This window comes from Hypanus sabinus, chromosome 3 (assembly GCF_030144855.1).
Source record: "Hypanus sabinus isolate sHypSab1 chromosome 3, sHypSab1.hap1, whole genome shotgun sequence".
Lineage (NCBI taxonomy): Eukaryota > Metazoa > Chordata > Chondrichthyes > Myliobatiformes > Dasyatidae > Hypanus > Hypanus sabinus.
Window position 1 is genome coordinate 129674677 of NC_082708.1, and position 104352 is coordinate 129779028.

A 104352-nucleotide genomic window follows, 5' to 3' on the forward strand; every position below is an offset into this window, starting at 1 on the left:
AGAGGACTAGAATATAAAAGCAAGAATGCAATATTGAAACTTTATAAAGCACTGATGAGGCTGTACTTGGAGTATTCAGAACAGTTTTTGGGCCCCTTATCTTAGAAAGGTTGTGCTGAAACTGGAAAGGGTTCAAAGGAGGCTCATGAAAATGATTCCAGGTTTGAATGGCTTGTTATGTGAATAGCATTTGATGGCTCCGGGTCTATATTCACTGGAATTCAGAAGAATGAGGGGTGAACTCATTGAAACCTATCGAATGATGAAAGGCCTTGATAGAGTGAATGTGGAGAAGATGGTTTCTGTGGTAGGAGAGTCTGAGACCAGAGGACGCAGCCTCAGAATAGAGGGGCATCCTTTTAGATTGGAGATGAGGAATTTCTTAAGCCAGAGAGTGGTGAATCTGTGCAATTCGTTGCGACAGGCAGCTGTGGAGGACAAGTATGTATATATATTTAATGTGGATAGATTCTTGATTGGTCAAGGCTTGAAGGGATAAGGGGAGAACGCAGGAGATTGGGGCTGAGAGGAAAATTGGATCAGCCATGATGAAATGGCAGAGCAGACTCGATGGGCCAAATTGCCTAATTCTTATGGTCTTAATATCAGAGAATATATATAATATACAACCTGAAATTCTCACTCTCCACAGAAATCCTTGAAACAGAAGAAAACCCCCAAAGAATAACAGAAAAAACATAAGAACCCCAAAGCCCCCTACCACTCCCATGCACAAGAAGCATCAACCCCCTCCTCCCTCCACTCTTTCTAGCACAAAGCACCAGCATTCCCACCATTCACTATGCAAGCAACAGCAAAGCCCTCAAAGAGAGACCATGGCCTACAGTGCATCAAAAACTAACTGTTCACTCCAACATTTCAACATCCCACATGCGCTCTCTCTCACTAACAAGTGAGGGACAGCTATTGCTCCTTCCGTAACAAAGGGGAGGCAAACAGTTGTGATTTCAATGTTAATCATTCTGAGATGTTGATTTTTATTTCAGGTTCCCGACTCGAGAATTGGCAGCAAACTCTCCCTCACCACTGAGAGAAGGGGAGAGAGGGAGCAATCAGCTCTGAGTGCAGAGGCCTCCAACAGCCATTCTCAACGTTCTGGCTTTCGCTACACTGGTGAGAATTCACGTCCACAGGGCCACACAAGGTTCTGAAATCACCCGATTTAGGCCAAACCTAGACATACCAAAATGCGGCTGATTGGTGAGCTCCAAGAACGGAAACAGTCCGCCATGCAGAACCACAATATTGAGTGCCACTGTGGATCAAAGATCCTGATAAGACCACAGCCACCTTGAAAAAGAAAATAGAGGCAGTAGAATAGGAAGAATTTAATTGTTTCAGTGGTGATCTAGGAGATGTCACTCTCTGGCACCATTTTTAGCTCCGCCCAGTGACCTTCCTTTACTCCTTCCCCTTCCTCTTCCTTTCCTTCCCTCTTCATAGTTCATCATAAGTTATTAAATAATGAACCTCTCCCATCTCTAATATAAGATCATGGACCTAACTTGTAAGTTCCATTTTTATGACATGATCAGCAATGTATTTTCTGCAATATCTTATAAAACATGACTATTCTGTTCTTGCATCCCTAATAAAATACAATTACATTGATTTACATAAGCCTTACAGCTTGAAAAGACACCCTTCCTTCCAAATTATTGTGCTCTTTATCTTTTACTCAGGCAATAGCTCTAGTTCCATGTGCTTGCTCTATTTTTATACCCTTTCATTGGCCTTCCCATTGACCATTTACCTAACCATATCTGAAACATTAAATGTGGTTGCGGCTTTGATCATTGATCCCTGTTGCCTATTCCATAATCTCCAATCCATTCTGTTATTTGTGTTTATACCTCCTTGTTCTCAGTACTGCTTTGACTAGAAACTATGTATTTCTGTTTGTTCTGTTCATTCCTTGACAATTTTAAAGCATCTCTATCAACTCAGCACTCAATCTTTTATAAACAATAAGTCATTGGGTTCCTCAGGTCTGCTCTATCATTCAATTAGATCATGGATATCCCTGTGCCACAAATCCACTGTCCTGCCTAATCACAATATTCATTCATTACTTACAGTAGGTCAATTGGTCCTCTTGCCTGGTTCACCACTCATAGTAACCTTTTACTTCTGCCTACTTTCCAACACTAACCTGTGTTACTGGATTCTTTTAATATCAAAATCATATAAATTGCTGAATTGAATTTACTCTTAGCAATTGGTCACCTCAGTATAGGAAGGATGTGGAAGCATTGGAAAGGGTACAAAGGAGATTTACCAGGATGCTGCCTGGTTTTGAGAGTATGGATTATGATCAGAGATAAGGGAGCTAGGGCTTTACTCTTTGGAGAGGAGGAGGATGAGAGGAGACATGATAGAGGTGTAGAAGATATTAAGAGGAATAGACAGAGTGGACAGCCAGCGCCTCTTCCCCAGGGCACCACTGCTCAGTACAAGAGGACATGGCTTTAAGGTAAGGGGAGGGAAGTTCAAGGGGGATATTAGAGGAAGGTTTTTCACTCAGAGAGTGGTTGGTGCGTGGAATGCGTTCCCTGAGTCAGTGGTGGAGGCAGATACGCTGGTGAAGTTTAAGAGACTACTAGACAGGTATATGGAGGAATTTAATTTGGGGGGTTATATGAGAGGCAGGTTTTGAGGGTCGGCACAACATTGTGGGCTGAAGGGCTTGTAATGTGCTGTACTATTCTATGTTCTATGTTCTAACTGAGCCTCCATAGCCTTAATTAGCGGAGAATTCCAAAGATTTAGTATCCAATGGATGAAGAGATTTATTTTCATCGAAGTCCTTAAGACTCTTCTTATTTTGAGGTTCTGACTCTTGCTTCTATATTCCAATGTTGATTACATTCAATGGCTGAATATCCATTAAAGAATTCCAAAGATGTTCAACTCTCCTCATTAAAAATAATCTCCTTTTCCCTGTCCCAAATGCTAGACACTTATTGACCATTCCTCAGCACCAGGTTCTCCACGGTGAGAAAACAGTCTCTCACGCTTTCACTCTGTCAATCCATTTCAGAATGTTGAATACCCAAAGAGATTCAATTAAAGTGCATTTAGACCAAGATTACTTAATCACTTTTCATAAGACACCACCCTCGTCTCTGGAATAAATGTGCTAAAATATTATTGCTTAAGTGCTGGTGCTAAACAAGATCCCCTCCAAAGTTACATAAAATTGGTCAAGGTCCAGAGGAAAATCATGTTAGGATAGTTTACACCCAGAAAAAAAATGCTGAAGAGTAACTTATACAGTTTTCATGAGGATCCCACTAAAACCACAGCTACCTCATAAAAGCACACTAATACAAATATTGTACATCACACACACACAAACTATTATTCTATCCACACCATATACAATGTATGTAGCCTATTTTTGCACTTCGTCACTTGCATCTTCCACAGGCCTCCAAGGCAATGAAAAATCAGCTGTGTCCTCCACCTCCTCCATATGACCTAAAATAATGAATGGGCTTTCTGCACAGTCATGGGCCCTTCTCAAAACTCTTCAAGTGCACTTGTTCAAGTTCTAAGCTCTATTTCATGGTGGTATGAGCAAAAACATAGACTGTACATTTGAGCGTGTGCCAGATATCAGGAAAATGTCAGACTCTGATTGTGAGCGATACCTAAAGGTGCCCAGAACAATTTCACAATTGATGCAATTTCCTGCAGAAATTATCACCAGAGTGATTTACCTACCTAAATATCCTTTAAATGTTATATTTGTCCCTGTCTCCATGACTTCCTCCAGCGGCTCTTTTCATATACCTGCCACCCTCTGTGTGGCAACTTGCCCCTCAAGTCCCCTTTGAATCTCCACACAGAAGGCAGTGAATGTCTGGAACCAGCTACCAGAGGAGATAGTGAAGTGGATACAATTACAATGTTTCAAAGGCATTTGGACAAGTAGTTGGACAGAAAATTCAAGAGACTTTATGACACAGGAGCAGAATTAAGCCATTCAGTCCATCGGTCTGTTCTACTATTCCATTAGGGCTGGTTTATTAACCCCTTTAACCCCATTCTCCTGCCTTATCCCTATAACTTTTGATACCCTTACAGATAAGATCCTATCAAGTTAGTCTGTTAGTTAAGCCCATCACTCCTACCGGGGCATAGGCCAATGACAGCAAGTCCTTTGTCCTGGACCAGTCTTTTAAGTTACCCCTCAGCCTCAGTGTAACCCATCTTCTTGGTATCAGCTTAAATATGGCGTTGCCTGGTGTTCTTTAGGCCGGCCTCTCTTCTGCTTTCCCTGGGGATTCCACTTTAGCACACATCTGGTGGCACAAAGCTTACACAGCATGTGACCCAATCATCCTCACCTTCTTTTCCTTAATTCTTCTTCAATATTAAATATATTCAAAAACTTGATCTCCACAACTATCCACAGAATGAATTCCCCAGATTCACCACCTTCTGGCTGAAGAATTTCCTCCTCATCTCTGTTCTAATGGGACATCTTTGTACTCTGAAACTGTCCCCTCTAGTCCTAGACTCTTTCACATTTGGAAAAATTTGCTCCACATCCCCTCTACCTTATGCGCCTACTGGAGGTCAATGGAAGTAGCCTAGAAAGGCAACTTGGTAGGCATGGATGAGGTGGGCCAAAAGGTTCAATTTCTTTGCTGTATAATTCTATGGTTCTCTCTTGTAATGATAATATCCAATCTTCAAAGTCATCTTCTTTCCTTCCAGGGGTTCCCTGCTATTGGTCCAAATGGTAAAAAGAAAGGTTGCAAGCCTTATTTTAGAGAACACAAAACTCCCTGATATAAAAAGAGCAATATTGAGAGAGACAGAGGTAGACTGGATAATTCATATGCATAAAAAAGCACCGTCGCTTTCAATGTCCCAATTTCTTTGGTTGATGCAACCTACTTAAATACTTGGGGCTGAAGAGTTGACTCCATTGCATTGCCGATTGTGAAACTTCCCATCACCGGAAGTGGGCGGCTCCCGTTGCCCTCCCCCGGGCTTCTGCTGCCGAAAATGAAGGAACAATTATCTATTCCAGTACCTGTCAATATTAATCTAAACACAGCACATTGCTTCCAAAGATTTAAGTCAGCTCTCCTGGTGTACCTTATACAATGGTGTCGGGCCGCCAGCATCCACTTATTTTGAAGTTTCATGGTGCAACTGACTGGCGAAGTGTGATTTCAGAGCGAAGACTCTTGGGGACACTGAATATATGAAGCGGTGCAGTGAGAGCAAAAGGAGGCGGAGCCGGCCTGGGTAATCAGTGGCAGCACACCTAGGACAAGTTCAGTTCCAGATGATGGCTCCCCGACCTGCCTCTCACAGTCTCAAAGCTGAGCTGCAACAGTGCCGGGAAGCCCAGAGCGGCAGCAAAGCACAAGTTGCTGCCGGCGCTCAAGAACTGGAAGCCGGATGCTGCTGGCAGAATACTGTCCCTGCGCTGGTAAAGGGGTGAGTACTACACAGCTCGTTGCATTTCCTTGTTTAAAACTTATTTCCTTTTTCTTCGTTTGGCCCTCTTCATTTATCAATTCAGTTCTTTTCCTTTCCCGTAACTCACTTTCGTTCTCCCTCTGCCTGGCCGCTAGGATGTGTCCTTCGTGTAATGATAACGAGGTGCAGTTGATCTTGGAGAAAAGTCGGCATTCAGAAAGTTTCTGTATAAAATAAGACAGGCCAATACGCTGCGTTCTGTGAAAGTGACTTAAATGCCCAGAATTAAAATTACTTTTCCTGCAATTGTTGATGAATAGTTATTAATTGCAGAGATTAATTTTTAAAATGTTGAAGGAAATGTTTTTTTTTTCATTAGAAATCCGACAGAACTGCAGAAATTAGTAGAACTAGAAGACGTGCAAGATCTGAGTGAGTACGATGAGAAGGGGCACACGCTTGCGCACTGGGCAGCCCTGACAGGGTCCAGATCTCTCCTGAGTTACTTAGCAGACTTGAGGCTTCCTTTGAATCTCCCTAGCCGCTCGGAACCGGCGCAGCGACCTATTCATTGGGCAGCTGTGAAAGGACACATCACTGTCATAGACATATTGCTGCAAGCCGGCGTTTCGTTGGATGAGAGGGACCAGAAAGGATCCACTCCACTGATAGTAGCTTCGCAGTACGGACACGTTGCCCTCTGTTGTTACCTAATGGGGAAGGGAGCCAGTCTCCAAATCTGTGACAGCCAAGGTGACAGCGCATTACACTGGGCAGCATCTCAAGGTGAGGTAACAGCTTTAATCTGCAATACACCCATAGCTAAAAAGATACATGTCTATCACGGCTTTTTTTTTCCTTTTGTAAAGCTCGTGTTGAACTCCAGTGAAAAATCCAGTGAAGTTTTAATGATTTACAGCTAAGGTGACTACTATTAATATTTTTAAAACAGCTGTGGTGAGGGATGTAGTGTCGATCGGATAGCTTTACAATGCAATCATCAGAGATATTGAGCTGCATTTTCTACCCCATGGAAAAGCAGTTTATATACATAGATAGTCCTTAATGTTAAAGTAAGAAATAGATTTGATGAGATCTGTGTGTATCGTTTGAGCTGATGTCCTTCCCGCCTGGTGTTCCTTACAAAATATTACTAACACATGTCTCTGCCCCTTAACCATACTCTTCATATAACTTAAGAACATTAAAAAAAAATGACGGCATGGAGTATTTTGTTCTCAGTTGCATGGTCTAGAAAAACTGGTTTCGGACTGTAATTTTTTGATGCATTCAGCGTTGAGCTTCGCAGGGCGTGGGAGATGTCAGATGCAGAAAGGCAAGTGGTTTTGTTTGCTGCCCAGGCACTTGGGTAGTAAACAGTGAGAGCAGGAAGCATGTCGGAGAAGAAATTATTCAAAAACAAACATAATAAGTTCATTTGTATGGCCTTTTGGGAGGCCAAGAGTTACAATATACTTATAAATTTGTTCTTACTGCTTCCTCTCAAAGCAGAAGAACATGATCATTAGATTACACATGGACAATATAACTGCCAGGTCGATACAGATCCCTGCAATCAATGTCATCATTTCACACAGCTGTATGATGCAGCTCACCTGGACAGAAATAATATCATTGAGTGGAGCGAACATGGATTATAAAAGGGGTATAATTTTTGACTAATTTTGGATTTTGTTGAGAATGTATCTAGTAAATTAGACAAGTTAGAGTTATTGGATGAGATGAACTTGGCTTTTCAAAAGGTTTTTGATAAGGCCCATGCAAGGGGTTGGTCAATGATGTTAGAGCACAAGGAGCTGGGGTAATTTACTAGCATAGCTTACTTAATAACGGGGAACAAAGTGGGAATTAACAGGGCCTTGTCAGGTTGACAGCTGTGACTGGTGAGGTACTGCAGTGATCTCTTTCAGGGAACAAATACTTGCAATTTATAATGGCTGAGAAACCAAATGTAATATTTCCAACTTTGCTGATTACACAAAGCTTCGTGGGGAGTGGGCAAAAACATGGCTGATCAAGCACAACACCCAGAAAGTACTGGAGGAACTCAGCAGGTCTATGGAAATGAATAAACAGTTAACATTTCAGGCCGATACCCTTCTTCAGGACAGGAAATAAGGGGGGCTGATGTCAAAATAAAAAGGTGGGGGAAGGGGAGAGAGGATTAGCTAGAGGGTGATGGGTAAAGGTGATGGGTGGGAAAGGTAAAGGGCTGGAGAAAACGGAATCTGATAAGAGAGGAGAGTGGACAATGGAGAAAGGGAGAAGGAGAGGCACTGGGGGAGGTGATAAGCAGCTGAGGAAGAGAAGAGGTAAGAGACCAGAGTAGAGAATAGAAGAAGGGGGGGAAAATCACCAGAAGGAGAAATTGACGTTCATGTCATCAGGATGGAAGCTACCTAGGCAGAATATGAGGTGACTTTCTTCCACCCTGAGAGTGGTCTCATTTCATTTCATTTTTCAATCTTTTTTATTGATTTTCAAATAAAGAATATACAAATACAAATTAGAAGAGGAGTTTAACAAGTAGATAATATAAAATACATATAAACAGCAATATTAAAGACAAAAATATCAAACTCAAACAGGTAATATATTATGCTGTTATATATACAATGGTCAGAGAGAAATTACAACTCCTCATAGCAATCGTAAAAAAAAGATTGGAAATTTTATTGATAGAGAAAGAAAAACCCCACTAACTAAACTAAAACAAAAAAGAGAAAAAGAAAGATTGGGCAGTCCAAATGAGCATAAACTTAAAAAAGAAAGAGAGAGAAAAAAAAAACAGATCCTTCCAGTCATCTCCGAACCTTCATGGACAAGGATATTCTCCAAAGAGAATAAAGATAAATAAATAAATAAAATTAAATTAAATCATGTGAAAATATTGAATAAAGGGTCGCCAGACTTGTTCAAAATCAAAAGATGTATCAAATGTCTGGCTTAAAATCTCCAAGCTTAAACATGACATAATGGAGGAGAGCCAATAGAAAACAGTGGGCGAATTAGATTCTTTCCAGTGGAGCAAAATAGCTGTCCTAGCCAGTAAAGTTGAAAAAGCTATCACATGTTGGGCGGAGTCAGACACTTTGCTTGCTTCCTCTGGGAAAATCCCAAAAATTGCTGTAAGTGGATTAGGTTGAAGAGAGTGGTCTCATCATGGCAAAAGAAGAGGTCATGGAACGACATGTCGAAATGGTATTGAGGATAGGAATTAAAATGGCCGGCCGTTGGGAAGTTTTGCTTTTGGTGAATGGAATGGAGATGATCAATAAAGCAGTCCCCCAATTTATGCCAGGTCTCACCTGTGTAGGGGAGGCCACATCAGGAGCACTAGATACAATAGGCAACTGCAACAGATGCACCAGGAAGGACTGCTTGGAGCCCTGAATGGAGGTAAGGAAGAAGGTAAATGGGCAGATCTGGCATTTCTGTCCCTTGCAGGGGTATGATAGTGGGGAGGGCCGAATGGTCAAAGGAATCATGGAAGGTGCAATCACTACAGAAACTGGAGAGTTGGGGGAGGTAAAGATGTGTTTGGTGATAGGGTCCTGATGAAGGTTGTGGAGGTTGTGGAAAATGATGTGTTGGATGTTAAGGCTCATGGGGTGGTAGGTGAAGGCAAGAGGATCCCTATCCCTGGTAAGGTGGTGGGAAGATGGGGTGAATGTGGTTGTCCGGGAAATGGAGGAGATGCGGGTGAGGGCAGCATCCATGTTGGAGGAAGGGAGACCTTGTTATTTAAAGAAGGAGGACATCTCTGATGTCCTGGATAGGAAAGCCTCATCCTAGGAACAGATGCAGTGGATATGAAGGAACTGAGAAAAGGGAATAGCATTCTTACAGACACAGAGGGGCAAGAAGTATAGTCAAGAGAGCCTTGGGAATCAGTAGGTGTATAAAAGGTGTCAGTAAACCACTTGTCTCCAGAGATGGAGACAGGGAGATCGAGAAAGAAGAGAGAGTTGTCAGAAATGGACCAAGAGAATTAAAGACAGGGTTAGAGGCAAAGTTGATGAAATTGATGAGCCTAGCATGGATGCATAGAGCAGCACCAATGCAGTCTTCAGTGTAGCACAGGAAGAGTTGAGGACTGTTACCAGAGAAGGGTTGGAACATGGACTATTCTATGTAGCCAATGAAAAGGCAGGCATAGCTACTAAGTACTGTGTAGAAAAATGTGAAATTGCTCACTTTGTTAAAATACTGGAAATGCTGAGTATTTTTCAACTTTTCATAATCTTTCATCAATTAATGTTAAAAGGGACTTGGGTGTCCTTGTTCACAAGGTTACTAACAATGAGCATGTAAGCACAGCAGGCTGTTGGGTAGGCAAATGGAACGTTAGGCTTCATTGCTTGAGGAATTGACTGCAAGAGTAAAGAGGCATTATTACAATTACATAAGGTTTGGCAAGAACTCACCTGTGGTATTCTATACAGTTTTGGTTTCCTTGCCCAATAAATGGATGTACTTAATATCAATGTAGCACAGCAAAGGTACACCAGAACGATTCTTAGGAATGTCAGTCTGTCAAATGAGGAGCGATTGAAGTTGTTAAATCTATTATATTCTCTAAAGCTGAGAAGCATGGGAGCTGTCCTAATTGAAATATCCAAAGTTCTTTGAGGGCTGAAAAGGATAATTTTGGGAAAGATGTTTCCTCTGTTCGAGGAGTGTAGAAATTGTTTTGAAGTTACAGGTAGACCAAATCTCAAGGAATTTTTTCGGCATACACTGCACTGAAGGTCTGTGGAGGCTCAGTTATTGATAGCATTCAGAGCAAAGGTAAATAGATTTTTGAATATTAAATTACTCCTGGGATATGTGGATAGGACAGGAAAGTCCTGTTTTTAAAAAAAAAATCGGTCAAGATCTTGCTGATTGACAGAACAAGCTCAAGAGGTTAAGTGGATGATCCCAGTTTCTATTTCTTATAGAAATGGAAGATCAATTGAAGACAAGGAAGATCAAACACTATTTAGGAAGGCAATTGTTGCAGTTTTCTTGAGATTTGGTAAAGTATCTTGAATATGTCAGAAACTTTCTTGTTAGGTTGGTATACATCTTACTAAGGAATCTTTTGTTTTGCCTACACTGTGCATATTATCATAGCCCAAAACTCTTCACACCTACGTTTCTTTGTTACAATTTGCACTATAGTCCTGAAGCCAGACATAGGGAAAATAAATTACTTCAGTGACTGTTCTTTGCAATTGTGTTTTTATATATTAAAAAACTGTTTTATTTTGCAAACAAGATCAAGGTGCAGAACATAGTAAACTTGCCTGCATAGATCTTACACTGGACACAAGTGTCTGAGTTTCAAAGGTAGTGTTTTGTGAGCACAAATCTGTGGTTCGGTGTCCAAAATGCATGGGTTATCTCAGACAAAGATTCTTTGCAGAAGATCTCACATCCAGTTAATAGAACAATCAATCAGCAAGGTGTGGTATCTGTCCATACAGTCATTAGAAAGACTGCGGCAATGCACTCTCACATTCAGCGGTGAAAGGTCTACTGACAATGGCATTTGTGAAACTTTCAGGTGGAGATGGCCATGTCAAATAAAAGGTAAGATAGGTTTCCAGTGTTTGCATAGAAATAACAATGAAAAATTTTGGAAACACTCAAAAGATCAAACAATATTTGTAAATTTGATTGATGGGCAGGAAATGGAACATAGGAATAAATGACTCTTTCTCAGATAGCTGGTAGTAACCGTTGTAAAGTAAACAAAGTCACCGGAGAGGCACAGCTGGTAGATATGAAGTAGTTTTTTATTCAATAAAATAAGACATAGCAGGCATCACATTGAGACCCTTTCAGAGGAAGAGGTCTCTTCGACCCAATATTGCATGACATTTTATATGCTAAAGATCAAGGGACAATTCTATACTTAGAATGTATCTACAAAGCTTCCTTCGAATTTCATATAACTTTCATACCTTTCTCTTCGCACCTACGCTCCAGGCACCCAAAATGAATATTAATCAACATTGTTTGGTTTTTCAATTAACTGCGGTTCACAGCTCTTGGGACCTATTGTCCAGAGCTGCATTTTAAATTGAATCTACAGTTCATGTTCAGGTCTAAAAGTTGATTGCTGAAGTTAATGCTTCGGTTATACAGCAAACTCCAGAGTACTCTCCAATGGTCCTCCTCTTGGCCCTCCAGGACAAAAATAAATTTGTTCCAAGAAAGGTTAACCTTAAGGAGGGTGTACTTAAATAGGGTGACAGAAATGCCTGCTTTGGAACCCTCCCAGTTACTCTGTGTATCTACATCTATGCTATCATCCCACTGGCTACCTACAAGATGCGGAGCGGAGAGATTGTTCTAGAAATTTGACTAACAGTCTTTAAAATGTAGTTCCGTCATTCATACGCCTGTTGTCCCTTTGCAGTTTAATCATGTTCTTTATCGCCACCCGTTTACTCTGCAGTGGCTACCGGTGGTTACTCTCTTTCCAGGGCACCAACAAGGTAAATGTATCAGGCTCACAGGCCCTCTCATTGGTGTACAGGAGGGACCGGGTGGTCTCTATTTGAATAATTGATAGGACCTCACCCTGGTGTCACCCCCTTCTGGACTCTCCATTCGATCGATGGCCCAATGACTAAAAGGACCCGGCTCATTTGTATTCACTCCCCTTTTAGGCTGGGGATGACTGGTTTCAGATGCCATGTGGAATTTCTTTCCTTTCTCATTCTGCCACACCATTGAAATGGTGGAGCCTGATATCTCTGCTGTAACTTGGATCCCTTCTCATCTATTTTCCCCAATATTTTTTTCTATTCTACACTGTACAACTAATCAGCTGCCTTCTACAACCAGCCTTCATTACAGAGTACTATTAATGTTATATTTTAATGTGCTATTCATAGCTTGGGCCATGCTCTCTCGGTGTCCTCTGCCTTCACGTTTGTTGTGGTTGGCATCTATCAGCTGCAGTCATGTCTGATGCAGTGGGCTGGTGTACATCACTAGGGTTCTCTGCAATGACACAGTTCCTGGGTACACTTAATCTCCCGCTCTGTCTGTGGGGACGACAAAAGGTGAGTTACATGCTTTAACCTGAGTCCAGTGTTTCCATTGGCTACCTCTCCGAGTCTGCACCCAGACACAAGTGTCATTTGTCAGAAGTACCATCTGTGGCCCTGTCCATCTGGGAGCAAACCCTGCCTTTTCAGGCAGCACCCACACCATGCCTTGGTCGCTCAGCTGTGGGAGGACTATCTCCTTTACCTCCGGCTCTCTCTGATGCTGTTGTTTTGCTCAGTCCCTCAATGTGTTACAGTGGTCCCTCACATCTCCATGTAATCTTGGCAGTTGTAGTTTCTTTCTGTACACTTGTAATCTCTGTTGCTTCTCGTTCTCCGCTATCCTCCTCACACTAAGGTCTGCCTACTCGTTCCCTTTCTGTTCCTTATTATCCCCTTTCTGGTGAGCCTTCACTTTAATCACTGCTACCTCCTCAGGCAGCAGCACTGCCTCTAACAGCTCCTGGCTGTGCATGGCCCCTTTCCTTGGAAACTCCTAACATGATTTCAACACGTTATCCTGTCACGCCTATCTGCTTGGGACTGTTGTCTCTCTGTGGGCCATGTTAGCTGCTTTGTGGGTCACACATGTTCATTGTTCTTGTCTTGTCCATGTTATTTCTCCTTTTCCTGAGTCTGTGATAGCATCTGCCTTACTCAATGAGTCTATTCTCAGGATAGTCCCTTCATTGTTTGGGCACACAGAAAAATCTACCTCAATCTCAAGCACTTGGGGCTGACTTCTCTCCACCCTCATTGTTTCACCTCCTGCTCTGGTAATGTAAATTGCCTCTCCAGTCGTGGGCAAGGGTAGATCGGTTATCGACACTGAAGATCCCTGTGCAGTAACATTTCACCTTGCTGACCCTCTTTTGTGCAACCATGGATGACCACCAGTCAGCTGTCTGTCTATAATCGGAAAGAGAGGGTGCTGCTGTGGATTCTGCCTGCTTTGGTGAGTGGATTTCACACTTTCCTCTGTTTTTAGGACACTGCCTCCAACTGTGACCTGAGAAGCCGCACCTCCTTTACCCTTCCACCTCTATCCCAGCAGTTCCTTGTTACGTGCCCCTGCTGTGGGCACACAAAGCAAGTTCACTGTGATGTCACGGCAGCTACATTCACTCAGCCACTTTACGATTTCTCTTCCCCCTCCTCCAGTCCATCTCACAGGCCCATGAAACTATCGCGGAGTAGGCCGATCCCACCGCTATCCCCAAATCTAAAACTTTCTGGTGAGCTGAGCTCAGGCCTTCCTTCTGCATTTTGAATGAATGAATGAAATTAATTTATTTTGGTCAGTACAAACATAACAAAAAGCATCATTTACAACGATGATTTCATAGGACAAAATTACAACAAAAAAAATAGATATTATTTGAAACAGACTGAAAGGGTGCAGGCTGAAGCTACAGCTTATTATGCCTACCCCTCTTACTTATTCAAAAACATATTTGGCATCAATCATCATATCAAAAACAAAAAATTCATAATCTTTTAACATAAAATCCAATTCCAAATATCATTTATTTACATTACTCCCATTCATTTTAAATCACATATTTTATATTTGTTCATTAAATAATTTTTAAGTAATTTTTTTAAAACTTGTTAAGTGTGGTGCATGTTTTTAAATTCTCAATACAACTGTTCCATAGATTCACACCTCTGACTGAAATACAATGATTTTTTACATTTGTTCTTATCCTTTGTTTTTTTCAGCATCCCTCTTTAGATTATCCATCCCTGAATACTCCTCATACACTCGATATTTACATTCTGCATAAACCAAGGCTGGCTCATCAGAAATTATCGTTCCCCAGTTACGCTCACCCTCCCCAGTTGCTGCCTCACTTTCTCTTAAAAGAACCAATAGGTCTCTTCAAAGCTGGCATTCCCTGTAGTTGCTCGCGTTCCATCCTGCACTCCCTGGGCCATACTGTGTCACATATTCCTTGGGCACTTCATTTTTTACCTGCACAAGTATAGCTTTGAAGTGCATCTGGTGAATTTCAACCATTTCCTCAAGCCTGCGCCAGATTCTGAATTCCCACGTGCGACTTTCAGTGAGGATATCTCTGACAAAATGCTCTGCTTCTATTCGGGGGGTGAAGGGCTAATGAAATATCGTAATCAAGATCAAGGGGTGGCTCGGGTCATCAGAGTTCTCGACCTGATGTTCCCTGACCTCAGTAGGTGCCATCCTGTATCTGGGTACAACCTCTCCTTGAAATATCTCCACACTAATTCCCCCACTATGCAAAATGTAAATAACAGGCAAAAGTTAAACAATTCATACTTATAACCACAGAATATATATTCTGTAATCTGAACTCATAATGCCAGTTGTATTTCTTTACACCTAACAGTTACTCCAAGGTTACAGGTGTATTGTTAAAACACGCACACACTCACAAATACGTATGCTAAAATGCAGTTCCTGGAACGAGTGTACACATCCCACTGGTGTCCTGAACCTTCAATAACTGGTGGCCATGTTTTGCCAAATTAACACACAAAGTTTAGTCTCTTACATAAGCACACACACACCTTTTATATCCACCAGTTCAGCTCTTTGCCGTGTTCGTAACACCTCACGTACCTGTAGCCATCAGGCCCAAGTGTTTTAAATCTACAGTCCATGTTCACGTCTAAAGATTGGTTGCTGAAGTTAATGTTTTGCTATATAAGCTAATTCCAGAACACTCTCCAACAGTAACTAGTGGGATGCTGCAGTGTTGAATGCCTGAGGTCTCAGAAATTCAAAAGATATATAGTATATCAATGATTTGGACAAGGGAATAGAATGGAATATTTCAAAGTTCACCAATGACAATAAACTGGTGGGATTGCGAGTTGTGAAGAGAGTGTACTGTACAGTTTTGCATTTGCACAGTTCGTTGTCGTTTGCACACTAGTTGATGTGGTCTGACATTGATTCTATTATGGTTATTATTCTAATGTAGATTTATTAGTGTATGCCTGCAAGAAAATGAATACTAGGGTTGTATTTGGTGTCATATACGTACTTGAGTAATAAATTTACTTTGAATGTTGAAAAAGGTTTCAAGGTAACAGGATGAGTGTGTGGACAATAGCACAGCAGATGCACTGTAGTGAAGATGGGTTGGAAATACAGAATGGTGGTGTATTAATTAAATAGTGCTAGATTGGACACCATTGATATTAAAAAGAACTTGGTATACTTGTACACCTCTTACTGAAATCAAACATGGAGGTATGAAGAGAAATGGTATGCTGACATTCATACGAGAATGTTTGAGTACAGGAGCAAGGATGTCTTGCTGCAGCTGTGTGGAGCCTTCGTGAGACCACACTTGCAGCACTGTGTGTGGTCTTAGCTTGTTTATCTAAGAAAGGATATATTTGTGATAGAGTTAATGCAACAGAGATTTGCCAGGCTGTAGACTGGTATTGATTGATATATGAAGTGAAATTACATCAATTAGGTATGCATTCACCAGAGTTCAAAGGAATGGGAGGGGATCAAACTGAAATGTATAAAATTCTGACAGCCGTAACCGACTGGATGAGAGATAATATTTCTCCTGGCTGGGATTGTCAGAATGAGAGTTGCTGGTCTCAGAATACAGGGCAAGTCCAGTGTTTGGCCCATATTCTTCTAACAATTTGCTATCTACGTACATGTCCAATTGTCTTTTAAAAGTTGTTATTGTAGCTGCCTCAACCATTTCCTCTGGCAGATCATTTCATATATGTACCACCATCTGTATAGGGAAAAAAAATTCATAGGAACCTGTCCCTCAAGTTCCTATTAAATCTTTCCCTTCTCACCTTGGATGAGGAAGTGGAGGTATGGGTTAGTAAATTTGCTGATGACAAAAAGGTTGGAGGTGTTGTGGATAGTGTGGAGGGCTGCAGAGTTTACAACGGGACATTGATGGATGCAAAACTGGGCAGAGAAGTGGTAGATGGAGTTCAACCCAGATAAGCGTGAAGTGGTTCATTTTGGTAGGTCAAATATGATGGCAGAATATAGAATTAATGGTAAGACTTGGCAGTGTGTAGGATCAGAGGGATCTTGGGGTCCCTCTGCTTTGAGGACACTCAAATCTGCTTTGCAGGTTGACTGTGTGGTTAAGAAGGCATACGGTGCATTGGTCTTCATCAATCATGGGATTGAGCTTAAGAGCCGAGAGGTAATGTTGCAGCCATATAGAACCCTGGTCAGACCCCACTTGAAGTTCTGTGCTCAGTTCTGGTAGCCTCACTACAGGAAGGACGTGGAAGCCAAGAAAGGGTGCAGAGGAGATTTACAAGGATGTTGCCTGGATTGGGGAGCATGCCTTATGAGAATAGGTTGAGTGAACTCGGCCTTTTCTCTTTGGAGAGATGGAGGATGAGAGGTGACTTAATAGAGGTGTACAGGATAATGAGAGGCATTGATGGTGTGGATAGTCAGAGGCTTTTCCTCAGGGTTGAAATAGTTAGCACAAGAGGGCATAGTTTTAAGGTGCTTGGAAGTAGGTACAGAGGAGATGTCAGGGGTAAGTTTTTTACGCAAAGAGTGGTGAGTGCGTGGATTTGGCTGCCGGCGACGGTGGTGGAGGTGGAAACAATAGGGTCTTTTAAGAGATTCCTGGATAGGTACATGGAGCTTAGAAGAACAGAAGACAATGGGTAAGCCTCGGTAGTTCTAAGGAAAGGACATGTTCGGCACAGCTTTGTGGACCGAAGGGCCTGTATTGTGCTGTAGGCTTTCTATGTTTCTAAGCCTATGCTCTCTAGTACTTGATTCCCAAGACTGAGTGCTTGCCTTTATTTTCTAGAATCACATAAGTGAAAAGAGGTGGTTAATATTTCCGATTGATAACTTTTGTATGACATTGGGTAACTGGTTATTTGAACAGCAACTGAATTTGCTCTTTTAGGAGAGTAAGTGGAAAAAAAAGTATCCGTTTGAGATCAGGTTAATTCTAATGTGATGTACCTGGCAAAACAAAATTAGAGACCTATTAGACTTTCATGGCAGCATAAATAATCCAGTGCTTGAAAGGGACAAGCAGAACAGATCTGAGACTCCACTGATGATTGACCGGTCAGACTGACTCTTCAACAGAATATAGGATATGCAAATTTGTCAAATGGTTTGATGGTTTCTCCACAAGGCTTCTGGAAATCATGCATCCAAGAGCCCTGATAACTGGTATGTTCCTGGCTGACCATACAACAGGAACTTGGTAGATTTGCATGGACCACTGCCCACCAACTCTATCATTGCCAACACACACTTTGCAATCCCTCGGCTTAATTTGAAGTCAAGATGTGTCTTCGGAACTGGATATGAATAAGTTAAATGTATTTGTTTTGTGAGAGAGAGTACATTCCATAATCAGGCAAATAGATACTTTACCTAGAGTAATTTCTTGATAGATTAATTTGAAATGCTAGATCTGCACATGTCAGATGCACAATTAATCCTATTGCTTATCCTGGTCTTAGTGTCTTTTGTTTAAAATGCTTTTTGTTAATGAATTAGTAACTTAGCAATATTTAAATATTGAAAGGAGTTCAGAAGGATTAATCATTTTCTAAAATTATTGTGCAATATTACTCTTTCTCGCCACAAGTGTTTCTCAAATTCAGTTCTTTTATAAAATCTAACATCTATAATTGTGCCCAACGGCAAACAAAGCAGATAATATTTGATCAAATGCTAGTATATTCCAAGGCATTGACATATAACCTTTGCAATGCTATTTATTCTTCTCTAGTTTCTCAAATGATACACTTGAGATCCACAAGTTCATGTTTCAGATGATATAAATTCCTTTCCTATAACCTACCTCGTTCATTATTTGTACTTGACTGATATCAAGTTATTTAACAACTAGCTAATTTGTATCAGAATTCAAGAAAAAATATGCTAATGATACTGAATAGATGCTTTCGGAGTCAAGGGTGATGTACAATGAGGGTCTTTTGAGAACATTCACTTTTTGAAATGTCAAATTCCTATTGTGGGATACTATCATGTAAACAAGGAATATCCTTTCCAATCTTCAGATGCCTTCAAGTAAATTCAAACCCAATTAAAGTACCATAGGTTAGATAGAACTTTACTCTTTTCTTCCCATGCAGTGCTCTTTCCCTTCAATTGTTACTGAAATCCGGAAAAACAGTTGCACATTTATTAATGTGATTTTTACAGTTCCAGACACATTTCATGTGCATTAACATAACATTCCTATTCCATCCATATGAATCACTGTGGCCATCAAAAGTTTCTTTGGGTATCAAAGGCATCAAAAGACTATTCCTCTTTTGAAGCCTTTGATATCCAAATCCAACTGCAGCACATCTGTTGTGGGGACCTAAAATCTCAATATGGAGTGAAAGTAAAGGGATGCCTATCAGGCTTTCTGAAATGTAAATCAAGTTATTACCCATTTCAAATGTGGAAATAATCAGCTTGTGCGGTCTTGGGGGGAAAAGAAAACATATTGAGCGGAACCCCTCAAAGTAGATAGCATATTATGCAATAAACAGAAAGGGACAGAAAAAAAATCAGATGACTATTTCTTTAAACAGCCTGCCTCAGTAGCAATACTCCTTGGCTTCCTGTGACTGGGTGTCAAGCCTACACAGACAGACAGCTCCCCATCTCTACCCAGCTAACAAGAGTCACTGGCCACTCATTTCTAACTCATCATCTGCAGCCTATATAAACCCAGTTCTCATCCATACTCCTTGCTCAGCTTTCATGCCAACTAGTCAGCCTTCAGTTACCTTGTTGCCTGTAATTTCATTAACTGTTCCCTCTTGTTTTGTAGCCTCCAGTGGCTTGTTATTTTGCAGTTGATTATTAAAGTTAGTGCTCACTCACAGTGAAATCATCCCCGCTGCACTGTTTTTGGGTCAAGCCTCCTCTACATTTCCTGACAGGCCTGGCACTGGTTATTTTTAGGCAGGGCTCAAGCATATTAAATTCAGAATGGGGTCCTGTTCATCTTATTTAAGCTTATCCAATTTTTACAAGGCTATGGTTACCGGAAACCTAAATTCGTATGCAGACCTCAAATCATTCGCTGGGACATCAGATACTTCCAAATATAACAAGCAGATGTGTCTACTGCCCATGAAGCTTAATAGAATATGTCGTGCCTTTGACATCACAGATTGCAAAGAAGAATGTGTAGTTATTCCTTTGGGATTTGGGAGGGACATCAGATCCACATGCAATGGTGCCTAATTCATCTCCCCTTTGCTATGTTTGCACACTCCTCCACATGTGTTAGAAAGTGGACCCTGCTGCTGCAGGAAATTACATCTGCTCATCAGTAATCTGCATGCACAATACTAGGGACAAATCTTTAAAAGAAGTATTTGCCAGCTATCATGACCACTGATTCAGAGAAATGTCTTCCTTATTTACAAAAAGTTATGAAGAATTGGAGCCATCAGAACAAGTGTTTGGAAACAACACACTCTCTAAGTTACTTTGCAAGTCACACAGCATCCTGACTTGGTAACAAATTGCTTCATCGTTACCACGTAAAAAATTTTTACAATTTTCTACCTTCACCTTGTGGTAGAAACTCAACTGGACTGGCCACATTAGTATCATAGCTACAAAAATAATTCAAAGACTGTGTATCCTGCAGTAAGTTGTTCATCTCTTGACACCCTAAGGTCTTTCTATTATCTGCCATTCAAGGAGCATGATCGACTATAGGCAGTCCCCAGATTGTATAAGCATTCCATTCCTGAGAATGATTTCTTCATAAGTCAGAAACTTCCATTTACTATAATAACCCATTTTGTATTTAACAATATATACAATTGTAATAATCCTTTCATTTTGTTGAATAATTAACCTAACACTGCCCATAATTAATCCAGTGGAATATATACAGTATCCGGTTATAAATGAATACCATGTAACATTATTATTTTTACTAGCTTGCAAAGTGCTTTAAAAATGTCTGGGAGTTTCCTCTCCAAATCACACATCATGGAGTTTATCAACAGCGCTTCAATGTTGCTGAGATTCCCTTGCCAATATTACTGTGGGAGCACTTCACCAGAAAATGCAGTGTTTGAAGAAGTGGCTGACCTTTGCCTTTTCGGGGACAGTTAGGGGAGGTGAATGAATAAGCAGATCCCAAAAATAAGTAAATATCTGGCTGGAAGAGCATCTCCGGGTGTGCAAAAAGGAAAGACTAGAAAGGACAAATGTCAGTACTTCCTTTACAGATAGAGACCAGAGAACGTCAGACAGCACTGGTGTGCCCACACAGCCAACATTTATTTGGATAATGCAAGATTTTAAAAAAACTGTTCCCCTGAAATTCCATGCAGTTGATTTATACCAATTGGGACATTTTCATCAATACCCTCCATTGTGGTGCCACAACTGACAAAAGAAATCCTTTGGATTGGTAGCTTTTGAATGCAAAGCAAATTTTTAGACCAACTTCTAAAAAGGATTAAATGCAAGAAACATTAGTTGCTGAAATTTGAAGTAAAACTGGTGGAGAACGCAGCTGATCAGACAGCATCTGTGAAGGCAGAGGGATGGATTACATTTCTGGTTGAGCCTCTGCATGAGTCCCAAAATGCCCACCATTCTTCTGTTTCTGCTGAGCAACTCTAGCAATCAGTTTTTTCTCTATAATGCAAGATCTAGCTGAGCAAGCACCAACCTAGTGGAAAAGTGGTTAACTGTCATAGAACAATAATAGATGGCTTTTATAGCTGTTGTCCCATTTTTCAAACGCATCCTGGAAATCCAGTAGAAATAGCAAACAAAAAGAACAAGGACTCTGAAGAAGGTCAAAAACAAGAAACCAATTGAGTGGAACTTAGCTTCAAAACCTTCTTCAAAGACATTGAGCACAAGAAAGTGATACTGCTGCTTGGTGCAACTAATATAATTAAATGTACATTAAATCCTTAAAGTCACAGACTCCAGCTGAGACAACAGTTTCAATTTATATGCTGCCTTTACTCAGACCAACCACGAAAATTGCCAGGTATGGCTATTGTGAGCAAAAGCTTACAGGTGGGATATGAAAATACACAGCATGGCTGGCAGCATCTGTAGGGTTAACATTTCAGGTTGCTGATCTTTCACAGCCAAATGCTGTGATTTCACTCCTTCTCTACAATGTCTGGTGATCTTACTGTTCCCTCATGAAATTTTACCACTAAGAGATAATGAAAGACAAATTCAGCATAGATCAACAACAGTAAACATGAGGAATAATGTTGTTTGCCATTTGTACTCACCTCTACACATTTGGTCTATTAATCAATACATTAATACATCAATATATTAATTAATACATTTTCCATTATATGTTTAAATTTCCATAAAAATAGAAGTCTTGGCTTAGTTTCATAATTAGTAAGTATAACTGTTTGAATGTAACAGATGTTTTAGAGAAAAATACATTAAACACAAACTTCCTGAAACAGCACATAGGAAACCTTCTCCTTCCTTCAAATTTAAAGAAAATGTATTATCGAAGTGCATATATGTCATCATATTCAACCCTGAGATTCACTTTGTTGTGGGCGTTCTTAATAAATCCTATAGCCACAATAGAACCAATGAAAGACCGCACCCAACAGGCAGACAGCCAGCGTGCAAAAGGCAACAAACTGTGCAAATGCAAATCAAAAAAAGAATAGTAATAAATAAATAAATAAATAAATAAATAAATAGATAGATAAATAGATAGATAAGCAATAAATATCAGGAACACAAGATGAAGAGTCCTTTAAATTGAGTCCATAGCTTATGGAAACAGTTCAGTGATAATTGAAGTTGAGTGAAGTTGCCTCCTCTGGTTCAAGAGCCTTTTGATTGAGGGGTAAGAACTGTACCTTCTTCCTGATGGCAGCAATGAGAAGAGAGAATAATCTGTGTGCTGGGGGTCCCTGATGATGAATGTTTTTTTCCACATAGATGTGCTCAATGATGGGGAGGGCTTTATCCATGGTGGAATGAGCCATATCCACTACCTTTTGTAGGATTTTCCATTCAAGAGCGTTGATGTTTCCATACCAGGCTGTGATGCAGCCAGTCACTATACTCTCCACTACACATTTATAGAAGTTTGTCTGCATTTTAGATGTCATGCTGACTCTTCACAAACTGCTAAGGAAGTAGAAGTGTGGCCATGCTTTCTTCATAATTGCACTTACATGCTTGGCCCAGGACAGATCCTTTGAAATGATAGCACTGGGAAATTTAAAGTTGCTGACTCTCTGCACCTCTGATTCCCCGAAGAGTAATGGCTCGTGGACCGCTAATTCCTTCATCCTGAAGCAAATAATCAGCTCCTAGATCTTGCTGACATTGAGTGAGGGTAGCGGTGTGGCACATCTCAGCCCAATTTTCTCCCTCCCTCCTATATGCTGATTTATCACCACCTTTGATTCAGCATACAACAATGGTGTTATCAGGAAACTTAAATATGGCATTGGAGCAGTATGTCCAATGTTTTCCATGTATAGTAATTGCTGATTTCCTTGCAAGCATCACACCAACCACTACTCACTACCTCAGGAATTTTGTTCCTGTGAGATGGACAGAAATATTTCCAATCATAGAACCTTAAGAACTCTGGATCAAGTTTGAGACCTGAGAAATTGCTTACTAGTAGAAGATTTCCCAAAACTTCGAGGTGGTCGTAGCACTCGTTGTCAGTTCTCTTAATTTTCTTAATTTTAGATTTACAAAGCAGTGCAGCAGCACGTTTAATGACCTGACAAGGGTAGACAAGTAAACTCCAGCTATCATCCCTTTTACTCGCAGGGTAATAATCCAGTTCTAACTTAAAATTAATAGTTGTATAATAAACTATTAGTACAGCAATTTCAATGCACAAATATAAACACTTTGTACATACTATTTGTTTCTAGAACTTTAATCCTCCCCTTCACCTAGTTTTAACAAGATAATAGCAAAATATCTCTCACATCAACTACTAATGCCACTTTTGAGATATTCCTCCTTGCTAACGTTCTCAAAATGTGCTTAAGTCACCCAATTTAAATGCTATCCCTGAAAGCAGGACATAGCAAGGGATTTATTACCGTCCAGCTCTATTTGCTTGCTCAGGGTAGGAAGTAATAATGCTAAGAAATCTGAGCCACTGAGGGAGCAAATGACCTCATTCCCGGGATTTTTTTTATTCTTGCCCAATATCTTGATCCATTTCTATCAGAATCTAACCAAATATATACTAACATAAGGAAGTTTGATCAGTCTTATTAGGAATTACTTTAATAGAAGGAATTACAGAATGAAATTATGAGTATGAAGATCCTTGATACCTTTGAAGGAATGATAGGGGACTAGGAGAATGTTTTGAGTGGAATAGCCCGTAAATTGTCGCTACGACAATTGGCAGTTTGGTTTCAGAAACTTAGTAATTATTGATCAAATTAGCGCAGAAAAAAATGAGGCAGTCTTAATATACCCAGTCTAGAGATTGCCTTTAAAAAAAGGAACTCGTAATATTTCAAATGTTACAACAAACTTGCAGAAGGACTCAGCATCTTCTTTAGTGAGGAATAAATCTATTGCATAGATCTGTTTAATTCTATTGGAGAGAACATCATTCTCTCTGTATCCTCTCAAGCAATAGCCTACTCATTTTTTTCTATTCTTGGTTTTGCTAAATAATTGTTATTTAATTATTACTTAGTGCAATTCTTCACTTCATGCTTTAATATTTTTAATGATTTTGGTGGAAAATATTTACCCGTGAAATAAAAAGTAATTTTTTTTTCCTCCTAGGGCTCCTCTATTTATCTCATTCTGATGGTAATTAATTCAAAACTACAAACCTTTATCTTTTGAACTTTGAATTAGTTATAGGTATTTTCACTCGTGAAGGTAGTGCAATGATTTGTCCATATATACCATATAGTTTTCCACAATCAGACACTTCCAACCACTCCCTAAAGTTTGCATTATCATCTGAAAGTGCACTGAAGGCTCATATTTAAACAAGGAATGACTTGATAGACCAAATAATCCTTCTGAGCCCGTGTTAGGATCTAAAATAAGAACAAAATAATAAAGAAGAATTTTTTAACATAAAGTCTGTAGATGCTGGAAATCCAAAGCAATGCTCTCAAGATGCCAGAACTCAGCAGGTCAGGCAGCATCTATGGAAATGAATAAGCTATTGGCATTTTGGGCCGAGACCCTTCTTCGGGACTGGAAAGGAAGGGGGGGAGGGGAATGAGAATAGCTAGAAGGTGATAGGTGAATCTAGGTGGGTGGAAAAGGTAAAGAGCTGAAGAAAAAGGAATCTGATAAGTTAAAAACATTTTAAGTGTTTTACTAGTGTCATTTCTAACTGTGGACAATAACAAATCTGCTAGAGGTTTGTTGTGATGACTTAATTTTACATCTGTTTTTATGGATTGAACATTGCGTCATATGGTAGGTTATGAAAATTATTTAGTCTGTATTTTATAATTCAAGGTTTGGATTTTCCAGTTTTTAATTAATTTGATGAGTAAGACACCTATTTCTTTCTACTCACCTTGTACAGTAATCGTTGAATTTGAATCCTGAGATGATAGGTGCTGGCAATGGAGTTTGGAGCAGAGGAGGTGTACAGTTGAGATCATCCACAACAAAGAACCTTACCACAATCAAAACCATATGTGTTTTCAATTCTGTACCATGTTCTCTATGTTCTATTTATTTACACTTTTCTGCACCCTTCCTTTATTTATTTATCTCCCTCATAAGCACCCCCTTTGCATTGCGGTCCTGTTTGTCCTTTAATCAGTAGAGCCTTCAGCTCTTTCACTGAAGTTCACCCTACACTTTATGCCCCGACAACTCAACACCACCCTTCTCCCACCCCTTCCCCCCCCCCAATTTCTTCAGCCACCTGTGCCAACTTCTCCCTGATTCAGCCGTTGCTTTATAAACCCTTAATTTCAATTTACAGTTCTGATGAAAGATGACTGACTTAAAATGTTAAATATTCTTCACTCTTTTCAGGCGCTGACTAATCAGCATATGTATGATTTTTTTTATTTCAGATTTCCAGCAATTATGGTATTTTGCTTCAAATTTGTGAGTGTTCTTTACGTTTTGTTTTTTTGTGCAGCACAGTGTAAGGTGGTAACATTCAGGGAACCTTTCCTTCTCCACGCTAAATAATTGAAATATAATAGGTGCCATTCAAGGGCACCTTGACCGTACGAGCCGTTGGCTTAAAGGAATGCTAACGCATTGATTCCGTCTCTACATGCGCACACTGCTTACATAGAACTAACCACTGTGTGAAACAGTTGTTTCACTGATGGAGTTATTGTACTGGATATCCTGAATTTGGTGCAACAGAAGCTTCATATTTTACATGAAGACTATGTTGGGCCATAGGAGTACACATGCTATGTAAGAACAAAGCTACCCTGATTAATCTTTTCAATTGTTCCAAGAGGCAAGTGTTAACAGAGCAGCCTTGATAAACATTTTCCTAACATGCAGCCAACTTGCTGGATGGCTTCTTGAATGTAAAAATTAATAGGATGTTTTCGATGTAAAATCAATCAGCAAATACGAAGACAGTTTTATATTGTGCATGATATATATGGAATCTTCAATGATGCTTGGCAAAATCCAAATCAGTCAGTCTCAGTGTAGTAAGGGTTTGGTAACACTGCCTTACACTACTTTCAAGCTGTCCACCTCTACGCCTTCTCCCGTGTCCATTTTAGCACACTTTCAAGCAGTTCATTCACCTCAAGCCATACAACGAAATTTAATAGCTGTTGCAGTTACGGGCCACCTCTTTCAATGGACCCACCATTTCATCACATAGTCAGGTTTCATTCTAAAGGACCCATGCAAGCACCTTTCAAAATTCTGCACAGTTAATATGAACAATCATGAAAATGCAGCAGAACCCTTCCAGTATTGTGTGTGGTCTTTTACTGCATGTGGTGATGTAAATCCCTAGACACTAGACACTAGTCACTAGAATACTACAGCACAGTATAGGCCCTTTGGTCCCGGAAGTTGTGACGACACATATATTCCTTAAAAAAAATACCAAACCTACAATACCCTGTAACCCTCTATTTTTCTTTCATCCATGTACCTGTCCAAGAGGCTCTTAAATACCCCTAATGTTTTAGCCTCCACTACCATCCCTGGCAAGTCATTCCAGGCACACACAACCCTCTGTGTAAAAAAACTGACCCCTGATGTTTCCCCTAAACTTCCCTCTTTTAACTTTGTACATAAGCCCTCTGGTGTTTGCTATTGGTGCCCTGGGAAACACGTACTGACTATCCACCCTATCTATGCCTCTCATAATCTTGTAGACCTCTATCAAGTCCCCTCTCTTCCTTCTGTGCTCCAAAGAGAAAAGTCCCAGCTCTGCTAACCTTGCTTCATATGACTTGTTCTCCAATCTAGGCAACATCCTGGTAAATCTCCTTTGCACCCTCCCCAACAGCACCCTGACTCACTGGTGTGGGTCTGCCACACAGCACCAGTACTATGCATGTTTTCTCATGAAAATTCGAAGTTCAATGTTCAAAGTACATTTATTATCGAAGTATGTATATGATACACAACCTTGAAATTTATCTTCTTGCAGGCAACAACAAAACAAATAAACCCAATAGAACCCATTAAGAAAAGAAGATTGTCAAATACCTAACATGCAGGGGGGAAAAAAGTGAACTTCAGTTCCAAATGTACTGAACCACAAAATCAGCTGTTTAGTGACAGTGACAAAGATATCACATTTCCTTAACCCCTCTGTTTTCCTGTACACATTGACAGTTGCCAATGCATTTTTCTCCATTTGTTGTCCTGCACTTGTTGAGTATGTTCTATCCAGTTATTTGAAATGGCTTCCTCTCTCATACCATTAACTCTTGTTACGTTCAGTAATCAGTCCTTAGTTTTTGTTTTCTTCCATTTGCACAATCATTCAAAAACATCAGCCACCTCTACCTTTTTAACCCCCTCCAATGTTTCTAAATTGTTAAGATTTTTGCCTAATCTCCACTTCCTCCCACTGTATCAGACCCCACATCAAACTCTATTTCCTTGGCATTGGTTCCATCCCTTTTCAAGAAAACTGAATTAAACTGAATCAGAACATAATATCATATTTGACCCCAGGATGTGTAGCTGACCACATGTCTACACCATAACCAGTATCACACAAGTTTGCCACTACCTCTGTTTATCCTTGCATTTATTACCTCTGGCCTTAACTATTCCGATGCTTTCCTGGCCAGATTACCTCATTTATTTAGTAATAAAGCTGTTTAAAACTCTCTTGCCTAGCTTCTACTTGATCCAGTTACACCTGTGTTTGACTAATAGAACACATTGATTCCTATTTAATGAACATCTCAATTTTAAAATTTTCATGTTTTCAGCTCCTTTTATAATCGGTGTCCTGTTTATCTAAAAATGCTCCAGCATCACATTTCCATGAGACATCTGTATTCCTCCAGATCTGGTGTACTAATCTTCCCAAATTTAACTGCTTGGTCTTTGTTGGTAATGCCTTCATCTGCAAAAGCTTAAAATTCTGAAACACGCCCTGTTTTTATCTTTCTCCCCTTTCCTCCTCTACGCTGCTCCTTAAAATCCATTCTATGTCAATGCTTTTGGTCATCACTTCTTTATGCACCTGAAAAGAAACTTTTATTTTATAGTGTACCTGTGTGTGCCATGAGGTTTTCCACTGCTTAGTTACCAATTGGATATTATGTTGATTATACTAAATCTATGTCCTACCTACTGACCCTATCTATCCTATGTTTAATCTTTCCAGACTTCTAAAGCCAGTGTTTTAGTGGATCTGAACAAAGACTGGCCGATGTGCAAGCCTACTCCATTGTTTTGTATAAAATAATTTGTTGGGATTTGAGTTCACACTCTGCACTATGGTGACTACTAATTTATAAATGTTACTTTACCACCTTAATGCTTCAGAGCACAATGCTATGACCTTCAAAAGTTGTTATGTTTCCAACTACAATTAGACTTATTGCATGGAATCTGGTGTGTGTTTAAAAAAAAGTATCAGTTAACTATATGCAAATAGCAAATAATTTGAACCAATCTTTTGTATCTTTCTCCCCCACATTCTTCAGGACACTGTGAGTTAACTCGCCTACTGATATGTTCTGGCTTTAATCCCAGGCAACAGGATGACTTTGGCCAGGTAAGAGGCTTTAATCTTCCATAACCTTCCATCCCCTAAATTTGATCCTTTGTTGGAATGCCTATGCTTCCTGACTGTCTTTGGCTATCTCAGCCAAAAGGCTTGTTTTCATCCATTAACTATACGGATGTGGAAAGTTACAGCTAAAGCTGATTCTGTTCACCTTTGGCCTTTTGTTCGTATTTGTATGTGCAATTAATCATCTGCAGGAGTACTGATTATTTCTCCCATCTGTGTCCAACAGCATTTTCTCTTCCTTCCGACACTGCTTGAGCAGCTGAATATTTGCAATATATTCCCTATTTCTTTCGGATATCAAGCTTTACAGAATCTTGCTTTGATGCAAGTGAATACAAAATGGCTGGTGTTGCAAATAAACATTGTCTAGTGTAGGAGTAGACCACAATATCAATTCCTATTGTAATAGGGTTAAGGATTTTGACCACTGAAATTGACATAGTTATATTAAATGTCGAATACAGATGTCCAATTAATTTGATTTAATTTATGGATATAATCAATTAATTTTCAGAATTAACCCCTTCAAGTCAAAAGGAGATGGGTTCAAATTCCACTCCAAGGACATAATGACATCATTTATGCAAACATTTCAGTGTAGTGCAACAGAAGTGTTGGTTTGCTGGAAGTACAGCCAGTAGAATTTAGATGCAGAAAGACCATCATGCAGTTTACTTCTAATATGGCATCCTATAAATGCAAGTTGTGGCTATCATCATACTGAGAAGGGAATTAGCATGACATCAAGATGCAGATAAAGACATAATGAAGGCAGTTTCTGATGGCAATCAAAATGGAATGCTGCTTTAATGCCATCAATATCACATTTTTTTTATGTGCCATACTCTGCCAGAGCCTTGGTGACCTCTTTTTCAAGTGGTTGTCTTGGAGGAAAGATTCTGTGAGTGGTCCCCCAGGTCCTTCTCACAGCGCAGTTTTTTTTTTTTTGTTTAACGAGGCCGAGTTGCGAGCTCGACACTCAACCTGGCACAGATGGAAAGCGTGCCCAGGAGTGGCCCGACTGGATTTGAACTCGGGAACCTTTGCTCCTGGAGTCCAGTGCTGATGTCATTGTGCCACCAGCCGGTTCATGTCACATTGCCCTCCCTTAATAATGTAGTGAATTCCATTTCACCAATTGGCATGCTCAATTCAATACCTAGCAAATGAAAATGACCCCAAAATGCAATATAAAGCAGATTAATTTCTTTCATTTGATTGCTGTTGATTGACAAAATGATAGTTGGATTAGGATAACTTTTTTTGGTATTTTTAGACTTTGGACAAATACATAGATGGAAGGAGTATGGGAGCTATTGTCCAGGTGCAGGTCAATGGGACTAGGCAGAGTAACAGTTTACTATGGGCTAGATGGGCTGAATGGTCTGTTTATTGCTCAATAACTTTGACTTTGAGGCAGTTTGTGAGGTCTATAGAATAACAAAGGCAACACCAAAAGACTGCATGTCTTCACAAGGTTTAAGTATAACCCAGCTGACATGCATATCCTGTTATTATGGAATGCAGGATGACCAGGAGGTTGATGATAAGCTTGGCTTTCTTCTTGAGGATGAAGAGAGCATGCAGAGCAAGATAACTTGCTGAGGGAGATAGAGGGGAGGATCTCCCGAAAGAGACAATGTACACCAAGGGTTCTTCAAGGAACATTCCTACAGTATGCATCTTAGTGAACAGCAAGGCACATGAGACTCCAGTTCAGTAGTTAAGTCCTAGCTGAAATATATTGGGAGCTATTAGCAAGAACATTAAGAGTAGAGCACATCCGGGCCCTTTGGGCTACTAAGATCAAAATTATCATTATGTTTTATATTATTGGCTCATGTGGGGCAGAAGCAACATTTTGCGGTTTGTGTGCAGTCTTACATTAAGGAGGTGACAGGTTCATCTTATCCGTCCATTGGCAGAGAACAGCAATAAGTGCAAGCATGCAGATCAAACAGTGTTGAATGCACTCTGATGGGACAGAGTGCTATTTATTGTACTCACACCAGTGTAAGGACACTATAAAGTCATAAAGCAATACAGTTTAGGTACAGGCCCTTCAACCTAATGTGTTCGTGCTACCCACTCAATTAGTTCCAATCTCCTGCATTTGGCCCTCATATACATCTAAGCCAAGCCCCTGAAGTGCTTCTTAAATGATACTTCTGTAGCTGTCACAACCACTTTTTGTGTATATCATCATCCACTGTGTGAAAAATTTGTCCTCAGCTTCCTTTTAGATCTTTCCCCTCTCAGCCTAAATTTATGCCCCTGAGTTCTAGATTCCACTACCCTGGAGAAAAGACTGTTACCATCTAATTCTATGCCACCTTGTCTAATTTTAAACTTTTCTTTAAGATTACTCCTCGGTGTATGTTCCAAGGAATAAACACCCATCCTGACCAACCCTGCCCTATAACAGGCCTACAAACATGCTGAAAAATGTTTTCTATACTCTTTCAAGTTCAACCACGTCTTTCCTGTCACAGGGTGACTTAAACTGAACACAGTGCTCAGAATCAGAAACCAGCACATGCTGTGAAATTTGTTAACTTAAATTTGTTATCTACTGCAAGAGCAGCTTAAACAAGGACTTGCACAACTGTAATATAATGTTCCAAATCATATCCTCAATTCCAGACCAATAAAGGCCAGTGTGCTAAGTGCCTTTTTCGCCGCCCTGCCTACCTGTTACTACCTGTTTTTAATTAATTATGCACCTGTAGTCCTGGGCTCCTCTGTTCCATACACTCCCTAGTGCCCGACAATTAACAGCACAAGTCCTACACTGGTTTGACTTTCCAAGATCTATCATCTGACACTTGTGTGTATTGAAATCCGTTGCTGTACCTTGGCCCACTTACCAAACTGATCACAGTCCCTCTGTAATCTACACCATCAGCAACACCTTTTAATTTTGTATCATCTGTAAACTTACTGATGAAACATTAAGCATTTGTGTTCAAAATCATCTATATACATAACGAAATAAAAGAGTCCCAAAGCCAGTCCCTGTAGCACACCACTAGTCACGGGCCTTCATTCTGAGAAACAACATGTAAATTCCACGATGTATTGTGACAGCAGTCTTCTGCTCTATAAATGCAAAACCAGGTCTGGATGCATTCAGAGCATCATAATGGTTATTCTCTAATATCCGGGAAACCGTGATGGTGTTTGCATCTGTCTGTATCTGCTGTTCCCTCCATAAATAAACACAAGAACAATCCAGCAAGTTCTCCAGATTCCAAGCGCAGTGTAGAAAGTGGTGCTACCACTGTATTGCTACAACTGGAAAAGAAGCTGAGGGCAAACATCTGCAACATTTTATGAAGTGTATGCATCCAAAACCATTATGGAAAATTGTGGTTTTTATTATTAGAGGCACAAAAATAGTCCCTTCAACCTAACTCTTCCATGGTGACCATGATGCCTATTGACACTTAATCTCATTTTCCCACAGTAATCCTGTATCCTTCTACTCATTTCCTATCCAAGCACCTGTCCAAATGCTCAGGTTACAACTCTCTCACTTCCTCTGCAGCTCATTCCAAATAAGCACACCATCTGGGTGAAAAACCTGCCTATGAGATCATCTTTAGATTTCTCCCCTCTCTTCTTAAATCTCTTCTTTTAGACTCCCCCAATCAAGAAAAAAAACTCTTAGCGTCTACCTTACCTTTGCTTCTCATCATTTTACCAACTTCAATATGTCATCCCTTAGCCTCCTATGTTCTAGTGAGATTACACCCAGTCAATTCAGTCTCTCCTTGTAAGTAAAGCCATCCATTCCAGTTAACATCTTATTGAATCACTTCTGTGCTCTTTGTACTACTGCCACATCCTTCCTGTAGTGTGGCAACTAGAACTGTACATGATACTCCAAGTGCAGCCTGGCTAATAGTTGCTGCATCATAACATCCCAGCTCATACTTGGTGTCTGAGCCAATGAAGCCAAATGCCCTTTTAACTATCCTATCTACCTGTGTCACCTTTTACAGGGAGCTATGAACTTGTCCCACTGTGCATCAATGGTCCCTGTCATTTACTGCATATGTCCTGTTCATATCCAATGTCTCAAAGTGCATTACCTCAAACTTGTCTTGACGTGACCTTCATTCAGTTGAACTGCCTTTGTTACTTTGGACTCTGCAGGATATCACTCTTTTACATAACTAAGTGAACACATACTAATTTTTCACCAATTAATTTCAGTTTTTCACCACAGATTGTTGGTTATGTCATACAGTGATTCAATGTGAATTAAAATGCAATTTATTCATTCAGTTTATGTTGATATGTAAAATAAATCTTGAAGAAAATTTATGGCAAAAGTAAAAACAAATGTGGGAAATATGATTGCTGAGAATTTTTGCAAGGTTCATATTAGAAAGAAGGTGAACAATTGCACCTGACCCCTTTGGAACATACTGAAGTAAAATTTGATCAGTCACAACATCAAGGTGAATTATTATCTAAGTGGTCACTTTGACCATGTGGTTCAAGGAAAATGATACCCAGAAAGTCTGTATAAAGAAACAACAGTACAGCACAATATGTACCTTTGGCCTACAATTTTGTGCTAACCTATATAAACCTACACCATAATCAGCCTAACACTTCCCTCCCACAGATCCCATAACTCTCGACTCAAAGGTCCGGAGGGGCCTATTACATACTGTATCTCAATAAATGAGTGAGTGAGTGGGGCCTCTGTCAGTCAGAATCCGAGGTATGTAAGCCTGGGCAGTACGACATTGAGGGCAAGCTGTTGCCCAAGTACTGTAGCAAGCTCTCCCTCTCCACACATCTGATGAACCCAAAGGAATGGCAGAGACCAACTCTGTTTGGTACCAGTAGCATTGCAGGAGTTGCCAGTCAGTGTAGGACTGCCTTCGGGACTTCAGATCCAGTATTCTCCCCTGGCAGTTTACTCTTGAAGACTTCCCCATGAGCAGGTATAGCCGCAAGGCAGTGGAGGTTTGAGATCAGAGTTTGCCTTCTCCTAGATGAACTGCCAACCATGACTGGCGCAGCCCCATCTGCCTGAAGTGACTGGTTTTAAGTCACCAGTAACCGCCTTTGAACTGCCTCCTGTCAGTAGAAACTGTTCCGTCAGGCTTATAGCTAAGCCACATGTGAAGGCCAGGAGCTGGACTTGATTGTCAGAGGTTATTTGAGATGCACACCATCAATAGCATTTAATAGGTAGTAGGAGCTTGTCCCCTTTACCTACCCCAGCTATAAAAACTTTAAGGAACCTCAATAAATAAATTTTAGTCACCTGACCTAATATTGCCTAATAAGTTCTAACATCAATTTAATTTCCTTAAATATTTCTTGAAGCATTTTGGGGTGTTTCTAGTAGAGTTGAAGTCGCCACATAAATGAAAACTGTTGTTGTTGTCACTTACAAAAAGACTGGTGAAGTATGTTTCTACCAACAATGGCGGGATGCTGAAACTGGTTTGCCTGTTCTCTCAGTGAAATTTTAGGATTTTGCAGGCACAGTGTTGAAAAAAAATTTTCCAAAGCCTCTGGATAATCCAGGTTGCAGAAGAATATAGGAGGGCAAAGATCATTGTTGTATAGGAGAATGCAAATTTGTGCCGCGTCTGAGGTCTTGATCTTCAAATACCCTTACATTCAATTGATCAAATGCTATTGACCTAAAGCTCCATTTGAAAACTTTCCAGTGTAAGCTGCTTTTTCACTACATATTATGGTTGTGCATTCTAATCAGATTCTAAGGTTAAGACCTGTTTGATAACAAGATGGTCCAGTCTCAAAAGACAAACATGGCAACATTTATTGTATGACAAATACAATAAATGTTCAACTAAGATTAGTACAATATACTTTTTACATCAAATATATATTACACCACAAAAAATAAATAGATTAAACTCAAATTTATCTGATCAATGTTTTCGATGTAATCAAGAAATTGGTACTTTTTTACGCTCTACTTGGTTTTGTTCTAAAATTCAACCTTTTTGGACAAATTTAAGAGTTTATTGGAACAAATTATTGGAATACAACTTACACACAATCCAATATTATTTTTACTAGGCGATATTGAAGGGATAAAATCAAAATCCAAATTGAATAAATATCAGAAAGAATTCATAAAAATTGCATTGGCAGTAGCCAAAAAGGCTATTGCAGTTACTTGGAAATCGGATTCATACTTAAGTATAGATCGTTGGAAGAATGAAATTTTTAGCTGCATTCCACTTGAAAAAATTACTTATAATTTAAGAGATAAATATGAAATATTTCTGAAAATTTGGCGCCCTTATTTACAAAAAATAGGATTAAGTATATAGGTGCTCTGCAGATAAAATTATTGGTAATCTGGGGAAAGAAATAAATATACATATTAAAGCTATTACAAACTCCATGGAGCATGTGGGGATCTTCTGAAATCCAGACACTCTTTCTTTCTTTTTTTTCTTTCTTTCTTCTTTCTTCTTCTTTCTTCTTTCTTCTTCTCTTTCTTCTTTCCTCCTTCCTCCTTCCTCCTTCCTCCTTCCTCCTTCCTCCTTCCTCCTTCCTCCTTCCTCCTTCCTCCTTCCTCCTTCCTTCTCCTTCCTCCTTCCTTCTCCTTCCTCCTTCTTTCTCCTTCCTCCTTCTTTCTCCTTCCTCCTTCTTTCTCCTTCCTCCTTCTTTCTCCTTCCTCCTTCTTTCTCCTTCCTCCTTCTTTCTCCTTCCTCCTTCTTTCTCCTTCCTCCTTCTTTCTCCTTTCTTCTTCTTTCTTCTTCTTTCTACTTTTCTATAGGGATATGTTAGGGGGGAGGGGTTAAGGGGAGGGGGAATGAGTCGATAATTTTCTTTTTTCTTTCTGTAACCTATTTGAAAATTCAATAAAATTTTTTTTTAAAGACAAACATGGCAACAAAACTAATTTCTTGTTGGCAGTTTTGGGGAGAGACTCAGATGTCTTACTACACTGGGGATTTCTCTCTGATTAATTGCTTCATTGGTGCATTATCAGAAACAGAACAATGACATAAGGTATACAATGAATACACAATTCGCAGCACCTACCTGAGGTCCACAATATTCCTCCTCATCAACATAGAAACCAAATAAAGTTGACATAGAAAGGAAAAACATTAGCTCAACCAAGATGTCTGCTGAGCCAAGTGACATCAGAATGATCACACAAACGATGTTTTTGTCTTCACCTGTCCAGTTCAATAGGAACAACAGTTTGCTGATCCTTGGCCCTTCCTGCTTGGCTGTTCTTTGATATGGGTTCTACAATGGATTAATATTTGGAAAGGCACTGTTTAAGTGTAGGTGTTGTGCTAAGACTCCTACTTACAGGAGAACATTTTGAACTGGTGGCACTGATTCTTCGGAGAGTGACTGAATGGTTAGGTTTCAGGCTCAGCTGTTATGTCCTTTTTGGCAGAAGGCTGTTAGCATTTCTTTCTCAAGGCTTGGGTTTGAGAATTAGCTGAGGTAACAATAGACAAGAGCATCTATGCAACTGATGGTGTCTGAAATGACAGAAAATCTGCATTGGAGCAATATACTACACAATGCAATGGAATAAAAGTACTCAGTCATCATTATCTAAAATTACCACATCAACAAGACCATATTTTGGTGAATTGATTAAAATTGGTTGAACTATGATATCTGAGTCTTTCCAAAGTTATGCACTAAACAGTAACAGATATCAAGACTTTATATCCTAATGGAATAAATTAATGATTGTGTTTCTTTATCTGTGGAGATTGTGTACCAAATCGCTGCTATCACTGGGAGCGTCACCTAACAGCTGCATATAGCAGGAAATTATGGGCACAAAATAGAACCATAGAACATTACAGCGCAGAAACAGGCCTTTTGGCCCTTCTTGGCTGTGCCCGACCTGCACCCAGCCCATATCCCTCCATACCCCTCTCATCTACATACCCATCCAAGTTTTTCTTAAATCTTAAAAATGAGCCCGCATTTACCACTTCATCTGGCAGCTCACTCCACACTCCCACCACTCTGTGTGAAGATGCCCCCTCCCCCCCATGTTCCTTTTAAACTTTTCACCCTTAACCCTTAACCCATGTCCTCTGTTTTTTTTTCTCCCCTAGCTTCAATGGAAAAAGCCTGCTTGCATTCACTCGATCTATACCCATCATAATTTTAGATACCTATCAAGTCTCCCCTCATTCTTCTACGCTCCAGGGAATTAAGTCCTAACCTATTCAGCCTTTCTCTGCAACTTGGCAACATCCTTGTAAACCTTCTCTGCACTCTTTCAACCTTCTTAATATCCTTCCTGTAATCCTCCGACACCAGCATCTACCCGACAATGTAGAAAGTGGCCCAGGTGTGCCCCGTAGACGAGAAACAGGACAAGTCCAACCCAGCCGATCACCACCATATCAGCCTACTCTCAGATCATCAGCAGGGAAATGAAAGGGGTCAACAACAGTGCTATCATGCAGCACCTACTCGTCAATAGCCTGCTTACGGATGCCCAGTTTGGGTCCATCAAGGCCACCCGGCTCCTGACCTCATCACCTCCTTGGTCCAAACACAGACCAAAGAGCTAAATCCTAGAGGTGAGGCTTCCACAATTTTCTGTTCCATGTGGTCAACAAGCAGGGCACTTTATTAACAGTACAAGCATTTCACTGATCTGACTTCCGAACAGCTGAATGGGTCGTGAGTAAAATAATTGAGGAAATTTAGAAGATATGTATTTGTGCTGTTTGCCATCTTTTACAAAGGTACCTCTTAAAAAGAAACTTTTGAAGCATGTTACGATTGAGATATGCTTTTTAGGCAAACTGTGTGAAGTAGATTGGATGGAAGTGACACAGGACAGGAGAACTCTCTCATTAACATTTAACGAAGCCCAAAGCTTTCCCTCCAAGCTGTGATTAATGATTGCCCACCTACTGTTAGTTTCTTTGAAATTTTTTTGAGCCTAAGCAATATTGATTGCAATATGTAAAATACATTTAAAGAATTGATGAAAATAATGCCCAAATCAATCAAGAGTCACATCTATATTGTGACTTCTTGGGCCAATTGCCAGAAAGAAAGGAGTGCCTTTGAAAAAAGTCAATGTCTCAAAGAACACAGCCAAGGACAGAAAAATCTGAAAGACGAAATCATTTTGAGATTAAAAAAAAGGAGCTCAAGGTACAAGATGTCTGTCCCCTTTTTGAAATTAGACTTGTTTAAGTAGGAAGATTCATTTTATAATGGTAAAAGGCAATTCTATAAGGCATTCAAACAGAGAATTTAAAATCTGACTTGAATTAAGAAAGGCTTTGAAGCCAACATTTTAATGAAAGTGAGATTTATGTAAAGAAAAGGAATATGCTAAAGTGTAATGTACACCACCACAGATTCTCATAGATCAGTCCCCATGTCATCTACTAGATCCTCACAGATCAGTCCTTGCATCATCAATTAGATCCTTGTAGATCAGTCCCCACATCATCCATTGTATAGCCCTGCCTGAGGTCTGAGATTCAACTTATAAATGACCTTGTGTGCTTTAATTGTTAGACAATCCTTATCATCTTCTCAGGTTTCTTATACGTAATCTGTGGGCCCTGGGATAAGAATGAAAATAAAATTGTTCACGTAATGCAGCATGCATCACGTTAAACCTTTGCTGAAACCTATTCTCCATATTGAGCTGAAAATCCATTTGATTCAAATTTGATTCATAAATAGTTTGTTATTATTTTAACATGTTATGAACAATAATTTATCAGCTTGGTGTGCTTCTTGATGAGTTAGTTAGATACTATTAAGCTTAATAAATTGCTGCCTAGGAGCTAATATGGTTCTGGATAAATTATGACTGAATAAACTGTAATGTGACAAAGTCTGTCTTTCGGCTGTGCTAATTTAAGTTTAGCGGACGTTATGTCCTTTGTCTCACCTTACACTGCAGATAAATTTAGACCGCCTAGTCTGCTTGTGGTTCTTTGCTTAGTAAGTCCAAGGATTGTTTTCACAGTTCACACTAGACATTGAACAGATTGAGTTACAGGCTTTGATATACAGGGAGCCAGATCATGCTGGTATCTAATTGGTGGTTCTGTAGAGAATCAGGGTGGTCAAGGATTCCCTGGAGTTCAGATGCCAGCATTATGGACCCCTTCTTCTGCTTCTGAACTCATCATTGCTAGTTCCTATTGTCCTGAGCTGAGGGACTGGATAAGTTTTGTAAATGGTCCCTGAACTTTACATAGAATATGTGAGGGATAGGTATCTGATTTTAAAGTGAATTAATATTTTAACCTGCTTTTACATACATTCAGTTGCCACTTTATTAGGTATCTCCTAAACCTAATAAGTGACCACAGGGTGTATGTTTGAGGTCTTTTGCTTCTGTAAGTTTGACGTGTTCGCACACCGCTGTGGTAATGGACACATGGTTATTTGAGTTGCTGTTGCCTTCCAGTCAGCTTGATGCAATCTGGCCATTCTCCTCTGACCTCTCTCATTAAAGGTGTTTTTGCCCACAGCACTGCTGCTCACAGGATGTTTTTGTTTTTTGTACATTTCTCTGTAAACTCTAGAGATTGTTGTGCATAAAAATCCCAGGCGATCACCAGTATCTCTGACTGTGGAATGATTGTCAGTGCCAAACAGAGTCATATTTCTTCCCCAATCTGATGTTTAGTCTGAACAGCAATTGAACCTCTTGCTCATGTCTTCATGTTTTTATGCATTGAGCTGCCACTGCATGATTGGCTGATTAAATATTGGCATTAACAAGCAGATGTACAAGTGTACAAGAGGCCACTGCGTGTATTTTGATTATTTAAATCAATTTCAACCGTTTTTAAATATCTCTACCAATCAATGATATTTTAAAACAGTTGAAAATACCTTTGACAACACAGAACATTATAAAGCCTGTTAGCAGACAAAGACCTATGGTTCTGCTGCTTAGATGCCATTGGAGATTTCTCCACTTCAGTGGACAACTGTCAAGGCAAGGTCCTGATCTTGTTTGGATCCACACAGCTGCAAAAGGTTGGTGCTGTTGCAGGGATAGCAAAAGAGGATGAACTTGATGCATGGAGCAAGTCAAAAAAGACCGGATCCAGTTTTTCAAACGTGCCTGTTGACATGATGCAAATGGAAATCTAAACAGGCTGTGATGTACCTATGATTTAAAGACCCCAAGTAATGACATTCTAAGAGGTCATAGGTAAAAGGTTGTGGATGGTTTTGCAATTCAGTGATTATGATGGAATGTTTCAATATATACCAAATGTTCAACCATTTAAATGAACTTTGCTTAATAAATATATTCAAACCCACACTAAACCTCTTGAAACACTGACTTCTGAATTCAATTGTACATTTCTTTTTGGCATCAGGTAAATGAGAATTGATTTTACCCAGGAGACCAAAATGTGATTTATGGGTCATTTTGCATCATTCTGGAAATTTGTCTTGGGACTTCAAGTAATTTGTGTTTGTGCAGGGAGGGGCACATTTCAGTGGCCGGACATACATTGAATGGCATCACCCGACGTACAAGCCCATTTTTCAGTGTCGCTATGTGAAATTCACAATTGTTATTCCAAATACAAATGCTATTCATCACCTACACTCCAATTATGCTTGCTAGCAACTGTGCAAATTAATTAGGCAGTCACAAACTTCAGCTTCATCTTATTCATTCTCTGGGCACTGTCTGCTGATGCAAGTCACCACTGAGATTTCCACTGAAGTCTACTGCCATTTTAAAAACTGGTTGCTTTGCTCAAAGGTCTGGAACTGGACCATGGGCATGAATAGCGACTCCAGGGGAGGAATCATAAAAAGACGACAGAGCTTTTCCCTGTAGAGAAAACTGCGCTCCATGCTCATGCCTCAGTTTTTCAGATGAGCAATGATAATGGTTAAGCTTTCTTTAGATAATAGTCACTGAGATCTGTGCCACTTTGAGATGTCAAGTATAAGCTGATATTCATCCTGACATTTAAAGTCAGGGTCATTGCCACTTCTCCATCTCAAGATCATTCTAGCCAGCTGTAGAGAATCCATACAGATGCTGACCAGAACTCCATGATATTTAAAGACACTCCAAACTCTTAAGAAGAAACTCACGTTTGACTTTCAGATATCAAGGTCAAAATCAAGTTTATTGTCATATGCACTAGTGCATGTATGCACAGGTGCAATAAACTTATGGAAATGTAGTATTAAATAAGAATCATAATCAAGAAAAATAAAAATATACTCAGTGGCTACTTCATTACATGCACCTGCTTCTTAATACAAATATTTAATCAGCCAATCACATGGCAGCAACTCAATGCATAAAAATATGCTTACATGATAAAGAGGTTTAGTTGTTGTTCAGACCAAATATCAGAATGGGAAAGAAATGTAATCCCTTTGACTTTGATCATAGAATATTTGCAGGTGCCAGACAGGGTGCTTTGTGTACCTCAGAAGCTGATCTCCTGGCATTTTCATGCACAACAGTCTCTATAGTTTACAAAGAATGGTGCAAGAAACAGAAAGCATCTAGTGAGCAGCAGTCCTGTGAGCAAAATCACCTTGCTTATGAGAAAAGTTTGAGGAGAAAGGCCAAACTGGTTCCAGCTGACAGGAATGTGACAGTAACTCAAATCATCATGTGTTACGACAGTGGTGTGCAGAAGAGCATCTCTGAACGCAGAACATGTGGATGGGCTGCAGCAGCAGGAGATCACAAACATATATTCAGTGGCCACTTTATTAGATATAGGAGGTCATGTGTGTAAATTATACACAATTTTACAAGAAAACACAATTAGAACAAAATAAATGTTCATTGTAGTGCAAAACGCTCATAGTGCTACTAAACTAGCTGATCAGGGTTTATTGTTTGGTTCATGAACAGAATGGTTGAAGGCGAGTAGCTGTTCTTGAACCTGGTGTCACAGAACTTCAGGCTTCTGCACCTCCTGGTTGATATTTGATGACATGGCCTAGATGCTGGGGATCTTTGGCGATCGATATTGCCTTCTTGAGGTAGCACCTCGATGGTGGGGAGGGATGTGCCTGTGATGTCCACTGTTTCCTGCAGCTCCTTCTGCTCCTGCACATCTGAATCCAGCTGCTGACATTAAAATAGCAAGGTTGGCAGAAACGCCAGTAAGCTGATTGGCGTGGACCATGTGCACGAGCAACATTAGATTGGCACAGGCCAGGAGAGGGGTATGGTGGCATTTGCTCTCCAGAGGTCGCATCAGAATGGACTACCTGCGGCTTACTTGGTCTCCAACCTTACAAAAGATAGGAACTCTTTAATTCTTTGGAACATCATCCTACACATTAGAACATGTGGACAAATGGTAGTATTGTTGTTCCCCCCCATCCCTTCCCACCGATCTCCCTCCTGGCACTTATCCTTGTAAATACAACAAGTGCTACACCTGTCCCTACACTTCCTCCCTCACCACCATTCAGGGCCCCAGACAGTCCTTCCAGGTGAGGCGACACCTCACCTGTGAGTCGGCTGGTGTGGTATACTGCATCCGGTGCTCCCAGTGTGGCCTTTTATATATTGGTGAGACCCGACACAGACTGGGAGACCGTTTCACGGAACACCTACGCTCGGTCCACCAGAAAAAGCAGGATCTCCCAGTGGCAACACATTTTAATTCCTCGTCCCATTCCCATTCTGATATGTCTATCTATCCATGGCCTCCTCTATTGTCAAAATGAATCCAAACTCAGGTTGGAGGAACAACAGCTTATATACGGGCTGGGTAGCCTCCAACCTGATGGCATGAACATTGACTTCTCTAACTTCCGTTAACGCCCCTCCTCCACTTCTTACCCCATCCCTGACATATTTAGTTGTTTGCCTGTTCTCCATCTCCCTCTGGTGCTCCCCCCCCTTTCTTTCTCCTGAGGCCTCCCATCCCATGATCCTTTCCCTTCTCCAGCTCTGTATCACTTTCGCCAATCACCTTTCCAGCTCTTAGCTTCATCCCACCCCCTCCGGGTCTTCTCCTATCATTTCACATTTCCCCCTCCCCCCACTACTTTCAAATCTCTTACTATCTTTCCTTTCAGTTAGTCCTGACGAAGGGTCTCGGCCCGAAACATCAACAGCGCTTCTCCCTATAAATGCTGCCTAGCCTGCTGTGTTCTACCAGCATTTTGTGTGTGTTGCTGTAGTATTGTTGTTATTGGCAGTCACTTCACCCTGCCCCCTCCTCCCCATTCCATCCACCACCACACCAGACACTTGCAGCATTGAAGGCAAACAAAATTGTTATCATTGGGCATATCTGGGCAAAGATCGAATAAGAAAAGTGAAGCAGAAGTGCAGATAATGCTTCTCCTCCAATCTGTGTTCCTGTGCACAGCCACTAACTTTTCTGTTGGAGAAGGAAAGGATAACCTTCAGACAGCTATAGGAAGCATGGACCTGAAAGTTTTGTCCACAAAAATAATGCTGAAATGAAGCCACAGCAAGGCCAAGCTGTCAAATTCTAGCTTATGGTAGTCATTGCCAGACATTGTGTATGGGACTCCATTTGCATCATGCATGTTGTTGCATTTACTGCTATGGTGCATTCCTCTATTACTCTGGATATTCAAGGATCAATTGCACTGTACACCTTTCTCCAGACCAGTAGATGTACAGGATTTGTCCCATGTATTTTCCAGCATTACCAGATTCCCATGTTTCAAGCTACTATATAGAGCAGTTTTGTGAGGTGTCAAGCTCTCCTACAAAGCCTAGAGCTCTTAATAAATTATGAGGGCTTCAAATTATTCAATATTCTGTTAGAAGAGCTTTGCCATAATCAGTACCAGGGGTCCAAGGAGCTTGTCTGACTCCTTCATTCTAAAGCCATCACAGATGCAAATCATAGTTCAAGGGTCAGATGTTGGAGGTCAGTGCTAATCGCTTCTTACTTGTCACTTGACTCCAGTATGGCCTGCGGCCACTGTGCTTTCACAATACTATCACCCTGCTGGCAGCGTACGTTCCGCCTCAGACTAACATCAGGCAGGCGTTGGAGGAATGACCAGCAGGCACAAAACCGAGCACCCTGGTGCTCTTCCTATCTTTAGTGGGAGATTGCAACCAGACCAGCTTGATTAAGTCTCTGAACAACATCACCAACATATCGCATGTAGAACTGGAGGAGCCATACACTTGACCACTGTTATCCCACCATGAAGAACGCTTACCATGCCACCCCACACCCGCACTTTGGAAAATCCGATCATCTGGCTGTACTTCTGCTCCCAGTGTCAGTGGTGAGAGCCAAGAAGATATGGTCAAGGGAGGTGGAGGTGAGCTTACAGGACTGCTTTGAGTTGGTGCTCTGGACAAGATTCAGGGATTCCTCTTCAAGTTGGTATGAACACAGCACAGTTGTCACCAACTTCATCAAGACGTGCATGGATGTGTACAAGAAGTCCACGTACAACCTACAGAAGGCTACTTTAAGGTTGAGAAAACAATTCTGATTGAGGTTAGAGACAGAATCAGATGCACATCGGTTCTAATGGGAATTGTAGGCCATTTGTGATGCTTCAGTCCCAGATGAGCACAACACTTTTTATGCACGTTTTGAAAAAAGAAAATAAAACTACACCTATGCAAATCCCTGGAGCATCTGGTGACAATGTGATCTCTGTCTCGGAGTCCAATGTCAGGGGGTGAATCCTAGCAAGGCAGCAGGGCCTGGTGGTGTACCTGGTGGGGCTCTGAAAACCTGTGCTAGCCAGCTGGTGGGAGTGTTCAAGGCCATCTTCAATCTCTCAGTGCTGCAGTCAGAGGTTCCCACCTGCTTCAAAGGAGCAACAATCATACCAGTGCCCAAGAAGAGTGGGGTGAGAGGCCTCAGCAACTATTGCCCAGTGCCACTCACATCTACTGTGGTGAAGTGGATTGGGAGTGTGATTATGGCTAGAACCAACTCTTGCCCAAACAAGGACCCAGATATGCAGCAATTTGCCCATCCCCACAATATGTCTATAGCAGATGCAATCTTACTGGCTGTCTTCTCGGACTTTGATCACTTGGACAATTACAATACCTACTGTACGTCAGACTGCTATTTATCGACTACAGCTCAGTGTTCAACAAAGTCATACTCTCAGTTCGAATCAACAAACTCCATATCCTGGGCTCTGTACCAGCCTCCACAACTGGAACCTTGACTTCCTCACTGGAAGACCATAATCTGTGCGGATCTGTGCTCTACTCTGTCTACACTCACGATTGTATGGCTTGGCACAGTTCAAGTGCCATCTTTAAGTTTGCTGACGACACAACTATTGTTGGCAGAATTTCAGATAGTGATGAGCAAATGTACCAGAGCGAGATAGATCTGCTGGTTGAGTGGTGTTGCAGCAACAACCTTGCATTCAATGTCAGTAAGACCAAGGAATTGATTGTGGACATCAGGAAGGGGAAGTCAAGGGAACACACACCAGTTCTCATCTCAGCTGCCTTGTGGATCCTGGACTTCCTGTCAAATCACTGGCAGGTGGTAAGAGTGGGCTGCCTCACCTCTGCCTCTCTGACCCTCAACACAGGAGCTCCCCAAGGCTGTGTCCTAAGCCCCCCCCCCTTTACTCTCTATACACCCATGGCTGTGCCGCCACCCACAGCTCCAATCTGCTAATTAAATTTGCAGAGAATACTACATTGATTGGTCTTATCTCAACTAATAATGAGGCAGCCTACAGAGAAGTCATCACCCTGACACAGTGGTGTCAAGAAAGCAATCTCTCCCTCAATGTCACAAAAACAAAGGAGCTCGTTCTGGACTACAGGATGAATGGAGACAGGCTAACCCCTATTGACATCAGTGGATCTGGGATTGAGAGGGTGAACAGCTCTAAGTTCCTCAGCATACACATCACAGAGGACCCTCACTTGGTCTGTACACACTGGCTGTGTGGTGAAAAAGGCACAGCAGCACCTCTTTCACCTCAGACGGTTGAAGAATGTCCTAAGGACATTCTACAGGGGCACAATTGAGAGCATCCTGACTGGCTGCATCACTGCCTGGTATGGGAACTGTACCTCCCTCAGTCGCAGGACTCTACAGAGAGGTGCAGACAGCCCAGCACATCTGTAGACGTGAACTTGCTACTATTCAGGACACTTACAGCAACAGGTGGGTAAAAAGGTCCCGAAGGATTATTGGGGACCTGAGTCACCACAACCACAATCTATTCCAGCTGTTACCATCCAGGAAACGGCACTGCAGCATTAAAGCCAGGACCAACAGGCTCTGGGACAGCTTCTTCCACCAGGCCATCAGACTGATTAATTCACGCTGATACAATTGTATTTCTAAGCTATATTGACTGTTCTGTTATATATCTGACTGTACATTCTATTTATTGCAAATTACTATAATTTGCACATTCAGACAGAGTTGAAATGTAAAGATTTTTGCTCCTCATGTATGTGAAGGATGTAAAGTCAATTCAAATCAAGGGATCAGAAGTGGAAACAGTAAGCAGTTTCAGGTTCCTGGCTGTCAAAACCTCTGAGGATCTATCCCTGGCCCAACATATTGATGCAATTACAAAGAACACATGACTCTATTTCATTAGGAGTTTGAGGAGAATTGGCAGGTCACCAAAGACATTCGTAAGTTTCTGCAGATATTCCATGGAGAGCAATCTAGCTGGTTGCGTCGCCATCTGGTATGGAGGGGCGACTGCAAGAATGGGAAAAAGCTGCAGAAACTGTAAACTCTGCCAGCCCTGGCCTTCCCAGCATTCAGGACACCTTCAAAAGGCAATGCCTCAGAAACTGTATCCATCATGAAGGATCCCCGTCACCCAGGGCTTGGTCTCTTCACATTGTCACCGTCCGTGAGGAGGTACAGGAGCACTGAAGGCACACACGCAATGTTCCAGGGACAGCATCTTCCCCTCCACTATCCAACTTCTGATTGGACAATAAACCCATGAACACTACCAAACTATTTTGCCATTCTTTTTGTACTACCTATTTAATTTAATTTTTTTATATATACTTATTGAAATTTATAGCTATTATTATTATTATTATTGCAATGTACTGCTGCTGCAAAACAACAGATTTCACAACATATCCCAGTGATATTAAGCCTGATTCTGATTCACTGCAGCTGAGTGACACTAAAATCAAAGCCACCACAGCATTAGGAGCTTTTTGAAAACTGATGTTGCCTCACCAAAGTAAGTTTCTGCTGTATACGCCACCCTGGGGCACTCTCTATTACTTCCTGGGTGGCAGCACTTCCCTCATCATCCACAGCTCTTCCTTTATAATTTAGCAAAAGGACTGCACTTTAGAGTATCTACAGGTTGAGAAACAGCACTATCTGCATATGCTGTCAGAGCCTACAAAATAATATTAACCTTGAAGAAACTGTAGTTTCCGTCGCATTCACAGATATCTGGCAGCATTGATTTAATTTCTACAAGCACTAAACCAGATTTTGGCATTTCGAAAGAGCTCTTGGTGTCATCTCAAAGACTCCCATTCTGCTCTAGCTGACCACACAATCACAGAGCAAAGGGGAATATTATAAATCTGAAATTGCTCATTTTCACTAAGGTAGCTTCCTTAATTTGTGTCTCTAGACATAGATGTAGAAATCATTCTAACAGTCATCTGCAGATAAGGCCAAACTAAAATATGCTAAAAGGACATTTTAGCATTTACCATCATTCTTCCATGGTTTCTTCTGTAATGGCTCATTAAATTAGCAAGGCTTGATTGACATCAACCGGGGACTTTGCACCTGTTGTAATTGATTTTATTCTCCAGACAATGCCAATACCTTAACAACAAAGAGCTCCTTCCATTAAGAATCCTTGTATATCTCAATCATTTGTGATGCTTAAAAAGTCTTATAGTCAGCTGGCTCAATAGAAGCGTAGCCAGAATCAATTTCAACACCAAAGTGTCAGCCAATAAATGTGTAACAACTTTACTATCAATTCTCTGTTAAAATGAATGTCAGGGTGAACCATAATGGGCAAATGCTGATCTTGTTAATTTGAAAGGCATACTTTCATTATCGGCATGGGATCAGTTAATTCCAAAGACAAAACACAAGATTTACTGCAAGGCTGGCCTTCCTTTCCAGATTTATAATTTGTCTCCTTGCAATGGAGAGCTGCACGTTCCAAAGTTGTCAAGGGATGAAAGCAGGATTCTGCAATCATATAGGTGATTTATCAATAGGTTTGCTAATGTGGGAGCAAAACCATTAACGTCATTTGATTTCTTGAAGAGGAATGACATAGCTTTAAAGTGATCACTTTGTAACAGTTGATGCTATTTCATTAAAGAGTCTAAAGATTACAATTATTTTTATTTGTCACATGTACATCGAAACATGCAATGAATTGAGTCATTTTGCATCAACAATCACAATCCAAAGATCATGCTGGGGGCAGCCCTCAAATGTCACTATGCTTTCAGCGCAAACAGAACATACCCACAACTCACTAACCAGAACCTTGGAATGTGGGAGGAAACTGGAGCACCTGGAGGAACCACATACAGTCATGGGGAGAAGAACAAACTCCTTTCTCTTGACAAGTGAAAACTGGGACATCGCATAGATTTTTTAAAATGTAAATAGAATGGCAAATGTCACCCTTCAAGCATCTGTACTAAATTTGTAGAAAGGACTCAGGTGGCTTTACTGTTCCTTCATTGAAATCTCAATGCAAGCAATTAGTCAATGTTCCAGATGAAAATCACAGAGACAGAGGCCAAAGCTCCAGGTCAAACATTGGCTTCAAACAATAGGAGACAGTGAGGCCCATCAATGGGTCTTGTGAAGATACAGGCCACAGAACCAGCTTCAGAGCTGAGATACTGCTTTACCTCCTACTTATGAATGCTGGTACTTCAGCACCGGACTCAAAATAATTTAAAATATGACTGCATGTTTGAGATGGTTCTGGCTGTCTACAGTGAGGAATTGCTGCACTATTTATTTATCCATTGCATCTACACATGATCTATAAAATTCCATCATTTTGCATAGAATAGCAAGCTAAAAAAGTCAGCATAATATATGAAGACAAAATGACAAATGTCAACAGAAAATCCATTTGAATTTAGACAAAAAATTAGAACATCTAGAAGAATCATTTCAATTTTGATAAACTCAAGCCCTGGTGCTTCCTCTTTCTCAGCTTCATGGTCCTGGTTCCATGTTGTCCTTCAGATCTCCGGGAGATTATCCTTTCTCCGTGATTATGGAAACAGATTATGATAACCTCTTGCCTACTTTTTGACTGCACCTTTTCCAGCTTTGTTCAAGTTGGAAGAGGTGCAGTCTGGAAAGACTGGCTGGGAATGATGCTGCTAGCTATTCAGGTTCTCCTCCTTGGAAGGTTCTGAGCAGTTAATTCCATTGAAGATCTTGTGCACACAGTTGTTAACCATTAGCGTACAGATCCAAGACTCATTAAAGACAGTCCTGGTGAAGAATCTTGGTGTGAAACATCAATTGTTCATTTCCCTCCATAGATGCTGTCCGACTTGCTGACTTCCTCCAGCATTTTGTGTTACTCCAAATTTCTAGCATATGCAGACTCTCTTGTGTCGTCATTAAAAGTGGGACCTGATTTCATGGCTGAAGCATATGTAATTTTTTTCAGTTGCACCATAGCTAAACCTTCAACTATGTAGGAAAATGACATTCTCTCCAGATTAGACAGTTATTTTAAGTTTTCAAGGTTCAATTCATGTTGAAAATATTGTGTTTATCTTAAAGTACAATAACTAGATAAAAGTAATTTCTAATTAAAAATAACTTATAAAACAACGCAGTTCAATTCAAGCCTTATTTTCCCAACTTTGTTTTTCCTGCTTTTTGCTCCAGCTCTATTAATTTAACCATTATTTTCAATCATCAGTAAAGGGTCTAACTATCTACAAAGTATTGTAAGGAAACAAGAAAACAATCACTGTCCTGAAGTTACTATCTCACATCGTTAATATTTTGTTATGAAATTCTATATTCTCAGTGAAGACATGAACACATTTGTTATAAACAGCCATGCTCAAACATAACTGAATTTCATATAACTATGTTGAATACAGTACTGATAATAATATCATAAGGTATCAGATCACAGTGTAAAGAACTGAAGGATTGGATCAGTGCCTAATTTAACATCTAGCATAATTAAGGCTAGTCACTTGAGGCATAAAATACCATGGGTTCCGATTAATTGGACCAATAGTTAATTGGGGCAGCTGTTTATTTGGGGCAACGCTTAAAGAACAAAAACTAAATCAAGAATGTAGGTGGGCTTCCCTTAGTTTATTTGGGACACTGTGCCACTTAAATGGAGCAAGAGTCTGTTGCCAAACAAGTTCTAACTAGTGTCTGTCACATGCACTTGCATAGCTGTTAAACACTGTACTGTGCTTAGAGTGATCAGTTTTTAAGTAGCATGTGTTTGCATTCAAAAAGCAGTGATGGGTGTCACTGAGAGTTGGTGAGAAATAAGCAGTAAAACAATTCAGAACTATTCTGCTCACCACGGTTTCAAGCATTCAGGTTTGAAGATGTCAGAAATGGTCAAGAGTGAAAAGAAACAATTTCACTACTTCAACAAGTTAGGAATTATGAAGAATATGAAGGTATTGACAATCATCTTCAGTGTTACAATGAAAATGAAGATTTGGAGGATGCAATCATCCAAAGCACTGTATGAAGGCAGTCAGTTATCTGCACCAGGTGACTGTGCTGATTTTGATCATTTATAGTCGATCAAAAGAACATGGCAGATGAATTCCTCTGTCAATAACCAACAGGAATTAATACATAGTTTTATAGTACTGTAGCAGTATTGGTAGTGCTCTAATTTGTTTTGTATTTCATCTAAATTCATAAATACTCAGTTAAATGGTAGTTTGTCTCTTACATACCTTTTATCTACTTCAATGAAACTTCAGCTAATTGTGGCAGTCGCTTAAATGGGCCTAAATGTACTGGTCCCAATGTGTCCCAATTAATGGGAAGCCACTGGATATGAATAAACTGGTTTTGCCCATTATTGTGTTAAGGGTAAGGTTTAACTAAAAGCATACCTTCTGTCTGCATAAGCTTCAAAACATTATGAGAATGAGCAAGCTTTAACTTGTTGCTCTTTTACGATTTCTCTCCTCACATGCCAATCTGATTAATTTTGAGGTTCTAGTTTCAAATCCATTTCTTATACTGTTTAAATATCATATTAAGTTTCCCAATTATGTGACCCATCAATGGTCTCTCAATCTTTCACTGAATGTTATTTTCAACATGTTTTAATCAGCTACCAAATGGTCTGAATTGTGGACGCAATTTCTCATATTGTTTTTAAACCTTTTAGTATTTTCTGATATGAGGTAAGTGTAAATGGCTTTCCAAGCAGGACCTACTTTAGCTCTCACTTTAAGGATTCTTAATCTTGTTGGTTCATGCTCATTATTTATTGCTATTTATTTATATCTGCATTTGCACAGTTCGTTGTCCATTGATCCTGTTTACAGATACTCTTCTATTGATTTGCTAAGTATGCCACAGGAAAAGGATCTCAGGGTTGTATGTGCTGACATGTTTGTCCTCCAATAAAAAATTTTACTTTGAACATTGAACTTTGTACTTTGAACTCTGTACCTTGATGTTGCAGAAATTCATTCGGCAACGGTTCCTTTAAACTAAATGGCTCTGGAGTTGTTTGACTTTATTAAAAGTCAAAGGGTAGACAAAAATACTTAAAAGAAATGGTTTAAGTTTCAATAAATATTTTACCTTAATAGTCAGATAAATAAGGCTGCTGTTTACTTTTTTTCTAGACACCATTGCATTTAGCGGTCCATAGTGGCAATCTCCCCACCGTCCAGCTGCTGTGTGAGCAGGTACGTTAAAGGATAGAAAAAAACTCCACATTATTTTAAGTTCAATCCATGATCATTCAATAATTTAGTGAAGTTCGAGAAATTATGTGTAATATAAAGCTGCTCAGTGACATAACAGCAAACGAAAATCTTTCTCAAACTGGGGAATTCAGTGTTGCAGTTACACTAGTTCTAATGTTGAAGCCTGTGTTGGATTTATGGCCCTGCCTTGTCCCTGAGGGAAGCTCATACAAATTATTATTAATTGCACTTTAATTTCTTGTTTAAAAGCCTATTACTTATAACTGCAAAATTATGTATCATAACCCTTCAAGTATGGAGCTTCACTGTAAGTAATGTTAGGTGAAAATAAACAGGTGATGGAACTTCAAATCTGACATGAAGAGTCAAGAATTCACTTCTTGATCAGACCCCACAGATTTCATTCAATACCTGATGTAACAGTGAAAATGTATTTACAATTTCTTAGGAGATATGTAAAGCCAACTAACACAGGAATGTTTTTAAAAGTTAGTGGTCCAATTATTTTCCACATAAAACATTAAAGCAGGCAATGGGATTCTTGGACAGTACTGTGACAGGCTGGAATGCAATATTCTAAACATTTTTCTTCATTCTGCCCCAGTTTCTTTTCTGATCTGATATAGTCCACTCAAGGTTTCATTTTCATAATTCCACAACTTCTCACAATTCTATTCTTATCTTCTTAAGTGCCTTGTTATTTCATACTTAGATGTCCACTGGTGACCTGAGAGATGGTGTAGTCATATGCCCTGTAGTATCAAAGTAATGAGTTTGCCATTCAGAAGCAAGACATTTCTTCACTCAAAGTATAGTGAATCTTTGAAAGCCTCTGTCAAGTATTCAGGATTTATGGATATATGTGAATATTTTTGTTGTTGTTGTTCAGTCATTTTAGTCAAGTCTGAATCTTTCTGGACCTCCCTATCTCTATATAAACCATATATATCCCTATATAAACCATAGGGTCCATAGGGTTTTCATGGCAAGATACGGAAATAGATTGCCAGGCCTTCGTTCCGCGCAGATGCTGCTGCCCAGGTTGGGACCCAGCTGGGTTTGAACTCAAGTCCATCTGCCTTGAAGTCCAGTGCTGATGCCACTACACCTCCAGCCAGTGGTATGTGAATATACCAGGTATTCATTCAAATGGGAACCAGTCTTCAGTTCATAATGTAAATTGCAAGTAGTAGTCAGTTTGAAGGACAGCTTTGTAAACAGGTAAAATTGTTTGAAGAAAACAGGAGGCTGGCAGCTCACAAATATGGTTTGCACAGTGTGGAATGTTCTCATGTGCATCTGCTAAACCTGAAGCAATTGAGCTATGTTAATTGACCTACTTCAAACCAGGAAGCTACGGCTAAGTTTTTTTTTGCACCATTGAGGTTGTGTTCAAGGAAGCTTGCAGACCTGTCTGGTATTGCCCCAAACCACAGGCGGCATTCCATATTCCATGTGTCAATTTCTTCACTCACGAGTTCAGATACACCATACAACTCTTGTACCCCCATTCAATTCTTGTAAAAATACGTTAATGTAGAACTCGTGTGTGTGTGTGAAAAAATCGCATCTGAACTCAAGCATGAAAAGGTTAGCCACCCCTGCCCCAAACATGTCAATCATGATAACAGATAACAGGCATATTTGTTGTATGAATAGTTGGGATATTTCTGCACTCAGAGAGCCAATCCTCACAACATTAATTTTGGGTGTGTGGCTCCTCTGCCCTCAGAAGTTTATAGACAATCCTTGTGTATTGCGTAGTCCCAGCATTGAAGTGTTTGAAGGTATGGAGACATCTCCTATTGTAGCTATGTAAATCAGTGCAGAAAGGTTTACAAGGATGTTGCCTGGATTGGGGAGTATGCCTTATGAGAATAGGTTGAGTGAACTTGGCCATTTCTCCTGGGAGCAGCAGATGATGAGCGGTAACCTAATAGAGTATAAGATAACGAGAGGCATTGATCGTGTGGATAGTCAGAGGCTTTTTCCCAGGGCTGAAATTGTTGCCACAGGTTTAAGGTGCTGGGGAGTAGGTACAGAGGAGATGTCAGGGGTAGGTTTTTTACTCAGAGAGTGGTGAGTGCGTGGAATGGGTTGCTGGCAATGGTGGTGGAGGTGGATACGATAGGGTCTTTTAAGAGACTTTTGGATAGGTACATGGAGCTTAGTAAAATAGAGGGCTATAGGTAAGCCTAGTAAATTCTAAGGTAGGGACATGTTCAGTACAACTTTGTGGGACAAAGGGCCTGTATTGTGCTGTAGGTTTTCTATGTTTCTCTGTATGTTCCAGTGTTAGCATTGTCAGAATCAAAATTTTCAAGTAAGTGATTCCACTGTAGCTATTGAAATTGTATTGAATTCCTTCCTGTTACCTTTGTATGATAATTGATCTCAGTACCTCCTTGTAAATTGGGTCTTCGATTTTCTCACTTGCCAACCCCAGTCAGTTCAGATTGGCAACAATATCTAGACCCCTGCTCGACTTGTTTTATACTTATGACTGAGTGGCTAACACAGCTCCAATGCCACATTCAAGTTTGACGATGATAGCACTGCCGTAGGCTATATCAAAGGTGGTAACAAATCAGCATAGTTGAGGGAGATTGAACATCTGGCTGAGTGGTGCTATTGGAGTATAAAAATATTATGGAGTATAAAAGTTGTATTATTTGCTGTGTAACCAAAACTATGTAGTCAGCTTGCTATGCATGTACCCAAGATGAAATCCTAGGAATGTAGAAGACAAATGGTGTGTTAATATATGTTAATGAGAGGTAGCTAAAGAGCTAAAGAAATGTAGATTAGAACATTGCTCAGTTCTGAGTTTATTATTTGCTATGCATGTACCCAATTTGGTAGGAGACTGAAGTCTTAAAAATATAGAAGACAATGGTATGTTAACGAGAGGTAGCTAAGAGATGTAGATTAGAACATAATTAAGCCAATTGATAGGAACAATAGGGACACGATGTATGTGTAGTACGTGTAATATGCAACTATAGATCGATTACATATGCTAATGCAACTGGACCAGGAGATTGCTATAAAAAATGCCGTATCCGAGGATCGGTGGGCAATCAGCGACTAGCTCAATGACTGTCTCAGCTTTGATTTGCAAATTAAAGTTTAACCCTTCTTGAAGAATCTTCTGCATCTCCTGGTCATTTATGAGGCACGGAAAACCACGACAGTGCCACAACAACAACCTCTCACTCAATGTCAGCAAGATCAAGGAACTGGTTATTGACTTCAGGAGGAAGAAACCAAAGGTCCATAAGCCACTCCTCATTGGAGAATCTGAGGTGGAGAGGGTCAGCAACTTGAAATTCCTTGGTGTTATCATTTCAGAGGGCCTGGCCTGGGCCCAGCATGTAAGTGTAATTATGAAGAAAGAACGGCAGCACCTCTACTTCCTTAGAAGTTTTCAAAGATTTAGCATGGCATTTAAAATGTTGACAAACTTCGATAGATGTGTGGTGGATAAAAACACCAATGCCCTTGAATGGAAAATCCTACAAAAAGTAGTGGATATAGTCCAGTTCATAATCTTCCTTCAGTTTCTTATATTCTAATATGGGTTGCAAATATGTACCATTACCAACGCATAATCCTCAGCTCTTGGGACTTCACAGAACTATTTACAGTAGGTACCTCAGCCTGCTTCATCTTTCATTCTGATCAATGGTCACCTGAACCTCAGAGCAAATAATATAACTTAATTTTTATCAATTTCTGTGGATGCCACAAACCTACTGCTTTAAAATCTGTTAAATATAAGGTTTTGTGCTCTCCCTGGCTGCAGTGCTATAGCTAAATACCTGCAGCAGGTTAGCACTTATTACCAGTACTTAGTACGGAGTATAATTTAAGTTTTGCATAACAGTTATAAGTGTAAATACATTTATTTCTTGGTTCAAATTATAAAGTATTCACACTACAAATTGTTATGCGCACAATTTGATTTCTTGAAGAGAACTCATGAGCCTATAGCCTGAAGTAAAACCGCAACAGAATTATTATAAACAAGAGGGTGCACGATTGGCAAAATGAAAAAGATAAGTCAAAAAATTATGAAATTAATCATAGTCAAATCTATTCCAAAAATAATTATCGTTTTTACTGCACTATTTAAAAATATTGGCCAGTAAACTTTTCACTCACTTTTCTTTCTTGTAGAATGGAGTGGAATTGGAAATTGAGGATAAAAATGGGAACACACCTCTAAAGCTTGCAAGAGGTTGTCAATATAAAGATATCGTTGTGTATTTAGAAAACATCATCAGTCTATCAAAAAGTCAGACTCTGAAATTTGATTGGAGGTAAAGTAATGCAAATTCAGTTGCTTCGTTTATTTTCTAATAAAGTATGATGACAACAATTTGTGGAAGTTATATACTTGAGCCCTAAAGTAAAGAAACTGTTTTGAAGGTATTTGCCAAATTGACAATATGCATAACTACTACATAGAAGAATTACCATCTCTGGTGTACAAAGGGAGTATAAAGAAATGTATGCAATTGTTTTAGTAATTTGTGTATGTGTGTGAGGATGACATTATCAGTAAAGAACCCCAAATGTCTTGGGAATTACTCTCAGGTTTGGTAATTTTTGGTTTCTTAATGCAAGTTAGGTGGTTGGTTTAGATCAATCACCCCTTTTATTGAACAAGGTGTGAAGGTTTGCAATTTGTTTGGGGTGTCAAAATCCTTATTCAATAAATAGTAGAGGGTGGGGGAGGGGATGCTTATATAGGCTATTGAGAATCTTGTGCTTGATTTTGCTGCTTTGCAGGTCTCACTGTCTGCAGCAGAGTCATGTGTCCTTCTTAGTTCTCTATGTTTGCATGCTGTAGGAATTGTGTTTGAGGCTGCTGTGACCTTTACAGCCAGAAAAGCAGAGTCAGGTTAATGTTTTATTAAAATGAGCCAAAGATAGAATAAGATAAGCACGACATAAAGTTATTGATGCAAAGGATACTTGGTTTGCAAGAATGTTCTGATAATACAAAAGGTGATTCTTTTCCCTCACAAGTAATTCTGAATTATTGTTCATTTAATAATACTGATATAGCTTACTTTGACTATGTTTTTAACAGTCGTTTTAAAATAATTTGTTTAGACACAAGGACCTTTACACAGAAATTTACAGGAACGGGAAGGAATAGCTGAAACCTGAAAATTACACTTTCAGATAGGATCTTTAAAGATAGGAACTGGACAACTGAGAACAAATGTGCAAATGGGCAGAGATTCAACTCCAATTTCAGAATTCCTATCTGATAGTAAGAGCTTTCAGTTATGGTCATTTTTTAATCGAGGCAGCAGAAGTTGAGTTGAGGATCAAGTTCAAGTTTAGGTTCAGGTTTATTGTAATTGGCAAACATATCCAGATATAAATGCCATGAAAATTCACTTTTTAAAGCAGCAGCATAGTACATTACAAACACGACAAACATAAGTTAACAAAAACCTAAAGCAATATAAATTATACTTAATTTACATGTCAAAATAAACATAATAACATTAGTAAAAGTTGAGAGAAAAACAAATACAGTCTGAAGTCGTGTTAGGTTTTTTAAGGTCAGTTCAAGAACCTAACAGCAGTGGGAAAAAATCTGTTGTTTAATTTTGAGTGTGGTTCTTCAGACTCTTTTACCTCCTGCCTGATGGCAGTATTGAAAAGAGAGCATGGTCTGGATGGCGGGGGACCCCAGTGATGGATTTCACCTTCCTAAGACATTATCTCTAAGACAATATCCTCAGTGGTGGGGAGAGTTATACAAAGAGTCCACTACTCTTTGTCGCCTCTTGCACTTCTGTGCTTTGGATTTTCCATGAAGTGACCAGCCAAGCTGTTTTAAGCAGAGGACATTCCATGAAAATGGGTGAACTACAATTTTGAAAGCAGTAAAGATATTAGTCAAATTATCAAGAGTGAATCTTGAAGGTATGGGAAGCGATTCGTGGCTATGTGAACCTAATATTATCAATAAGAACAAAGCAGCAAATTAAAAACAATGCATTTACCATATAGTTTTGATGTCTGGGTAAGCATCATTCACTGACTGTTAATTACAAGGACAGATAATACGTCTCAGCTTAGTGATAGAATTTCTCACATTCTCACACATTGGATGTGGCTTTCAGTGGAAATCCTCCTGTGTTTCCATCATAATTTCATTAATAAATCAGTGAACTTAGAGATTTTTTTCAAATTCATTAATGGGGTATGTCCATTCTTAAAAACCCTTGAGAAAGTAGTAGGAGCCATCTTATTGATGCCTTCCAGTTATTCTGATAATAATACCCTGTACTGTGTGGAAAGTTCCTGGATAAAATTTCAAAGTTGGTATGGTGAAGAATTTCCAGGTAGCGGTGTCCCATTGCACCATGAAAATCACATGTTGGTGAGTCGCTATAATGCATTTTGTCAAAGGTATTCACTTCAGCCACAGAATACCGAGCTTCAGGTGATGAAGAAGATGGCAGTTAAGCGACTGCTTTGGCCTGAATGGTAATGAATGCAAGATGTGACCAGTAAAACCTTGATATAGTTGATTAATGAAAGCAATTGTCTACTTTCTTTATTATCACACCCAAGATATTAACCATATTCAAAACTAAGTACTGTCTTAAACAGAAAGTATTAACAGGATTGTTTATAAAAAGGAAATGTTCTATCATAAAACAACACAATATTCTACCCAATATTTATTTAAGAGAACCATTCCTGCCTTGGTAACACTTTGTTACAAAGGTCATCAGGTATACTCAAATAATAGATGGCATATAATGATTTAAGTCCTTTAGCTGCTGCATCAATTGAGGTTGCTCAGATTTTTTTTCATTGTTTTAGTTGTTTAGACTATAACGTATAGAAGCAGAAATAGACTATTCAACCCATCAAGTTTGTTCCATCACTCAATCATAGCTGATTTTTTAGGAATCCCTTTCTCCCACCTTCTATCATTAACCTTTAGCCCCCTTAATAATCAATAATCTATCAGTCTCTCCCTTAAATACACTAATGACGATGCTGTGGTCTCCAGTGGCAAGTAATTCCACAAATTCACCCCCTTTAGTTGAAGGAATTTATCTCCATCTCTCTTTCAAAGGGATGTCTCTTTATATTTTTGGAAGTTCTGAAGACGGGCACATTTTGAAAGATGGTTTGCAAACCATGTGAAACTGTAATCATGTAAACTTTTCTAACAATAACTTGAAATCACTTTTATATGGAGTTGTTTGCATACATGTTTATTATCATTTTCAGGAGCATTAGACACAGGTTGTAAAAGCATAAGTCTGAATTTTATGTGTTTCTCTACATTAGCTTTCACGTTGTACTTGACCTTGTCACACTCGCATAAATGTTGACCATCTATTATCTCACATATGCCTAAATTGTGCAAGAACGTTTATGGCTGTTAGTATTTTTGTTAGTAGCTGAGGGTTTGTTCTGTATTTCTATTAATCCCATAAAATCTTTTGCTTCCAAATTCCCTTTGGCAAAAGTATTAGAAATGATTTTATGTAACATTTACACGCATTTTTACTCCCCATATTGGTTGTGTTATACATAAATTAATAGTCTAGATTGACTATAACTGTAGGAAAAATAGTACTCAAAGAAGAGTTCATAATGTCAAAAATATTATCAACTTTCTTCATTTTCTTTGGGGAATATTTTTCTAAACCAAATAAAATATGAACTTTGATATTACTGCTTACTAGAGTTCATGAATTCAATTAATTTGTCAAATGTAGCCTCAATACATTTTACAATACTGAGTGCCAGAGATCTCATCTATATTTTCTAATTCATTACAGTACATTGGTCTTTGGCCCACCAGGAAAATCAAAAGGACCACTATTTTTCTTTTATGGCTGTTTGCTGTTGTGGGGTTACCCTACTTATTTTACCCAGGTCAGTAAATTAAGACATGCTGAAGTTATAGTCAACTGATACTCGGCAAAATATGCAATGTATTACTAAAAATTTCCATTTAACACATCATTATATGATTTCCTTTTTCCAACACTATAGCCTGTACTTTTCCAACATTTTGAAGCAGTGTGTTATCAATGATCTTGTAAGCTGTATTACTGGGCGATTATAATTTCCCCTGTATTGACTGGACCTGTATGGGGTAGAATTTCTGAAATGTGCCTAGGGAAGTTTCCTGAGCTAATATACAGTTTAGAGGCCCCTACTCAGGAAGGCGCAATGCTGGACCTCCTCTTCGGGAATGGGGCAGTGCAGGTAAGTGGTTCCCTGATTGGAACACTTTGCCTCTAGAAATCATAATTCTATTAGTTTTAAGATAGTCATGGAAAAGACAGGCCAGGTCCACAGGTAAGGTCCTAAACTGGAACAGGGCTACTTTTAGAAAAACTAGACAGGTTGATTGGCTGAGCCTGTTTGAAGAGAAAGAAACAATTGGAAAGTATGGGGCTTTTAACAGTGTGATGGCAAATGTCCAGAAGCAGCATATTCCCGGTAGGGTGAAGGAAAGTTTAGGGAATCTTGGCTGATGAGTGATATTGTTGCTTTGGTCAAGGAAATGAAGGAAATATATGGCGGATTTAGAAAACCAAGGATGAGTGAATCCCTTGATGACTATTAAAAGATTAAATGTATTCTTAAGAGGGAAATCAGGACGGCAAAGAGAGAGTATGAGATGAATTTGGCAGGTAAATTAAGGAAAATCCCAAGAGGCTATGTTAAGAGTAGCTTTAGCTTAACTAAAAGGGTAGTGTGGGAGGGAGTAGGTCCTCAGAGATTAGCAGGATGACTGTGTTTTATATTGCAGGAGATGTGCAGGACTTTTAAGAATATTCTCTTTGGTGTTTACTGAGCAGAAAATCATATTTGCTCAGAAGATAGGGGAAAGAAGTGGAGATGATTTGGAAGACATTCATATTACCAAAGAGAGGTATTTTCAGCCTTGCAATGCTTTAAGGTGAGTAAATCCCCAAAGCCTGATCGAGTGTATCCTTAGACTTTGTAGGAGTCTACAGAAGGAATTGCAAAGGCCCTTACAGAGATATTTGCTTCATTGATATCTGCTGGTGAAGCTCCCAAAGATCAGGAGGTGACTAGTGGTGTTCCATTGTTTATGAAGGGTATCAAGGTCAAGCTGGGAACTTCAGGCCAGTCAGACTGACGTTAACAAGGGGAGGTTACGGCAGGAAATTCTGAGGGAAAGCATCTACCAGCATTTGGATGGACAGAGTCTGATTAACAGTCAGCATGGCTCTATGCATGGAAAGTCATGCTTGATGAATCTTTTGGCTCTTTGAAGAGGTAAACAAAAAGGAAAATAAGGGGAGAGCAGTGGGTATTGTCTATTTGGACTGTAGCAAGGCCTTTGACAAGGCTGGTGTGGAAGGTTGGGTCTGGAGTCCAGGGAGAGCTAGTTGGGTAGTAACCAAAGAATGGTGAGTCATCCAGGATTTGATTAAGAATCTCCGCCGGAAATGTCTACTGTTTATTCTTTTCCATAAATGCCTCCAGCATTTTGTGTGTGTTGCCTGGAGTTACCACATCTGCAGATTTTCTCATCTTTCTACAGTCTGAGGATATTCTGGGGGCAGCCTACCAGTTTTGCCATGTTTCCATTCCTTGTAACGTGGGAGACTGAGGAAGTATACAAAACCATGAGAGGCATAGAGAGGGTGGATGGCAACGGTGGGGGGGGGGGGAGGTTGGTGTGGGGGTGGATTCCCAAACTAGGATGCATACTGCAGGCTTAGGTGAGAGGCAAAGGAACCTGAGGACAAATTTTTCATGGAGAGGGTGGTGAGTGTATGGAACAAGCTGCCAGAGTAGATGGTTAAGGCAGGTATGAAAGTATCATTTAAGAAGATCTTGGATAGGGCCTCCGGCACAGAGGACGGCCCTGTAGCTCAGAAGGGTAGGGATAGAAGAAAGAGGACCATAGTAATAGTGGACTCGATAGTCAGAGGTTCAGACAGGCGGTTCTGTGGAGGTGACCGGGAGTCCCGGATGGTAGTTTGCCTCCCTGGTGCCAGGGTTCGGGACGTTTCTGATGGCGTCCAAGATATCCTGAAGTGGGAGGGTGAGGAGCCAGAGGTCGTGGTACATGTAGGTACCAATGACATAGGTAGGAAAGGGGAAGAGGTCCTGAAACGAGAGTAAAGGGAGTTAGGAAGGCAAGAAGAAGGACCGCAAAGGTAGTAATCTCAGGATTACTGCCTGTGCCACGCGACAGTGAGAGTAGGAATGGAATTAGGTGGAGGATGAATGTGTGGCTGTGGGATTGGAGCAGGGGGCAGGGATTCAAGTTTCTGGATCATTGGGACCTCTTCTGGCGCAGGCGTGACCTGTTCAAGAAGGACGGGTTACACTTGAATTCTGGGGGGACCAATATCCTAGCAGGGAGGTTTGCTAGGGCTACAGGGCAGACTTTAAACTAGTAAGATGGGGGGGGGGGGTGAGAATCAATTTGAGGAAACTATGGGAGAGGACGTTAGTTCACCAGTAGAGCATGTAAATAGACAGTGTGTGACGGAGGAAAGGCAGGTGATGGAGAAGGGATGCGCTCAGCCCGAAGATGGGGGGAGAAGAAAGAAAAGGATAATAAATTTGAATGCATTGTTAGGGATGAAAAGAGAGGAGGAGGTGGAGAGTATCTTAAATGTATCTATTTTAATGCTAGGAGCATTGTAAGAAAGGTGGATGAGTTTAAAGCGTGGATTGATACCTGGAATTATGATGTTGTAGCTATTAGTGAAACATGGTTGCAGGAGATATTCCTGGATTTAGTTGCTTCAGTTGTGATAGAGTAGGAGGGGCCAGAGGAGGAGGTGTTGCATTGCTTGTCCGAGAAAATCTTATGGCGGTGCTTTGGAAGGATAGATTAGAGAGCTCCTCTAGGGAGGCTATTTGGGTGGAATTGAGGAATGGGAAGGGTGTAGTAACACCCATAGGAGTGTATTATAGGCCACCTAATGGGGAGCGTGAGTTGGAAGAGCAAATGTGTAAGGAGATAGCAGATATTTGTAGTAAACACAAGGTGGTGATTGTGGGAGATTTTAATTTTCCACACGTAGATTGGGAAGCTCATTCTGTAAAAGGGCTGGATGGTTTAGAGTTTGTGAAATGTGTGCAGGATAGTGTTTTGCAACAATACATAGAAGTACCGACTAGAGATGGGGCAGTGTTGGATCTCCTGTTAGGGAATGCGATAGGTCAGCTGACAGATGTATGTGTTGGGGAGCACTTCGGGTCCAGTGATCACAATAGCATTAGCTTCAATATAATTATGGAGAAGGACAGGACTGGACCTAGAGTTGAGATTTTTGATTGGAGAAAGGCTAACTTTGAGGAGATGCGAAGGGATTTAGAGAGAGTGGATTGGGTCAAGTTGTTACAAGGAAAGGAGGTAATAGAGAAATGGAGGTCATTTAAGGGTGAAATTATGAGGGTACAGAATCTTTATGTTCCTGTTAGGTTGAAAGGAAAGGTTAAAGGTTTGAAAGCACCATGGTCTTCAAGGGATATTAGAAACTTGGTTCGGAAAAAGAGGGATGTCTACAATAGATATAGGCAGCATGGAGTAAAGGAATTGCTCGAGGAATATAAAGAATGTAAAAGGAATCTTAGGAAAGAGATTAGAAAAGCTAAAAGAAGATACGAGGTTGGTTTGGCAAATAAGGTGAATGTAAATCCAAAAGGTTTCTACAGTTATATTAAAAGCAAGAGGATAGTGAGGGATAAAATTGGTCCCTTAGAGAATCAGGGTGTCAGCTATGTGTGGAGCCGAGGGAGATGGGAGAGATTTTGAACAATTTCTTCTCTTCGGTATTCACTAAGGAGAAGGATATTGAATTGTGTAAGGTGTGGGAAACAAGTAAGGAAGTTATGGAACCTATGACAATTAAAGAGGTGGAAGTACTGGCGCTTTTAAGAAATTTAAAAGTGGATAAATCTCCAGGTCCTGACAGGATATTCCCCAGGACCTTGAGGGAAGTTTGTGTAGAGATAGCAGGAGCTCTGACGGAGATCTTTCAGATGTCATTAGAAACGGGGATTGTGCCGGAGGATTGGCGTATTGCTCATGTGGTTCCATTGTTTAAAAAGGGTTCTAGAAGTAAGCCTAGCAATTATAGACCTGTCAGTTTGACATCAGTGTAAGTTAATGGAAAGTATTCTTAGAGATAGTATTTATAATTATCTGGATAGACAGGATCTGATTAGGAGTAGCCAGCATGGATTTGTGCGTGGAAAATCATGTTTGACAAACCTTATTGAATTTTTTGAAGAAGTTACGAGGAATGTTGACGAGGGTAAGGCAGTGGATGTAGTCTATATGGACTTCAGCAAGGCCTTTGACAAAGTTCCACATGGAAGGTTAGTTAAGAAGGTTCAGTCGTTAGGTATTAATGCTGGAGTAATAAAATGGATTCAACAGTGGCTAGATGGGAGATGCCAGAGAGTATTGGTGGATAATTGTTTATCGGGATGGAGGCCGGTGACTAGCGGGGTGCCTCAGGGATCTGTTTTGGGCCCAATGTTGTTTGTAATATACATAAATGATCTGGATGATGGGGTGGTAAATTGGATTAGTAAGTATGCCGATGATACTAAGGTAGGAGGTGTTGTGGATAATGAGGAGGGTTTTCAAAGCTTGCAGGGAGATTTATGCCGGTTAGAAGAATGGGCTGAAAGTTGACAGATGGAGTTTAATGCTGAGAAGTGTGAGGTTCTACATTTTGGCAGGAATAATCCAAATAGAACATACAGGGTAAATGGTAGGGCATTGAGGAATGCAGTGGAACAGAGAGATCTAGGAATAACAGTTCATAGTTCCCTGAAGATGGAGTCTCATGTAGATAGGGTGGTGAAGAAGGCTTTTGGAACGCTGGCCTTTATAAATCAGAGCATTGAGTACAGAAGTTAGGATGTAATGTTAAAATTGTACAAGGCATTGGTAAGGCCAAATTTGGAATATTGTGTACAGTTCTGGTCACTGAATTATAGGAAAGATATCAATAAATTAGAGAGAGTGCAGAGACAATTTACTAGGATGTTACCTGGGTTTCAGCACTTAAGTTACAGAGAAAGGTTGAACAAGTTAGGTCTCTATTCATTGGAGCGTAGAAGGTTGAGGGGGGATTTGATCGAGGTATTTAAAATTTTGAGAGGAATAGATGGAGTTGATGTGAATAAGCTGTTTCCATTGAGAGTAGGGGAGATTCAAACGAGAGGACATGATTTGAGAGTTAGGGGTCAAAAGTTTAAGGGAAACACGAGGGGGTATTTCTGTACTCAGAGAGTGATAGCTGTGTGGAATGAGCTTCCTGTAGAAGTAGTAGAGGCCAGTTCAGTTGTGTCATTTAAGGTAAAATTGGATAGGTATATGGACAGGAAAGGAATGGAGGGTTATGGGCTGAGTGCGGGTAGGTGGGACTAGGTGAGATTAAGAGTTCGGCACGGACTAGGAGGGCCGAGATGGCCTGTTTCCGTGCTGTGATTGTTATATGTTATATATATAGGTACAGGCAGAGGCAGGGCTTAGGAGGATATGGATCGAAGAAACTAACTAGCAGGGTGGACACCCTGTTTGGCATGGGCTTGTTGGGCTGAGGGCCTTGTGTCTGTCCTGCATTCCTCTACACTCGATGATTAAAAAGCAGCTTACAATTTTTTAGGAATCAGGAGTGTGCATTTTCTCTGTTCTGATTTAATACTGAATTTAGTGTCATTATGGCATCTAGAAAAATAAGTTTTTCAGTGCTAGAAGTAAATGTGATTCAGAATGCCACTTAAAAATCAGTTATTCCTGAGTAAATCAGTTTAACCTTTTCATTGCGCTTTGCTTAACAGTGATGCATAAATATTAAAAGTTCATAGCGCATAATTGATTCCATGCTGATATAATTTGCAATAACTGTAACCACACACCTCGTGGTTGAACAGGATGTCACTGACAGTAATTTCACATTTCCATATTTAACTTCCCATGTGCGAGCAACAAAGTTTGCTGTAGTTTTACATGATGTAATTGATAAACAGTGTTAGTTTTCACTGCCATTTCAAGCAGAAAGTCCAGGCCTAAGTATTACTGATAACTATGATACATGGTAATTTCCCATTCCATTGCATCCCAAGTCTTATGATATGCAAACTGCTCTAATATGCTTATCAAGATTAAGATTTGGGTTGGAGAAGGAAGTATCATAGAGGAATATTATTATGGTTGTTGCATATTAATATATAATTTCATGACATTTAACGAAGAAGGGAGTGTGGTCAGTGGTAAGTTTTTTCTTTGCTGGATAACCTGATCATGGTATCTAATGGATACCTTGCACTGCTTCCAAGAAGAACAATTGGCCAACATACCACTCCCAAGTTTATGTACAGTATCTTACAACCAACATGGAATCAGGACTGTGGTGGCTGGGAAGTCCAAATGAAATCAAGCCAGAGTCAGATAAGGACTAATTGAATGTGTGGGAGAACAAACTATTGGAGACTCTTCCCACACTTCATTTAGAAAACCAATGTTTTCATGGAATTAAGCAATGCGTTACATGATGGGCCAATAAACTAAAATATCAAATGTACAAATTAGTTGTTCTGTTTTATATAGCTGAATAAGACAGCTGCTTTGGGTAAGGTCAGGTGAATGACCTTTTTTACGATACCCATTCTGCATCATATCAACAGTAAACTACTCCAAAATATGGAGGCCTTGAAAGCCTCAAACATGGATCTAGATTTCCACTGATTTCCACAGATCAGGTAATCTACACAATATTTGGAATTTCTTATCATTCCTGAAATACTAAACAAGTTATATTACTGATCTCTCTTTCAAATACTAATTACAATTGTGCTTTAGTTGCTACATAACCAAAATACAAAAAAATTACACACATGTAAAATTTCATGAGAATTGGCATCCTCCCTTTTATATAAACACTACTCTCAAGCTTTCAAAGAATGAAGTACCATGGTGAATTTGTTGAATCAGCTTCAGTTTTAGCTACTATTGAAGACAAGGCATTCCGATTACTCCGATGCGTTTTATTTAAATCTTGCTATCATCAAAATTGTACATACTTTTTCATAGTCTGTCATTGGCATGATCAGGAAAGTTTAAAAAAATGATGGTAGAATTTAGGGAATATTGACTAGAGGTCACTTTGCATTGAACTTAGTGCAAATTTTAAAAAATTGTCTGGTTTGTCCTCTTACATATGAATTTGTCATGAAAGTTATGTTAATGTAAACTACAGCAAGTTCAGTTGCACAATGATGGCCAACAAAAACAACCCAGAAACAATTGTTCCGCATTTTCATTGGCACTTAGTCAATAATTAGTTTACACCTTTCTTAAACTTTCCTGACGGCAAAGATAAAAAGTTGCACCAAAGGTATCTGAATGCCTTGCCTCTGATAGCAGTTAAATGGGCACTGATGCAACAAGCATAAATGACTTCAATGGGAAACTTATAGCTTCTCTAAAGCAAGGTAACTGGAAGCTGTTTGATAATTTTGTGAAACAAGTCTTGCATGAATTTGTTTCTGCATCATTTTCAAATTTCTTCAAGAGTTTTCACACAGTTATTCAAATAATTGCAGTGATTGAACTGCTGTATTCAGGTCAGTGTCACATTGCCATGGCAGGCAATTGATCATTTCAAACCATTGAAAAACGGTGTTCCAAAATTATGCATTAAAGTTAGATTCCATTGTTTCATCTTGATTAAAATTTGCACCCCTTCAGAAAGAACGTCATGTTACAGGTTTAAATCTTTGGCAGGATTTTTGACAGTTTTGCTGAATTCTGTTATAGTTTGGACCCAAAGCATTTGTGAAATATATGCAATTGTTCCATCTTTTTTGTCTGATGGACTTTTGATGAGAATCAAAAATTCGAGTCACAAATATTTCAGAAAACTTATTTCTAGTTAAGTCTGGACCCTGAGGGAAAAAAGTAAGATCACTGTATAACCCAAAAAAAGTATAAAGTAGCAAACAGTTCTCACTAATTCAATCAACTCACTTTAAATTTAAAGATGAACAGCTGACTACTGATAATATTGGGCTGATTTGGCAAACTCTGCATCTCAGAATGGATCTCTTCACTTTGAAGACAAAATATAGCCTTGGACCACATGGACAATATCATCAAAGAAAATAGTTTGTTCCCATATAACACAAACCCATTTGTAAGTTTTCTCAGCCAAACCAGGAATTTCATTTCATTACATTACTTTTTACAAAAGTTAAATATTCATGGAGTTACAGATATATCTCCACACCTACATAAAGATATGAATATGATTGACAGAGAAAATTTACAAGCATGTTGCCGGGACTGGAGGACCTCAGCTATAAGGAAAGATAAGGTTAGAATGTTATTCTCTAGAGCATAGAAGACCGAGGGGAGATTTGATAGAGGTATACAAAATTATGAGGGGTATAGATATGGTAAATGCAAGCAGGCTATTTCCACTGGGGTTGGGTGAAACTAGAATTAGAGGTCATGGGTTAAGGATGAAAGGTGAAATGTGTAGGGGAAATATATGGGGAATTTCTTCAATCAGAGGGTGGTAAGTATATGGAACAAACTGCCTGTGCAAGTGGTGGATGCAATTCTGATTTCAACATTTAAGAGAAGTTTGGATAGGTACTCGGATGGAAGGGGTATGGAGAGTTATGGTCTGAGTGCAGGTTGATGGGACTAGGCAGTTCAAATTATTAAGTACAAACTGGATGAACCAAAGGGCTTGTTTCTGTGTTGTGCTTCTATGACTGTGACTGTACCCCCATACTATTCAAACAAGCTCCAAAACCTGGGACTCTGTACCTCCCTCTGGAACTGGATCCTTGACTTCCTCATTGGGAGACCACAGTCATCGTGGATTGAAAATAACACCTCCTCCTCGCTGACAGTCAACACTGGTGCACTGCAAGGATGCGTGCTTAGTCCGCCGTTCTGCTCTCTCTGCACTCACGACCGAGTGGTTAGGCACAGCTCAAAATCCATCTATAAGTTTGCTGATGACACAATTATTGTTGGCATAATTTCAGCTGGTGATGAAGAAATTAACAGCTCAGCTGGTTGAAAGGTGCCACAACAACAACTTTTCACTCAGCATTAGTAAGGCCAAGGAATTGATTGGAGATTTCAGGAAGGGGAAGTCAGTCCTCATTGAAGGATCAGTCATGGAAATGGTGAGCAGTCTCAAGTTCCTGGGTGTCAACATCTCAGAAGATCTCTCCTGGGCCCAACATACTGATGCAATTACAAAGGCGGTATAACAGTGGCTATATTTCATTCAGTAATTGAGGAGATTTGGTATGCCACCAAGGACTCTAGCAAATTTTTACAGATTACTGTGGAAAGCATTCTAAACAGATTGCATCACTACTTGGTGTAGAGAGGCCACTGCACAGGATCAGAAAAAGCTGAAGAAAAGTGCAAACTCAGCCAGCTCCATCATGGCCAGTAGCTTTCCTGCTGCAAAACAGCAAACTTCACAACATATGCCAGTGCTATTAGACCTGATTCTGATTCTGAGCAGAATATTGTAGTCACTAAAAATGTTTGTAGTTATATGATTTCCTGTCATTAACAAAAGTTAAAGATCCAACTGAGTTTTGACAAATGGTTTACTGACAAATTTATATACATTTAAACTGAACCACAAATAATTGACTGTTTTATAATTAAACAAAATGAGCAGAGATAAGTGAATGATAGTAAGTTTGCTCGAATACTAGATTATCAATACATATGAAAATACAAACCACAGAATTTACTCGTTTTTTATTGCTCTATTGACAGTGTGTTTAAGAAGATGTAATAAATATTAAGTTACATAGTGTTTATTTTAAAAGCAATTTCATTAATCTGCCATGAATGACTGGAGTTGTTATCTATTCTATTGCGCAGATTGTCTCAATCTCGTTCTCCAGGCTAATGGGCTTCCATATCACCTTCTTGATCTCCAATGTACTGATGTGGTATCTATTCCTAAATGCTTCCCTAATGAATCCTGGTTTTCTTCTCAGAGACTGTGAAGAATATGATCATGCTCTCAGAAAGGTATAATAATCAGCTTCCTTATGCACCAACGAAGTTGCTCATTCAGTAAATTGCAAGACTTGTTTCCTCACCAAATGGTTGTAACCGAGTCTGTCATAGTTTCTAATTCTAAGCAAGTGTTTTCATCAACAGTAAGGTAAAAATAAGTGTTATAAAGAATTATAAATGTTACTCTATTTTTGAAATCACTGACTCTGCTCAATATTATTGCAATGGAGAGAGCTGAATTAAAATACCATTTTTTACTTGATATGTAAAATGAATCTCACACTTACAATTGTAAGATGCTAATTGGCTCTGTGCTGCAAAGTGAGACTAACAGTTTTTAAAACTCTGGTCAAAGAACTAATAATTATCAGTATATTTGGACTATGATTAGTTATTGCATTAGAACTCCTTAGTTATTGAGAAGCAAACTAATTCAGCACAAAAGGAAGAATAGGTTTGGGTAATGCTTACACTACTTACAGAAAACTACTTACAGTAAGTTACCAAGAGCAGTTCTCTGAGAAGTCCACTAGAATTTATAGTTCATTAATGAACCTTCTGATTCATCTCAAGTATAATAGGAGAAAAATGCATCATTACTTTCTAGAGCTAAATTCATGCAGCAGTAACAATCACCCTTTATATTTCCCACGCTCAGTTTGCTTGAAGTCAACACTGATGGAATTGGTTTCATTAGTACTAAATCTATGCTGGTGAGTACAACTGATAGTTGATACTCCTGAAAAAGCTGACTATTCACCCACATTTTTAAATTAAAAAGATGTCAAGCATTTAATGCTGGATATGTTTAATATATTACAAGCTATTTTCACATTGTAAATACCTAGCTAAATATAATTATAGTCTGATTTGAACCTGTAATTACTTAACAATAATTGATAATGCTTTCCTTAATTACACTTCAGGACAGCTGAAATAGTTGTGAGATTTGCTTCATTGTAAGTTAAGGGGGATATGCTCGAGCACTAAGAATCTGCCTAGATGAACTTTGCTACTTATCTGTCACTACAACGTTCCCTTAGTCCTTACCCTGGGGTTGCAACTCCAATTCCTTTTTAGTATTCATCATTTATGTTATATCTTTCCTCTGTGGCAAACTGCAGTTAATCATTTTAAAGTAATAACTGAACTTCCTCCCTAGTACAAAACCAAGTAAAACTTCCCAAATGAACTAGATCCATCAGACAATGGGGAAAAAATCAGGCACAGTTCTGAGGCGAGACAATAAATCTTAAATGTATTCGGTTTCTATTGACTGAATCACACTGGAAACAAGAAGCTATGAATCATAGTATAAATGCTCCTTGAGAATATGCTATTTCCAAAATCTCTCCCCCCATTTAAGCATGTACATACTGCAATTCAGTGCAAGGTTTATACAATTTTTTCATATTTTATATACGTTTGTAATATTTGTCACAACACTCCGCTACTTCTAACTTTGATGAATTTACGGATAATCTGTAGGTATAAACCCTGATGATCATGTATGTTTACAATTTTTAAATTGTTTCTTCTGTTTATCATTGCTGTTTTCATGTAAAGGAGTTACTGTCAGCAGCAATGCCTCTGCAGGCATATTTTAACACTTGTGCCAATAATCGTTTCAGATATTCTCTCGAGAGCTTATGACTCAGATTGGGTTCAAGCTACCTGACAACAAGACTAGGTTCAAACCTTCTGACTATTTTTGCAGGATACAGACATATGATTACTCTCTTCCGATTTCCAAGGAAGCATTAACATTCTGTTAGTGAATAATTATTTCACTTTTTTCACCTTCTGAAGGAAGGTCATGACTGATTAATTCAGCTGAATGCTTGAGGATGCCAAGAGCACGGTGAGAGGAATTTACCCAACACGTCCTCATGACATTACAGTAAACCATGAGAAATTAGCTGCATAAGACAATCATAAATTAACTTGTATGAAGAATTCAGAAATACTGTACGTTATATGAATTTTTGATCATTCTTTTAATTAACTTTCTCTCAAACAACTGTAACTAAAAATAAAACCAGAAGGAACAGAACCAACCTTGTGGCATGGAGCAATGATAAAGTGACATTTCTGTTTTTAGGCAGTTTATTTTGATGAATGGAGGCAGGGAAAGAATCCACTGAGGAGGCTTTGCCATACTTGCCACATTGTGAAGCCTCTCCGGTCCAAGCATTGTCATGTGACTAACCGCTGTGTGGAGTACTTTGATCATTATTGTCCTTACATCTACAACGATGTAGGCTACAGAAACCGGTACAGTAATGTTCAGCCAGACTTCTAAACTTTCATCGCTACGTTGTTACTGTAAGATACTTATTTGATTACTCTTAGTTTATGTTTTACCCTTGGATCTGAAAGCAAGCAGAATAATATTATATGCCTTCTCATCATGACCTTCTGCCGTTCCCTTCTCTGTGCCCTGTTTGGTGTCTCACTTTCCCTCATCTCCATCCTCTTTCTTCCAAAACTTCCCTTTTCCATCTTAGTGTTCATACAGGGTAAAGAAAAGAGCCAGTCCATTGTTGTTATCATGTACTCCACCCATATTCAGGCTCTGAGCTAAATGATGAGAGTGCTTCATTTACCGACAGACAGCCTGAAGCTAATAAATAGAGTGATCAAACGTTAACTATGCTCCTAATCCCATCATAAACAATACTAGAATAGCAATATGTTTGCATTATACAACAAGGAAAGCTCACGTAGGAGAGAAATAAGGGTAAGTGATGGAGTGACGACAGAGGAAGGAGAAAGTGGAGCAGGAAGAAAGTGGTGGTGAGGGATGTGGATGGGTGGAAAAGAAAAAGATTGAAAAGAGGGAGAGAACAAGAGCAAGGTGGAGGGACTGCAGCTCTGAACAAACAGTCAGAGAGTAGGCAATAAATCAAACTGAGCCCAAGTCTTCCTCAGTTCAGGCAAGTTTGGATTTCATGCATGAGAAAGGTTTGAGATTTTCTGGTATCCCCCTGCTCCTCAATACAATAGACAATAGGTGCAGAAGTAGACCATTCGGCCCCTCGAGTCTGCACCATCATTCTGAGATCATGGCTGATCATTCACTATCAATACCCAGTCCCTGCCTTGTCCCCATATCCCTTGATTCTCCTATCCATCAGATACATTTCCCTCTTTTTTCCTGATTTTGTGTGTGTGCGTGTGTCTCCTCTTCCTTTGCCTCTCTCTCTCTCCCATCTATCTTTTTGTCCACCATCACACTAGCACATCATTCTCTCTCCCGTCTTCTTATTGCTCACTCATCCCAACCATTTCCTTCTGTCCCTAAATGCTCCTGCTGCCCAGCATCTGGAGAGAGTCAAGTCCTAGATCCCATTAGGTCATTTTGAGGTAGGTTTGCCTTGAGTCCTGTACTTTTATCAGTACTGACGAAGGGTCTTGGCCCGAAAAGTTGACTGCTCCTTTCAACGGATGCTGCCCGACCTGCTGATTTCATCCAGCTTGTTTGTACATGTTTATTTGATCAGTACAAGCCAGAGCATAACATTGGAGGTATAATTATACACCTCTTATCTGTTGGAATGGAATGACAGAGACAAAATGCCAGGTTATCAGTGACCTTGTAAAGGTGCTATCCAACACATTTTATTTTGAGACTCTGGAGCAACTTTTCCCTGAGCAGAGTAATTAATATGTTAATAGAAGTATCACAATTGCCTTAAGCAAGTATGTTAACACCAACAACTTGACAGCTCAACTAATAGTGCTGCAAGAAAGCACAGTCTAAGATCTAACTATCTTCAACTGCTTTTGTCAGTCAAAGGTCAGAAGTGGAGATCGCCACTGCTGATTGCAATGTATTCAGTTCTCTTTGCACCCTCAGGTAATGAAATAGTCCGTACTGTTTCTGGTGGTGAGACATGACAACAGTTAGGTTTGAACTAAAAATTGACATATTACACATATCTGGTAATGATCATTTCCAATAGGAAGACAACTGATGACCAGACCCTGAAATCCAATGTTAGTATTATCATTTATTTCATTACTGGAAATGCATTAGGGTTATTTATCAGGAGTGCTGCGTCCTCAGGACCCTTAGTATCATTGTGGATCCCACCCATCCATCCAGTGTCCTCTTTGACTTTCTACCATCAGGCAGTAGACTCCGATTCATTAAGACAAGAATGATCAGGGTGGGAAACAGTTTCTACCCTCAGGCCATTAGGCTTCAGAACTCCCTGCTGCATCACATTTGAAGTGCCACCAGTTAATTTGTTCCATACCTTACAATGTTTAATTATGCCCTTTAATTTGTTATTAATGTGTGATTCACCTGTAGATTTTATCCTTACCTTCATAAGTTATCGTGTGTTTTCTGTGTGATGCATACTACTGTGCTTTACTCCCTAGTTCAGAGAAACATTATCTCATTTCTATACACGTTATATGATTATATACATTATATACACTTATATAGTTAAATGGCAATTAACTTGACTTGACTTTTGACCAGAAACTTCATTGGTACATCAATAGAGATACTGAGACATATAGCATATTGGAGCCACTTCCTGATTTCCCAAAGCTCACCTTCCTTTTACAAAGCAGAAGACAGAAAAATGGTGAAATACTCTGACCTTGCATAAGGTGCATTTCCAACAAGTCCAGAAGTTCAACGTCATTCAGGTTAATGAATTGAGAAAGGTACTTAGATACCTTAAACATTTATTTTATCGATCAAGGTACACTGTTGGTGCAAATATATGAAGAATAGAATGTTCACCAAACCTCTTTGATGCTGTTTCTACCAAAAAGAAAAGGAGCTGACACAAGGGATTGTCACCATATGCAAGTTCTCATCTAACTCACCTACCATCCTTATGTGGAAAAGGTTATGAGGGCAGGAGAATGGGGTTGAGAGGAAAAATAAATCCGCCATGATTGAATGACAAAGCTGACTCGATGGTCAAATGGACTAATTTGCTCCTATGTCTTATGTGGAATCTCCCTCCGTACTGCAATCTGGGAGTAATTATTTCATGGAGCAGCAGTTCACTATTCCCTTGTTATGGCCAATTAGAACTGAGTGTTGACTTTGCCAGGAATCCCACATTCTTGTCAGTCATCTGCGTTAAACAGTCAGTTGATATTCTTTCTGCTAGCTAATCCCCAATTTTTAAAATCCTTGTAGTCACAGGATGACGCACAGTTCATGGCATTTACCTGAGCATTCTGAATTCTGAAGAAATCTGGTATTAATACAAGAGGGCAAGTTGTGGTTGTAGAACAATCTATTTTATGTTGATGTGGTGACTAAACCGGTTGAGAGACAGATGGTCCAAAAACTTGGATAGTCATATTAAATAGGTTTGGACCATTGTTTGATTGAATTCTAGAGCCTAGTTTCCTCAAAGTGCTTAAGATTAGCGTCAGGGATCAGAATATTGGAGAGTAAGTGCTGTTTGATCACGTTGTCAGTAACCTTGCTAATGATTGAGAGCTGCTTGATATGATTGTAATTGACAGGATTGGATTTGTCTTGCCTACTGTGGACAGAAAATTTTCCACTCTCTTGTGGAAGATGCCGGTGTTGTACCTGCATTTAAAAAATAACAAGTTTTAAATGTCAAGATGTGTAGTTGGGGCACTTCTGAAGCACACATTCAGGGCCTCACTGCTTTGATCCAAGATAGGCTCAGTCAGTAATTTCAGATTCAGGGATACACAAGCTCAGTACCATGTGAGCCGGAACTGCACGCGATAAAATACAATCTCTGAACGGAATACATGTATTACTTACAACTACTAAATATTCTTCATAAGCTTCTTGTATATTTTACAGGAATTATTTTTTGGGTTTCCTAGCAACAATGTGCCTTAATAGTGTGATGGGAATCTATCTTGCTTGGGATTGGTTTAATGAGATGGGACGCAGCATTTTCATTGGAATCGGCTTCATATTCCTGTCTGTTATTGCAGTCACATCAGCAATAATGACTGGCATATATGTAAGTGATATTCTGGTCTTTAACATTGCAGTTTTTATTTCACCTCCTCTGGCAGATCATTCCATGTATGCAGTGCTCTCTGCAAAATACCCAAGCCGAACTGGTCCCTCATTCATCCTCCTTAAGCAGTTTCCAGAGAGATCACAGGATTTTAAAAAACAGATACTGTATCTGCTCTATATTCTTCACTAAGTAAACACTTTGCTTGAGTCAAGATAATTAAAGGATTATGAGTTGTAACAAGCACAAGTTAAATAACTATTTTCATTTTATGCTGACTTTGTTGCCCTCTAGTGTTTTCCTTTGGTTTTTGCAACTAACACTTGGGCAAATCAAAATTTTCAAGTTTAAGTGAGCCTGTTTAGGTTCATCTCCAATTCATTTTTTTTACATTTATACTCTAAATTCAATTATATATACCACAAAGATAGCTTTAAATAGTGCTTGCTCTACACCAGATACAATATGTACTAGATATGATGAGATTTATATGTTATTTCTACATCAAGCATTAATTCATTCCAAAAGAGTTGCTTGGACCAAGAAATGTTTCAGTTGTCAATAGTGCAGTGGATGGTAGCTGCATTGCATTGTACTCTCCTGAGATTTCAGAGTTCCCCAATCTTCTTTATGCCATGGACCAACACCGTTAAGCAAGGTATCCATGGACCCCAAGTTGGAAATCTCAATAGAAGTGAAGGACAACATGCTACTTCTACCACAGTTAAAATTAAGAGATTTGAACTCTTCTGTTTACTCTTTTCAACATTTCCTTTCATCCCTCTTAACTCTTGCTGTTTTCCCTTTACTCTTGTTGTTTGCTTCTTGCCAATTCTGCCTCAATATTAATCTCATATTATGTTAATGCCCTTATTCTAATTCAAAGGTTATAAAGGAAAAGCAAACAATAAAATGCTATCAATATTGTTTGAGACACTGCTGTTCAGTGGATAACTTATGCATCTGATTATAATAATTATGACTCTGGAATACATATTGCTGGATCCAAAATAGAAAATGTCAGCTTACTTATTACTGGGTACTGAACAACACATAATCGTACAATGATGAACTATTTATACAAGGACCACAGTGGTTCAAATTATGGCTTTAATAATATGAACATTTTAATTTTGAAAGAAATGATTGCTAAAGTAGAAAATGAATTCTAACTGATTTATGACCAACAGTCTAAAGATTGAAACTTTGTGAATTTAACAAGTTTTTTTTGCATTTGAAATACTGCTGATGAATTATTTAACTGTCATTTACAGTTCTATATGGCTGCACTTAATTTAACAATAAATGAACATATGAATCAGAAGAGATACAGTTATCTTCATACCAAGGATGGACACTTTCATAACCCGTTCAACAGAGGCGTTCGACTGAACCTAATGGAATTCTTTCACCTAATCGAACCACAGAGGGAGGAAGTGCTCAATACACTGGATGGGTTGTATGTCATTTGAACAATGTAAAAACCATGACAACATATATAACTCTCTTCACTCAAAATTAAGGCACAAGCATCTTTCTTTATGCATCCTTGTAAACTCTTCTGTTTTGAGAAAGAATGTGAAGATGCACTACATAACATAAAACAGCCAATTATGTATCAAAGAAAGGAGAATTTTACTTTTAATGCATAAAAGATTAAGAGGTCAAGTAAAGTTCATCAATCAAACTACACAAATGCATATACTTCTCAATATTGTTGATTTTGGGGCTATGATGCATTTGCTGCTATATTCAGGAATCAAGAAGAATGCAAATGTTAAAAAAGTTGAAAGTTTACGATATTCAATGCAAGTCATTCTTGCATATAAGTATTTTATCATGGTAAGATGGTGCCAGCAGTATATGCCTGTAAATATTCAAGTTATTATCATTGAAATTACTTATTTTAGTGCACTCCAGATGGAAGTACTATCCTGTTGTTCAGAGCAAGTGATAATTGGTTAAATTACTCATAGAGAAAATAAGTTATCCAAGAATGATTCCAGAGCAAACAGTCTTGCAAAATTATGTAATTAAAATCAGCCTGTGCCTATTGCTCGTTCCAAATAGCCAGATGTAGAAGTAAAGGGCTAGGGATATCCACTACAAAACAGAGAATGGAAGTGGCTTCAACTATGAAAACGGGTTGGTAAAATTCTGATTACTCAGGGAGTTATTTGACTGAACTATTATGTACTTTTTCCCGGGAGCTATTTTTATTATCTGGAAAACTTGACTTAAAATGTATATCCAAATGAAAATTGTGCTTACTTTTTTCAAATCTGCTTCAAATATTTGACAGAGTTCAAGGATGAACAGATGCACATGGAAAAACTTAACATTTTCTAGATTACAGACAGAATATTAGGGTAAGCCCTAATGTTGTGTGGTTCCAAACATGTTTTCAATTTATTTTGCAAAACCATTGATGTTTTCTTTTATTGACAGGCTGAAGTTATTTTCCCCTCCTTATAAGATATAATAACCTTGATCACTGTAATCACTGTATATTATTGCAAATTGCTAATTTTTGTTTAAATATTTTTGAACTGTTTTCAGCTTGTAAATGTCTGAAACTCTGAATTTATTTATGAAGGTGTTTATTGAATATGTAATTTATCAATGTAGTGTAAGTGAGTTAAGCTCCTCCTCCACTAGTCACATATTCTATCAACTGCATATAATATTTATTCCTCCATGGTGACGCAAACCAAATATAAGAACTTTGTATTGATTTAGATTATCACCAAATCAGTTTTATAAGTTTCACTCATGAGCATTAAACCCACTCGTGAGTGTATTTGGCATTGTAGCCCAGAATGATTACCAAACTGATGTCAAAGACATTGGAGCATTAACTTCCCACAAGCCCAATATCAAGCAGAACTGCTATCAAAACTTCAGGCTTAAAGGCTGTATCATGTCATACTGCAGTATTAATATAAATGTTTCACAAATTCTTAATACAGTATTACTTGTGCCTTAGTGATTTTTACAACCTATATGCATAATAAAGGGGAAAATGCCCAATAAATTACTTCAGTTTTACAAAAGCACATAGCTGATAAAATTATCTTTATTATTAATTGTAAATCTTATTGTGATTGTATTATCATAAACAGAATGCATAATTTAATGAGTAGTACCATTTGTAACATAATCCATCATAAAATTCATTTCATAAGCAGCTTCATTTTACAAAATTTATATATTATACAGGACTACTGGAAATTATATTGTTCTGACATTTATTAAACAATTATGCAATGTTCAGTAGTTTTATATCAAAATTATCACTATGCAAAATAACTGCAGTAGATTTTATTCACAAAGTGTTAAAGATTACATTTTATATGTATGCTTTTGCCTTTGGATTTTTTGTTCAACCGTTTTTATTTTTAGAAACAGCATTTATGCAGACTTTCGAGGATGTGTGTGCCAATTAAAAGCCTACATGAATTACATTGGTTTTAGGTGTTTGTCTAGATAGCAGCATCTACTTCCCTGATTGTTCCACCATAGCATTAGATTTGCAATTACCTTCTATCTGTGGAATTAAAATTTTTTATATAAAATGTGGATTTTTTCTTAACAATTTAGATAATTGTTTAATTTATACTCCTTTCTCCAGCCCACTTTCCCAGGTGAATCCACTTGCCACCCACCACTCCACCAAACCTCAATACACAGTCCCACCCCCACTGCTCCACAGTAAAACAAAAACAATTCTATTCCACTGGAGGACTGCTCCAATGTTAAGAGCCATATACCAAGGGAAAACACAATTAGTAAACCAGGACAAGAATCCCTCTTTCTCACTTGAATGCAGGACTCAGGTGATAATCAAAAATACTGTACTCTACCCACCTTTCACCGAGTAACAGATGCTTCCTTTTCACGCAGTGCTTGCACCATGGTTATCCTGGCACGCGCTCAGCCGCTGGGTTTTCCTGCCTGTTAGACCTCATGAGGAGTCTATCAGTGCAGCACGGGGACAGGCACAATTAGTGGTGGATAGTGTATAGAACATGGAATGTAGAAATCTACAGCACGTTACAGACCCTTCGGTCCACAATGTTGTGCCGACCATGTAACCTACTCTAGAAGCTCCCCAGAATTTCCCTTTCGCACAACCCTCTATTTTTCTAAGCTCCACGTACCTATCTAAGAGGCTCTTAAAAGACCCTATTGTATCCACCTTTACCACCATCGCTGGCAGTACATTCCACGCATCCACCACCCTCTGTGTGAAAAACTTGCCCCTGACATCCCCTCAGTACCTACTTCCAAAAACCTTCAAACTATGCTCCCTTGTGTTAGCCATTTCAGCCCTGAGAAAAAGCCTCTGACTATCCACAGAATCAATGTCTCTCATCATCTTATACACCTCTATCAGGTCATCTCTCATCCTCCATCACTCCAAGGAGAAAAGGCCAAGTTCACTAAACCTATTCTCACAAGGCACACTTTCCAATTCAGGCAACATCCTTATAAATCTCCTCTGCACTCTCTCTATAGTATCCACATCCTTCCTGTAGTGAGGTGACCAGAATTGAACACAGTACTCCAAGTTGGGTCTAACTAAGGTCTTATATAGCTGTAACATTACCTCACAGCTCTTGAACTCAATCCCACAGTTGATGAAGGCCAACACACCATACACTTTCTTAACAACACTGTCAACCTGTGCAGCACCTTTGAGTGTCCTATGGACACAGACCTCAAGATCTCTCTGATCCTCCACACTGCCCAAGAGTCTTACCATTAATATTATAATTTGTCTCCAAATTTGACCTACCAAAATGAACCACTTCACACTTATCTGGTTGAACACTATCTGCCACTTCTCAGCCCAGTTCTGCATCCTATCGATGTCCTGCTGTAACTTCTGACAAACCTCCAGACTATCCACAACACCCCCAACTTCTGTGTTATCAGCAAATTTACTAACCCACCCTTCTACTTCCTCATCCAGGTCATTTATGAAAATCACAAAGAGGAGGGGTCCCAGAACAGATCCCCGCGGAACACCACTGGTCACTGACCTCCATGCAGATTACAAACTATCTACAACCACACTTTGGCTTCTGTGGGCAAGCCAATTCTGGATCCACAAAGCAAGGTCTGTTTGGATCCCACGCCTCCTTACCTTCTGAATGAGCCTTGCGTGGGGAACCTTATCAAATGCCTTACTGAAATATATGTACACTACACCCACTGCTCTGCCTTCATTACTGTGTTTTGTTTCATCCTTACAGAATTCAATCAGGCTTGTAAGGCGCAAACTACCCTTGACAAAGCCATGCTGACTATCCCTAATCAGAATATATCTCTCCAAATGCTCATAAATCCTGCCTCTCAGAATCTTCTCCAACAACTAACCCACTACTGGTAAGACTCAGTGGTCTATAATGGGTTATCTCTACTTCCTTTCTTGAACATTGGTTATCTCTACTCCCTTTTCTGGAACAAGGGAACAACATTTGCAACCCTCCAATCCTCTGGTACTTCTCCCATCCCTATTGATGATGCAAAGATCATCGCCAGAGGATCGGCAAACTCCTCCCTCACTTCCCACAGTATCCCGGGGTATATCTCATGTGGTCCCAGGGATTTATCTAACTCAATGCCTTTCAAAAACTCCAGAACATACTCTTTCTTAATGTCTATTATGCTCAAGTGTTTCAGTCCGCTGTAAGTCATCCCCACAATTGCCAAGGTCCTTTTCCCTGGTGAATGCTAAAGCAAAGTATTCATTAAGTATCCCCACTAGTTCCTCTGAGTCCATGCACACGTTTCCACTATCACTTCTGATTGGTTCTATTCTCACACATCTCATCCTCTTGCTCTTCATATACCTGTAGAATGCTTTGGGTTTTCCTAAATCCTGCTTGCCAAAGCATTCTCGTGGCCCCTTCTAGCTCTCCTAATTCCATTCTTAAGCTCCTTCCTGGAAACCTTGTAATTTTCTAGAGCTCTAACAGTACATAGTTTCTTGAACCTTTCATAAGTTTTTCTTTTCTTAACTAGATTTTTTACATCCTTTGTACACCATGGTTCTTTAACCCTGCCATCTTATCCCTGCCTCAATGGAACATACCTATGCAAAACGCCATGCAAATGTTCCCTGAACATTTGCCATATTTCTGCCATGTATTTCCCTAAGAACATCTGATCCCAAATAATGCTCCCAAGTTCCTGCCTAGTAGCATCATATTTTCCCCTACCCCAGTTAAATGTTTTTCCAAATTGTCTGCTCCTATCCTCCAGTGCTATGGTAAAGAAGATAGAATTGTGGTCACTATCTCCAAAATGCTCTCCCACTGAAAGATCTGACACCTGACCAGGTTCATTTCCCTATACCAAATCAAGTGCAGCCTCTCCTCTAGTTGGCTTATCTACATATTGCATCAGGAAACCTTCCTGAACAGATCTAACAAACTCCAACCCATCTAAACCCCTTGATCTAAAGAGATGCCAGTAAATATTGGGAAAGTTAAAATCATACTCTGCCTCTTCACTTAGGTTGCCACCCCACAGCAAATCTAATTTAAACCCTCCCCAACAGCATTAGCAAACCTCTCTCCCAGGATATTGGATCACCTCCAGTTCAGGTGCAACCCGTCCCACTTGGTCAGTTCACCCCTTCCCCAGAAAAGGTTCTAATGATCGAACATCTTGAAACACTGCCCCCTACACCACCTCCTCAGCCACTCATTCCCATTCTGAACTTCCGTAGCTCATTGCACCATTTCTGTCCTTTTTCCTATTCCTTTCACAGCTACCATTCCCGTCTTGCGATCAAAATCCAGTACCTTACTGCTAATCACTGATAGTTCAGCCCCCGTGTCTCTCCAGATCCGTACTGGAACTGGTGTGTCTCCCTCCCTCACAGACTCGGTTCCGTTTGACATACAAGTCTCAGATCCTTCTCGTATTCTGTCTACCCGGGGCTCTCTTGTCGATTTACTGATTACCACGGCACATCCGATAGGGACTGCTGCTTTCCCTTTTCCTGTCTCTTTCCTCGGAGCAAAGCACCGAGATGCAATATGCCCCCCACCCCCTCCACAATTAAAACAGGTCAAGCCCGGGAATCTCTGGCCGTCTTGCCTTTCCCCCTCAATCTTACCACTAGCTCCCAGCAGGACCTCTGCCTCAGCCGGCGGACTTTATCGTTCCCATGGTCTCTCTGGTAACTTTTATTCGAGGAAAACTTTGTCTTGTGGGTTAGGGCATATTCATCTGTGAACCTAGCAAATTCTGAGATGAACTTATTCGGCTTCTCATTCAAATACATCCAGATATCCTCCGAAGCACAACCTTTAAATTCCTCAATCAGAATTAACTCCCTGAGATGCCAAAAATCCTCTGCCATTATTTCTGCTGTACACCAACGGTCCAAGAGCACACCCTTCTCATAGGCAAACTTGGTATACGTCTGATTCCACCCTTTCTTTAAATTTCTGAACTTTTGTCTATACGCTTCAGGTACCAATTCATAAGTCTGGAGAATGGCCGCTTTTACTTTGTCATAATTCTCCGCCTCTTCCTCCTCCATGGACAACGCCGTATATACTCATTGTGCCTTCCCTTTTAACACACTTTGTAACAACGCCACCCACTGATCTCTGGGCCACTTCTGATTCACTGCCACCTTCTCAAAAAGCAAGAAATAACTATCAATATCCGTCTCCTCAAACAGAGGTACTAACTTCAACTCCCGACTAACATTAAACCGTTCCTCTCAGTCTGACCCTTGATCTCTTCACTCTTGCCTTAACTTCTCCATCTCCAAGTCATGTTTCCTCTGTTTCTCTGCCTCCCTCTCCTTCTTGGCTCTTTCCTTTTCTTTCTCAGCTCTCCCTCTCTTTCTCGGCCCTCTCTCTCTCCTTTTCAGCTGCTTCCAGCTTTTCCAACTGAATTTCATGCTCCCTTTTCACCTCTAACGCCTTTAGCTGGAGCGCATGCTCCCTTTGTTTATCAGCCCTTTCTTTCTCCTTCTCAGCTGCTTCCAGCTGCTTTAACTTACTTGTATGTTCCAACCTTAATTTCTCCAACTCTAACTGGACCGTCCCACTAGCTGGTACCTTTTCAGGGATATTTTCCAATACCTCAGCTGCAAACACATTCTTCCCAATATAATACTGAGTTACTGCCCTTCGCACCTCCCGCTTTTTCATGGACAACCTCACCTCTGTGAGGTTTAGCCCTTACGCCAGATTTATCAAGTCCGATTTGGTGGCCGCCTCTAGAGTCAGGTTTTCTATAAATTCCCCCACGTCCATCTTTGCTGGATTCCCATCTGGCTACCCGCGTAACCAGATCCAAGTTTGGACTTACAAGCCCGATTCACTGGCCTCCCAATTTGGTGTCAAATCCCAAGACAAGAACCCCAATTGTTACGTACCCCGTAACTGGGTCACTTACCAGCAAAGATAAAGAGGTCCGTTGAAGTCTGAGGGTACTATTTTTAACAGTATTTATTGATTAAAATACACAAAAATAATATCAATGCAAACATACAGATAATATACGTCATCAATACTAAATCTAAAAGCTCGGTTATAATAATAATCAATAAGAAATAGCTCTATCGTTGTCTAGGGAATAATGTATTGTCCGATGAAAATATAAAAGTCACTCAAGTTCATTCAAGCTGCAGCTTTTGGTTGGAGAGAGAGACGGATTAAAACTTGTCCATTCCTTTTATGATGTCGATCCTTCGAGAGTCGTTGGGGCTGATTTCTCCTTTGTTGTTAGCTAAAGCCGTTCTTCTGTGGCAGGGCCCACCAATTCTGAGGCAAATGGAAAAGGACGCACGTGGCTTTCCACCGGCTTTCGCTATTACGCTGTTACAGGATTTCTAGCGTTTCTTCTGGTGCGTCTCAAGGGCTTTTCCCCAGACCCTCTTTTATCCTGACTCACAGGGTTTCAGATGTCAATCAGGGTGGAATGATGCAATCCCCCAACCAGCCCACGTTGCCTGAGGGCTTCCATGAAGTACAGTATTCAATACACAATTCCGTTTCCAAGAGACAATGACCTGTTCCGTGGCTTTGTATCGCTGGGACCAGGACATTCCAAACGTCTTTCTCATTTCCTGGGTCTCCTGACCTGACTTAATAGCGATCTTGCGATTCTCAAAAAGGAGTGGGGGGGGGGGGGGCTCAGGCGTAACAACTCAAATACTTTCCCATTAGGGCAAGGGTTCCCAACCTTATTTAAGCCATGGACCCTTACAATTAACCGATGGTTCCTTGGGCATCAGGTTAGGAACCCCTGCATTAGAGCCTTACAATATCTTTATATAACAACCTGGTTAAGATTTTTACTTCTATGGTGTATGTATTTCATTTTAGCCATTCTATAAAAGCAGTCTATTTGTTCTGCTTTCAGCCTGTTTGGGTTTGATCTGAGATAAGGGGCTTTGTTGTTCAACTTAAGAATGTGGTATCAGCCAATTAGGGTGCTGGAATTGGGAGAAGGTTGTAGAGAATGCTGGGTAAAGAAGTTTTTGTGAGGGACACTGGTGTGGCTTGAGGTCTTTTTGGTGAGAGCTGGGAGAAGAAAGGAAGGAAGATGGCTGAGGATGCTGCCCCTGTTGCACAAGGTGCTTTGTGCAGGTGTATGGCTTCAAGGAGGAAGGACCAATGCTCCCATTTATTCGAGATGGATTCTGAACGACATTCAGAAGGTGGTGTGTGCTTTCGTGCAGACCCAAGGTCCTACTTGTGAATTAAAGAAAACCAAAATGGCTTGACTTTTAGTGCACATTTGACTGTTTAGTTATGATGAGCCCTTTCTTTTCTATAATAACTGGTTAAGTTAACATTCTTACATATACATTCCTTATAATTATATGCAGCGTACGATTTGTTATTTCTTCCCAATGGGCATTTGCAGGGGCAGTAAGTCACACAGCATTCACACAAACTGGGGTTTGGGTGGGCGAGACATCCCAACCTCACAGGTTTGGCAGGACCAAAGTCAAATACACCCTAGACCCAAACCCAAGAAAGGTGGGTTCCTCGCCACGGAGCCCAAGAGCTGTTAGCGAGAGGCTAACAGGCCGCATTTCCAGACGTGCCCAGTAAAGAGAGGTTTCATTTATATTGTACCTTGAAACTTCCAGCATCACTTAGGCACAGTCACCCAGATGACTAAAGTAAATAACGGCCCTTTCAGTCAACTGCCACCGGCCTAACAGCCTACTCCCTATTTACTCGGACATTCTTCAATCCCTGTATTCCATTAGTTCAATACTATACTGTGTATGTTTTAATGTTCCAGCATGTGTTACAAACACATTTTCACAAGTTCTTACATTGTTTGTGTGGTGCTGTATTAATTTATTGATTGGCCTTTTAATTAAGATTAAACTTTAATATTTAACCATTTAAGTATTTTAGCTACAATTAACAAAATATCACTTGCTTTTCAGCTCTGATTCGCAGCTCCATATAATATCACCACCAATATTTTTCCAGCTTCTATTTTCTGTCCTATGTATCAGTAACTTGTGTGAGCTCTAATCATATTCTGAATGATTTTAATCAAATAGGTTGGACCAATCAATTGACAAAGGAAGAATTCATAAATGGTTTCATAGATCAATACAGTGAGATCTGGTATTTTGTGATAAGACAGGATAGTTTAGTGATCTCACAGTAAAAAATTCCCAGGAAAGAGTGATCATAGCATGTAGAACTTAAAATTCAGTTTGAGTGTGAGCAACTTAGGATGAGAACCCAATGTCCTAAACTTAAGTAATGGCAACAACAATAGTGTCAGCACCAAGTTGATTAAATTGGATCATAAAAATAGGATAGCAAACAAAACAATAGATCACAGTGGCAAACATTTAAAGGGATAGTTCATAAATCTCAAAGGCATATTCCCATGTGAACAAAAGGTTCTGCAATAAGAATGCAACATCTGTGGTTAATTAAGGAAAATTAAGATTCCATCAAATTGAAGAAAAAGCTTACAATATTGGGAACATTCATAGTATGCTGGAGGATTGAAATATTCTTTCAGAAGCTTGCAAAGCACGAGTATAGAAAATAGAAAGAGGGAGATGACTATCAAATAACATAGGAGACTCTATAGGTATAGAACAATGTAGAGAGTGACTACAGTAAACATTAATCCCTTCGAGAATCAGATAGGGGAACTAATAAGGGGAATAGAAAATCTGCAGAGATCCTAAGCAATTATGTTGCATCAGTCATTGAGGAAATCACTAAAAAATCCACAAAACTAAAGATAATCAGAGGACGATAGAAAAACTTAAAGCAATCCCTATCTTTAAAAATAAATACAAAGTAATGGAGCTAAAGGCTAATAAGACCCTTCATTATCTGCATCTAGGGCTTTAAAGGAAGTGGGTGCAGAGATAGTTGATGTACTGTTTACAATCTACCAAATGCCCTAGAGCAGGGGTGGGCAAACTTTTTGACTTGTTGGCCACAAAGGGTTCTAAAATTTGACAGGGGGGCCGGACCAGGAGCAGATGGACGGAGTGTTTTGGTAATACACCTCATAAGAGAAAATAAAACATCATGGGATATGTAGAAAACATGTGCTTTAATTTCAATTGAAAATGAACAAACGCATTACAACAAAATATCTGTCTTTGAAGTCGCATGGTATTTAGCTATTTATAAAAATGACTTTTAAAACACTGAAAATTAAATGAATAAAATACAGCTTTTTTTAATAGTAACAGTTATTATTTTAAAGCACTGAAAATTCTGTTATCCTTCAAGATATTATCATCATCACTCTCCTCCTGTCTGTCTTTATTTCAAAAACGGTAGGAGATGCAGGTCTACTTGTCCTGCTCCTTCTTATTCAATTGTCCCCTGTGCCAAAACTCAACAACGTCCAGCACAAGGACAGAACAGTGACAGCGCGCCAGTATGCAGAGCGCATTATTTGATCTGGAGCGCATTTTTTATTTTGAGAACGTACGAGCGCCTGCGCACTACTCATGTCCATCACTTAACAGAAATGACATGTAACATGTAAGGCTTATTGAAAAAAATATTTTCAAATGCATTTTTTACATAACACAATGAAGAAACTCATTTTTAATTTCAGTGGGAACAGTGTTGTTGGTCTCCCTTTTTAGCCAGCGCATCAAAGTCTGGATTTAGTTTTGTTGTGGCGATTCTCAGGATGGATCTGAGGTGTTGGTCAGTTAACTTGGATCTGTGGCTGGCTTTGTTGATGTTCATGATGCTGAACGCCTGTTCACACAAATAGGTCGAGCCGAACAAAGAGTAAAGCGCAAATGTGGAGTAATACGCTGCACCTCAACAAAGGTCAATGTATATAGAGTGCGTCATCTATTGGGAAAACGCCAGAATTGCGGGGAAAAAACGTTAACAAGGTTTATTAATATAATTTCATCAAGTTCTGCGGGCCGGATTAAAAAGCTTAACGGGCCGCATATGGCCCCTGGGCCGTAGTTTGCCCATGCCTGCCCTAGAGGATCAAAAAACAGCAAACCCAATCATCCATTCATGAAGGGAGAGAAAAAGCAGACAACTGTTGTCCTGATAGCACAACAATTGCTATTGGGAAATTGTTGAAATCCATTATCAAGAAGGTAATAGCAGAACATTTAGAAAATAAGACAGTCAAGCAGAGTCAGCCTGTTTTCATCGAAGGGAAATCATGTTTGACAAGTCTGTAAGAGCACTTTGGCTTTGTTACAAACAGCAAAGGGAGAAACTAGAAAGATGTAGTGTATTTGGATTTCCAGAAGATACTTCATAAGTTCATTTCATTTTTAGAATCTTTTTATTGATATATAATCTTCAACAGCTATAAAATAATACAAAACTTCAACAGATTAATATGTATACAATTAATAAAGCTGAAGAAAAAACTGATCTTAAAATATGAAAAATGAAAAAAAAATTATATATAGGAAGAAGAAGGAAAAAAAGAACCCCATCTAACTAGGCAAAAAAACACTAACTACAAAAAAAAACACCCATTAGGAATCAACCCCCCCGGAGCAATACATTTGACCATCATCTAAATATATAAAAAAAAGTCATCAACTTCCATTTCATATTTATAAAAAAATAAAATTGGAAGGATACCATATAAATTAATTCAAATTAAATGATAATATTTGGCAAAAGAAACCCCATCTTCTCTCAAAATCAAATCGAGGATCAAAAATTCTACTTCTAATTTTTTCCAAACTAAAACATAACATCACTTGAAAAAACCATTTATTTAATGTAGGGGAAGAATTATCTTTCCATTTTAATAAGATAGCCCTTCTTGCCAGTAGTGTAACAAATACGATTACATGTTGATCTGAAAATGAGATACCCTGAATATGATGCGGAACTATTCCAAATAGAACAGTCAATCTATTAGGTTGTAAATTAATTTTCAAAGCTTTAGAGATTGTAGAAAATAAAGATTTCCAGAACAATTTTAATGCAGAACACGACCAGAACATATGAGATGAAGTAGCTACTTCAGTTTTACATTTATCGCAACAGTTATCTATACTAGGAAGTATTTTAGATAGTCTCTCCTTTGTTAATTAATAACGGTGTACAATTTTAAATTGAATTAAACAATGGTTGGCACATACAAAAGAAGAATTTACGTTTTTCAAATCTCGAAACCAATCTTCATTAACAAAGGTCATATTAAGTTCTCTCTCCCAATCTTGTTTAATCTTTAGTGATAGGTTCTCCTTTTTAATTTTAAACAATTTAAGTTATCCAGTCTTTTATATCGAAACTTCTCATTTAAACCTTCAACAACTGACCCCATTTTTCTTCTATGGAAAAATTAAGGAATTCATTCTTTTACAGATTTATTTTGTGATGGTCAATGGATGACTTTTGAGGAGTTAATTAACAAATATTCTCTCGCTCATACACATTTTTTGACTATTCTCGCAGACTATTTTCAGGTTAGACATTTTTTACAACAATATTACCTAAGTTTCCGTATTTACAAGAATCTGATTTGTTGGATACCATTTTGAAATTGAATCCCTTAGTGAAAGGTTCCATTAGTAAAATTTATAATTTATTTTTGTTACAAAAAGAGAACCTATCATTTCATAAGTTACCTCATGACAAAGAAAGGTTACAGTGTAAGTGTACAGGGGACTCTGGGTAATATATTAGTGTGGATAGAGACCCAAGAAAATCAAGAAAGCCATATTAGAATATATGAGTTATGTTCAAATAGATAATCTGTACCTAGTGGGGTGTCACTGCTAGAACTTTAACTTTTTACAATGTATTTTAATGATTTGGATTAGCCAATAGTTTGACTATACACAATAGTAGCCAAATTTGGTGAAGATACAAACTTGAGTTACAACTTGTGAGGAGGATCCAAAGAGTCTGGAAAGGGATGTAAATAGTTGAAGTACAAGTTTAATTGCCATTCAACCTTATATGAATAACCCATGAAAACAGCCAATAAAACAGCATTCATCCGAGGTCAAGGGGCAGAACACAGTTACAACAGTCATCGACAGCACAAGGCACATATAAGATAGCAGTAAACATACAGTCACTGAAAAATATAATATAGCTGAAGTCCCTGAGTGTCATATCTTATAAATTGACGAGAATGATGTGGTCAAGAACAAGCCTGCAGCAATCCCATCATTATGCACTAGTACAGCTTCAGACTAACATAATCCAGCTTGTCTTCCACCGAGCAAACATTGGAGAGCTGCACCGATGGCAGGGGCCAGACCCCACCGCAGCATGGACTCCGGTGAGCCTGCATGCCTCTGCTCTCTCCTGTAGTGCCACAGTGCGTCACTCCCCTGGGTGGCTGGAAGCAAGGCTACACAGCTCATCCACCATCAATGAACCAGTGAACCAGACTTACAGTATTCTACGTTATGAGTGTCCAACGGGGTTTGCAATCACAAGATTGCAAGGCAATCACTCGCTCTGCACACCACCTCCACACATTAACTCCAAAGTCTTCTAAGGGACTGGATATTTAAGTATTTGGTTAGACATGGACAGATCAGGAATAATTAAGGTGGATTTGTGTGTGGTAGGTTATGCCTAACCAATTTTATAGAGTTTTTCAAGGAAGTTACCAGGAAAGTTGATGAAGGCAAGGCAGTGGATATTGTCTATTTGGATTTTAGTAAAACCTTTGACAAGGTCATGCATGGGAGATTGGTCAAGAAAGTTTACTTGCTTGGCATTCAGGATGAAATAGTAATCTGGATTAGGCATTGGCTTTGCCAGAGTAGTGAAAGATCATTGCCTCTGTGACAGGAGGTGCCACAAGGATTAATGTCATGCCTGTTGTTGATTGTCATCTATATGACAAACACCAGAGAGAGTGGGCAGCTTCAAATTCCTGGGTGTTAAGATCTCTGAAGATCTAACCTGGCCCCAACATATCGATGTAGTTATAAAGAAGGCAAGACAGTAGCTATACTTTATTAGGAGTTTGAAGAGATTTGGCATGTCAACAAATACACCCAAAAACTTCCATAGATGTACTGTGGAGAGCATTCTGAAGGCTGCATCACTGTCTGGTATGGAGGGGCTACTGCACAGGACCGAAAGAAGCTACAGAAGGTTGTAAATTTTGTCAGCTCCATCTTGGGTACTAGCCTACAAGTACCCAGTACATCTTTAGGGAGCAGTGACTCGGGAAGGCGGCGTCCATTATTAAGGACCTCCAGCACCGAGGGCATGGCCTTTTCTCACTGTTACAATCAGGTAGGAGGTACAGAAGTCTGAAGACACACACTCAGCAATTCAGGAACAGCTTCTTCCCTTCTGCCATCCGATTCCTAAATCGATATTGAAGCTTTGGACACTAACACACATTTTTTTAATATACAGTATTTCTGTTTTTGCACTTTTTTTAATCTATTCAATATATGTAATTGATTTACTTGTTTTTTTAGTTATTTTTTTCTCTTTGCTAGATTATGTATTGCATTGGACTGCTGCTGCTAAGTTAACGAATTTCACTTCACATGCCAGTGATAATAAACCTGATTCTGATTCTATATCAATGATATGGATGATATGTAGTAAACTGGATCAGCAAATTTGCAGATGACACCAAGCTTGGAGGGGTATAGTAGATAGCAAGGAAGGCTATCAAAATTTGGCAGTAGGATGAGAACCAGCTAAAAAATGGCAGATGGAATTTAATGCAGACAAGTGTGAGGTGCTTCACTTTGGGAGGACAAACCAGGGTAAGACTTAGACGGTGAGTGGTAGAACACTCAAGGAGTGTGGTAGAACAGAGGGATCTGGGAATACAGATCCATAGTTACTTGAAAGTGGCATCACAGGTAGATAGGATCATATAGAGAGCTTCAGCTGCATTGACCTTCATACATCAAATTATTGAGTACAGGAGTTGGCCTGTTAAATATAAGCTATTGGTGATGGCTAATTTGGAACATTGTCTTCAGTTCTGGTCTCCTACCTACAGGAAAGCTATCATTAATATTGAAAAAGTGTAGAGAAAATTTACAAGGGTATTGCCAGGAGTTGAGGATCTGAGTTATAGAGTATGGTTAAATAGAATAGGACTTTTTCCCTCGTCTGTAGGAGAATGAGGGGAAATTTGTTAGAGGTATACAAAATTATGAGGTGTACAGATAGGGTACATGCAAGAAGGATTTTTCCACTGAAGTTGGGTGAGAATAGAACTAGATGTCATGGGTTAAAGGTGAAATGTTTAAGGGGAACAGGAGGGGGGAAACTTCTTCTCTCAGAATGTGGTAAGAGTGTGGAATGAGTTGCCAGTGGAAGTGGTAGATTTGATTTCAACATTTAAGAGAAATTTGAATAGATGTACAGAAGGGTGGAGTATGGAGGGCAATAGTCTGAGCTCAGATCAATGGGAATAGGTAGATTAATAGTTCAGCACAGACTAGATGGGGAGAAGGTCCTGTTTCTGTGCTGTAGTGTTCTATGACTCTATTAGAAAATTGTCTGTGCTGGGAATCTCGCCATCAAATGCTCTGTACAATATAAAGTTATAAGTTAGGCCACTTGAATTTGTTTTGATACATTTATGTTAATTCAGGTAGCATTTTAACATTCATACTTGTTTTATGTCAACTTTTATGGATAAAAGGGTGCAATAAAGGCATTGACACAATGAGTTCCATTGTCATTAGTTACACTGAGAAATAAGTTTTACAGGTGCATGGGTTCTACAATCTAAGGGCTGCATTGATAGTGTTAAATTCATTGGTATTCTAGGTGAGCTTTAAGAGTATTTCCTATTTCAAATGTGAGACAAAACACCCCAATTTTAACTGTTAGATTGTCCTTAAAGTTAAGCACATTAACTTTATATTTAAAATTGCAATTAATTTTGTGTAAGGTTTATGAAAGTAGAAATAATTTTAATTCAGCATGTTTAAATTGATGTTTAATTTTCCTGGTCGTATTAGGTTTACAATATTTTTCAAATCCAAACATGCAAGGTGAATACATTTTACAATTTTTGCATCTGAAATGTTCATAACACGACAGAAATGTAATCTTCTTAACAGACTCAAAACCACAATTCTGGATAGAAAGAACATAGCAGTCTTGTTATAGTGTCCTGTTTTATAAGCAAAAGATGAGAATACCGAGGAAATTAACTCTGGAATTGCGTATATTGTTTTTTTTTCTAAATCTTTTGGGGGAATTGGCTTTCAATGTACAGCAAGGAGAGGAGTCATTACGTTAAAGGTGAAAGTTCGGAGATCATACCTCTCCTTCCTACAGCAAACCCCAGCGAACGCTGGTGGGAGGAGCTAGCTGGGCATTGAGATCTGTGAGGATGAGATATGACGAGTTTTAAAAAGTTGTTGGTGAACCCACCTGCTTCGGTGGAGGCAGCAAGTCTGGGAGATTTTTTTACCCCGCCGTGTCTGGCGAGTTTTCTAAAGCTGTATTTTCAGGGATCAGATCCATATCACGCTCCATTCTTCAAAGACGAGGATCAAAAGGCGCATTGTCCCTCGATGATTGGCAGCTGAACTCTAACCTCATTCAGACGTGAGCAAGCTTTATTTGCTTGAATAGGCGAAGCAGTCTGGAAATGCTCCTTGACATCCTTTGGACGGAGGGATAATAGCCATGCTGTCCTCGGGAGACATGAGGGAATAAAGGACGGAGGTAAAGCTACAAACTCAGCAGTTTGCATATCTAGCGAAAATGAGCAGTCCGACATGACGGCGGGATGTATGCACTCGAGCTGAAGTGAATAATGTTTAATGTTGGGAAATACGGCATTACGCGACCTGAAAAAAGAAATCTGGACGAGCTGGATTCGTTGCAAAGTATTCTCGTTCACAGGTGAGTGTCCAATGGACTATGACGGCAGTTTTAAACCTGTTGGGCGTTCTCATGGAATGTTACGTCATCTGAGCAAAAGGTACGGAGTGAATTTATTTTTGTCGTTAATCGTGGAATCATTGTTGGATAATGGTGATCAGAAAAAAAATTAATGAATTCATTATGTTTCAAAATGTTCAGAAATCTTCTTTTGGATTTAAAATATGTATGGAAACGTGGACAGTGAAACCTTACAGCTTAATAAAATTCTCATAGCTCTATTTGATGGATTTCATGTGACTGACAGCCTGCAATTTGGGTCGCATTTTAAATTCCGCCGTAATCCGAAATATATTACTCGTCTCCCAGAGTATGACTGTAACAGGATTAATGAAGTTTATTAATTTTAAACAGCTATTAAAACGTACTGCTTATTTGGAGTAATCATACAATGAAGATGAAATTCGCGAAATGGGTATGCTTGTTTTCTTTAAATAGCGGGTCCTGATGCGCTATTGCAGTAGCTTCGCTGCCGGCGCAACTCAGAATTTAATCTAACGGCATTTAGCTGCCTAAGAATAAAGCCGAGGGTGGAATGACAAAAATATATGGCATAACAAAATAGTATTCATAGCCAGATGCGGACAAAGAATGACTTGAAATGTTAAATTTGCTGCTTTATGCTTATTCAATAGCACTCGATATTTTCGAGATAAATGTGATACTCAAAACGGTCAACAAAATAATTTGCTATCGTCTACTCGAAGAAAGGGTTTGTGTTTAGATATAAACATAATTCCAATTAAAACATTTGCTTGAGAAATTTAGATTTCGATCACGTCATTTTTATCATGCTGTGCGATATCTAATAAGTGATATTTAGGTATTTTGACTGATGGTCTGAACAACTTATTCTTTATAAAGCATCTAATTAAACAATGGTTCCTTGGCCGGGGGAAGGAGTGAAGATGAGATCCCACTACCAATTAAATACTCCCAATGCCGTGCGTCTCAAATAGCCTCTGACAACCAAGTCCATCCACTGGCGTTCACGGGTAACTAAACTACTAAACTGGGCGGAACCGTTTCTACCGACAGTAGAAGCAAAAGCGGGTTACTGGCGCCTTAAAATCGTCGCTTACTGTCGCTTCAGGCAAATGGGGCTCGTCCGCCGTTGTTAACTGCTCATCAAGCAGATGGAAAACTCTCATCTCAAACTTCTGCTGCCTTCCTACCTTCCACTCATGGGGAAGGCTTCGGGAGTAAACCGCGAGGAAGAATCAGGAACTGGATTCCTGAGGGCATTCCAATGTTGAGTTCAACGCAGACTGGCGTCTCCTGCGACGCCGCTGGTGCCAAACTGTATCGGTCTCTGCCATTCCTTTTGGATTCATCAACTGCTTGAGGGAGTGGGGGTGGGGGCAGCGGCATGGGCAGAGTTTGCGCTCCATATCGTACAACCCTTGTGTATCACGTCAACAATGATGGTTTGCGGTCGAGCCCGACCAACGGAAGGCCAATCAACTTTAAAAATTCTGTCTGGGATTTCGAGAGCTCCCATGTGTCCGATTCTTATCACTTCTTATTGTGCCTTGGAATAGGCTCAGGGAGCGATTTGGGTTCTCAAAAAATCGAATAAAGAAATTTTCATACCAACTTCCCTCAAAAATATAAAAGCAAGTGGTTACTTATGATAATCTAGTTTAATCCTTTAATTGATTTTTAAAATATGAACTTGGAATGCTGCCAAGCATTATAGAAACAATTTATATATATAAATGTGTGTGTGTGTGTGTGTATACACTAAATTTATCTCAAAATTAGAATGAATTGGAGAAGTTACAATGAATTTAGATGTATAATGTTATCATGTGATTTTCGGAACGTGCATGGATCTTTGGGGTTGTGAATATTGGTGCTTGACTACTAATTTTCTTTAGACCAAACGTTTAATTTCATTCTGCCTTCCTTGGAGTTGGGTTAAGAATTCTTTAAATTAATATTTAAATCTTTAATCTTGTAATCCCATCTGAATCATGTGCAGCTGTCAGTTTTTACAAATAAAAGGCCATAAAATAATGTTTGGTAGGGAACAATTAAACTCAGGGAAAATATATCATCTTGTTTAATAAACAAGATAATATACAGTATTTTATACCAGTATAAGTCCATATACTGTAAAAGACTGTTTTGATGTCCACTTTCTAAAAATTAAATTAAGAGGTGTCTGATTTAGGATGACTTTTCCTCCCCCCCCTATAAATACAGATTTAGGTAACGGTAATTATAATAAATTCAGACACTCCTTTCTCACCATACTCCTATAACCATGCTTTGACCTACACACCCTTCTGTCTGTTTTGCATATTTATTAATATTAAAATGCTAGAATTCTTGTGTAGAAAGTGATTATTTCATCAACTGATTTTCCAGTTCATTATATCTACTTAAGTCCAAGTAAAATGGAAAAACAAATTAGAAATAAAGTGTTTTATTTTAATTATGGATGATGGGGTGAAATTGTGTTTCAAGAAAAATTATACCACTTGTGTTGATTAACCAGATTTCACAAATTAATTTTGCCTTAGCTTGGCTGTTTCAGTAATAATAATACCATAATCAAGTTTAAGCTCCAGTCTGTGGGATGTTAGTGTTGCCATCCCTGTGATAAATAGTAAAGTATGTAATTTGGCACTTTTAGGCATTCAGGGCACATTCTGCCTTGTCAAATGAAATGAGGTCTTTCTTACTCCTTTCTTTCTCCTGAGGCCTCCCGTCCCATGATCCTTTCCCTTGTCCAGCTCTGTATCACTTTTGCCAATCACCTTTCCAGCTCTCAGCTTCATCCCACCCACTCCGGTCTTCTCCTTTCATTTTGCATTTCCCCCTCCCTACCACTACTTTCAAATCTCTTACTATCTTTCCTTTCGGTTAGTCCTGACGAAGGGTCTCGGCCTGAAACGTCAACAGCGCTTCTCCCTATAGATGCTGCCTGGCCTGCTGTGTTCCACCAGCGTTTTGTTTGTGTTGTTTGAATTTCCAGCATCTGCAGATTTCCTCGTGTTTGCTCTTTCTTACTTGCCTGGCCAGATGCAGAATGGATGGCATGGCATGATTTCTGGAAAGAAGTAGTACTTCTCGACCCATATCCCTCTCAGAAAAATTAGCAATAATAATTAACTAGTGTTTTGTTTTGCAACTTCAAAACATAAAAACTAATTGAAAGGAAAACAAGAGAGCTAGGAAATTGAGTCTTACCTTTACGTGAGGTGCAAGATGACTTATGCCATTTATGTACCTTTACAGATAATCTGCAATGCATTATGTAAAGAGCAATGAATGCATAATCAAATAATATATTTACAATATTATTCAAATATACTGAAATATTAAATACACAACACTCCTGCCTGCTTAGCTATAAATCCCAACTCAAGATAAAATGCATCTCAGCTATATACACAGTATACAATATAATATGACTAATGTATAGACATCCACAGCATGGTAAATTTTAAATTATCCCAGTCAGGCCAAAAGCTTTAATTACTGTAGAGACTTTCTTACTCTTGCGGGATAATGTCTTTCCTGATCAGGGAGGTCACGTTGCTTGGCAGGTGAGATTTGTAGCTGTGAAAACAATCTGGTACCTCTTCTGTGGTGGTTGTAGCAGTTGACTCTGAGTGCAGGAAGTGGCTCTGACAGCTCTGGAGTTGACTCTGGACACGTTTCTTCTGGACATGTTGGCATCGCGAACAGTGCATGGCAAGCTTCTCTCAACAATGTGGATCATAATGTGTGCATACAGTGTCTAAAGTCACCATTTCCTTTACCTTTTTGAAAGACACCTCACACTGTCCATTGCCGTTTCTTCCCAATCTGTTGTAATAAGTTCAAGGGGTGGAGCAGAGTAGCTAAGTTTGACAGGAGCTTGATGTAATTGACAATGCTAAAAAGGACCCCAGTCTGTCCGTTGGCATTGGTATTCTGGACTGCTTGAATTTCTCAGCACAATTGTGTAATTCTTGTGTGTTAATGGTGTGACCACAGCAAGTGATGCTTGGTTTAAATAATTCGCTATGAGTCCATAATCTAATCTTTTTAACACTGTCCTGAGATTTTGCAGATGTTCTTTGTCATCTTCACAGGTAACAATGGTGTCATCCAGGTAACACTGAGTGCCCAGGCAGCCTTGCAGCACCTGGCCTGTAGCTTTCTAACAAAGTGCAGGGGCAAATGATAATCCAAAAATAAGCCTATAATAACAATAAAGCCCTTTGTGAGTGTTTATGGTAAGAAGCATTTTCATTTCATTTGCAGGTAGGCTTCAGCTAAGTCTATTTTGCTGTTTTATTCCTCCAGAAAAGTTTTCAAAGATAGACTCGATCTTGTGCAGAGGGTATTGACTACTTTCAGTGCTGGGTTGATGGTGACCTTAAAATAACCACAGATCCTGACAGACCGCTGGCATTGCACATGAGCTCCACTCAACCTTGGAAAGAATTCCTTCAGCCTCCATGTGATCTGGCTCACTGGCTACTTTATCACAGGAACCGGATGGGCTTTGTAAAACTCGGGAGTGGCATTTTCATTTAACGCTATATTACCCAGGATATATTTCAGTTTTACAATGACATCCTTGAACACTACATCATTAATTTGCTTTCAACTGACGTCATTGCAGTGAATGCGCCATGCAAATGGAGCATGGATCTCCAATCAAGTTGTAGTTGTCTCAGCTGATCAGGGCTCCACAATGCTGGCCCTGCCACTTTTACCAAATGCAAGTTCAATGTGGCTTGTTGGTTGATATATTTCACCGTTACACATATCCTTCCCACAGGAGTTATCTTTTCTCCAGTGAAAGTTCTTAGTTGGATATCCGTAGGCTTCAGTTCAGTATGAAATGCCATTCAAAGTCCTTTGGTGGAATGACTGAAACAGCCAAGCCAGTGTCCAATTCCATTCTAATTAATTTTCCCTTCACTTCTGGTGTAATACCGCTTGGTGGCGCAATAATATCAGTGACGGATTCTGGAGCGAAGGTTCCTGAGTTCGAATCCAAGTTGGGTTGAGCATCGAGCTAGCAACTTAGCCTCATAAAAACAGGAATAGCTTGCTACAGAAACACCGTCAAAAGATGGTGCTCGGATAACTCCACTGCCAAGTTAAGGGCTATTCTTCTTCTTCTTCTGGTGTAAACCATATTGCTTGTTTCCTCAACACACACAAAATGCTAGAGGAACTTAGCAGGCCAGGCAGCATCTATGGAAAAGAGTTCAGTCGGCGTTTTGGGCCGAGACCTTTCAGCAGCACTGGAGAAAAAAAGATGAGGAGTAGATTTTAAAGGTGGGGGGGGGCAGAAACACAAGTCGATAGGTGAAACTAGGAGGAGGAAGGGGGAAGTAAAGAACTGGGAAGTTGATTGGTGAAAGAAATACAGGGCTGGAGAAGGGGCAGTCTGACAGGAGAGGGCAGAAGGCCATGGAAGAAAGAAGATTGGGAAGGAGCACCAGAGGGAGGCGATGGGCAGGCAAGACGATAAGGTGAGAGAGGGAAAAGAGATTGGGAAATGGTGAAAGAGGGGACGGGTGCCATTACCAGACGTTTGATAAGTTGACGTTCATGCCGTTAGGTTGGAGGCTACCCAGGTGGAATATATGATGTTGCTCCTCCAATCTGACTGTGGCCTCATTGTGACAGTGGTTGGCCACTAGGAGATCCTGCTTTTACCATCATGCATCTCAGTTCTTTAAGTTTAAATAGGAAGTTCTGGAAACATTCAGCAGATCACACAATGTGGATGGATTAAAAAAGTGCATATACCTGAAGTTTCTTTTCTTTTTTTAATATTGTCTTTGTTTCCTTAAGGTTATCATAGCCAGGGTGGTAATGGGGCTAATCTACCTAGACAGAATATAGGGATTTGTTCCTCCAACCTGAATGTGGCCTCATCGCAACAATAGAAGAGGCCATAGACTGACACTTTGGAATGGGAAGTGGAAATAAAATGGTTAGCTACTGGGGGATCTGGCTTCTTCTGGCAGACAGAGCATAGGTGCTGGCAAAGCGTTCACCCAATCTGTCAGGTCACAGCTTACCTACTGATGTCTATTATAAATCCATGGACTCTCACAGCTACCTGCACAAAACCTCTTCCTATTAATTGTAAAAAGGCTATCCCCTTCTTTCGATTTCTCTATCTCCTCTGCATCTACTCTCAGATTGAGGCTTTTCATTTCTAAATGAAGAAAATGTCCTCCTCCTTCAAAGAAAGGGGCTTCCCTTTCTCCACCATCAATAGTGCCCTCAACCACATCTCTTCCATTTCATGCACATCTGCTCTCACCCCATCCTTCTGCCGCCCTACCAGGGATAGGGTTCTTCTTGTCCTCACCTACCACCCCACCAGCCTCTGTGTCCAGCACAAAATTCTCCAAAACTTCTGCCACCTCCAAACGAGATCCTACACCAAGCATATCTTTCCCTCCCACCCCCCCCCCCCGCCACACTTTTTGCAGGGATCACTCCCTACGTGACTCCCTTGTCCATTCGTCCCTCCCCATTGATCTCCCTGCTGGCCCTTATTCTTTTAAGCAGAAGAAGTGTCACAGCTGCCCCTATACCTCCTCCCACGCTACCATTCAGGACTCCAAATAATCCTTCCTGGTGAGGTGACAGTTCACCCGTGAGTCTGTTGGTGTTATATACTGTGTCTGGTGCTCCCAGTGTGGATTTCTGTAGATTGGTAGACCGCTTTGCCAAGCACCTACACTCCATCCACCAGAAGAAGTAGGATCTCCCAATGGCCACCCATTTTAATTCCACTTTCCATTCCCACTCTGACATGTCAATCCTCTACTGTCACGATGAGGCCACACTCAGGTTGGAGGAATAACATCTGGATAGCCTCCGACTTGATACATGAACATTAATTTCTTGAACTTTTGTTAATGACCCCCCACACTCTCCTTCACCGGTCTCCATCCCCTTTTCGCTCTCTTACCTTATCCCCTTGCCTGCCCATTGCTCCCTCGGGTGCTCCTGCCCACTTTTCTTTCTTGCATGCCTTCTGTCTTCTCCTATTAGATTCCCCCTTCTCCAGCCCTGTATCTCTTTCACCAATCTACTTCCCAGTTCTTTACCTCACCCCTCCCCCTCCCAGTTTCACCTATCACCTTGTGTTTTTTTTCTCACCTCCCTCCACATTTAAAGTCTACTCCTCATCTTTTTTTCTCCAGTCCTGCTGAAGTGTCTCAGCCCGAAACATCGACTGGACCCTTTTCCATAGATGCTACCTGGCCTGCTGAGTTCCTCCAGCAGTTTGTGTGTGTTGATTGGATTTCCAGCAGCTGCAGTTTTTCCTCTTGTTTTTGCTTGTCTTTTGTTAGTTTTTACTTTGTACATTTCAAAGCTACCTGGTTCTGTGTCTCTCATCATTACCAGAATTTTTCATGGAAAGCATCTAGATTACTGCTCTTTTTGAAACTGCAGCTTGCCTATTTTTATCTTTCTCTCTTCCTGTGCAGTCCATTTATTTTTGTTTACTCGGCATGCTCTTTGTATGTGTCCTACTTTGTTGCATTTTCTGCAATTTTTGCCTTTAAATCTGCATTGGTAGGTGTATGTGAGCCCCTTCCACAACGGTAATACAATTTCTTCAGCCAGGTCAGTTTCTGTCTAGATATTGCAATTTTGTTCACACTTACTTTCCCCGACTGCAGCTCAATTGCATCTCTGTATGCTGTTTCCATTGGTACAGCTATTTCCACTGCTCTTTTAAATGTAAGTTGTGCTTTAGTTAGGAACTGTTTTTGAAAGCTTTCTTATAAGATTCCATAAAATAAATGATCCCTCAGTATATATTTATCCCATCATAGAATTGACAATGCTCAGACTGTCTCTTCAATTCAGCCACGTGAGTTGAAATTGACTCCCCTTTCTTCCAATTCTGCTTATGAAATATAAAATGCTCTGAAAAAAACAGTGATTTTGGTCCTAAATATTGGTTGGAGCAATTAAATTTCAAAGCAAACTGCATGCCTTTAAACCCAATGCATTCAGCAAAACTGGCACTTGCTGTTTATTAGTCATTTCATTTGCTTCAATATATTGCTCAATCCATTCCATATACAATACCCAGTTATCTGTTGTGTAATCAAATGCACTAGTCTTTCTGATGCAGCCAGTCATTTCTGCTCCTTTTATATAATCATTATCACCTGGTACTCACTGTGAATTTTTCTGCCTTTTTTTTAAACTTGCCTGTGTCTGTCCCTTCAAAAGAAGCAGGTGTGGTGTTGCTTTTTACTTGACCATTTCTCATTTCACTTTTTTATTCACTCAAAGGTCTTGCAGTGACTTACAGATTGGTAGTTGTCTCAGGTTAATTTAAAACTTCTTTGTCCCCACTGTTAGGTTTTGTAACCCCAAAACACAAAAACTAACTGAAAGGAAAAAAAGAGCCAGTAATACGAGTCTAAATTCATCTTTACTCTTAAGTGAGGCCTGCATGTATCACGTGGTGGCATGATGACATATGCAATTTACATACACTTACAGATAATGCATTATGTAAACTACAAAGAATGCTTAAATAACATTTACAATATTACTCAAATACTACTGAAATATTAAATACACAATTGTTTATTTGAACTTTGTTCATTGTTTATGGGATTCAGTTGGCATAAATTCATATTGCCTAATTTCTACATGACAGTAGAGACTGGAGTTCAAAAGTGATTTAACTTCAAAATCTCCTGAGGTTGTAAAGTTATTTTAAATTAAAACATATTACAATATAGCATAGTACAGGCCCTTCTACCAACAATGTTGTACCAACCTTATAAGATCAATCTTATAAGATCAATCTAACCATTCTCTCTCACATTACCCTCCACTTTTCTTTCATGTATGTGCCTGTCTAAGAGTTTCTTCAATATCTCTATTACTCCACATCAGAAACATATTACAACCTCCTTTGGACTCCAGAACTAGGAGCCTCTTAAATGTATCTGCCTCTACCACCACCCCGTGAAGGGGGTTTCACGCACCAACACCTTACTGTGTAAAAAAAAAAGGTACTTTTGATATTCCCATCAAGATTTTCTTCCAATTACCATAAAGTTATGTCCCTCATATTAGTCATTTCCTCCCTGGGGAAAAAGTCTCTGGCTGTCTATTTGATCTATGCATTTTGTCATCTTGTACACCTCTATCAAGTCACCTCTCATCCTCCTTCACTCCAAAGAGAAAAGCCCTGGCTTGCTCAACCCTTCCTCATAAGACATGCTCTTCAATCTGAGCAACATCTGGATGATTATTAAAATTGTTTTTCTTTGGCTCAGTCAATCAACATTTTCTCATAAAAGCCAGTAAATATGATTTAAAATTGGCTTGTTTGATATGACTTTCTTTGAGGTATGATGTTCCACTGTGCAGGAGTCCCAAGGAGGTTGTAATATGTTTCTGATGTGGAGTATGATTTGGTGATGAGGGTGAAGGAATGAGGAAGTAGGGCTGAGAATTTGCAGACATGGGGAAGTACTTGTTTGCCCTAACTTTAAAGCATTTTTTTAAAATCTTGATTCTTCACGTTTGCAGAAATCCCATGTTAGTTAATGAGAGGCTAAAAAATAGAATGATGAAATCTGAACTCTTTTCAGATAACTCTTTTCTCTCCTCACAGATGCTGCTTGAATTCTGTAGCATTCCTATTTTATTTCAAAATCCCAGCATCTGTTTTTTTTTTGCTTTTTCAATAAAAGGAGATTCTTGTTGGCTTGTCAGATCCTGCATTGGGAGATGTGGGTGCCTTTGCAAAAATTCGTAGCAACCACATCGTTGAGGATAAATAAGCTCTATTATTTTTGAACCATGGTGTCTCTGCTGTCTCTTGGATAGAGAAAGTTGGCGCTCTCTGGCAGTAAGCCCATCGACCCACTGTTTCCACTGGGGATCAGTTGTTTGCTTCATGCACATATTATCGAACACTCATTAATGCTGGAACAAGGATACCAGTGTTGTCGCCTCTAGGGTCCAGCAAAGATGGCTTTCTCAGACGGCGCCTCTCGGAAACCCGGGACACTTCAGCCGAGTGGAGCCACAGCATGTCCTAAGGTCTGCACAGATAGCATTTTCTTGGCTTCTGTATTAGAAGGGATCTAAAAGTTAATTAACCACAAACATATGACGTTATTGAATTTGAAACTCTCCATGCTCCCAAGTAAAAAAAACGACTGCAGACCGAATCCAAAACAAGCTCG

At 39.6% G+C, this 104352-nt stretch overlaps 1 protein-coding gene across 1 annotated transcript; it reads left to right on the plus strand.

The window, feature by feature from the left end:
* The first annotated feature begins 5139 nt into the window (after positions 1-5139).
* On the plus strand, positions 5140-79272 carry LOC132391646 (uncharacterized). The gene is made up of 10 exons (XM_059965102.1): positions 5140-5481; positions 5843-6249; positions 28680-28750; positions 51606-51668; positions 55869-56011; positions 59522-59618; positions 69628-69780; positions 71870-72042; positions 75590-75755; positions 77030-79272. The coding sequence occupies exons 1-10, from the start codon at positions 5327-5329 to the stop codon at positions 77225-77227; spliced, it is 1626 nt and encodes a 541-aa protein (XP_059821085.1). The 5' UTR covers positions 5140-5326; the 3' UTR covers positions 77228-79272.
* Positions 79273-104352: the final 25080 nt, after the last annotated feature.

Excerpts from the sequence above, each read along its gene's own strand:
- LOC132391646 (XM_059965102.1), top strand. The coding sequence starts at position 5,327 with ATGATGGCTCCCCGACCTGCCTCTCACAGTCTCAAAGCTGAGCTGCAA. Across the intron at positions 56,012-59,521 it reads ACTCTGAAATTTGATTGGAG|TACATTGGTCTTTGGCCCAC; the intron begins GTAAAGTAATGC and ends AATTCATTACAG. Across the intron at positions 59,619-69,627 it reads ACCCTACTTATTTTACCCAG|ATTGTCTCAATCTCGTTCTC; the intron begins GTCAGTAAATTA and ends TCTATTGCGCAG.